At 43.1% G+C, this 101,837-nt stretch overlaps 1 protein-coding gene and 1 long non-coding RNA gene across 13 annotated transcripts; one reads left to right on the plus strand and one right to left on the minus strand.

The window, feature by feature from the left end:
• The first annotated feature begins 62,142 nt into the window (after window positions 1-62,142).
• NDP (norrin cystine knot growth factor NDP) lies at window positions 62,143-81,897 on the plus strand. 11 transcript variants are annotated; one of them, XM_065677099.1, is made up of 8 exons: window positions 62,143-62,186; window positions 62,689-62,799; window positions 63,689-63,818; window positions 65,590-65,701; window positions 66,289-66,349; window positions 68,515-68,644; window positions 74,382-74,736; window positions 80,868-81,897. In XM_065677099.1, exons 7-8 carry the CDS (start codon window positions 74,518-74,520, stop codon window positions 81,093-81,095), a joined length of 447 nt encoding a protein of 148 aa, XP_065533171.1. In that variant the 5' UTR covers window positions 62,143-62,186; window positions 62,689-62,799; window positions 63,689-63,818; window positions 65,590-65,701; window positions 66,289-66,349; window positions 68,515-68,644; window positions 74,382-74,517; the 3' UTR covers window positions 81,096-81,897. The 11 variants fall into 11 exon arrangements, with proteins under 11 accessions (XP_065533171.1, XP_065533174.1, XP_065533173.1 ...); XM_065677102.1 differs by lacking the exon at window positions 62,143-62,186 and adding an exon at window positions 64,939-65,016 and having other exon boundaries at window positions 62,449-62,799; XM_065677101.1 differs by lacking the exon at window positions 62,143-62,186 and adding an exon at window positions 68,892-68,948 and having other exon boundaries at window positions 62,449-62,799.
• A 2,498-nt stretch (window positions 81,898-84,395) lies between these two features.
• LOC136013353 (uncharacterized) lies at window positions 84,396-94,847 on the minus strand. Of its 2 annotated transcripts, none has more exons than XR_010612236.1 (5): window positions 94,666-94,847; window positions 93,131-93,223; window positions 91,919-92,105; window positions 86,797-88,211; window positions 84,396-85,163 (listed from the first exon to the last, which is right to left on the minus strand). It is a non-coding gene; the product is annotated as an uncharacterized LOC136013353 (long non-coding RNA). The 2 variants fall into 2 exon arrangements; XR_010612235.1 differs by having other exon boundaries at window positions 93,057-93,223.
• Window positions 94,848-101,837: the final 6,990 nt, after the last annotated feature.

Here is a 101,837-nt window from a genome sequence, read left to right on the forward strand (position 1 = left end):
ATCAGAGATAATTATAGTCTTCAAATGTAAAAGTCTGCAGGCATGGCACGGAAGCTATCAGTTCTTGCTTTTTGTTTTAAATGTGACTCAGATGAGTAGCCACCAAAGCTTACTTGGTGAGACGTGTATGAAGAGACGGTCCTTCCATACAGTTTTAGAGGGCAGCTTTCTTGCAGTAGCACCGTACTTGCCCTCTGAAAATTAGTTGATGTCTTTCTCTTTGCTGAAAATCGCAGTGACTAAATGGCATCCCTCCTTTGCATTTTTTGTATCTTTTTGAGCTTATGGCAGCTCAAAGCCATGATTAGATCTGTATTTACTGCACGCTTTTGAGAGAGAAGTTTAAAAAATGGAAGGGCTGAGGTGAAGGCAGGTAGCTGACTCATCCATGGCTCTTCCACAGGGGAAGGGGAAGAGGTGTGAGCCAGTGGCTGGGAAATTTACACATCTGTAGACTGAAAATCCTGCAGTTTCTGTAATCTGAAATTACAATTTGGGGAAGAAGTGCTTGCTTTAAAAGGATGAGAATTCAACACATCTAAATCCCCAAACCGAAGGAAAGATAATAATTTGAACCATAACTTTATTCAGTAAATGTTAAAATATCATTTTGGAAACTTGAAGATCCCTTTTAGAATTATGATTCCATTTAGAAAAAACTTGCTGCACTTTTGCATGATAGTGTAAATGAAATTTTTAATAGTATGTCTTCTCTCTAGCCCTCCCAGCTCCTGAGAAGAAATTATTTTTCCTCTATATGGCAAAATATGAAGCTTTTGGCAACTTTTAACCTTTTTTGTTAGCAAAAAAGGGACTTGAGGCAAGACATAGTTGTGTGTTTCTGCTACTTAGGAAGATGTTGGCAAAAAAATAGAAAAGTAATGGTAACCCCTGTGAAAACTTGCTAAGATGCTCAAAGTTGTAGACAAGACCATACACTGCTTTTTTAACCAAAAGAAGAAGCTGCTTTCTTACATGACAGGAAGAATATCTGGCCACAGAGCTAAGTGTCAGGAGTCCAAACAATAGTAATGTGCATTTGAAGACAGTTTAGTGAAAGCTGAAAAACATGCCACCAAGACTGAACTTGACATCTTGAATGCAGTTGCCCTTGTAAATTTTTATTGGACTTCAGAAGGATATGTGTCAGTTGTGGAAATCTTGTAGAGCCGAGGGTTTCCAAAGAAGACTGAGCACTTAGAACTTCCCAAATAGCTTTCAGAGATAGAAAATTCACTTTAGGTGGTTTTCCTTTACGTGTATAGGTCAAAGAGGATCCTCTTTTCAGAAAAACAAGAAAATAGTACAAGAAATATAATTTCATGTGTCATGTGGAACTCTCTGTTTAGGTCTGGTCAGTCATGATCTGGTCTGGTCCGCTCTGGTATGGTTGTGGTCCAGAGAAGCGATTGCAAACTGGAACCAGTGCAGAGAAGAACTAGAAGGTTGACCGAGAGAGTGGAGATAAGAAAGGAGACTAAAGGAGCTTGTATTATTTAGTGAAATAAAATTAAGTCTTAGAGAGAATATGACTATTCTGCATAAATACATTATGGTCAAGTGAGGAAAATAATCTCAGTTGAGAATGTTGGTAGTCTAAGAACAAAGGGGTGTGATTTGCCATGCATAAATTTAAACTGGACAAAAAAAGGTGGTTTTTGACTTCTGAAACAATGAGGGTCCCAAAGAGCTTTCCAAGACTTAAGGTACTCTGTTTTATGGTTGAGATGGGTCATCTGGTGACAGTAATTTATGGATGTTTATTAATACCCTTTTGAAGAATCATTCTCATTTCTCTTTCTCCTCTTTTCCCATGCATCTTGCATAACCCTGACAAGCACAAAAGGATCACCTAGGGGCAGGGCAGGCAGTGCCTGAAAAATATTTTCAGTGCTTGTCTCTGTGCGTACAGTGTGTCATATGCTGTGGTCTGATGTGTTACAAACACTTTTCACCAGGTTTTCGTTTTTACAAGCAGCAGTGCTTCCAGAAGGGAAGCCCTAGCCAATGAGCAGTCCAGCAATATTCTGTATAATGTGATTTACAGCATATGCTGCCCAGAATATTTCAACCTCTCCTCTAATCCTGCCACCAGCTTCTTCTCTCTTTTCACATTGCGGATGAGGGGCCTGAATGAAGACAATACCACAAGATTATGTTTCAAGATGGCAGGAGGCCATAGCTTTAAAGCATGCATGGTATAAAGGGGAAGACAGCCCTCCCAGTTGCCATTAATCTCAGCTCTCGATCTCTGTAGGGAAGCCAAAGATATCTTCTTTCCACAACTATCTGTGCTGTCCATAGGAGGAGTGAAGAGATTCACATTACTGTACTGGCTCTCCTTCTCACTGCTGGGGTCTGCTGCATGTTCAGTGTTAATTTTTATTTCCTCAACTTGGCATTTGAGAATAAGAGGCTTCAAGTTCTCTGGAATAACTGCTGCTGCAAGCAAATGGCTGGTTGCAAACAGCAAAGAGGACCAGTCCTCGGATCCAGGTGACGCACTGGTTAGCTCACAGTCTCGCATCAGCTTCTGCTCCTGTCCGGGTTAGCGTGCCCTCTCTGGCCACCAGCAGCTGGACCCTCTCAGATATGGGAGCCACAAACAGCCGTAGACAATGTGTGGACAAAAATGAAGTTCCTTACCAAGCACTATTTTCCTGTGTTCTGCACATCACGCAGGCATCTACTGTGGTTTTTTTAGACAGAGGCATTTGTACCAATGTCAGACAGATGTTCATATATATAAATGAAAAGATGTTGAAGTCTTCCCTCCGCATTTGTCTTTTGTGCTGATGTGAGTTAATTTTACTTCATGGCAGGAAAGCTCTTCACAGAAAAAGTTTTGGTGCAGTTGACTTTATGTCGGCTCCCTTTGTCTTGTCGTTTTAGCCCTGGAGACATTTCTGCCTCCCAAAAGCAAGCTTTCTGTGGGAAAACTGCAGGGATCCTAATTCCACACTAACCAAAATACTGGATGTTTTCAGTCGCTTGACAGCATTCAGAGAACAGAATCTATATATCACTAATAGTAATTCACTGGTCTCTTGCTTGCTGAACCCTTCTATGTGTTCCCATGGTTTGAGATGTGGAACTAATCATTAGAAGAATTTTCCTGTTTTTAACATCTTGTAGTCATATGTAGGTTATTCGATGACATGGAGGGAACCAGTTCCTTAATATCCTGTGCCCTCTGTAATTTTTCTGTAGTGTATCTACTTGCAGCATTTCTTTCTCTTTGAGGTGGCTTAGCCAACAGGCCCCAGTATAATGAGAAAGACAAATGGCAGCAAGTTTTGAAGAAGTTACAATATCAGGAGGACAAAATACTGCAGTCTGAGGTCAGTTAGATTTTAAAAATTATTTATAGGTTTTAGAGGGAAGAATAGATAAAATTTGAGAGAAAGCTGTCTTGAAAGGCGGCTTCTTAAAATTGCTGTGTGCTCTGAATTAATTTCTTGCTCTTTGTTGAATGCTTTAGGCAATGGTCAAACAAACCGGATAAGGAGGTGGGGGAGAAATCCATGTTCCCTACCAGTTTCTAGTAAAGTTAAAACCACCGAGGGAGCATAACCAAGATAAGAACGGAAATGGATGTAGCATATTAAGGTTATAGATTGATTATATAAACTCTTTCTCTGCACAGCTGGTCATTTCTGAATCATCTGGAAGTTTCTTCTAGTATGTATTACATACAAATAAGCTACCTATCCTCATCTGCCTTTCATGCTAGCCATCTATCCTATTTGGTGTCCTGTTTTGACAGGCTAGTTTCACATTAAGAACTACGAACAAAGAGAAATAAAGGAGCCGATTCACAAACTTCTTCGAAATCTGATGCAGATTCCTGGCAAGCAGCGCTGTGGGATGATCTGTAACAGAAAAAATTCATTGTATCACCTAACAGTACTGGAGAGAGCTCCCACTTTCAAAGGCAAATCTGTCAGAAGAATGGCATTGTCTTGGAAAACAGGAGGAAGATCTTTTGCAGAGCTGCTGTGGTGCAAGTGGGACGAAGCTTCCGCTAAGTTATCATGAGGTTTATGGGTGAGACTTATGTCCATTGCCTTCAAATGTCTACATTGCAGATGTCTGCACCTGCAAGAGCTCTCTGGATCCCTTGCTTGCCGATGGAAGGGCGACGTACTTTATAGCCTACAGGAATATCTACAGGAGGCAGTTATTCCTACACTGCGCCTCCCCCTGCACTGACTGAAGGGATTTGAAGCAACCAGCTAAACATAGATGTTTGTGTTGCTGTCAGGCGAGATGAATCCCACCTTTGGGGTCCATCAGCATTGCCAGAGGAGCCCTGAGATAAAGCATGGTGACTGACTGCTTGGCTGCTCCCCACCCACACTGCAGTATTGTACGTGTAGGAAGGACTGAACTTCAGACAGCTGTGGGTAGTTTGGGTTGAGCTGGGCAGACTGGACAGGGGAGACCATGAGTCCGCACTATGTGCTGAACATGCATGTGGTCCCTTTTCAAGGTATTCTGGAACTTAGGCTGAGCTGAGAGTTGGCACCATGGTTAGCGTAAATGAGATTGACTCAGTCTCTGGATGGTGGGTCTTGGTCAAATTTCATTCCAGCTAGGCAAACAAGAAAACCTGGGTTTATGCAAATGGAACTAAAATTTCTCTTGTTAGAAGTCTGAGAATCTAATTTAGCAAAGCATTTAAATGTATGCATAAGGCTATACCTTTTGCACAAACCCACTTGACTGTGTGCAGGTAGCTTGCTAAAATCTGTCAAATGAAGTGGTGGTGGCACTGACAAATTCCTGACAAAGAGGAATTCCTAATTTGAGGCATTTAGAAATTAAATCATTGTAATAGAAAGCCTCGCTGTAAAAGATGGTGGCAGTGAAAGGAGGCAATATAGAATTGTCTGGACATGTTTATACAGGCTATATATTGTGTTGTTATTGTAGTTCTTCTGCAATATAAGCTAGCAATTAGCAATTAAATTCCCATTATGGGATCACGTTGGTAATTGAGATAAACTGTAAGTGTGTAACTGTTTTAAACCTTTCCTTTAACTAACCCAAATACTGTAGTACTTATATAATTTAAAGATAATATCCCCATTAGTAGACTTTATGACTCAATAAACAGTTCCCACAAGTTCATAAAAGCCCAAACCGTAAACACCAGGACTACTAATGCAATAGAAATTCTGTGCCTCCCTCTTTTCTTGGTGGTCTAGATAGAGCAAAGGGAAATGCTATCTCAGAAAAAAACAAACATTTATTCTGGCTAGATAAATATAAATGAATTGTCTTAAAACCCATTTGGAAATTTCCTCTCCTCCCCATGTCCCAGGTGGTCTGGCAACAATGGTGCATTCTGCTTTTTAATCCAGGGAAGAGCAAGAGCTCCCATTTGAAATCATTTACATGAAGGGATTGCATGTAAAAGTGCTGGTGGTATCCTCACCTTGCCTCTCCCTTCTGGAGAAATGGGAACACACTCTACTGTTGAGTTTCAGTGTACTTTTCTATTTATCATTATTAAGGAAAAGCCTTACTGAAGTGTCTGGACTTCACCATTTTGAACCTCTCTGCTGCTGTCATTTTTTCCCCATTTTGCAGCTAAATGAATTTTAGGGAAGAGCGCTTGTTTGCGTGGAGGTTAATACAAGCAGAGCTTTTGTAGCCTGTCTCTTTCCTTTGGGAGTTGAAGGAAGTGATTCATTAAGCCATTTGCAACTAAAATTGAGCCCTTTCTACCCTTTCCTTTGTCTGCAAGAGTTTTATTTCCCAGTGTGGTAGGGTGTCATTCTGCTCAGCAAATCACTGTGCAATGAACCACCTCTATCTGATCACCCACTTTGCTGCTGAAGGACATTCCTTCCTCTGTTGTTAGAATCATATTGTTTGAGTTAATCAAAATGCGGGAAGTTTCTGTCATCGCTAGTGGGATTGACTTGGGTATGAAAAGCTTGAGGTACCCAACAGAGCCACCGCTCTTGTCCTCCCCCTCCTAGTAGGTAACTCATCCTGGGACAAAACACACAATTTTCATTTGTCTTCTGTTTCTGCCACTTTCGTGTGAGAGTGTTTCCAGAGTAAGCATCTGAAGTGGCTGCTGGGATTCATGTCCATCACCTCCCCGCTGCTGGATTCCTGACCTTTGCACCTAAGAGCACGTTTGGCCTTTAGGAACCCAGGAAAGCTCATATTCACAAAGGCAGAAACTCAGACATTTTGTTCTGCAGAAGCCTGGTAAGTAGTGAGCAAATGCAGTCTCTCTTGGGCTTTGCACCATTTGCATTTCACCAGCCATCCTGAAGTTTTAGGTTTCCATAACAATGGTATCAAACAGAGAGGCATTGCCCACTTTGCTCTTGCCCCACACATAACACTCCATAAAGCTTCACAGCCTCACAGCAGGTTCAGAGATGCCCCTTTTGATTCCCTGTTGGCTACATAATGAAGACAACCCAAGACCCGAAGCAAATCAAATATTCGGATTAGAAAGACTCAGCATCCTAATGAAGCAAAATTCCTTTTAGGAGGCAAACATTCACAAAGGACCTGAACTGTTGCTGCTGAGGTCCTAGCAGTTTCACCATTGATTTCTGTGGGAACAGGGTTTGGCTTTACTTTCCGGGAGAGGCTAATTGCTTTTCTGCTTTCCTACCCTTGCACACAAAGTCCTTAACTCATCACAGGATAGTCCACATGCTTCAGCTGCAGCAGCCAGGTCCTAGGACTGGGTCAGATCATGGCAGATCCCAGCTCAAAATGCGGTATTGCAGATATGCAGCTATGGGGGTCTGTGTTGGATGCAGTCGACACCTTAACCAAACTAACAGTAGTTTGGAACAGTTTCCAAAGGAGGTAAAGACCTAAGCCGTAACAGGGCCGAGAACTTCTCTACTTCCAGTCTGTTCTCTGAAAACCCACAAAGGAGCAGAGTGACACAGTGAGCATTGAGGCATATGAGCTTGAAACACTGGTCATACAATTAATACATAAATACCAGGTGTTTTTTCCAAGACTTATTTATCAAGGAACAATAAAAGTTGCAGGTACAAGGAGTCTCGTGCATACCTTTTTCCAGCACATGTAATTTGGCTGCAGGCCAACTACTTTATGCTCTAAATATGACAGCCTAAATGAGCCTTCTTTGAGCTCTCCCTGCTAAGCAGCCTGGCTGCACGGTGGTGATCTCCTGTTCAGCTGGAATGCCACTCAAAGTTGCTCTTTGAGGCAGAGAGACCTTTTGCCATGGGCAGATCTTTGGTAAGGGACTGGTATCACACACAACCTTGTATTATTGTGACTTTGATTTGTCTTGGTAAGTTTACTTTTGTCTTGGTAACTTTGTATTGGTAGTTTTGAATCATTGTTGAAATGATTGTGCAGTACAGTAATCAAGTGAACTTTGACACTGAACTTAGTTAATGTCATATTCAGTAAAACTACTTTTGCTGATACCTTTGACAGTGGTTCTTTAAGCAATCTAAATTGCCCATTCATGACCGGGTCACACTGCCTCCTCTGTGGGCACAGCATTAGCAGCCCTGGCTCCCAGCACCTGGTGGGACAGGGAGCCAGAAGGACAATACTCTGGCTCCTAGCAAGATGAGAGGCTGGATCAAAGCCTCGTGCAGGCAGGAAAGAAAATGGACTCCAGTGCCAGCTCCAGCCTCAGAGCAGGAAGGTTTTGCAAGTAACACTAGCAAGACCGCACAGGGATGGGGAAAAGAGTAGTTCTTAGGTAATAGATAATGTTCTTGAGGTCATGTAAGTATTTTGCTGAGCAGGACAGGATCTAAGATTGTGCATGAGAGAAAATTGTCTGTAATATTGTCTGCCTGATCTACTACATCTCCATTATCCTGTGTCAAGAGGGGATTGATGGAGTAACCAAGAAATTTTATAAGCTCATGTAAGAGGAGAATTAATGACTTTTCATTATCCTAATGTACAACTTAATCTTATGTGGGTGGACTCTTACTTGAATTACAGAGAAAACTGGACTTCTCAGGCTTTGACTCCATTGTATGCAGTTAAGAAATCCTCCAAAGTCCGCTGAGAGTACCCTGGTCACTTAGGGGGAGCAGAATCAAGCCCTTCTCTCAGGTTAGAAACTCATCATTTGAAGTCTGCAGGTAACTGCAGGCCTCGTGGGTTGCCCAAGTCCCTGTGTGTAGCTCAGGCAACAGGGTCTGTATTCCTAAAGCAGGCCCAGCAACCGCAGGAGTGCCTCCTCACTCAGTCTGAGGTTTCAGCTTTTTGATCATTCTTTTCCCTCCTGGATTGCTCTGCTCAGTTGCACAAATCTACCACTTTCCCTGGGTAAGAAGCAACGCCACCTTTCTCATGGGTCAGGCTGATGGCATAGTCTTCCTCCTGCTTCATCAGCTGAGGCTTTCAGATACTCTGAGGCTGTTTAGCCTTGCCCTGCAAAGCCTCTGTCTGAATTTTTCCTACTAATGGCACATGTAGAGCTATAGAAAGAATGACTGGCATGAGTATTAACACCCAACAAGCAGGAGGAAGAGCTGCACAACTAATGTGTGGATGTTGATGAATGCTCCCCCCACCTCACGTTCTTTTTATAAAAATGTCCTGTTGATGGCATTTGAAACCTCTCTGCCTCAGTGTGCCAAAGACCTCTTGTACCACAGGAGGTACACCGTAAATCACGGTGCAAGATATGATGTTTTTGATTTAACATTGCTAATTTAATCCATGCTAGTGGTGCTGAGCATGCATCAGTTAAGGAAAGCAATCAGTTGATCATCTCTAGGGAGTATTTTCAGAGTGCTTTCAAGTCCAAAAGGCAGGACCCAAGTTTATGGAACAGGATGTTTCCAGCACAGGTGAGTGGAAATTGTTCTCAGGGTGATGTGGTATAATGTTGCATTTTTCTCAGGAGTACAACTAATAGATAATGTACCAGTGTGAATAGATTTTACAGTATTATGTCATAGCAGCCTTTTATCTATGTGCCTGAATATTAAAACCAAGGTAGCATCCTTGAGAGAGATGGTTACTGTCCTTCTGGAAGACAATAAGGTAGGATTCAGCATAAACAGTTGGTCTTGTGCAGTAGACGGGGCTACATCAGTTAAAATAATGTTGGTAATGTAAACAAAAGATAGGTGGCCTTGTTAGGATAGTAATGGGATTGATTGTCACCTCTTCCCTCCCACTGTTTGCATCACTATGGGTAGTACAGTGGGGAGAAAATACAGACCTCTGAGTCTGACAGGAAAGGAAGTGTAGGTTGCACCAGGGCATGTTGTTTCTGAGAATTGGCCTATTCTAGGAAAGATGAGCAAGAAGGACTGGGAAAGACTTGCTGCACAAAAATGATTGCAGTTTGGTGAGTAAGCCTTGCTTTGCCCACTGGGAACTTGTGGCTTTGGTTTCAAGAAAGCCAATGTGTGTCAGATGGCTGATGGTGACTTGTTAAACAGCATATGATAAAATTGCACTAGTGTTAGAGTGAGAAGGGTCAGGAACGGAAGGAGAAAGAGATAATCAGCACTTATTTTCTTGTAACAATACTTAAATTAAGCATTTTTATTTTCAGGGCCAGCTTGTTAGTTGCTGTGCTCCCTGAACTTCTGTTGATGGCCGTTGCTGTTCCTTATCCGGAAAGGTCTTCCCCATAAGGTGGAAGCCGGCATTATGAGTTGGGTACTGGCCGGTGTGACCAAGGAAGGCTGTGCCTCTGCCAGGCTGCACTTGCCATGTAACTAGTAGAGATTTCAATCTCTATTATTTTCAGTTCAAAGTGTAACGCTGTGGTGTTGGACTGGTGGGAACACCGCTGCACGCAGTTGCTAGGGAAACATCTTCAAGTTAATTTCCCTTTGAGTTTTGCCATTCAACTCACAGAATTGCCATAATTGTTCTTTTAAAAGTGAGATGTGTGAGCTATGAAGGGATGCCAGCCACTGATATAAGAGCTGGCAATGACCAGACGCTCTGGCTTGGATCTCGTCGAGGGCCTTAGGATCAGCAGACAGATTTCTGCAGGCGCTGGAGGGGGTTGAGAAGCAAAGCAGCATTAACATGGATTTGATTATTGTGTTGAGAGATCCCTTCAATTATACCTGCAGCAATGATTCAAGTTTAAGTTTCTATGCTTGAGATGTTTTGCTAGACTCTGTATTTGTTTGAATAGCCTTTTCTTCTGGCAGTGATGCCCCTTATTTTGCTAATGAGTCTGCTGGCAGTGTGATGGCAGGCTCTGTAACGACAGAAAATATGAGAGGAGTTACTGACACAATACTCAAAACTGATGAGAAAATTCTCCCCTAAAGATGAAGTGACAAGCCTTTTCCTATTATTCAACCTTATATGCCATTAAAATCATCCCTCATCAGCATGCCACAGACGCAGTGACTGAAGTTGTAAACACCAAAGTTGTAGTCTTCTCTTTGTGGAAGAAGAGGCCTCTCACAATAGGTGTGTGTCCCAGGCATGTGTATCTCCAAACTCGCCCTTGGAAAAGTAATAAGGCACAAAATCACCCACCCCTCTGCAGGGACTGAGCTGGGGACTAAGTTTCTAATGGACAATTCTTGGAACTGCTCTGTGTGAGCGGGGGCAAAGCAGATATTTTGGAAAAACAGTTGCAGTTTTGTCATCATCTCTCTGTAATGCCTGTGTGTCAGCAAAGTTGTGCGTGGAGCCTTGTTGTCTTATTGCACAGACGCAGCAGGAGTCAGCTTGTCATCCAGAAACACCGCCCTTGAAGTAGATCAGACAGAAGTTGGGAAGGGGTCCTGAGAAGTGCGATAAAGTCGCACATCCAAGATTAGACCGAAGGCAAAATCCTGACCCTCTGTACCTCTAGATAGCACCTTCTCCAATGGGCTTAATCTTTCCCTTCGTGTTTTTGGGTCTACAGTTCAGGTAAGAGGATGGCTGCTCTCACCCAAAACTTGGCAGCTGAACCAGGATGGGGGTCTTATGTGGGTTTTGCCTTCCCTGGTGACCCAGTGTCCAGCACTGGGTGACAATTTGTACCTCACAGAGAGTGGGACACATGAGAGGCCCCCACAGCCCCTGGGGCTGTGCAGGAGGGTGACCCCCTTTGGGCTATGAGCCACTCCTGGAAAGTTGACGGCTTCTCCCGCTCCTGTCCTCTGTCTCCTTCACAGCCACAGGCTGCCAACCACAAAGAGTCTTTTTTGAGTGAGATGGGATCCTGAGTGTTGGGAGGGAAGGAGAATGATTCCATACCAACTCTCTTATCCCTGTCTCCCCCTTTGTCAGAAAGTTGGGTCAGTGTTGTTTTTGTTTCTGCTTCTTTCTCCCTTGCCAAAAAAATCACGGTGACTAACTCCTCATCATACATGTCCAACAGTGTTGCTGGGATCAGGTCCTCCTCATGAAAACAAAAATAATCCCTCTTGCCTCCCCTCCCAGCTATCCCTTAACATACGTAAGTGTTCAAGGAAGCCAGGAATGTATTTTAATTCAGATCATTATTAATAAGTTCAGGAGCTATGCGTTTTCCCCTCTTCATTCAATATTAATTACGTTTTGGAGAAAAATATATCCATCTTACAAAGTTTCAATCCGAAGGGACACCTCTTAATTAAATTAACCAGTGAAAAGGAAATACTTGTAATAAGGGTGCAAGATAAATATTTGTACCGTGCACATTCCAATTTATCACAGCTTTAAAAGAGTCCATAAGGTTTGTTTTTCTTCACTGAAATGTGACACATTTGGATATCATTCTCATTTATAAATTAGTGTATGCCACATGGGATACCTCCCTATGGGTTAAGGGTATTGGCCTGTGAGTGATATACTGCAGCTGAGAGAGCTGCGAAGTGAAGATGAGTAGTCCTGGAACACAAGCCCTAAATTTAACATTACCCAGAGGCAAACACAGCCCTGAGCTGACTTGAGGGTGGAGGCAAGGCTGCACAGCCCTGATGTATTACCATGTGGGAATGCACAGTGTGGTATTCCTGCTAATTTTGAGGGAGAGAGGTGAAAGCACCCACACTCCCTCCATTAATCTGCACTTGTTTACCATGATGATACCCACTGAAGCTGTGGGTAGGCAAAATATTTAAGCTGAAGCCTGTTTTTAAAGCTCCTGATAGGCTGAATGAATTTCACAGACAGCGCTTTCATGTTTGTAATCATGATCACAACTAAATAATTGATGCCTTCACTGTTACAGGTAACTTCTGCCTCTTTGGGTTTTATTAAGGTTTTGAAATAAAACACAATTCCTGTACCTTTGTTTATGCATTTACGTTCTCTAATGTTCGTATGAATGCTCACTTTTGCACACACGCACAAATGTACACACTCAGGTGTATAAGACAGATAAGTCAAACATAGATTTGCAATTTTTTACCCTATGTTATGCATTTGACTACATTTTAAAAGTATGTAAATTTTCACTTTGTAAAACTGGGGGATGACCATGCTGAAGGAAAATGTGCTAAACCATCAACAGTTACACACAACTATTCCACAGGGAAAGCTCTGATTTAGAAACAATAGAATAGACTATTTCAGTTGGAAGGAACCTACAACGATCATCTAGTCCAAATGCCTGACAGAGCTAAAGCATTGTCCAAATGCCTCCTAAACACTGACAGGCTTGGAGCATCAACCGCTGTACCAATATAGCTGAAGTTATGTTTAACCCGCAAGAGACTATAGGAGCAAAACTGTGAATACGAAAATGGAGTGTATGGGAGAAGAAATTGTCAGCGAATTTTGTGGCGCAAAACTGAAGCGAACGTTTTATGGACAACTTTCCAAATGTTTTATTTGTGGGTATACATTAGCTCAGGTTGTCAACAAAGTTAGGCTTTTAATAGGGAAGCTAGCATAGACAATGGAACTTGGCTACAGAGAATGTCTGTTGTCCTTCTATTTGACAATAAAACCTCACACTTGAACCTTTCATTCCACATATAGTAACTTATAGTTAATTTAATATATGCGGAATATATGAACCCAAGAGCTTCAAACTAATGTACTGGCCTTCTATACTGGGTATTGAAAATAATAACACAGATTAGAATTGGTAGACAAGTATGGATTTTGTGTGTGAGATAGATGATGAAAGGAAAGAAAGGTTGCTTCTGTAGGGGAGAATCAGGCTTCACAAAGTCTTTCCAGAGGTTTGTCAGTATGTGACTAAGCAAGGCATCACCGATAAAGAGTACCCAGCTTTCCAAAAACGGTACTTTGCTCCAGGCACATTGGAAAGCCAAGGTGCAGAGGGAAAAAAGGCCGAAGTTCTCTTGCAGAGCTGTTGTAGTCTAGAATGTAGGTGGTGTACTCCAACGTATTAATCAAAGATCTGGAAGAGGCGATATCCAGTGAGTTGGCCATATTTGCAGATGATGCAGAACTCTTCAAAAGAGCCAGTAGTAAACAGTTGCAGAAGGATCTCACACTGCTGAGTGACTGGGAGATAAAACATCAGGATAAAGCCAGTGCTGGTAAAAACAAAGTAATGAAACAGAGGGGAATTAACAAAATGATCACTGCTTAGCCAGCAGTTGGTTTTCAGCAAGTTGCTGCCTTTTAGGGAGAAGTTTGGAGTAATAATGGAAAATCCTCTGAAAGCATAGTTCTGATACTCAGCAACTGAGTTAAAAAAAATGCCAAAGTAAGTACCAGCTATAACCAGAAAATGAAGTTGGCATATGAATTGTACGTCCAAGCCATGCCAGGCTTCAACCCCCCCAAAATGCATGCAGGAGAGCCACAGGTACAGCAAGAATTAAAAGAAGAATGAGAAGGGCTATGGCCAAGCTTGCACAAGAGGGGTGATGAAGCAGCTTCTGAAAAAAGACCTATTCAGGAGGAAAAGCCTATTCACTCTTTCTCGTAATGTGAGAACTGCGAGTCTTCCAAGGACATTATCAGGTTTAAAAAGAGGGCAAGGAAGTATTAATTTCACATGCAGCATAGCTGCTTCGTGCATGTATCTTTGCCACAGGACACAGCAAAGGCCAAGAGGGCAGAGGGGCTCAAAATGGGATTAGACATACTTGGAGAGGACTGGGCTGTTGGTGACTGCCAATGCAGCGTTCCAGCTGGAGCTCCAGCTCAGGAAGCCCTGAGTGACCGCTCAGTGCTGGGAGTACAACGGGGACACTGGGAAAGGCCCCTTGGCGCTGGTCATGTTTGCTCCATGCTTTGCTCTGAGCATCTGCTACCGGCCACTGTTGGAGGCAGGATACAGGGTTGGACCAATCCCTGGTCTGACCTCTCAAAGCGGTTCCTGTGTTCCTCTGTCTCACCAAGAAATACAGATGTGCTGTGCTGACAGATAAATAAAATAATCTAACTCTAAATAAACTGAATGTTCTCCTTGAACTTAAAAAAACCCCAAAACAAAACAGCAGCAACAAAAAACCCCAAATAAAACCAAGATAGTGTTTACACTGGGAAGTGTGCATTTTTTTTCTTCCTGGACAATTAAAAAGCAGCTGTAAGGGTTTTTTCAGACTCCCCCCTCCAAAGTTCACTTTTAGGTTGAGACAAATGTTTTCTGTGCCAAATAAGACATTTGAAGAAGGCTTTAAATGAGAGAAAACAGAGTTAAGATGTAAATTGTGTTTTGCTGCAAGTTTAACCAGTTATCTTACATTTTGCTAACATTTTCTTATCTTCAAGGAGAGAATGGCTCTGGTTTAGTGGAAGCTGTGTTTTACCAGGAGAATAAACAATGGCTTTACTGACTAATCAGGATTTCCCAATATTGTCTCATGAAGATCTCAGGAAAAAATCTCCTCACAATAATGCTCCTGATAGTAGGGCCGAGAGATTTGAAAGAGAGCATTAGACCTGATAGTGCTTAGCAGCTGCTGGACAAGCCCTGTGTCTGTCACAGAATCCAAGGAAATCTGGAATTAATCTTGGTGGCAGGCACTGCAGGGGATTTCGCCTTCAGCAGAGACAGGATTGCCCAATACTTCCCAGTATAAGCTCTTGCTTTTAGTTTCTCATAATATCAGCAAACTTCAGCTCTTCAGGCCATAATTATGCACACTGGAGGTCTTTCCCTATCCTACAAGTTTGGGAAAATGTCAATGCAGATGGAAACTTCTGAGAAGGAGAGAATGGAGACAGAAATGGGGGCTTGCAACTCACCTGCCGTCTCGCTCCTGCAAAGGTTGCTAAGTCCCTCTGGAGGTGCAGCAAAGACTTGAAGCCTGGCAGAGGAGCTGCTGTCAAGAAAGTGTGTTTTCTTGCTGTCACCACAAAAACCAGCCATCATTTACTTATGTAACGCCAAGAAGTCCCACTTACATTTACACGTCCAGAGAGGAGCAGAGAGGCTGCTAATGCATCAGCAGTACTGGGAATGCTCCTAGCCCTTATGGATGGCACTGTCCTAGAGAAGAGGAATTACCCTGAACGATGTTTTGGGGGGTTAGGAAGAATCATGCATTCTTGGTTACCCGTGCAGGTAACTAGAAGCTGATATTATAACAGCATCAGACTTCAGACTGCATTAGAGAGTGCTGGAACTGTGTGTGCAACCTTGGCAAGGCTGGACTTCAAGGAGAAGTCCCAGCACCCTCCTGTCTTCCAGGTGGGGTCAGTCTGGTGCTCCAGCAGTAACGTCAGAGGCAAGATTGTGTGTTAGCAGCCGTGGTGTTCCCCCTCTGAAGGGAAGATGAGAAATGACCAGGGGTGATAAATACCCAAAAGCTGTTGATGTTCATTCAGGACTCTGGGAAGGAACATAGGAAATTTGTGTTTCCTGTTCTGCCAGAGGCACATTTGAAGAAACTACCATAATAAATACATGCAGAAGGTTTAAATGAAGGGTAATTATATGTTAAATTAACTGTATTGCAAGAGCATTAAAGAAAACAAGAACAGGAGAAACTCTTCAATCCATGAGAGGATTTGTGTGATGCCTCAGAAAAATAGATCTTCTTGTTAGCAGGAGGCCTATCATTCTTGCGGGGTCATTGGAAGAGACCCAGGGCCTTTTGCACTCTGCATGTGCAGCATTAAATAGCTTTGCATTTGCTTGATCTTTTTCATTATATTATACAACCTTGAGGAAAGAAAAGCAAGCATTGAATTTGTGATTTATAGCTTGATATTTACTTGCCGTATCCGGGTGCGAGACCTAGTCCAAGAAAGAAAAAGAGACTGTGAGCCCAGAACAAAAGCTACACGCTTAAGGACTAAATGTATTTTTCTTGGAGCACTGTCATCATTAGCTCTGCTTGGAAAGCCAACCGCCTGCTCACCCTGTGAGGGTTTCCAAGCTCATGGGCTTCCACGTTGACGTTTCTCTCTCTCAGCACTCTTTGCATTTGGCTCAGTGGACCTTAACCCCCACACTCACCACTCCTTGCAGACTTGATTCCTGCACCCCTTTGCTGGGCTGAGAAAACCCCTCTAAATAAATTAACACAGTATGATGGGATGCAGGAGCATCTGGTGCTCCCAGTTCTGATTTATTTCTGCAGCAACACACAAAACATCAAGTGATAGATTATTGAAAGTCAATGGGCCCTTGGAGAATAAATCCATGATGAATAGTGAGCAGTTGGCATCTCACATAACCGTGGGTCCCAGAGGGCTACCTAGGGAGACGGTAAGGGGAAAGAAAAGGCCGGAGCCTTTGAAGGATACAGCTGTTAGGAATGTCTTCCTTTCAATGAGAGATTATGTTGATTTTTAACGCCTTATTTCAGCAATGGGAAATGGGATTAGTAGTCACCTGGGAATAAATAGTAACCACTAAACTCACTTTCACCTGCAGCTTGGTCTAATTAGGATGACAATGAAGCTGAATTTTGATTTACGCTAAATGAATTTTTCATTGAGGACACCAGGGACTCCCTTGAAAGATGTTGCAGATACCAGAGCTGTCTTTTGCAACTCCCAAGGCAGGGAAATTCTGTGCCCTACCGGTAAAGAGTCCACAGTGTGCTTGTTTGGTATGGAAATCAGAATTATTTTGGAGTCATTGTTGGCAGATATCAGAACAAATGCCAGACAGTGCACACACTTCCCGGTTGCCTTGGTTGTGTAGGACTTTCACAAGGAGCAGTGGAGAAACCACCAAGAAATACCTTCCCTTAATGGTCCCGGAGCTTGTGGTCAAGCGGAAGAAATTTCCAGTTGAGAGGATGTGGTGACTGGGATCTCTGCAGGGGGCTGCTGGGTGGAGCTGCTGGGTGGCACTGGGACATTCAAACACTCCTGTGCCTCCATCCAGTGTCTTGAGAGCTGGGTGCAGAAAACACATCACTGGTCATGAAAGACTGGTTGACATAAGGTTTTGTAGTACTCCAGATTGTTACAGCAGATTGCTACAAGCCTGTAGGTGAGCTTCACTTCATCCTCTGCAGCAAAAGATGCCCATATCTTGCGTACATGAGTCTGAGAGTTAAAATGAGCCCCGGGGGAAAAACTGAGCCAGAATGAGAGTTAGTGCTCTGAGCTCCAACCACCCCTGCCTGACTCCAGATCTTCCCAGTGGATTTCCCTTCAGGAGGGCATTCATGTACCTGTGCATGGACATCTAGCGCATCCTTGTACAAGCACTTTGAAAATCTTGAGCTGGTGCTTCAGCCTGTCGTGTTGTTTGAGTGATGTGACTATTTACCTGTATTACAGCCAGCAGCTAGGGAATATCCCACAGTCTTATTTGGGAACACTCTCATTTGCAAGATTATAACTGGCAGTTAGTGATAACTTCACTTTGGGTCCAAAGTTTTCATTTCAATTGCCACAGAAGACTGCGAATGCTACATTTTCCTGGCTGCTTCTGCTTCAGAGAGCTCAGCTTTCAGACACATGAGTTTGGGGGAGCTGTTCACATGTGTATCTACCTCAGTGAGAAAAAAGTCAGTACAACATTTTCATGTTTGCTTGCTCTTGTTTGCATCTGCCTCCATCTTCTACTAGAGTGGGTATTGGTATTTATTAGTTATTAGTCAGTAACTGGGGAATTCCCTACTGGTAGTGGTTTTTCCTGCTTTGATTTTCTCTGAAGTAACATGTTTTGGAAGTCCCTAAAAACTGCAAGTTAGATGATTCTCATAAACCACTATGGGTTACTCTAAACAGAAAGCCAGAAACACCAAAACACCAGTGTAATTTATAACAGCCCATTAAAAACCTCTGTGTGGGTTTTTGTTGTAACCACAAATTGCTCAATGTGCCGGTTGAGCTTGTTTGTTGTAATATGTCGCGGGCAGTTGCAAAACTGCAGGTGTGGAGCAGGACGGGTGCCTACAGGCTTAGGGATGCGGGAGGAGCCAGTCACGTACACCCTGTGTTCATTCGCGGCAGCTCCAGCTTTCCCAGCTCCAGCTTTCCCTACCCAGCCCGGGCTGCAATTGCATGTCAGTTAGTGAAAGGTAACCTGGACTTGTCTCTTATTCTTCCTAACTCCCTCCATTTCCAGCTTCTCCTTCTTCTGCAGTGACATTGACACAGGTTGACCACACTACCTCACCTCCCTCCCCCTCCATCCTTGCTGCCGGCCTGTGTTTAACCCTCCAGCGAATAAACCAGGGCCTGAAGGGACGTTACAGCCTAAATTACTTCTGACAACCTATTCTCTTTGCAGGCCTCCAAATGTACTCTGCAGCACCGAATCTGCCTCCTGAGCTAGGAGACACCATTGAGGGTGCAGCAGGTACCTACTCTGCTCATAGAGGACTTTGGTTTTTCTATAACTAAATCAGTGACTTTTATTAGTGCACTACATGAAAGAAAAGCACAGCACAGGTATATCATTTAAAGTGCCTTAGTTAGAATAAATTCACCACTGATGATATCAAGCATCCTTCTTATATCATGAAAACAAAACATTTATTCTTTTTAATAGAGATTTTTTCCTCTGCCTCTCACATGAACAGGGGTTTATTACCACCCTTTCCACTGCTATATTCCATATGTGACTCCAAATCAAACCCTGACTTGTTTCATCTCTTACCTGGCAGGGTCAGTTTAACGTATCAGAATCAGCTTGACTTACATCTGCTTTGCAGATCATCACTGGCATACTTTAAAAATTGTTATATGTCTATAATGATGCCTTCCTCCCCTCCCTCAGTACTGCAGTAATGTCAGGATTTATTGAATCTGAAGGTCCAGTTGTGATCCTGGCTCCCACTCGCTAAATCTGAACCTCTGGGGTCTATAAATCTTTGTGCGCAGTTCAATTTATAGAAGTGAACATCTGCTTATCATACAATATTTAAGTTGCAGGTGTATTCTACCAGTAAAATAAACACATGAGTTCACGATTGCCTAGGCTATAGGACGTTAGGCAGATGTTGAAGAGATGGCGATGATTTCTCCTCTTGGGAGAGTCCTCAGCAGAAGCACTCGCCGTTGGCAGAGCTGCTGGATGGCGGGATGGCTCTCAGGGCTCTGTGTCACTAAGTAGTGAAGGCAGCATAGCTTTCACCCCAAAACCTCAGTCTAATTATCTCCCTGTGCAGAGAGCAGCGTCTGGCTGTGATGAACACAAATCATGTAAGGGAAAAATTTCATCTTCCTGCCTCTCCTGTGCCTGGTGGGAAAGGCATCAGCCCACGTAAGGATGGTTAGCATTCTGCACAGCCTGGGGAATGAGAGGCAGAGCACTGACTCTGTTTCTTCACTCACATCATGAAAAATACAATGCACAAGAGAATGCCATCTCAGAGCGTGCATGGAGAGGGAGAGACCTACGAACACCTGAATAGGATGGGAAAGGCTGAAGTGTCCTGTTCCACAGTTTACCGACCACAAATCATTGGAAAGAGAAAACAAAAGGAGAAGAAAGTATCCACTGTGAATGGAAAGGAGGAAAAAGGAGGTGACCAAGGAGGGCCACTGATGGCTGAGCTGGGGAACAGAAGAGCGGCACAAAACCAAGATGACTTCGTATGACGCACAGGAGATGATCAGGACGGAGGATTTTTGACAATAACTGAGGAAGCCAGGGGGGACAGCAGTTTCACTAACGAAAGAAGGAGGAGATGAATTGCTAAAGTGAATGAAAATCTTCCTAGTTTGGAAGGCAGAAGTTGGGCTTTAAATACTGCTTCTTATATTTTAAGGTTATCTCATGTCAAAGCTCCAGACTTCTAGCTAAATCTTAACTCCCTGTTGGAAGGTTACCCTTCTTCCACTCTCATTGCCTATGGGGAAGGAAAGGCGGCTATGGAGGCCAGCTGGGAGTATGGTGTGCCTAGGACCTCCTTGGGTGTGCAGCCTGATGCCCCGCAGAGATGGAGGCAAATATAGCCATTTGGGACAGTGGGATCACTTCACCCAGCTCCTCCCCAGCCTGAGGCTGGTCACACCATACACAGAAGTACCACCTCAAGCAGTGCCTGGAGAGTAACTGAGCTCAGAGCGGTGGTAAGCATGCACAGAGGCCAGGCCAGCGTTTCTGGTTGCCCTCCATCCCCATGGCTGGCAGGGGCAGAGCCTTTCTCCTGGCTTTGTCCAGGAGATTCTTTGAAAAGGGCTTTGGCCCAGCACCTGTTGTAGTGTCAATTGCAAGCGGGCAGCAAAAGTGCCTTAGGGCATGAGGCACTGAGAAAAGCATGTGTGCATTCAAGAAAGTGCTTGTGCTTCCTTTTCAGGATACAGAGCCTTCTGTAAGAAGCCCATCTCCAGCGATGGAGCATGGGCTTTTCTCCTTGCAGCAAGCAGCTGCCTGGAGATGGAACCAACTGCAATGGACTCAGCTGCACAGCATGGCATGGTGCTGGGCTGAGAAACTAGCTGGGCTCTCACACTTCATGTAGCTGTGTCTCATCAACCTGTTGCATGCATTTTGGAGGGTGAACAGCTCAGTTCATGAAGTTGCCCACGGAGGAGGGCAGGAGGGTATCTAGTTAACGTAACAAAGCACCTGAAGAAAAATGATTGTGAAATACTTTAGCTCTACTTAAATCAAAACATCTATTAATATATTTCAAGACCTTCCACAGTTCTCACCTCCCTCCAGGCTAGTCTAACCCCAGACATAATTTAGCATGAGGCATGAATATCTTCACTTATTTTACCCATAAAAGAAGAAAATAGGGAATTTGTTCAGACTGCCAGGAATCTGGAATTTGTTGATGAATGGACATTTGGCTGAACATAGTGAATTCCCAGCTAATTGAAAACAGATAACGAAAGTAATGCATTTACCTTGAAAAACATAATTTTCTTAATAAATAATTGAAATGGCAATCTTCTGACAGATGAAAAAAGAAAGAATACTAGATAAATTCAGGGTTAATTCCTGTCCTATATATTATAGCGTACTTAACAGTCATACCTCATGAGGAGATTAAAAACTATAAATCTTTTTTTCAGCACGGTTCCAGAGAGTACTTTGGTCTAGAAAGTGCAAGGGCCATCCTGTTCAGGGGAGCGTGGTTTTAGTTATCATCAGCCCATGTTTCTGTCTCCAAATATCTTACCTAGGGAGAAGAATGCAGAAGCTGGTGGAAGAAATGAACCTCGGAAAAACATAGGGGATAGCCAGTGGGATCACAAACGATTGAATTAACATCTTTGTAGGTGTTCACCCTTCCTATGTCCTTCCTCTCCATGAGGGTGGGCCAGCAAACCTCTTTCACATTACACTGGTAGGAACAGGGGCTAGGATTACACTTCAGTCAAAGGGCAATGGTTTTGAGTTAAGGGAAGGTTAATGGCTGAAAATCTTAGCTTGAAAGACTTGCAGATGATCTGAGCACACCCTCCATTTTAAGCAAAAATAGTGAAGGATCCAAATGAAGGCACATGGGTCCAAATATCCCTATCTGGGTAGGGCTACAACTTGGAAATCATTCTGGATCTAGAAGCAGGTTCCTCCCATCTTTATGCAACGGGACAAAATTAAACTGCAGATCTGAACCCCACCAAAGTGTAGAGTTTTCAAAATGCAAAGGTGGATTTTATGTAATTTTATTTTCTTCTAGCTTTAGTTTGGCAGTGATTTGCTGTGGGATTGTGGTTTCAGTGGAACAAATTGTTCACAGAGACACGAAACATGACAATTTTTAATCTGCTAAACTGCAAAATTTGGCCATTCGAATTGGAAGCACCATTAATCTGTGTTAAGTTTGGAATTACGTTTCTATCAGTTTGCAGCAGGTTGTGGGTTTGGGCAAAAGCCATGGAAAACTTGGTAGTTTCACAGATTTTCAATAGGAAAAGGGGAAAAACCATGGTGATTATACTTGAGTTGTGATTTAAGACTTCAGACTTCCTCAGACTCGTGGGCTGCAAGGCCATGTGAATTACAAGTCCTGTAAGTGGGAACTTCCTCACCGAATGCAGCAGATCCACTCACAGAGGTGTTTCCTGTCAGATCAGCTCTTTAGCTGATAAGCAGCAAGAGATGCATATAGCTTCTTCATAAAATCAGTGGGCAAGAAGTTCTACGGGGCCACAAGAGGAGCTGAGGAGTATGAAGAAATGGGATAAATGGTTTTGAACTTCTAGCTTCCTTGCTACTAAATGTTCACTGCTGTGCAAGATCTGAAAGTTCTATTAGCATGGGGAAACTGCCATACTCTAAGGATTGAGTTAAAAGAACAACTGTTGAAAAGCTTGACAGTGACTAAATTTGGTGGCTACACTAGCCAATTCATCTTGTTTTGTCTCTCTGTAAGAGCATCTAGCTGGTAAAAGCAAATAGTAACTTGGGGAATGTTTGAGCACTCTATTGTGTAAAGAAAGGTCTTTCTAGTTGTCTCAGTGGTGAGACAGTCTGCTGAATGAAAGACTCACTGAAAGTGTGTGTCATGGAATCATAGAATGGTTTGGGTTGGAAGCAGCCTTAGAGGCCATCTAATTCCAACCCTCCTGCCACAGGCAGGGACACTTTCCATTAGATCAGCTTGCTCAAAGCCTCATCCCACCTGGCCTTGAACACTGCCAGGGATGGGGCAGCCACAACTGTGGGTAATCTGTGCCAGTGACTCACCACCCTCTTAGTGAAGATTTTTCCCCCCCTGACAATCCATTTTCTTAGTTTTTTTAAGGTTAGAATATATTTGAGGGTCTTCTTGGCAGATCTTCATTGTAACAGAACTTATGCACAACCCATTAGAAATGTCCCAGTTTTACAGTATTATTTTCTTTTGGGGGGGGGGGGGGGGGGAGAGAGAGAGGAAGGGAATCCTGCAAGCTTTATTAGAAACTGATCAATAACAAGAATAACAAGGAGCCAATTGGTGACTAATCATGCAGTTAATTACTCTTCCCTCTGAAAAACAGTGTAATTTCAGTCAGAATGAATCTAACTTCAGCGTCAGACCATGATTTTTGTTAAATATTTGTCCAACAAGTGAAGGAACCCACCTTCATGAAAGTTCTGCTATCTGTGCAGCCGCAACTTGTTAGTACCAAGTCATCTTCCAGCCTTCTTTTAGATGTCACATAAACTGAGCTCGAGCCTCTCAGAGTAAGGCATGTTTTCCTATCCATTAATCAAGTTAGTGTGTTTCTTTCTGAATCTTCTCCATTTTTTTCAGGACCCTTTTTCTGAACACCAAAACAATCGTAGGAGCCATCACACCATTGTGAAAAACAAGGGATACCTTGATCCTTAATGGATCTTGTTTTGCATAGACAGAGGCTGTCTCAGCCTCTTTAAACACGGAGCTTGATTTCATAGAATCATAGAATAGTTTGGGTTCGAAGGGACCTTAAAGACCATCTAGTTCCAACACCTGTGCCACGGAAATTCAGCTGGCTTTCTATCAGGATCTGAAAATCTCTTCGGAAACACGGATTTCCTGACTTGGTAAGCCTGGCCTCCTTTGCTGTCCCTTACTTGTGCATTGTCTGTTATGGGGCAAACCAAATTGACCCAGATCAGCTGTTACATCCTTGCCGTTCACCAGTCTCTCACAGTCTTTGTCTTATTTGCCAACTCCATCAGCAGGGAAAGGTTGCTAAAGAGTGAAGGGCCAACAACCCAACTCATGAGATTGCTGATTCCCCAAAGGCAATTTTATTTGAAGACCTATCAGCTGGTAAATAGTCCAACACTATCGTTTACATCAGCAGTATTACCTGTATTGATTAAACTTCTACATGCTCCATCATTATGATATTATTTGGATCGGGTCTGTTTTTAAAAAGTTCCTGATAATTTCAATGTAATTCTACTTTTTCCCCTTTAATTCTAAATAGAGTCCCCAAATAACCGTTCAGTTATTTTTTGCAGATTGATGTCAGGCTGACAGGCCTATATTTATCCATGTCATCCTAGTTACTGTGTTTAAGTGTTGGCACAACATTATCTTTCCTTCACATCTCCAACTTCTCTAGTGTTCCAGGACTTATTCAAAATCAGCAACAGCGGTTCAGCGAACATCTTTGCCTCTTGGATGCAAATTATCCAGGAACTGCCAATTAAGAATCTCCAAGTTTAGAAATTAATGTTATAAAAGAAAGGGTTGTTTTTCTTAAACAAGATGCAATGTGTTTCCTGGCTTTTCTCCAAATACAGGTGGGAAATATTTACTCAGCATTCTCACTTTGGGTTTGTTATTGCCAGTCTTAGCACGTCCATTTAGAAGCAATGTGGTACCTTTCTGAAGACCTTTTTTTAAGCTCCTGCTGACCATAGATGACTATTTGTGTCTTTTTCTTACTATGCTGATATAGTTTATATAATATTCATATTAATCCTTATTCATTGCCACCAATCACTCTTTTTTGACTAGTAACTTCTCTGGATTTAAGCCTTTGGTACAGGTTGTCAACTTACTAGATGTCAGAGAACCCACCTCAGAGACACCTCTGATGAATAGTCAACAATGAGCAAAGCTTGGACCATGCTCAAGCCTTGTCAGAGACCAACAGTCACTTAGTGGTTGAAGACACTCCTCACAAACCGGGATTCGTTCATCTTAGTCATTGCTTATCTGCTGTCACTAGCAGTTGTCAATCAGCCAGATTTCTCTCTTTAAATTCTTCCTTGTGATATTTTCAGTTTTCTGAAGCCAGGCTCTTCAGAATACCCAGTCCTGGCTGGGGCTGTCTGACGATGATGAACCCATCCAACCATGATGGCTTGTATCTCTGCAGCAACTACCTGGCACTGTCTGATTTGCTGGTAACCTATAAAAAAAAATATCTAGTAGATAGCGTGTTGCACACCAGATTCTACACACACCGTGTTACACACTGAATGTATTTATGTTAAGCTATGCCTTCTGTATGTCTGGACATGCCATAAATGTGTTGATAGATGCCATGGGAAGTCTCCCACTTGCACTACACAGGCTGCAGCACTCATGACAATGCACTTTTTTTGTCTCTATGTACCATAATCCTGGGAGATATATTCACTCTGTCTTTGGAGGTGATGCTCGTTGTATACATCTCAGGCACCATTTCTGAAGACACTAATCCATAATAATATGAGAACATTTGCTCCTGAGTTGCTAAAAACTTGGAAACAGATGAAAACCCTTTCCACAAGCTGTGCAAGTCCTCCTTAGCTTTTTCTTAGCTGATTCTCCTGGAATACATGGTAACAATTGATTTAAACATTCCAGCCATGGGAATCTTCCCACCAGATTTCAGTAATACTGACCAGGTCAAGACTGTGTTTCTAAATTAGCAAAAATGGCTCCCAATTTACTATACAAGCAATCACAGAATGTCTTCTATTGGTCTATAAAGATATTTTCCCTGAACATTCTGAGTTGGTGCTAAAGGACCAGTTGAACTTTCTCTTCCTTGTCACCCCTTTGCTCCAGTGTGACAGGAAGGTCAGCTCCTTCCTGAGATGAAGGCTGCCCAGCCCACTGCAGCCCCTGAACTAGAGAACAGAGCAGAACCACAATCTGATGCTAGCTGCTCTTGGCATTCTAAAATGGTCAGTGGTAATTTTGCTTATGAAATGAGTTTCCTAGCTGTTTTTCACATAGCATAGGAGACAGCCTGTCTCAGTGCTGATTGAATTATTATAATGAAGCAATCATCTTTTTACTGCAAATCTACCCATATTCTGACAGAGTTGTGCCAAGTGATAAACAGACATAATAGTGAAGGCAGCTAAGATACTGGCTGGCTCCCTCCAAAATGTCCCCTTAGGTCTTTACAGAGGCATGGAAAGAGCGTCTAGCTTGGGCCAATGTTCTGTGATAATTAGGATGAGGATAAAGAAATGAAACATGAGGTCATTCTCCTTTGAATGCCTAATTCATTTATTTCATTTATTAGGATAGTCTGGCTGCTTTTCATATTGATTTAATGGAAATGTGTCACTTCTTTAAATTTGCTTGTTGATATTCAATTTTGTCTGAAAAGCACAGGAAGAATAAGTTAACTCGAAACAAACTGGTCATCTATTAGCAAAGGCTTATTCTTCCTTTTATATATGTTTGTTGGAGGATAATGGTGAGGCTTAGGCCAGTCATCTTAAAAATAACTCTCAAATATGAAACCGAGGTGTACTTGGGTCTGATGGTTTGCTCTGACCAGAGATGCGGAGTCTACCTGAAGCAAGTAGACACCCAAGGCTTGAATAAACACAGGGCAGGATTCATCTCACCTGGCTTCAGAAAGCTAGAAGGAAGCTTTTGTTATTAGAGGAGAATAGTACATTTGTCCAGGGCCTCACTCTTCCTCTCCTGTAGTATATGTCCATAAAGGTGTCCACAAAGGTGTCCACACAGTCTTCAGTTTTGATTAACCACTATTACTTGTTCTCAGCAGCCCCAAACTCTGTGGGTAGTGCTGGTCTCCTCAACAGGACTGCCCAAGTAGCAGAGTCCTGACCAGCTGGCAGAGTGCAGGTCTAAGTCAGCCCACCATTTTGCACTGGAAGTGCTGTGATTTGATCCATTTCTTTAGATTTCAGAGTTTGGGAGAGAACAATGCAGCTCTTCCCTTCCAGTTGTCCTGCCAGACTTGGAATGTTCTTCAGCCATTTGGGAAGGTATTATACTTGCAAATCCATTTATTACTTTGACTTTGGCATTCTCATAAGAGCCCTGGCTGTACATCTGAACTATTACCCCAGCTCAGTTTACCTTCTTGTAAACTTTGCTGATATGTGAAGTGTTGGATGGGTCCTGTGTAAAGCATATTGTCCTATTAAAACACATTTAAAGAGTCTTGTAAACCCTGGAGATTAACCCTAGTGTTTATGGAGAGTTATAGATGCTAATTCTTGCATACTTGTCATTCCAGGACATGGCCTGGTGGCAAATATTCTTGCTACCCCACAGCATTTACGTCAATGGGATTTGTCCATGCTCTGATTCCTTAGGACAGAGAAAAGAAATGGTGGGAAAGAGAGGAATATGGGCATTTACCATCCTAGACTACATTAGCTGGCCATAAAATCTTACAGCTATCTCATAACAGGAGACCTCAGACTGGGAAATAGAAGAAGGACTTTCCCAAGAGGACAGTTTTGGTTAAGATCATGCTGGTTTTGGATGGGGTGGAGTTAATTTTCTTCACAGTAGATGGTATGGGACTATGTTTTGGATTTGTGCTGGAAACAGTGCTGGTAATATAGGGATGTTTTCATTATTTCTGGGCAGTGCTTACACAGAGCCAAGGCCTTTTCTGATCCCCACACCACTCCACAAGTGAGTAGGTTGGGGTGCACAAAGAGTTGGGAGGGAACGCAGCTGGGACAGCTGACCCCAGCTGACCCATAGGGTATCCCATAACATATGGGGTCACGCTCAGCATATAAAGCTGGGGGAATAAAAAGGAAGGGGGGAACATTCAGAATGATGGCGCTTGTCTTCCCAAGTAACCATTGCGTGTGACGGAGCCCAGGGATAAGAGAGCCCAGCTCTCTCAGAGACGGCTGAATATCTGCCTGCCTATGGGAAGGAGTGATTGAATTCCTTGTTCTGCTTTGCTTGAGTGAAGTTTTAAACTGTCTTTACCTCAGCACATGAGTTTTCTCGCTTTTTCATTTCTCCCCTCGATCCCATCAGGGTGGGAGTGAGCGGGCGGCTGCATGGGGTTTAGTCGCCAGCTGGGGTTATACCATGACAAGAGCAATAATATTCCTGTGATAGGGTACATCTGTGTATGATCTCCTCTCCTACCTGTCCTACGGAACACACTCAGTTGGCAGCAGCAACCCCACAAACCATCAGCTTCCTCACCAGCTGTAGGCATCCTAGTCTGCTCAGCACCCATCAGTTTCTTCTTTTCTGGGTTTAGAAGACTTTTAATGCCTACAACCTCTTGTCTGGTGGTAAAATAGTAGATAAAAATTAATGAACTCAACACTTCGGTGTGTATGGATGTAACTGTAGGAAAGTATATTCTGTGTGCTCCTGCAAATATAAAGATATTGGTTTAGTGCATTTGTGTGTGTGTGCCTGTGTGTATACATGCGTGTACACGTGTGAAGAGTTTGGTGCATATTTATATGGCTAAAATAGATCTGAGCAAATTCAATTTGCCTAGCTGACACCTCACTATACAACTTTGTAGATCTCCATAGAGCTAGTCCTAGCAGCTTTTTAATAGGACAGAAAGCACGTTTTGGGTGATATAATTCCTTACCAACTATCACACTCAGTGGAGCCACAGATAGTTCAAGAATTTGAACTTTATGGATAGATGGGCTTTTGGAGGAGAACTGAGGTTTATGAGAGAGACCACCATGAGACCACCATAGAAAGAGATAATGAGGATGGAAAGGTAGTGAAGTTCTGACCAAGTGCTTTGGGAACAGCGGCCAGCCAGAAAAGTTGTGAAGGATACCTACTTGTAAGGAGCTCCTTTCCTGATGCTGATTATTCCTGCCTTCAGGAGAACAGGTTTTTCTAGTTTGTGGGCTTTTTTGTTTGTTTATTTGGGTTGTGTTTGGTTGGTTGTTTGGTTGTTTTTTCCTAATTTGATAAATAAACAGATGTCATCAATAAATCAACTGGCTTTATTATCTTCTTAATTTGACACAGTCTTCTGGATTCCAAATTTCGGCTGACCACTGTGATTGAGATGGATGAGGAAATCGGTAATCTTCATACTAGCCAACTGAAACCCAATATTTTTGATGGAAAGAACTTTCTGGAGCTTGAATGAAGAGAAGAAAGTGCTCTATATAACTGGGAAACCAAGAGGCAATAATAGGACAACTAAAGGATAGCAGATAATAGTCCTTTGCAGTTAGACTGCTACTTCACAAAGCTGGGCTAATAATTTGTAGCAAAAATCAATCTGATGAATTTAATCTCTTTTTTTTTTTTCTTTTTGTTTCCAAGAGAGTTCATTATTTTAAATGCATTCATTAATCAGGAGTACTTTCTGGATAACTTACAAAACCTATTTCTTACTCTTTTGGGCTAGAGCAGGTCACAGTGAGTGATAGATATTTACAATACTTTGGTTGCGTGCTTCACCATGTAGCATGCTTCTGCTAGCTGCCTAAGGAAGTATAGCTTCAAGCATCAGATTTCTAGCAACTGTATTTATTACCCAGCTATATCTATGATGTAGCACAGAGAAAGGTACACTCACCACTCACCTGTATAAGAAGATTTTATGTGCAACATAGATGGTAAAACGATGTGCTCCCTTCGGCTTTCGGAGCATACTGGGTGTCCTAGTTTCTAGTAGCAATTTTATCTTTAGAAGCTCTTTTCCTTAACCCCTTTATTGTGCCCAGCCTCAAGAAACACATATGACTAAGGGAGGTGTGTGAAATAACTCTTGTCTCCATGATGACCTGTCTGCATATCCCTAACATTTGATTGTGCTCCCAAATGAAAAACCTAAAAGGATGCCCTTGTAAAGAGAGATTGACATCCAGCTCTAGGTGGTGCTCAGTACAACCATTTTACACTAGCATGCTGATAGTGGTTTTTTTCCCCAGTGTTTAGTCCAGTCAGAAATACCCACCAACTACTTTATGATTTACCCACTGCTTCTGAAAGCAAGATGTGCCCTGCCTTGTTAAACAAGAAACAAAACAGAACAAAAAGATAGGAACAAAATGTCACGCAGGGTTCACAGGTGCACACGGATTTTCAGGCCTTGTTTATAGTGCAGCCTCTGAGAAATAAAGCAAAACCTGGTACTGCCTCCTGTCATCTTTCTGGAGTTACACTTTATGATAATTGCATTCTCCTGTGAACAGCTGTGTGGGCACGGCATGGAAATTTTACTGATAATGGTTGAATTTCTGCTCCTGCCCTTCCCAAATATTTCAGTTAGGAAACTTGCCTCATGTAGAAGCAGCTTCTGTGTCTTGCTGACCCAGATGCTTGCAGCCTGAGCACGGTTTATTGCAAAAGTGAAGCCGTAACACCAGCAAGGAGCTAAAGACAGTTTTGCCTTTGGATGACTAAGAAATTTGAGTTTGTTATCTCAAATAGCTAAACTGCAGAGAGCCAAAATTACTATTACTTCATCTTGGAGCGGTGTGGATTTGGATAAGACAGCTCCCTCACAGAGGGAGAAGAGGAAAAGCTCCCCAGTCATTTACTAATTTCATGCTTGACGTGGGATAGCTGAAAGCTTTAAATAACAAATCCATTCATTGCATTTGCTTATGGGAACTGACTGCAGTGGCTGATCTTGCTGGAGGGTGTGAACCCATGCATTTCCTGTGGCTGTGCAGCGTTCTTCCAAGCACCACAGCTTGGACCCTGGAGCTACCAAAACAGCAGGCAAGCATGGGCTAAGTGCACTGCACCGTGCCTAAGTGGAGAGTCTCTCTCCCCCAAAAAGAGGAAAACTGTATAACTGGTAAAGGGCTTGGTGATAGAAGGCTGGCAAGTTTTGCTCATATTCTCAGAGCTGTAGTGGCCCCTTGGGGTTGGTCTCTCCAAACATTTTTCTCTCAGTGAAGTTAATGGAGACCTTTGTTTTGCAAAAAATGGCTTTTTTTTTTTGCAGGCTCTGCTTGAGCGGGAATGGTCACAGCAAGTCTTTGTGGGAGCAAGAGAGTGTCTGCAGTGTGTGCAGACTCCCTCTGCAAAGGTCTCGGGGATGAGGTTAGCAGGCAGAAGAGATCAGGCTTTCGCTGTCACAGGGAAAGCTTGAAACTTCAGGATTTCTTACTCACTAACAGGTTTACCTAACTGGATCTCATTTATTTCTTCTTCAGTGAAGAAAAGACAAGATGATGTTAATTTGGTCTATAAGGAAGACTGATCAAGAAGAAACCAGCAGAGCTGAGTGGCTTACAAGCTAAAGGAACACACAGCCATTGAATCTGGTCTGGGTGAAAGATTGCTTGTTTGTTCAGTTACTAGAAAATGTGGCTTGAGAGGCACTGCAAGCGGTCTGTTGTAAAGCTTTGGGAGACACTGGGTCCCTGCTGAGCAGCCCACATCTGCTGATGAGTGGAGAGCTCTGGGGGTGGAGGAGGATGGGGGAATGCTGGCTGCATGGCAAAGCCTGGCCAACAACATGGACATTGTGGGTGCTGGCCACCCCACTGGCCAACCAGTGGTGGGCAAGCCAGCTGGTGTTTCTGTCAGATGTGCAGGCTCCTTGTGGAAGCCAAGGCTCCGGCATCATCTAGAAGTTGTGACAGCTTCAGCTGAGAACAACTTGGTGGATTGAATGAAATTGGTAAAACATTTCTGTTCCTTAGAAACACGCCACTCTGCCTTTCTGCTTACAACGGTTTTGTGACCACGGAGACAGCAACCGGTATCTTACTTTTTGTGGGGAAGACTCTGTGTTAATTGTTTGTTGTCCTAAGAAGTTGCTTGTGGCAATGAGTCTGTGGCTGCTTGTTAAAAATTTTGCTGCCTCTTTTTAAAATAAACTCTTTCTCCCATACCTAAGCTTGTGGTGTGGGGCTTTAGCTGGCTGAGCAAATGAAGGGGAGGCAGCTAGTAGGTTGACTTGACCTTGACATCCATACCAGCTCCAGCCTGCCTGGGCTTGTGTTAACATTGGGTTAGCCTGGTCCATGGCTTGGCTGGGGCTGCCCACAGCTACTTCCCTGCTTTGGCTCTGCGCGGGGACTCCTTCAGACATGAGTAAGTCGGCTTGTCCAGTCTGACCCCTGAACAGCATTTTCTGGCTTGGATGAGTACAGCAGAAGAAAGAAGGTGCAGATCATGGGAAAGTGGTGAGAACCTCCTTCGATGAGCCAATTACTCAGACTTTCCCCCTCTGATTGTGTCAGGTGCCTCTTTCAAAAACCTTAACTCACACTGTTTAGAGTTTAATTTTAGGCTCATGTCTCCCACATATGGCTTTTATACTGTGGGAAGCCTTCAGACATATCACACTTAATCACTGTTTATCCTTCCTCACTTTCTTGCCATGCTTGATATTTGTTTTTAATCAAGAACAACTTTTCTGTCTCATGCATTCATCCAGCTAAATGATAATGCTCTGCTCCAAGAAGTCACTATGTGTTTGCTGCATCAGTGCAAAGCAGGGCTTGCTGAGTTGGGTGGCACTGTGTTTTTCCTTCTGCTGTCCCTGAGGAGTCAGCACAAAACAAACCATGTTTACTGCATGAAGCAATACAACAAACCATATTTCATTTTGTGCTTCAACAAAAGAAACAGCACACAAATCCCTTATCTGTGGCCAGCTGTGTGACACTTTGAGGATGCTTGTAGGATTTTTCCTAGGAGGAAGGTTAGTAAGGACAGAAATATTCCTATTTGAGTGACATTGTTCATCTGCTCATTAGAAAACACACAGTGAATGAAAGCTTGGCTTATCAGAAGGCAGCAGGGGCTTTGCTACAGATTTTCATAAAACCAGGATTAAACTCCTCTACTCTTAACATAAATAAAGCAAATTTTGCAGCCAATACATCTGTCATATTTCGCACTGAATTTTCTAGTAGCTGAAATGGGATCTTGGGTCTGAAAGATATCAAACTCAGAAATACAACAGTACTTCATTGGGGAGCCTACACTCCCATGTTGCAGCTGATGTTGCCAAGGCAGAAGTACATGGAAGAGAAATGCAGACGTTTCAGTTCTGTATACCATGGAGTCAAACTGGGGGAAGAACTGGATTAAAAGAAAATACGCTATTGCTTCTCTTACAGTCATTGTAGACATGACAGAGAAAAAGAAAAATGCTTATCCACAACATATATCTATACAGACAGGAGTCTGCAGGGTGTTAGAGGAGATAACTTCTATGAAAACAGCTTTGCAAAAACATAGGGACAAAAGGTGTATGTGGGTTTTTTGTTCAGACACCACATTTTAATCTGCTTCTCTAATTCTGTTGGCCATTTAAGGGAATGTGAGCTGTTTGGGAATACCTGACACACACATCAGGTATTTTCCATGTCAGAATCACCATTTAGGAGATAACATGCTGGTTTTTCGCCACTCATTTTTATCTGTTAGTGAAGCAGATGAGTGAATGAATCTATGTTCCCAGCAGAACTGCCCAGGTGGGATAGACATCCTGTACAGATAGCTTCTTCACAGATGCTGCCAGACACCAGTGCCTTAAAACTGCTTATCTTTCACCTTCCATTTTTGTGTACAAAATACCCTGCAAAAAGTACATGGTCTGGAGGGGTCAGGGGCTAGGTGAGACATAACCATACCTAATTTCACTTTTACCCTCTCCCCTTTCAGAAACCGTTCTCCAAGCCTCCTCTTTTAACATCACCTTTGCTTTGTTTTATAAGGGGTGTTCTTCTGCATGTTTTGCTTTCCTGGAAGATGCTACAGTCATGAGAGTGGTGACATTCTAAAAACCAGAGAGTGAACAGGGCGCAGTTGGAAGGGAAGAGGTGCTTAGTCAGATGGTTTGCTTTTCTCTGGGCCAGAATTTCTCCGCTGCTGAAAAGTGTTAATTCAATGTGTCTCCTGTTATGGCAACAGACAGTTTTGGTTTTGGCTTTTATCAGCACCCGTGTTAACTCAGTGACCACTTCTTTATAGAAGGGACCATTAAGGACTCAAACCATCTGACACTCCACAGGCAGGTGTAAAAAAATGACAAATAAAAAATACATAACACCAGTAAAACTTCTAGAACAAGGACAAGAGTTTTGTGTGTGTGTGTGTTTCAGACAGAAACAGAAAACACATCTTTAAACTTCGATGTTCTTATATGTCATTAGCCAAAGTGACTATAATCCTAGATTAAAATAAAACATCCTCTTAAATCCTCCGTAAGTTGGTTTTACCTACATTTCAGGTAGTGAAGAAGCAAAACCAAAGCCAAGCAGCTTTTCAGTCTCATAAATCTGAAAGCTTTTCCCATCATACTAAAGCATTGCGCCAGAATTTGTTTTACAGAGAAAGGTACACATATGCTCTGCCTGAAACACCCACAATTGCTAGAAAACACAGAGAGGCTTTGAAGGATTAAAACAGAGCATAGGACCTGCAAATAGAGTTTGGATCATAAGGGTTTTTTTTCAGTTCACTGGAAGTATTGAAAGAACTAAACCACAGTTTGCTTCAGGTTGCCCCAAAATGGGAATATTCAAAGTGTTTTGGATGAGTGAAAGAAGAGTGAAAAAAGTAATTTGTAGCTGAACATAATGGCTTATTGTGCATGAAATCAAACACTACAAGTATTTAAGTGAAGCTGCAACTCTGTTTTCAGTCACGAAAGTGTAACATTTAATCTTGCAAATGCTAACATTCAATTGTTTTTTCACTTTGTCATGTTTTTTTAAGGTCTTATTTTTCTGACCAGTCCAACTAGGCAAAGTTGGACATAAACTAGAATTTATTTTTCTCAATCTGTGTCAGCAATTCCTAGGAAAAATCTATAGCCATAAATGCTATCCATCTGTCCAGGCAGAAGCCATGGTGTTACCTGTTTCTTATTTGTAGAAGTGTGATTCACTATAACAGGAAACTTAGGAAATTATCATGAGCCCTAGAGGTCTCACAGCAGATCTCTAGTTTTTCATCCTTTTAGGGTGATTTACTGTAGAAAAGAAAGACATTGATCTCTGCTACCTCTCTGGGAGGAGGTTTTTCTCTGAAGTGTCAACTCCATCTCCCATGCAGCTATGTGAACCATGGAATCTGCTAGGGCTACGTGGCATGAACAAGTTTCTAGACCCCAGGCAAACAAGTTCTTGAATGTTGTAATCAACTATCTTTTTAAATGGTGGTTAACCCTCCTTTTACCTAAAATACATTATACACCAGACTTCCCATCCTACCCTAACGTTATGCAGAAAGCTACTGAGAACACATAACACATTTACATAGTAATGTTTTATGTGCTGCACATATTCTAAGTTATTTGCCCTGCAAAGACCTGTGGTAAAGCATATGTTGAATTTAATAACATTTTGGTTTGGGGATGGTTGATTTTTTATTCATATTTTTGTTGGAAAGCCAGCACTTTCCTATCTGCGACAGCCTTGCATCTGAGAGTCAATATGGGAACAGAAGACTCAGATAATGGGGAATGAATATATCTGACAACTTCACATTTCTTTCTGGCGTATTAATGCCCACCATGGGGTGAGATCCTCACTTGCTGCATATTGGGTCCCTGTGTGCTTCCTCTGTGTAGCATACTGTGAAGTCCAATGGTTATACCACAACAACAAAGCAAACCCACTAAGCCTGGAGCAACTGCAGTGTTTCATAAACAAACACAGAGGAGGGCATGGAAAAGCAGCAGACATTAAAAGCACTATCACACACTTCTTTTCCATTCTCAGAAACCCTGGTTGTATAGTCTGCCTGTTCTTTAGGAGGAAGGAGTCATGGGTGTGAGGACAGGGGGAGCATCTTTCAGTTCACTGAGGAGCTGACTTCACTCTGCAAAGAAGGATTCCCATTCCTTCTCCATGTAGAAATGGGAAACCTCCAAGAGACTCCAAAGGCATGCACAATCCCAGAAGGATGTGCTTTCAATAAAATACGACTCTTTGCACTACTTAAGAAATATAGCAGACATGCATTAAATCATGTCCATTGCTGGGAAATACATTTCTACCTTAGGTAAGATCATGTCTTTGGCTCTGCATATTTACTGCTTGGCTGTGGGGGGCTCATGGAAAATCCTGAGTATTCTGGTGTGAACTGTGATGTGGAGGCAGGGAAAGTTTACACCTGCCTTGGGCTGGACCATTGTCAGAGAACAGTGAAACTCTCTGGCATGATCCAGTTCTGGACTATAGAGGACATGTACTTAGAAAATGAGTTGGGAAATGGCAAGTTCACAAAAAACCCAGAACCCAATTAAAATAATAAAAGAAGTCCTTTTCAGTTCCAAAGAAGTCTAGATTCCTGCGGGAGTTTAATTCCTGTCATTTATTTGAATTGTGTTGCTGCCTGCAGGTCCTATTGAAATGTCAGCAGCCTGATGTAGCTGGCAGTAGGAAATTAGATGTAGACGGTACCACTGACAGAAGGGCAGTTACTATTAGGGTAAGCTCTTGCTATTTCTCAGAAACATAAAACAGTATAAAACTGCCCAAGGTACAATTTTGCATGTCATGTTCCAATCTTTACCCTGGCTGAGGAAGACTATGTCTAACAAAGTAACAAAGTGATGTGCAAATATTCCTTCTATGGGTATTGCTGGGCAAAGTGAAGACCTGAGCTTGTCACCAGGACCTTGATGGTCTACATAGCCCCCCTCGTCTTCCTATGCCACTGCAGTGTCTATGCTGGAGATCTCTGGGAGATAGAGCCCCTTACCACTCAGGGTGGCTGGAGTTTCCAATCCTTTATCAAAAACCTTCTTTCACAAGAAGAACGAGGGAAAGAAATGTACCAGTGACGGAAGACTGAAGGACGGTATAAAAGCAGCCAAGGCGCAGTGCGCAAGAAAATCACTGCACATGTCAGTCTGTACAGCACGGCACCCAGCCAAACTGGGATACCCTGTGCTTTTATCACGAGCAATAAAGTAAACAAGCTTTAAGGCTGCTTTCTGATTTTTCACAAAAGGCCGGGGCAGGGGCACATCATGTGAAGCACGGGGAACATGAGTGGGAGTTCGGTTTTCCAAAGACTAATAAGCATGGTTTTGGCAAGTGCCAGAGACACAAACGATCTCCCCCTCCCACCCCAAAACAAGTTGTACTTGGGAAAAACACCCCAGTGATACTAGGGAAAGGTACTCTGTCCTCATCCTCCAGACTGTCATCTGTTCACAGGAAGAGAGTCCTGAACAGCAGCAGCAACCCCGCACTCAACCTTTCTCAGCCGACTGATGCACTCTGTTTGTGGAGCTGACCCATCCATAGATGCCCTTTGCTCCACAGCCAGAAATGATTTCCTCTCTATTTTTTCTTTCTTTTGCAGTAGAGTATGCTTGCTCCACGCCTGCCCAGCCACCCTGGGGTGCCATGTGGCAGACAGACTGACAGCGGAGTCCTTTCCTTCCCAACCGGTGCACCCAAAGCGCATCTCATCACCCTTAGGGGCTCAGCATTGCCTAAGAAAATCCTGTGTTGAAATGTAGGGTATGGGGCTTGGTTCCCTTCATTCCTTTCACCAGTGATGTGAGCTCAGTGCAGACAGCTCACGGAAGATGATAGCTCTGATGGGTTTGGATCTGTCAATAGGAGTACAGGACTGTGAAGCTGTAGACGGGGAAGACAGGTGGGTGGCCCAGAAGGTCAGTGTAACCATTCCTTACTCTGAAGAAAGTCCAAGTGCATTTGCATTGCCCCTGGCAGCCTGCTTGTTCCAAAGCATCTTGGAGCAGCTCCCCAGTTCTGTGCCCAAAGCCTCCCAGAGATCGCCAGCTTAGCCATCCCATGCCAGCAAGTCTGTGAATTTCAGCATTTAATATTGTTCTGAGTATTATTTACAGCGGAGCCTTCTTTCTAGCCTAAACAAATTATTCCTTCATCTTTTTCTCATAAATCATGCATTTCAGCCTCTCATAGCTCCTCTCACTCCTCTTTTCCCTATGTGCTCCCATCTGCCTGCATCCTCTGCATTGCCTGGTGCCAAGGTCTAGGCACAGGGCTGCTCCTCAAGGCTCCCCAGTGTGGAGCAAAGCAGAGTAATTGTTTACAGCACTTGCTGGCATGTCCCAAAATGACATTTGCCATTTTTCCAACAGTATCACATTGTCGATTCATGCTCACTCCCTGCTTTGGTCCTATCCCGACTGGTTTTCACAGCAGCCCAGTCCATCTTTCCAGCTTGTCCTTCTGGGCACCTGACTTTTCCCTCCCGCATGCTGCCCTCCATGTCAGTCCCACTGAGTTTCCCCTGCTGATTTCAGGTCTGTTTTGTTTTGTTTTGTTTTATTTTATTTTATCAGGACTGCTTTGAGTTCCAGTTTTGTCCGTGAAAGTGCTGCTCAGGCCTCTCCAGCCTCAGGCTGTTAGAAATCTACTTGAAGCCACAGCACACTGTTACCTGTTGGCCCCATGACCTTGCCAGAAAAGGAAATTCAGTTGGTTTGACATAATTTGCTCTTCACAAATCCACACTGGCTGTTTCCCTTCCCTTTGTCATGTTCTGAGAGTCACGCACTGATTGCTTAAGAATTTGGCTGAGTATTTTTCAGTCGAACACTGGCAGAACACTGCTCTATCATTACACAGGTGGTCTTTCTTTCTAAAGCTGGGTACCACACTTTACCCTCAGTAAGTGAATCCCACATCTCACAATACATTCACACCTGGCTCACTGAGAGCTCCTTCCCTGCGATTGCTGGGAGCGCCAGCAGTATGCATTGAGTATATGGCTAATCCTGTAGGGTAGATCCACACACACTTGCTGGAGAGGTTTCTATAAGCTCTGTGCTCCCAAAAAACAATTTGCTGTTTTCCAACATGTAGCAAAAATGGTGTCATAGGAACAAGGCTACTGCAAATAAGTCAAGTAAAAATCTGCTGTGTAATTCTGGGAGCCGAATTTGTCCCATGGGAGGTGGGTCTCCATACACGACTCTGGGAGTGATGCCTGAGCTGACCAACAGAACAGCTGTCTTTGGCTGTATTTTTGGAAAGTGTCATAGGGAGTTAGCTCCTCCAAAATACAAAACTATAGTGCAACATCCTCACATTCACCTCTCCTCGAGCCTCTTTTCATGGAGTTCTCCCCCGTTCACTTGGGATTCACCGTGAAGTTCTCTGCATTTGGGAATGACGTAATTTCCTTCATTTTAGCCTGACCCCCAGCCACCTAATCCTGCGCTACTTGCACCTACCCACATGACTTAAATCTCTGTGTTATACCTTTTACAGATTCCTTCTCTAAAGATAAACATATGTTGTAATAATAGTAAAATAGCACATTACTCTTGCAGTCCCTTACACTCGTTAACACTCATCTGGATCTACGCAACCTCATTTTTACGTCCATAATTTTATTTCCATAAATTTTAAATCCATACCTAGGCTGTGGGATTTAATAACAGGTAACTAATGCCTTTCTTTATGAATCTTACTGTTGGTGCACATAACTGTAGTGCAGAGTACAAAGCACAAGGCAAAATTTCTTTGCTCTGGACCATATGTTAAAAGCATAAAGCTCTGACTTAATGCCATATCCTTGCAGAGTAGCACAGTCAACAAACCACTAGATCATGGGATAAAAATCAACAAATTCTAGTGCACTGGTTAAGCTTGTTGCTGTAATAACTTGGAATTTTGTTCTATCATCAACCACTTAAGAAAGGGGATGAAATAATATGTTGGTATTATATTCTTCACAAATTTTCTACATTGGCATCACTTAAACCAGAATCATCTGCTTTTAAAAGAAAAGTGAAGCATAGACATCTCTAGGTGAAGTTCCTCTATATAAGCTTTCACCCTGGAAATGACTTTTTCATATTAATGGAGAAGAAAGCATCTGGAGAAGCTCTCTCAGATGATGCTTTAAGGTTCACCGCTCCAAAGCAGATGACACTGCTTATTTTTTGAGCCACAAAAGTTTATAATGCCATGTGAAGGACAAGTGTTTTAATGGGTAATCGCAGAAGGGCAGGGGGTCATGTAGCAGGCTTTCCTGAGCAGTGAACAATGAGTCTTTTAAGCACAGTGCTGGAAGGCATGTATCATCCATAATGTATGGACTACCCCTGAGAAGACTTTCTGCAGTGTGATAAGATGGTGTGAGTGCATTGGGGAACAGCAGAGATGAAGGTCAGGAATACGGGCAAGCCTGACGGGACTAGAATTATTGTAGGATGCGGCAAGGAATCAAACGTTGACTCCTACCTGAGTTACTTCTTCATAGATACAGAAACTGCGTGAAGCTCACATCTCTAAGCAGGACCCAACAAAGTGACCAGTAATATCTTTCTCTTGTTTTTTATGCATTTCTTTCCATACCCTTAGTAAATCTTAGTGCAATCTTGAGGCTGCATCAGCCCCCTCCTGCATGCACAAGTTGCTGAAAAGTGTGTGTAACTTGAGAAAAGAGTTTCTTTTGCATTTTCTCTGAAGTAGGCAATAGTCTTTTCCCGCTCTGTTTTTTACCGTTTCCTTTATAACCTGTTACAGGTGTTCTGCTAGTTAATTTCTTAGGAGTTTACAGTTACTCTTTCTTAATATAAAGCTGTAGTTTAACTCTTAGTATTTTGTAGCTCTAGAACTCTGGAAGGGAAAGAGAAGTGATTTTCAGTCTCTGGTACACCCATTGTGCTGGTCTGTAAGTCAGCAGAAGGGTGGTCTATGGATGGACAAAAGAAGAAAGAAAATAAAAGCATTCCCATACATATCTGAGAAACAAACAAACTGGGGGGGGGAGAACAACAAACTTTAAAATTAACATCTGAAGTTAAGCACCAAATGCATTTGGCTGCAGAGGAAAAGCAAGTTGGCAGCACTACACAAGCCGGCTCTTGATCTTTTTTTTCAAGATGAATGGAATAAAGAGTGATGAAAAGCACTGCTGGGCAGTATTGCTCACACTGTTGCACAAGAGTTATGGAGACTGCAACACCACCCTGTGAAATCTGGTAAGCGCCTTTGTCTAAGTGCATGGGGATAGTACAATTGCTGATGTGTCTTTGATTTGGTACCATACTGCGTATTGTTAAATATATGGCTATCTATCTCTTCTGAAGCTACTGTGTAAAGGTCTTTGATGGCAAAGATTGATAAAAGTGATCTTCATCAGCTCACACAAGCCGGGATTTGTCATTCCGGTGAGTTTTGGTACCTGCCTGGGCACACTCGCTGTCCCTGCAACTCTCTGCAAGAGCAGCCTTGGAAGTGTTAAAACTTCCCAGTGACCAGTTCACACCCTGGGTCCAGCCTTTCTCTGAGGAGCAGCCTTTTCCCCTTCTCAGTGCTCAGAAACCAGGCTGCTGGCCTCCTGCCCATGGCTTGTTTGTCAGAAACTGGGATCCTTTCTTTTCTGGGTGCATGGCCAAAGAACAGCGAGTGTGGCTGGCCTGGCCTGGCAATGCCCTGCCTGTCTGGGGCTGCAATGTGTTTCTCAAAGCTCTAATGCTGGATGACATTTTCTTTCTTATTATTTTATTTTTCGTTTTTCCTCCTTGCAGTCCCGGCAGGTGCAAATCTTCTTCATGGCTCATTTAGCAAGCTTCTTCACAAGGAAGGGTTTTCTTCCAGATCTTGACATGCATCACCCAGAACGGAAGACATCGTGGTGAAGAGAGTGGAAGGAAAGGCGAGCAAACCTTCTCCTCTCACCCTGAGGACTGCTCACCCTCCGTAACTGCCACAAACACCTGCACGGGCTGTCCCCCTGGCTGAATTTCATGCAAGACAGGTAAAGAGGACTTCAGACGGCGCTCTTTGCACATGTGACTCATGTGGAAGATGCCGCAACTGCAGGAGCAGCGAAGGTCTGGGACCGGTTTTTTCAATAATCTGCCCTGAAGCACCATTGCTTGGGCTCCTGGCAAAGTAAGTAGCTGAGTGATGGGGCCAAAAACTGCTTTGGCACCCTTAGGACTTATCTCTTCAGGGCTCCGCATACTTAGGACTAGTATCTTCAGGGTACTCCATACATAGCTCTCATCTGGATCCTGACACACGGAGTCTGTATATATTCAAAAAGTGACAATCTAGTTATTTTCATGTGACTAAGTTGTCTGGGCAGTCATGAAATGTAGCTGCTACTCCAGCCTGGAAACTGAGATAGTTTGTCTCCTTGCCTCCTTTTCCCACGAGAAACAATGGCAAACAATTTCGTTCAGCCTCACCTACAATGTCCTGCCCCAAGCACTGCCAGGCACCTCCTACAAAAAGCATCTGGAGAGCTCTCTCATAACTGCACGCTGTGATGTACAAGTTTGTCACTTGCCTGCATAATGAAGCCACCCTGCAGCTTCCAACAGCTGCAGAGGAGCTGCCTCTGAAGTCTTCTCAGAAATGCCCAAGGCACACCATGCATCCACAGATGTTTTTAAGAGCTACCCGTGATTCTTACAATAATGTACACTTTCTGGGACAAAGTCTCTGTCAGCGTAAACCAAGAGAGTGTCAAAGACCCGGTTAACCAAAACCAGTGTGTGAATGGAAGGAGTTGCACCACTGAAGGCAGTTATGAGCTTGCTTTCACCCAGCAAAAGTTGGACAAAGCTTAATTCTACTTTGTTCTACTGGATGCTGCTGCCCCTCTCAAGCTTACTGCTTCTCTTCAAGCTCTTGGCTGTAAGGACAAACCTGTTGGCAGCAGCACCACCTGCATGGTATTTTCTGCTGACGAGACTGAAGAGGAAGACCTCTTGTTTTGGAGCTACAAGCCCTGCAGGCTTCCCTTGCAGATGCCAAAATGAGCAGGGAAGAAAGGTGTGTTGCAGTTCCCTATCTCTCCAGAAAAGAGAGCTGGTCTCTTCCCCTTAGGACCAACAGGAGTTTTCTTTGCAGAAGCCCAGGAAATGTCATGGCTGCAGATTTTGGGTGGGGGAAGAGGAAGAATGTGGCCTACTAACAATTAGCACAGTTAGGCTCACTAAAGATCATAGGTTGAACTCTGGGGCCGCAGCTTTCTGCAGATGCCACAGGCAACATCAGTGAGAATTAGTGGAAAATTTGTACCAGTTTGTGAAGCAGTAGCTTGGAAATTAATTGAAAGTTACTTGGAAAAGCAATATTTAATGAAGCTGTGCTATTACGGCTGAGAAGACAATATACTCAAGGAAAATATGAGTGAAACGGATAAGACGACAGCTCACCTATGTGCCACAGAAAAAATATTTGGGCAGCCTTATTTCACTAGCACACCCAAGGTAGTCCTGCAGGAGTTGTTATTCTTCAGATGCAAACTCTCTTTTTAAATCATTATGTCTTTGCAATGCAAGGATGGTCCCCAAAGTGCCTCTCTAGGGAGCTGTAACCCTGTGTACAGTGAGTTTAGGGGGGGAACGCGAGCTGGCAGATGTAGAAATCCACTAAAGAAAAGGCTACTGAAAAGCAAAGTGACGCTGTAAAACTGAGATGCTCTCTAAGAACTAGGTGCAGTTGGCAGGTCTCAGCACTGACACAGTGGTGGGTACGCATATGCAGACATGAAAACAGATATGAAACCAGACAACATTTATTTTACTTAATCCTTGGTAGAGGCACATTCCTGGCACACATGTGACACATTCGTCCCACAGCAACCCTGGATACCCTGTCATGGGGTTAAGGGCTCAAGTGCATGAAAGGTTAGTGCAATAATATGCATTTCACCAGCTGGTAACTAAGTACCACATGGGCGCTTGCTCATTCCTCCCTGTCCCCTGTCACGGTGGGATGGGGAGGAGAGCTGGAAAAAGGTAAAACCCATGGGTTGAGATAAGAACAGTTTAATAATTGAAATAAAGTAAAATACAATACTAACAGAAATAGTAATAATAGGAAAAAAAGAGAAAGATAAATAAAATTCAGGAAATAAAAGTGATGCACAATATAGTTGCTCACCCCCTGATGCCCATCCCATCCTCAAGCAGTAATTGCCAGCTCCTGGCCAACTCCTGCCAGGGAGAACTCCACTGTCGTCCCTGAGGGTCTGGACTAAGGCTCAGCAATGTAATCTGTCTTGGATGGTTCCAAGCTCAGTGGAAATACATGTGTTGACTTGCAGACATGCTAGTGCATGGGAGATTCAATGTGTCACTTGTGTAATGACAGCGCCTACAAAGATGGTAGAGGTGTAAGAATATTTCAGAGACAGCTTGATGGCATTGCTGATTAGTGAATTTGCTATGGGAACAGAAAACAAAGTACAGGCTTCTAATCCAGATGGTGACCATGTGAATTCTGAATGTTGGTTAAAGCATGGGATTGGTGGCGTAGTTATTTAAAATGGAAAACCTTCTGTGAAGTTGGTTATAAAGCAGTTGGTGTACAACTGGGTGCCTACAGCCTGACGCTTATTAACTATAATTATTGGTGGGATCAGGGATGAAGTAGGTGGGTTTGGTCTGGGAACCTGTGACTACATTGTATTTTTTAGGTTCTTAAGAGAGGCTGCAATACTCTCTCTGGGGATGGCGCTGTGTAGGTGGAGCTTGGCTGCGCTAGCGTGAGCGGTGCTAATCTGGGGTGCATTATTTTACCCAGCCCATGGAAAAAATCCTCAGCTTTCTGTGCAAGGAAGGGCTGAGGATCGTTTCTCTGCTTTGTGGTAATTGTTCAAGAAACTTGGAAGCACTTGGGTGCTTTTTGTGCGCTGTTGGCTCAGGGGAGCAAGAGAACTGAATTCAGAATTGTTGTCTCAGTACAACCTTTGTGCGCTGCAGGGCTTCCCAAACGCTGCAGCCAGGCAGCTGACCCGGCTCCGCCAGCCGACAGGCTCCTGGCTGCCAGTGCTACGTGTGTACGCATGCAAAGAGCTGCCTGTTGTGCCTGCTCCCTGACCTCCTGCGCCTGCCCCACTTTTTCACTCAAATCCTGTGAAGGAAGAGGCTGCTGCATGGCTGAGGAGTAGCTCAGGCAGGGAGCTAGGGGGATATCCTGGGATTTTCAGTCACGTTATCCTGACTTGGGAAGTTGGTTGTCCTCCTTTAGTATTCCAGGCAGCCATCCTGAAAAGAAGTCCTTATCCGGTACTACAGGCCAGCCGTGTTCACAAAGGTCTCTTTGTAACACCCGTGTCTGTTGCATTGTTCCTCTCGAACAAAACCCTTCTGCCAAAGTCCCGGCTGCTTGGCTCTGAAAGTGCCAGGCTGGTAGTGAAAGGGGTGAGTTCCTGCTCGTTCCTCCTGTCCTGCCTTCTGCATCCTCTTGCCCCATAGCTTTCATCTCTCTCATGCTATGATGGGTGAGAGAATGAATGCAGGCGAGATGTGGTGGTGCAGCCCCTTCGCAGCCCATGTTTTTCACCAGCTTCACATTACCGGGTGGACAAAAGTCCTGCTTTCCAGACAGGTTTGAATGGGTTTGCCTAGTGTCAGACCTAGCATCCGGTCTCTGAGCAGATGACAGTGACCAGGCTTTCAAAAATGGGGCTGAATGCTCGGCCTGTGGGGAACTAAAGCACTAACCTCTTCATTATACAAGAAAGTTTTTAATGCATGTGTGGAAGGCTGCTTGGTGTATGAACAATCCACACTGCCAGGCACCTGGGAGCATTTGACAGCTTTTTAGTGTAATGCACATATTTGTGGCCCCTGGGGCAGGACACAGAGTGGGAGCAACATGCTCTGCAATCCCAGTACAGCCAAAGGCTGTGCCTGGACTTCCTGTTGCTGGAGGCTTTACCTGAATTGTCATGCAGTATTGTTAATACTGTCTGTTATTTCCAGTCAGCTAGCCCTGTACTCCTGCATCTATTCACCACTGCATTTTTCACTACCTCAGAGGAAAATCAGGAGAGATTTTCAACTAAAATTTCTGTTCAAGTTGACTTGTGTTTCATAATAGGAGGCTTAATAGGGAGGTAAGAGAGGTAGGGAACCCTATCCCTTTCTTCCTCTCTGGCTCTGCTTGTCAGACTTGAAAGGTCCCTCTAAGGCATCGATCAGATCTGGCAAACAGCAGCCAAATACTTGTGAGCCAGATAGAAACAGCTGCATGGTAGGTGTCATTTGTGATCCAGCCTTAATACAAAGCATGCCTAGGAACAGTTACAAATGGCTCCATAAAAAAAAAAAACAAAATACATAGCACAGGTAAGTAGCACCTCTTTTCTTATTTCATCTTTCCTTTTATCTTATTTGCTTTCGTATCTATGGTATGGAGAACACTTTCGTGTTGCAGAATTTTGGCCCCAGCATATTAAATTAAGTAAATGCTTAAGCAGTGTTCTATTTTAACTGTTTGCATACCTGAGTAGGAATACTTTTGTACTGCTACTTACCTTCATTAACCTTAGTGGCTAGTCTGGCAGGCTGGCTAGTTCTCTCTTTGATGTTTAACTTGATGCAAATAAAATTACCCAATCTAAGAGCTGCTGATAGCAAATCCCTTTACATACTGCAACCCCTAGGAAGCACAGACTTTGCAAGGGCATAGCCTTACAGCAGAGTACCTTCTGAAGGTTTCTCTGGGTAAGGGTAATGTGCCTTTTCCCTTGAAGACATCAGTGCTACAGGCTGAGGTTGCCTTTGCTCCCCCCTCCAGGGCTGGCTTTTCACTACTTGCTTACATTTTCCATCTTTGAATATTTTGGATTGGTATCAGAACCCCCTTTCCCAGTTTATTTTTATTTTAAACTTGCAAATTCTTGTCTTGTTCAAAGGCTGCAGTTAGCAACTGTAGAAAATGCACTATTTTCCAATAGCCTGTGTGCCTTTGCTGACAACTTCAATAAATATATTGAATTTCAATCTGGATCATAATATTTTATAATCTCACATTTTATAATCTCACATTCCAGGCAGTTACAGTTTGATTCTTCTGTCATTGTGAACTACTTATATTTTTAGCAGGCTGCTGAATAGCTCCTGCTGTGTCATATCATGCTGGTTTCTCTGTAGTATCTGGATTATAAGCCCCCAAGGAAACATATTCCGTGAAACAGGTTTGGCTCAGACTGGATGTTAAATCAAGGTTATAAAGAAGGCTGCACTTTCTTTTCTTTCTTTCCATTCACCCACTTCCTTCCTTTTCCTTCTTTCCGTCTCTTTCTTCCTGTTTCTTCTTTCCTTTTCCTTCTTCCCTTCCCTTCCTCCCTCCCTCCCTTTCCTTCCTCCCTCCCTCCCTTTCCTTCCTTCCTTCCCTCCCTCCTTCCCTCCCTCCCTCCTTCTTCCTTCCTTCCTTCCTTCCTTCCTTCCTTCCTTCCTTCCTTCCTTCCCTCCTTCCCTCTTTCCCTCCTTCCCTCTTTCCCTCCTTCCCTCCCACCTTGCCTCCCTCCCTCCCTCCTTCCTTCCTTCTTCCCTCCCTCCCTCCCCCCTTTCTCCCTCCCTCCCTCCCTCCCTCTTCCCTCCCTCCTTCTTCCTTCCTTCCTTCCTTCCTTCCTTCCTTCCTTCCTTCCTTCCTTCCTTCCTTCCTTCCTTCCTTCCTTCCTTCCTTCCTTCCTTCCTTCCTTCCTTCCTTCCTTCCTTCCTTCCCCCCCTTCCTTCCTTCCTTCCCTCCTTCCCTCCTTCCTTCCTTTTCTTCCCTCCCTCCCTTCCTTCCTTTTCTTCCCTCCCTCCCTTCCTTCTCTTTCATGTATCTGTTTCCTTTTGCCATATAGGAGGGGGGAATCCTCAGGAAAAAGAAAACCTTGAGGTTGTTCTCACCTACCATCAAGCAAAGTTTGCTGAAATGAACTTGTACATGCAAGTAGCAGGATCAAAAGGTTAATGACAAATAAAAGCCATGTCAATATACTGCTTTTGCAAGGAAATCTCAGATACATTTCAGAACCTTTAGAAAGTGGAGTACCTTTAAGTAGACTTTCAGTGCTCCATAAGCACTATGGACTTGATACTTGCAGTCGATTGCTTCATGTTTACTTTATAAAACAAACAGCAGCCATTAACTGCTATCCTTAATTTTATCCTTACTAAAATTTTAAGAGGCAAATAAAATACAAATCTAGAGATAACAAGCACATGTCTAACAGGTAGGTTTGCACATTCATGCAGACCTATAGCAGCCACTCCATGTGGTAGGGCTGGATATTATGTCAGTGCTCCCTTAAATCAGGAGATGAGTTAATAGTGGTGGTCTCCTGCAAAGATGAGTATTCCCTGCCATCTCTGTGATGCTGTTCCCATGGTATCATTTTGGCGACAAGTCCTGAAGAGGCGGGGAGGGATCGGAGCCGAGTGTCTGCTGGTACTATCGCACATAAACATGATCTACTTAATCTTCAAATGTCAAAAGAAAATGTAGCAAAGTCGGGCTCAGCTGGCAATACCAGTAGTAGGTTGGACACTTGAAAGTTAGAGATTCAGTAAATACAAGCTTTTTTCGCCTTGTTTGCTCTTACTTACTATCTCTATACCCTTTTCCCACCCAACACTTTGCTTCCTGACCCAGCAATAAATCGACTGATTTTTGTTCCTATTCCAAGAAGTTCAAACAAGAAATTTCAAACTCTAATAGAAAGCAAGAAATGGGACAAAGGAAATATACCAGATGGATTGTTTTCTATTTTTTTCTTGAGAGGAAATGTACAGAATGGTATTTGGATAACTTAATTTGTAAGGGCATAACAGAAAATGGAAGAAGGCGTTTAAGCATGTTTAGTGTCGAGGCAAACTTTTAACATGAAAAGATCACTTTGGCTTTCTTTTACATCCTTGCATTGAGGCTGGGGTTTACTATTGAGGGGGCAAAAAAAACAACCAAAAAGAGAAAAGAGCAATAGATGGGTTGCTTTTCCTCATGAAAAAAGGGACTCAAACATAGTCTTCATTTGGAAAGCAAATAAGAAAAAATAGACTTTGCAGGATTGAGTAACCCTTGCTAGCAGCTACTGGCACTGTGCTTGAATCTAAATGAGAACTGTACACTGCATTCAACTGCGTGTACAGCCTCTGCAGTTAAGCTGCAAAGGAGGAAGTAAAAAGTTATGCCATCTCCATATTTCATTGAAAGGCTATAGGTTGTTCGAGAAAAGGAGTGGTACAGATAGACACAGTTAAGAAAGTCACACAATGATTCCTGAAAGCTTGCAACCTTGCACCCACCCCTTCAGGCCTATACATTGATGACCTGATGTTTCAAAACAGCAAGGCCCAATAACCACCAAAGACAATAACTTTTTGGTCCCTGCCATTTTGGTGCCCAGCAAGTGGCTGGACAATGCAGGCATCCCATGGGCATGATGGGAGGTGGCACAAGCCCTTTTCTCACCTCCCTTGTAGGGCTGTGGGGCAGCTGCCCTCCTGAGAAAGCCCATTGCTGCCTAGCACAAGTAAGAGATGCTTTAACCATCTCCTTCTGTTCTGCTTTCCCACATGGGGTTTCAGTTCCCAGATGCCAAAATTGCTACATCGCTTTGTGGGTGGCAATGCCCACTTCATGTCCCTAAGGAGGGCACTGCACACAAAGGCTGAAGCTGGGAGGTAAATTATGGTGAAGCAATGCTCCTAACTGACTCTGTCACGCCCCACTTCTTCATATGGGTGAAGCATGATGCCAGACTATGCTTCAGCCAGACTTCCCCTCATGAAGGCTGAAGTGGTTGTTCATCCTCCCACCTTTGCATGAGTTAAAGACAAGAATAAAAACTTTCAAATGAGGTTCACAAGCCCATGCAGTGTCTCAGCTTTGAGTACTGCAGCGTGCATGATGGCGGGTAGGGATTTGCTATTTATCACAGACCTTCACCCCTAATTCCAGGTACAAAGCCAAACAATTTGAGGTGTGCAGCACCCCCAAGTCATTGCAATTAATGCCTTTTGTCTGCATCTGATAAACACTGCCCTACAGGGGTACCGTGTTTGTAAAGGAATGGAAGTGCAGGATCCTGATGCTCTGGGTCCTATGAGGAATTGCACCAACATAGTGAAGTGGCTGTGAAGCAGTGCTGGGACTGCTCCATCGCTGCCACTACAGCCCCAAACCCCAAGCCTCTTCCACCAGCTTGCTACAGTACCAACCACTTTTCTTATGATGTCCCCTGCCCGTCTAGAAACTGCTAATGAACATCAGAATTTCAGTTTGCCTTTGGAACCCACCACCAGTTGGATGGCAACTCTGGAGCATCAGGTAGACTTGGACATGGTCATGTGTATTAGTGAGCACTAGAGCTTGTCTCTCCAAATGATGCTCCTGCCAGTTTCTGTGAGTCTGCGAGGGTGGTGGGGTATTGCTGCTGATGGAGTTCTACCAGCTGGAGACCTGCAAACGAATTAACAGTTGACTGGTGGCCTTAGTTCTTATTTTTAGACTTCTGGTCCTTTGGACACATCTGAATTACCAGACAGGTTTATCAGATCTTCTTTGTATTTTTGATCTGGTAGCATTAAGTTGACTTGTTGGCTACAGACAATCTTTTCATTCAAGACCATATAAACGAAGTCACTGCACAGCTTCTGGGGTGGAGTTGTTTATTTGGAAGAATAAATATCTTATTAGTTCACTGCCATAAATTAGAGATATTTGTGTCTGGCACAAAAAATACGATTTTTTTAAAAAATTATTATTCTTATTCTCTTCCTTGATGCTCCTTTGTCAGATAAGATGGTAATGTACATGAATTAAACTTTTTATAGTCTTCCAAGCTTTGTAGCTTTGCCTTACTATACCAGAGCTGGAATACTTTGGGATCAAAGCATGCTTCACTGCACTGGAGGATACCAGCAAACTCTCTCCTTTACGATAGGTGATAAATGATTTCACCATTTTAGCAAGGAGGCTGCCTTCACCTGCAAAATCAGAACTCGCAGTGGTAATTAAAGGAACTGCTTGTACAGAGACATCAATGCTTGAGCAATCTGAGACTGCTGTGCTGAAAAAAGATGCTCCTTAGTTGCAGACTGTATAGATACAGCTGGCCTCTGGAGCTCTGTAGACTAGGCTATTTAAATAAATGGATTTGATTTACAACAACAGAGAATCTCAATTGTAATTTTAGTATTATAGACCTCCAGAAGACATAATTTCTGTTTTCTAACAGCATCATTTTCTCCAGGAATGTACAACATAAATGCAAATGAAATGTTCTGTGAAAACTTTAACAATCTCAGAAAAATCTCAGACAAACAAAACCAAGAAATCATGATATATTGCTTTTTTTGTCAGAAGGTTTCATTGTAATAATTTAGAGATGTTCTGTTCTGAAGAAGCAAAACCATTTCATTTGGATTTCATTATTTGCTTCACTTTATCCAGCAAACTACTGTGCCATGTTGTGTCAAGCTATAACATATCTTCTTATATCATCCATAGAACCCTAAGCATGGCTGCACTGCACCAGGCAGACGTCCACCCAACCAGCACCCTGTCTCCAGCAGTAATTAACTATCACTATGACTTCACTCCTGTGGAAGATCTGGAAGCTGCAATTCACCCCCTTTCTCAAAGGGGAGAGATCTAGATAAAGAAAGGAGGATAGGTATTTCTCCTGCCAGGTTATTTAACTGTGCTGTAAGCAGCTTTAGAAAACAGTACCACAAATGCTGGTGTCTTGTCTATGCTACAGCTTCTAGTCTTCCAGCTAGTTGAATTGGCTTGCCCTACTTTCAGTGTGGCTCTACAGCATTAACTTATATCTCAGATACAACAGAAGGGTGGTTTTGCATGACTATTTGCAGATGACAAATGCAGGCATGGGCAGCTCAGGCATGCACAGGGAGTGAAGCTGTGACAGCAGAGACTGAGGTGCACCTATGGCATGCACAGCTCAGAGTGCTTTCATCGCACTAACAGCCTGCTCTGCTAGCTGCTGCAGCTCTATCATAGTGTTGTACACAGTTCAGTGTCACTGAAACGATTGGTCTTGCTGGTTGTGAGTGTATTCCTCTTTTGATACCTAATTTTGAAGGCTGCCTGTTTTAAGCCAGAAGAACCACTAAAGAACAAAATGGCAACAATTATAATAGACTGAGCAACCCTTTTCTGTGTTGAACTGTAGTAGAATAAACTGCAAGAACCATGTTCCCAAACTCCAGAGCTTTTTTAGAAAGCTTAGAGCGCAGTCATGATTCCTTCCCAAACTTACATTGAAAAATCAACATTCTACAGCACTACATTTTAAACACTGAAAAAATACAACTGCATTATCCCATTAGTTTGATTTATTAGATAGATCAAAGTATTGAAACCACCAAATTAAATATTAACACTGCGTGACTGGAAGGGTAAGTTTAATGCTGGTGTAAATTTAGGAGTCTCCATGATAGGATTAATTCAAGCTTTCAGATTTTGCAAACCAGGGCTGTGGCCTTGCCACTTTAATTGCCAGAGTGGCCTTTTGAAATGGAAAAGGTGAACTTAGCAGGATGAGGCACTCAAATTCCAGAGCATTTCTTATAGTGATTTTGATCAGATCTTATAGGCTGGTAGAAGATTACAACCTCAACCTAATCTTACAGAGGGTGTAGCTACCCTCGGTCTCAGTGCAGACATGGGAACTGTGAAGGGATGGTTGAGGAGGGGATGAATAACAGGAGCTTTTATGAGCTTTGGACCAGTTATGACTAAGCCAGTCCACAGTCAGAGCTGTTGGCAGCCACAGCCATGTCTGTGAAGCTCAGAAACCAGGGAATCTGACAAAGACCTGTGTAATTAACTTGTCCATTCATTCATTTATTCGTTCATGCAGTGGCTGAGTTGCCAAGCGATTGGCCTAGTCCAGGAAGGAAGTATGCAACTCACAACCATAATTCCAACCAGCTTTTAGAAAAGCATCCCAAACAAGTTTCCTGTTTCTTTCCTACCAGGTTAAACAATAAAAATAACAAGGAGGAATCAACAACACAGAAATTACTGCCACTTAGGCAATGTACTAGTTAGTGGTGCTTGCTTGCTGAGCCTCTGAAAAAGCCTCTGGCTGTTGAGTGAATCTGCTGAGTTCACCTGAGTTATCTGCACCAGTGATATTAGGAAGCAGCAAACCCACTGGCTGTCCTGACCTCTGGAGCCCTGGAGCTCACCCCCAGCCTGCTGCAATGCGACAGACTGGGTAAGAGCTTACAAGGATGGACAGTTGCATTTCCAAACACATACCTCAGGGTCTGGCTTGTCACCATGAGGCTGTGCCCTTGTCAGATATTCTTAGATGAGGTATGATGCCTGCGGGAAATCTCAAATCTTTCCACCTATTTTCCAAGGCTTTTCAATTAATGTTGCTCACAGCAACACTGGTAAGTCCTTTTTCCTTCTCTGTGAGGTTTGTCTTGGAGACAGCCAGCTAGGGTGGCCAAGGAGTGTAGCATGGACCAGCAGGAAACCACACCTAAGCTTGCTGCATCAGCCTCTTCTAGTTAGCAGCATGCCCAGACACTTAACACCCTTCCTGTGTCCTTCAACCTTCAAAGATTTCTTTTAGGACTGAAAATTTTCCCTTTAATGCTTCATAGGTAATGGGAAAACTCGGTCCCCTCATCCTGGCCAACATCTTGAACTGTAGGGTGAGAGCCTGGACAGGCTTTGGCAATCACAGTGCATGGTCTATAAAATGTCATTCAGGCATCTTTTCCTTTGCTCTCGGTGCTATGGACAGGCACATTTAGCGCACAATGCACAAAATGCTGATCTCCAGGCAGGAGACTCACTCATCTCCTTGGGGGTGTCTGGGAAATTTAGTTTTCAGCTTATTCTCACAGTGGTGCAGGGTCAAGGATTTTTTAAAGCTTTCTTTTTCTTTCACAAAGTCTTTACCAGAATATACACACTGTGAGCACTGCGCTGCCCTTGAGCTGCCCTTGTCAGCTTGCTGGTCCTGCAGGTAGGCTCCCCACACAGGTCACCATTCAAAAGATACTTTGCATCCTGTCCTTGTCTGCTGGGATGTATTATGATTTCAGCTCTAACAGGATCTGCCTGCACCCTCACTGTGCTATTCCCTCTGCCAAGGATGTGATTTCTGTTGCATGGAGTTGGCAGTTGGCAGCCCTGGGAGGCTGAGCCATTTCCCAAGCTCAGATTTCTAGACTTTCTTCCTTTCAGACAATATGGACTGTGTATAGAGACCAGGAAGCTTTATATAGTCAAAAGGCGGCTTTTCTTGAGAGGTTTCTTTTCCTGAGAAACACCTCTAGTTTACCTCACCAGGCAGTGAAATGAGGATGCTGAATGCATTCTTTGGTGTGTCAGGTGTAGTGTGTGGTATCAACTATCTTCTAAAGCCCATTCCCCTCTGGGAGGAGAGAAAAATGTGCTCCGTTCACATACTGACTTCATTTACCTTATTTGTTAAGGAAGTGACGTGTCCTCTTGTGCATGGATGTGGAGTGCCTTCAGGACTGAGTTTCTCCCTGGGCCACTGATTCCCAGACCCATCTTTGCAGGGCTGGTGATGAAAGGCTCCATTCACACACACACACACACACACACACTCCCGGTGCGGAGATGAGAAGGGTGAGGTGGTTTTGTGCTCTGTTCTGCTGTTTGCAGAGAGCATCTCTAGCCTCTGAAGTCCCTCAGACTTTCCTGCTGCCGTTTTGACTCCAGTACATTCACCTGGAGGATGAGATCAAGGGATGTGACATTTTAAAAATCCCTGACACCATTATGAACTCCTCTTCCATTTGCATGTGCCTTTATCTCCTTCAGTGGGGAATAGCCCTTCTGAGCCCTTTCTTTCCTTACCTTATGTTGCCTGTAGCTTTTCTTTCAGTGCTCATAACCCCATCACACACCTAATTGGCTTGTGCAGCTCTGTCCAGCTGAAAATTGGTTATTGCCATTTGCCTATGGGCTGGTTGTCCTTTTATGTTGTGCACAGCATCTTTCATGGCTCCTGTGAGTAAGCCCCTTCCCTTTAATGGTGCTGTCACCAACCTCTCTACCCATGCTGTGTACCATAGGTTAATGCTGCTTCTTTCTCAGGCAATGTAATCTGTTGCTATTCTTGCATCTTTTCCCAAATGGTAGGCATAGCTGTGTCTTGTCAAGGCATGTGCATCATACGTGGTCTTTCAGTGTCTCCCAGCTCAGTAGATATTTCGTTTAAGGGCTCTTTTCAGAGTCTCTGACATCCTTACACCAGCCTCATTCTGTTACGGTTGACTTCCTTTGCTTGGCAAATCACAATTCCTTTCTCCAGAGTTAATTCTGCTGCCTGCAGTAGCCTGCAGTCTCTGCCCCAGACAGCATTTGCAAGGGAGGTACTTGCTAGGGTCTGCTTCTGAAGCTGTAGCTTTGGCTCTGCCATATGAGGGCAAACTTTCCTTTTTGTACCCTCTCTCTGAAAACCTCAAATTTATTTTTTTAGCTTTTAGATTATAGGACTCACATTTCTACTTTTCTTTTATTCTTTGCCCAGCAGATTTGAGGATTATTTGGGAACACCAAGGAATGGCTTTGTCTCCTGCCTCTCCTGTCTTTTGCTGGCAACCTCTGTTACCCTTACTGTTCTCACTCTCAATTCACCACAGTTTATAACCTCTTTCGTTGTCCTATTCAGCTCCAGTGTGTTTCAGCTCTGCCAGGTCTTTTGCCACCTCTGGTCTTACAGAAAGAATGTTTTTTTTTTTTCATTTATTTAGCTTCTGAGGCTGTGTATTGATGTCCTTGTGACACCAAAAGTCCCTCTTGGCTTTCTCATCACAGCCCAAGCTAGGGCCAAGAAGACAGTGAGCCCCATGGTTTCCTGCGACCTCTCACCCCTTTGTGCCCTGAGCATCCCCCTACAATCAGCAGGCCTCCAGGAACTTGACCAGCTGTAGAGAGTGACTGGATTTCCTTTGGGGTCCTTGGTCATGCACAGCACTGGACCTGCAGAGTGTCTCTGTAGAGAGGAATCCAAATCAGTCTTTTGTAAAGGTAGCAACAAGTAACAAGTAGCTGTGGTTTAAAGTGTTTTTTCTCAAGTTCAAAGGTGCTTATATTTGTAACTGTATGAGTCTTTACTGTTTCTATACCTGAAGTCTGCCTATGATTTACATTTGTAGTTCGAGGCATATTCTATACAAGAAAAATGTTCTTGCATTTTTTTTTGGGGGGGGGGGGGGAATCATAAAAATTTGCATGAGATGCCAAAACTTCACTCACATCAAAATCCATAATAAGATCTATTTAAATTCCTATTCTAGGCTTATGGTATTGTGGAATAATTAAGTTCATATGTTCATTTGGACTGAATAAACTGCAGTACTCTAAGGAAATTCAGTGAGCTTCCCTTCTGCTGTGGAGAACTGAAGGCAAAGCCCCGAGCTGTCAAGGACCAGGCAGTGATGGCACCAATTCTGCACTTGGTGCAAGGTCACAGGTTGCACCAAAAGCCACAGAGCGTTGCTGTCTCTCATTAGGTGAGGATCCTGCCTTGGGGCTCTCTTGCTATAGTCTGAATTATTGCAATCTCCCTTCTGCAATTTTGGCATCTGCCAGTATAGGCATAGATTGCATAGAAGCTGGGGTCGGCAGGCAGCTGTGTACAGATGTGTCCTTGTGGCTCTGCTCCCACCAACTGCTGTGGCTCCAGGAGTTCATCTGAGTTCAAAGGGACTTATGTGTGTATAAAACTAGAGACCGGCATGGATTTCGGGGCAATTAGAAAGCTGCCCACAAGGAGAGCCGAAAAAAGTACTTGTTTCTGGCCTGGTTTGGTAGGTGGGAGTTTCGACTTGGGACATTTATGAAGCTGGGATTTTGGTGAATTGGCCAAAATGACTGTATGTATGAAGAGGTACCTGCAAAAAGGTATTAAAATGCATAGTTTTTGTAGCTGATGGTGCAGTCTGAGCATCTGACCATTCCACTGTAATGACTTTTGTCCTAATAACTTAAATGGTTCCCTAAACATTAACTTGAACTTGCTCAAGGGAATGGCCTTTCTTTGCTTATAATAATTTCACATGAAGTACAGCATGCACATTGGAGGGTAACTGGAGTTAATGTCAATTATGAATCACCAATTTCCTGCTCTAAATAGCATATCTTTTCAGCAACTTTGCATACAGCAAACTCCCCTGCAGTTTTAACCCGAATTATTTAGCTGAGACTGACTTTCATTTAGTGTTTCCTTTTTAAACATCAGATTTTGCACAGGGAGTGGCCTCACAAACCTGAGTGGTAGACACATAAATTGGCTTTAATTTTTCATGGCAAACAGCGGAGAAAAACATCTTCTCCACTTTGTTTTCTTGCATTTTTACTGCCAGAAATTCACATTGTGTGGGTGTTGGTAGGAGAATGCAATAAAATAAGGTTGCCATTATTAGTATCTGGTTGTACCTTGCCTTGTCATTTTGGCAGCTCTAAGTGAATTTATGGAAAGGTTTTTGTCATTATGAAAATTTTATTCAAATCACAGTCCTAACCCGATATTATACTGAAGAAAGCAATGATGCCTTTTCCAAGGAAGTGGAGATACTCCTGCCAACTTAGTGTTTTCTCTTTCTCATGCAAACCATCCTAGAAATGAAGCTACATTTGACCCTCAGAGATATGCAAGCTACAAGGAAGCCCTCAGGATCTGACCCATGCTCAGGGAAGCTACTTTACATCACATTTAGAAACATTAACCTCAGTTTGTACTCAGAAAAAACTGAGTGGCACTGAGTCCAGTTGCGGCACTGGATGCTGTCTAGGGCTTTCTGAAGAACTCTGACCTCTTCAGGAATATGGTGGACAGGAAACAGCAGAAATGTTATTTGTCGTTTAGCACGGCAGGGCAGAGACCAACATTGGTACCCAAGGTGTGCAGTGTGTCACCCACATGAGGAGGTGGAGATGCTAATGCTGGAGAAGCATGGGAGAAATTGCCAGAGACACTACATGTAACCTATATCCCAAGGTCACAAACTCCTTGTTGGAAACCTGGAGGGCATGATCGGAAGTCATTCATACAAGACACTGGAGTTAATACAGACTGCTTCTAGATGTGGTTTAGGGATCCTGTAGAACACATCATAACTGTTCTTTGATATGCAGATAAACATTTGACAGATTACAAATGTTCATAGAGAGACTTTTTCAACCTCTATCAGGTGGAAGAAATACACTGCAAATTGCATACTGCACATAAGTGTCATTATCCCACAGCTTGACACAAAACTGTCCCTGCAGCCTTGGCAAAAAAGCAAGATCTGTAGTATTGACCTACTTACAACTATAGGTAGCTGGTATGTTACGTATCTACCACATATGCTTGTAAAATAATTTGAAACAACCATAAAGGTGGAATTCATCTGCCGTAATCAAGTCATTCAACATCTGGATGACTATGAACTACTCACTCTTGGCTCCCTTTGTTATTAATAGAGATAAATAGATACTGTCAAAAGGCAATTCCACCTCATCCCTTCAGGCAGTACCTATTTGTGGTTTTTACTGACAATAAAAGGATCCTAGCTGGGACTGAGATATCCAGCTTCAGGAAGGGCAGATAAATCCCACAAATGTCTGCAGAACTGCTGATATAGATTGGTGAGATTCAGAGAAACAGTAGTTTTCCTCGTTCTCCATTGGGTATAAAGTAATGGCAAAGGACACCAGACAAGTGCAGCCGGTCACTCCAAGGGTGATGAGGACAGGGATCATGGTGGCCACAGTCTCCTCTATGAGAAAGAGACTCTACCTACCAGCAGTCTGAAGGCAGAAAAAAGGACATCTTTACTCTTTTATTTATGATTTTCTCATAGGATTGAGTTGCCTTTTTGTCTGTCTGCCCTGATGTCAGTGCTAACCTTCCCCTGCCTGACTGCCACCTCTCTCTCTCCCACAGACATGTTCAAGCCACTGTTTGTCCAAGATATCACCTTGGTATATTTGTTTTCCTTTCCAAGCTCTTCAGCTTGTCTTTTTTAAGCATCGATACTCCAATGTCATTTATTCCTTGTAAGCAGCACACCTCAGGGGAGCCCGACCTGATTGACTACTCCTCCTTGCAGAAGGAGACAGGGGGACACCACCTTCTGGTCCTCCGGCATCCACATTTTCAAGTCAATCTGAAGTCTAGAGTGTAGTCCACAGGCAAGATGTCTTTTTGACTTTTGTCGTAAAATGAATAAGTAAATAGTTTAGACCAAATTTTCACTGCCTTCTCCATCTTATTCCCAAGATGGAATCTTGCGTAATAAAGGTGCATGTGTAAAGCACTGAATAAACATTTCCAGATACTGTGTCTTAATAACACACATTCATGGATACATATAAACATTGAAAGAAGAGGCCCATCTAAGTTACAGAAGAATATATGTGTTTAAGCATAAAATAGCCTTGCAAAATGAATCTGAGAGATCACACAATGGGGAGAAAGAAGAAATGAAAAGCACTGAGTGTTGAAACAGACTTTTGTGGTAGAAAATAATTCCCCTAAGATTTATGGGTACCTCTTGTCTGCACAAAGTATGTATTCATTATACAAGTATTATGATGCTCGTTACTGTAGACCACCATTGCACTTTCAGTTCCTTCTATGTTCCCAACTACAGAAAGAACACCAATAACCAAGCCTCAAATATAAACCACCGTTTAACAATTCAGTAATGGCACAAAGGATCATCCTTCCCTGAACTGCATTCTTATACATCCTACTCCCTCTAACTGCTGGCAACAATAGCGTGCATGTTATTTTCTGTGTGTGAGTATATATCTACACTTAAAAATTATCACTGCGTGCATGCTCCATTTGTGATCTTCGTAGACACAACCAGCACAGATACCAGGTAATGCCTCTTCTGACAGTACATTTGATGGCATGGAGGTCTGTTACCCACTGTCTCAGAATGTAAAAATTGCCTGGGGAAAACTAAAAAATGGCAGCACTGGAAAATCCTGCAGAGGAAAACAGAAGATTGATTTTGCATTTCTGAATACATTTTACAACATGCACATGATGGAGAGGTGAAATCCTGCTCCTTTGAGGAAGCAACAGGGTTTATGATGATGACAATGGGGCAAACAATTTGGTCCCACTGAATTGCAGGTGATGGTAGTACAATGCTTTTCAGAGGACAAACATGAGTTTTGTAGGTCATTCAGTGGTGGAATAAGGAAACCAGGAAATTAGGGTTTCATGTCTGCAACGCATTTCATGAGGATGGAACTAGGCAGGTTGGTAGAACTCCATGAAGAGGTGGATGCATGGAGTTCTTCACCTCTTAAAAAACAGCCTGAGTCTTTGAGGGATGGATTTGTCTCACCTAATTTTACCTCTTTAAAAATATAGGTATTTTGTCCAGCTGAGTCAGCAGATTTTCTGGTTGTTCACAGAGAGAAAAACTATTATTGATGCTGACCTGAAACTTGTCTGAACTCAAGATAATTTGGGATGGAAACTTCAATTTGCTGCTGGGAAATCCTAAACTTTATTTTCAGGCAACTACTGTTAAGTGAGATAAACTCCTTTTGAAGGGAACTCAGATAAGAACTGATGGGAGTAGGATACCTTAGGTCTTCTGGAAACCTTATCTAATGTCTGGGGTCATCTCAGATGTCTAATTGTCTTTGAAAATTGAGCTCTGAGCTCCTGTGCTTTCCACTTTTATTTGTTTCTTTAAAATGACTGGTTTTATGGGTGGGATTAAGTTATAGTGGTTGAGAGAGCCTAAAGATTTATGAACAGCTATGAAAAAGTTATGGGCCACAGTGTTCTTGAGGTGGCGGCAGGCTAATTTTGATGCTTCTACTCTTGTGCTTGTGATAATGTGTAAGTTCATTCAGAAGACCACAAAGAACAGTGTCACTTTATAACTCACCAGCCTATGAGGTCAATTAACTTCCAACTAAGTTCCACTTTCTGCTAAACACGGCTTTGAAGCTGAAGATAAAAAATTGAAAGCCAATTTTTTTTTTATATTTTTAGTCTAATATCTGCGGATTTTCCTGTATTTGGAATTTGTAGCTGTGGTAGCAAACTGCTGAGCATTACTTCTCAAAAATACCACTGTTTGAAGTACTATTGATCGGTGTTATTTAAAGTATGCTTAGCACCCAGCAAACAATTAGTACAGATATTGCCACCTGTAGATGACACAACGGTAAGAAACCTAAGCTACATCAATAAAAAACTTAAGCATCATTTTCAGTAAGGACCAGGAGTAGGATATCTACTGTTTCCTGGATAATATAATCCAGGAGCTACTTAGGCAGGCCTTTGTCTCTTGCCCATGGCAGGCCTTTAGTGAAAGCAACTAGAATATGTGAGCCACTCTCTTGCCCATGGAAAAAGAGAGAGAACCTAGCAGTATAATCAGCAAAGGGCCGATAGCTTCAATTTTAAAGGACGGTGTTGCCTAAATTAAAAAAGATTGCTATGTGTAGTCTGTCTGTTTAAGGTAAGTGTAGTGCCAGGCATTTCAGCTTGCAGTTACAGCAAGGCAAAGATGCTGGTGAGCTCTGCCATAATTCACCCTGGGTAGCTGCAGTAGCATCTGCAAGGGAAGCAGAGAGCGGGTACACATATGGTTGGTGAGAGAAACCCATGATTGACTTAAGAGGCAAAACAATATAAACACTGAATATAAGGGGAAAATGTTCGTCAAAACTCACATCCTGAGAATCTGGGTCCTAAGTGGATCATTTGTTTATCCCACCACCAAACCTGCCTCTGCAGCAAAGCAAGCCAAAGAACATCTCCTTTATTGTTTCCATGATGCTTAATCATCTACTAGCCATTCCCCTTTTAGATTATTCTATTTTTAAGGCATAATTTCCATCTGTTCTTTGATCTTATACCACATAAGACATTTAGCTAATAACATCATCCATCAAATACCAACTTTCCTTTAGAGTTCAAATGAATTGACACAGGACCCTGTCCATCTGCTGGACAGTGCCTCTGAACAGATCCAGCTTGTGAATGACCAGCTATGTTGCCTATTTTTTAATTAAGCAGATAAGGTCTGTGTTTCCCATGATGCCGCAGGACAACTAGGGGGCACTCCAAAGGGAAATGTGGAGATGAGAAGAGCATTCGGTGCATCCAGAGCTGTAATGTGATTGTTATAAGTGGGATTTTCCAGCGGATGGAGTCTGCTTTCAGCCCCTTGGGGTTTTTTTGTTTGGTTTTTGTTTTTATTTGTGTAAACCCACAGTATTTATATAAAAGGTTTGAATAATAATTTTCAAACTTGGCATTCTTCAGAGGAAGGTGGGTAAAGCAGAAAGGTGGTGTTTGCTTCTGTGAGCAAACTTTTGACTTTATTTGAGAGAAACTTTAGCATTTCAGGGCAGGTTATCTCAAGCATCAGAATTGCAGATTTGCAGACAAGTATTTACACAGAAAATGCTTGTCTGCCTACCCAACTGGAGAGCCAGGGAATGTCAGATGATTTAGGTGACCAATTGTAGTGAAGCAGCACTGCTTGAGTTAAGGGTATCTGAGATCAATTGCAGTCACAAAAATGTTAAGAAAAACCTGCCAGGAAAAAAGGAGATTAGTGAGCAAACCAAGGAAAAGGTAGTTTCTCAATGGATATTTTCCAAGTGCAGTGGATATAAATTTTTTTAAATTGTTACTTTCAGATTCTTCACTTAGCTCTGTTACCTTGCTTCTCAGTCATTTGCTTTATCTTGCATTTGTTTAAGAAGGAATTTGATTCAGGATTTATATTCGACTGGCTTACACATGCTGCAGCATATGTATCTCCATATCCAAAACAATAACAACAACAGCAAAAAAAGCGCCTACATTTCCTTCTATTTCCTGGCTTGCCAATAATAAGAAGTCCCTGCAGAGAGGAGCTTGGCTGGTGGTGTTTTGTGATTTCTCAGATAACAAGAGCTTCACATTTCTGTGGAATTCCCATTTGCCAGTGAGCTGCTGCTGCTGCTGCCCTGATTGATATATGACTGCAATGGCACTTTTCCATTTGACATTCCCCCCCGCTCCCCCCCCCCCCCCCGCCTCTCTCTCTCTCTTAAACAACAGCCCTAACTTTTGTGTGTTGCAAATATAAAAGGCAAGCCATGTGACAGAGGGACAGAAGAACAAAAGCATTTGGAAGTAACAGGACGTCTTTTTAGCTCTCCGAAGATTTTGAGGGGAAGAAGGAGCAGTGCATTTTCCAAAGGTAAGCACACAAATATATTCCTCCAGGTTTTGAGTACTACAGGGACTTAAAATGAGCTCTTAATCTCCTTATCTGACAAATGCATGCACTCCTTGTACCATTTTTAAAACTAAAATGTGTTGATATGGAATTGTATCTTTATCTCTCCTGACTGAAGAATGACTGTACGTGGTCAAATAGGTAGTCTGGTGTGCTTCTAAGTAACTTGGTTAAACGTCTATTGTCATGAGCATGCTGCGATCATGTCTGCAGGTCTGAGCTGGTCCTAGCTGTATGGCTTTGGAGTGAATGGACATGCTGGACTCTGCTCTGAATTCGAGAGAGCGGCGATATTGCCAGCACTGTCTTTGTCCCATTACAATAGGGCTCTGTGACCACAGTCAAGCCTCCTAGTTTAAAGCTGGACTGTTTACTTTTATCACTATTTATGCATGCTGTTCTCTTGCCAGTCATCTGCCAGAGTGCTTAGAATAATTTGAAACAACAGGCAATATTTATTTCTAGCTTTGTGTGTCATGCTTTGCAGGAGCACTCTTAATTTGCACATTATTATTTATCCAAACTTCTGGAAACCTTTCCTATGAACTGAACAGCACTGGTTACGGATCAGGACAGATTTAACATACACTGTTGGTTGACTGAAAAATAAGGAAAGCCACAGTGTTTGCCTTTGCTGTAATGCCGAGGGGTATATTTAGTAGGAAGCCGACTCTTGTCAGTGCAACTTGTAATGCAATGTGGCTGTGCAGTTGGTAGCTGACACAGGAGGATGCTGCAGGAACCCAGACTGCCTGCTGAAGGAGAGAGAGAGACTCTCCTCATTTGCTGGCAGATATTTCACTGTGTATCAGCATCAGAGGCACGAGCATAACTGTTCTCTCTGTCTTAGGGACAACAGAAGAGTTTACCTGGTTTGAGCCCAGTGATAAAGTGTAGTGTAACTGCAAGGCACAGGAACGGACACTACCCTGAGAAAGCCTGACTGAAGACAAAAGCCCTGTCTCCCTCCTAGGATTCAGGTAAGTGAATTCGTCCTATAAGAGTTCAAATGAATAGGTCCAGCAGCAAAAGAAAAGAGTAACAAAGATGAACCATGTGAAGACTAATCTCAGTTTGATGTTAACTAACTTTTAGCATCAGTAAGGCAGGCTCACACCGCGTATGGGGGGGGGGGGGGGGTGGGGGAGTGGAGCAGTAATTTTCTTGTGGCTAATCTGCATTTGCAAGACTGTGTGTTTGTGTTCTGACTCTTGTGGGACTGTCAGGCAGATTTCTTATCCTACCCCTCAAGTTCATTAACATTTCTCCCATAGCCTCCCCATGACACGTCTTATTTATTCTGCCTGGGACAGATGGCATGACAAATAACTTCTTAGGGTTTCTGCAGCTCTTTAAAGATAAAAAAAACAAAACAACCCTCCTATATGCTAAATGTTACTAACAGTTCCTAAAGCTTTGTAAATGCCCCAGTGGCTGATAGAGTTGCTCACCCAGGGGTGAGAACTTTGCATATTAGAAAAGCGCAGGCAAATGATTATTTAAAACTGACAGTGATTTGCTTCAAATCAGCTCCCTACTGCAAACCTATTTTCTGATAGAAGCAACTCAGCTGCCTGGTGGAGTCAATAAATGTGCATGTAATAAGCACAGTCCTGTTATTTGTCCCTCCTCAAAAGAACAGTTACATTTTGGAACTGTATTTCCTTCCTTCCTTCCTTCCCTCCCTCCCTCCCTCCCTCCCTCCTTCCTTCCTTCCCTCCCTCCTTCCTTCCTTCCTTCCTTCCTTCCTTCCTTCCTTCCTTCCTTCCTTCCCTCCCTCCCTCCCTCCCTCCCTCCCTCCTTCCTTCCTTCCTTCCTTTTTTCTTCTTTCGTTCTTACGTTTTCTTTCTTTCTCTTTCTTTCTTTCTCTTTCTTTCTCTTCTTTCTTTCTTTCTCTTTCTTTTTCTTTCTCTTTCTTTCTCTTTCTGTTTTTCTTTCTTTTTCTTTTTCTCCTTCCTTCCTTCCTTCTCTCCTTCCTTCTCCCATTCCTCCCTTCCTTCCTCCCTTCCTTTCTCCCTTCTTTCCTCCCTCCCTCCCTCCTTCCCTCCCTTCCTCCCTTCCTTCTCCTTTGAATTACTAATGATGTTCACTTTTGCTCAGGCTGTAGGACCTTACTCATATCTGTGAGCAGTTATGCACATGAATAATTCCCTCAGCCTAAATAGAACTATTTATTTGGTGAGTCATTACCAGCTTGAATCAGGGGTTCCTAATGTGACTTATATAGACATGCTCTTGATGGATTAATTAAATCTTATTTGCAATACTAGTACTGTAAGAAGATGCTTTAAGATTTTCCATTTAAGAGCAAATATGGAAGCAATAGGTATTTCAAGCTTATAAAATGGAATTTGATTTAGTGAAGTGGTATAATTAGGGACTGCTGCAGATTACTTAAAAGCTCAGATCTTTACCTGAATGTATCCCATGTAGGTTTCCTGGGTCTGCACAGCACCTGGTTTTGATCAGATGCATGTACATTGATGATTCTCACTTGCAGAGCGGGATACTTGTTACATGTAGAATGGGTACGGTTTACAGTAGCAATACCCCAGGTAGCTTCCTATGCATGGCTGATCTCCACAAAAGCCATCTGCCCCAACAGAATAATCTCTCACATGCCATTGAGGCTTGTGACAGCGTTTTGCTTGCTTGAGTTGCCAGGATAGCAGTCTTTTGTGCCCTGGTGGGAGGAAAGAGAGCTAGCTCCTTAGGGGCTTGTATTGATGCCTTTGTTGACTCATTTGGCAGGGACTCTTCCTGGAATCAGCTTCATTTCCCCTAGGACCAACTGTGTCCCCTTCCTGGCCTGGCTGCTCTCAGATGCACTAGGAAGCACTCAAGGTTGTTCTTGGACCTCGAAGTGAGTTGACTATCCGTGGTGCAAAACTTGCATGAAGCCGCTGAGACTTTTGTTTTTGCAACAAGCCTGGTGGGTTGTTTGTTTAACTGAAAAAAAAAAAGAGAAAAAAAAAATTATTTTTTTTTCCCAAACACTACTCTTGTCATTACAATTACAAATATTAGGTAGTTGTATTACAAATACTAGAAATTCCTCTGCCTCAGATGAGTGTGAGGAAAGACTTGTCTCTATGAGTTTTAGAGAAGTTTTGCTACATGAGACTGTGCACAGTCCCATGTTATTTGAACAATCCACCTCTTGAGTGTGGCTGGAAGTGGCCACATCAAAGAAAGACCTAGAGACCCTGTGGCAGGCAGCTACAGGGTAACTTGCTGTGGTGAAGGATTTTCCCTTAACCCTATCAATTGAACTCTGAGTCCTAAGAGTTTATATCCCTTCCAGAAACTTTAAAAATAAAACCCTTGCAACTGTAACCCTCCCATACATAACAGGTCCTTTTGCTGAGCCCAGCTAAACTTTTGCCCTCTGTGATATCTTGTTCCACCGGATCATTGTCAGTTGTGTAAACATGTGTTTCTTTTCATCAGTGTTAAATGTGCAGCCTCTCAGCTCCCCTGCCCTTCTCCACGTCCTGTATCTCGGGATGGGGTGAGTAGCCATGCCCAGATTGCTTTTTTTTCTGCTGTCTTGCTTCCTGCTCGACAGCCCTTTCATTGAAACTCAGTTCAATGGCAGAAGAAAGGTTTAGTTGGGTCAGGTTAGCTTGGGTGCCTGAGTCTCCCTGGTCAGGAGTCCTCCACTTTGCTCACACTTCTGCCCATGCATATGAAGAGATGTTTCAGTGTCTGCTGACTGTGATCAGCTGTTATTTCCTTTTTATATGTGTCAGAGGGGAACATATTAAAATTTCTCAGTAGTGGTATGTTAGGAATCCCTCTGATGCCCCACCTCTAACTTAGCAGAACAATAAAAGCAAGGTTGTAGTAAGCCTTTGAGCAGCTGGCTGTCTATATATTCCTCCTTTTTTCACATAATCTAATTCAGACTATTATCTGGGTAGCTGTGGCACTACCACTTCCAGACACCATTAGGCTTTGTCCTGTTTGCCGGAATTTCATTGCGTGGCATGGAGTTCCTTTCTAGCATAGAGAAGTGTAGCCTTTCTTCTGGTGTCCCGGGTAGCAAGCTGCTGGTGCCATGGAGACACTGGTCCTAGGAATTCCATTGCATCACCAATTTTCAGCTTCTCTTTGTTATTTTTCTACTTGCATCAATCATTGTTACAGCTTACACTTGTCACATTTATGTGCTTATTATTACTGAGCTGCAAACTGTGTCGGTCTGGCAGTGTGGAGGCAGCACAGGTTATGTTGCCCTTTAAGACATGTGAATTGAGGATCTGAGTTAATGCCTCAGCTCTGGTTTGGCAAAGGTTAAGCATACCATGGCAGTGACAATCGCATTACTGTCATAGCAGCACGCTCAAAGAGAGTGGGACCTAGGAGAACGCTGTTTCCCTTGTTAGAAGACATTAAATTGTTACCATGAGCCAAATATTTAGGTTCCCTAATTATCAGAGGCTGAGGTATATGGACGGCGGTCTGAATTTTGAATGTGTATAAAAGAAGAAAGGATTTTGCCCTTCGGGTCAGGGAAGAGGCAACATGCCCTTCAATGATGTGCTATCTCCAGCATGCATAGCACTGTCTGCTGGTGCCAGTGGCAGGGATGTCTTTGCTTAGTTTTAAAGAATAAGAAACCCATTGCTATTGCTGCATCTACTGACCACTACAGTCCCTTGTGTTCTCTAGAAAATATGCAAAAGACAGAATAAAAACTGCCCACCTGCTTGTAACACACTCCAACAGGTAGAGGACATGCCTGAATGCCCTAGGCCTCTCAGCAACTTGTAATTTGGCCAAGAGTCATTTTGCCTCATGTTGGGTCATAAGACTAAAGCAGAGGTAATACTGGAGCAAATGCTATAGCTAATGCTTTGCTGTGAATATCTGCACTTTACCCAGTGGCCACCTTTGCTGGTTTGCCTGTTGAGAGGGATGGGCAACCCTACTTAGCTCAGCTCTGCACCTGGTGTTTCAGTGAGGAGTGATCCCATCCGGCACTCTCTGGATGAGCAAGTGGAAAACTGTATTCCTCTTAATTCCTGTCTCAGACTCAAGACCATGACTATTCTGATATTCGGCGAGACACAAGAATAAAGAAAGAACCTAAGGCTGGCATCACCTCACCATTAAATGTCTCTACTAGCTCATTAGAGAGAGATCCCATGCATGCCCTTAATCAATCTATTTAAAGTTTCCTGGAAGCAGGAAAAGGAAAGAACAAAAATACAAGCGCTCTTTTGTCCGCCAGTAGTTATTCTTTGCAAGTATATTAAAAACCTTTTCTCCATGTTGCCCTGTCTGCTGGCAGGGTGCCAGCTTGCAGTACCCACTAGAGTTTGTTATTTCAACCACCGAGCAGGAAGGTGCTGTTAGCTCCCCCTCTCCTAGCTACCTGAAGGACTGGAAATGTTCTTGGAAACTTCAAAAGGAGAGGGAAACTCAGCCAGCTCAAGTGCTGTTCAGCTTAATTTGTTCCACCTCATGCATCGGGTCCCTGCTGAGTGAACACTTATGGGAGCCTTGCACAAGTTGCCCCATCAAAGCCTGGGGAACCAGTCCCATGCATGCTCATCCCATGCCTACTCATGCTCCAAGGGTGCTTGCAGCAATGTGTTTTTCCATTACATTTGCTGCAATTACTATGTTATTTTTTATGCTTCAAATATGATGGTCTTTCTATTTTTTCAGTCTGCTTACAGTCACAGATATTCATCTCCTGAAACACTAAGAGACTTAGCGAAGCCTCACAGCAAGAAATGATGTGCAGGAGTTTCTCTCAAATACCATCAGCGTGTTTGACATTTCTGACTGCTCAGAGGTAGTGTCTATTTTATCTACTTGTTTTTTATGGGACAATAGTCCACAGCTGCTGGCTGGCAGGCAGTAGGACAGCACAGCTTCAGCAGGACCAGAAGATGTGCTCCTCTCCTATGAACACAAGGTGAAGAGGCTTGAGGCCCTTCTTTTGAGCCTGTTTCCTACTGTTTTTTTCCTTTCCCTCTCCTCTTGCCCACCTGCTGTTGCCAGCTTGTGCCAAGACTGTGTGTTGTGTACCTTCCATGCAGGTGAACACTACCCTGCAACCTACCGTGCAACAGGGGGATGAAGTACCTGTACAATGGGTGAGAACATTTCCCTGTGTGTCAGAGGGGACAAGCTTCCACACAGCTGGGTGTCAGCAGGGCAAACGCTCATTTGGCACAATGAGGCCTTGGGCAGGCTTTTCAGTTACTTACACCTGTAAGGATCTCACTCAAAGTGTTTAGTTTGGTATTTGCCCTGTCTCGGGAGGTGAAGGAACCTGTTCATGTGCTGCATGGAGACATTTCACAAACAACTGGAGTTCCCTGTGTTCACCTGCTACTTCACAGTTGCCACGTGGCTGCTCGGTGACTTTGTCAGGTGTTTTGAAAGGCAGCTGCAGAGCACAGAGAGGATTTTGATAGCATGTATAGGACGCCAGCCACTTCACTGCTGGAACAGAGAAGACCACAGTAAAATAACTAGATGAGAAGACAGCTACATTTATTTACAGAGCTAAAACACACACTGGAGCTGATAAAGCCTCTAAGTTTTCAACAGAAAGCAGGATCAGGCATAGCATCTTAGGTGGTCTCTCCTACTAGATAAACTGTTCTCTTAAATTGCTAAGTCACTTGTACAATTTTGTCCCATAGCACACAGTGCTTCCCAAGAGGTTTCCAGGCATGGTGCCGGTGGCTGTGGGAACTGAAAGACTTCTGAGTACTGTGGAGGCTGGAGGAGGTCTGAGAATAGATCTCTCCATGCGATGTGGCTGCAGGGCTGAAGAGCCACTACAATGGGGTTTAATGTGCCAGCACAGATGTGTCCTTAGAGCAAGACTTGAGCTCCAGATACAAAGAACAAAGCATGGCTTTGGGACACAGGTACCCCTTCACAAGGGTAGCCCAGGCAACAGTGCAGTCCAGCTGCTGCTGTCATCTGGTAGCTCTGGTGGAGCATGGAATAGCTCTAGGGGCCCCTCAACTGACAGGCCAGCTGAGGTCCTGGCAACTTATTGCAGGAGCAGAAACAATGGTTCCTCAAGTACCCTGAAAGCACAGATCCATCATTCAGAAATCCCCAGCAGTGGGGACATGACAGCACTACCCCATGCCCAGAGGATGATTGTTCCTCCTTGCCTTCCCATCCCCATCCCTTTCATAGCCCTCCTCATAGAGAGTTTAATCCTGCAGAACAAATCCTGGTATAACCTGACAGTGTAGTTTGCCCAACAGCCATTTCCACTTCAGTCTAGATCTTGGAGCACAAAACCCCCACATCCTCATCTTTCTGGCCTAAACTTTTCCAGGCTGGGTAAAGTTCTTCAGAAATTTGGTTTGGTCTCATGAAGATCTTTGTGGCTTTTTTCTCCAAACAGCAGCTCCAAACTACACACACATACACATATGTATACACATACATGGTTAGCAACACTCTTTTAGGACTGGAGTTTGGAGAAACTGAGTAGTCTTGTAACTCTTCTGTTTACATAAAAAATACAGAATGGGGGAACCACATGGTAGGATCCAAGTAATTGTGTTTACTAAATATGCACAGCGTGCAAGGCCAGGCTTAGTTATATATACACACTGCTGCTCTAACGGCATTTTGGCAGCCTCCAAAACATAAAAGGCAGTGAATGACTTGAATTGTACCCTCATTGTCAAGCAGGAGTCTCAAACAGACAAAATGCACATCAAATGGAGGCCAGGCTGAACATACGTGCATGCCTAATTCAGGGGGCTCGGGAGCAGGGAACAGCTAAGTAGAAATACACTATAAATGAGCTTTTCCATTGCTCCCTTCCTACCTTCCAGGGTAAAAGCGGTACAGATCCAATAGACCTTTGGAGAATTGCTCAGCTCTTTATTTTTTCCAAGATACATAGCAAAAAGGGAATTTCTGTTTATGTTCTCACAAAGTGACTGGCTAAATAATTCCAGATGATGGAATTTTCTTCTGTCCTTAAAGCAAAACAAAATCTTAACCTTCACCACTCTCTAAATGATATTAAGACTATTAAAAAAAATCTTTATTTCAACATTCAAAAGCAGTTAATAATAACGTGAAGTTGGAAAAATAACCCTAATTCTACCCCTATGTCCATGTGCAATACAGTCTGGGATTGTATGTTCATACGGTCTTTCTTTGAGATATCTTCCATATTTTACTGAAGTTTTTAGGGAACAGCTGTAGCAGTTTTAGGTAACAGATGTAACAGCTTTTAGCATGTTATGTCTTTATGAATTCCTGAAAATTAGTTATATGGAAAAGATACTATAAGCCTATTACTGACAACATGTAATGTCCGTATCAGTGAATTGTGAAAAAACAGGAAGTAGTGGCTTTCATCCACTGTTAGACCAAATATTTCTGTAGCCAGTTTTCAGCCTGAGTACATGAAGTCACCTTTGCATCTTTTTCTTTAATGAATGTTGTAAAGAGAAGCATTTTAGCTTCCTTTTTGTTAGCCTGGGAAATGAGCTGTTTACTACAGTTTTTCACATGAAAACAAATGAAGGGAAAACCAGCTTAAATAAAAGAAAAAAGTTCTATGTGAAATTGTTGATTTTTATTTTAAAAATGTATTTTTCAAATGAAACAAAATGTTATCGTAAGTGTAGCTATAGTGATTAATGATTATAGGTGCTCTTGTTTCTGGTTTTAGACAGAAGGATAAACTGGAAGCTACATATATGACTCGATACCGTAGAATTTTATAATTTCAGACAGCATTTCAAAGAGAATACAACCTTGTTTAGAACAAACAACAACAACGAAAAATAAACCAAACCAAAACCCAAGCCCAAATAACAGAGTGTTAATTTGGAGGGAAATATCACTGTACAATAGCAGCTGGAAAGGGAAGATGTCATAAATGTCATGTCAACATACAGTGATGTACCTGAGTGAAGATAGACTTTTTTGCACAATCAAAAATATGCACACTAACTTCTATATGTTTAAATGTACCTGTGAGACTTTTTTTCCCATGTATCTCAGTTACATATGGCTTATGTATTTGAAAAATGTATTTGTATACTTCACATATGTATGTTAAGAGATACTGGCATGTGCAAACAGCCCAGTGTTGTCTGCAGTCCTGCTTCCAATACCTACACATGCACTTTGGCAGTATGTCTGTCAACAACTGTACATAGATTCTTTACAAAATATGGATCCGATTTACATCTGTAGTCTCTCTTTTTACTAACAAATATGTGATAATAGTACTTTTTTGTTCTTTCAAAGTTCTGTTGATAAACCCTGCTGCATTTCTTTGTCAGGGAGGTACTGGGGAAATTTTAAAAGATTGTGAAAGTGTTGGTACTTTTTGTATTGTGCTGTGCTTACCCTGAAGAAGGTACAGATGTCTTCCTTTTCTCACATTTTTCCCCACTTCTTTCCAGCTTTTTCAAAGTGTTTTCATGAGGCAGACTCTATGTCATTCAATTATTTCCTGAAGAAAACTAGAGAGATAAGCTTTTGAAAACTGAGCCACGACTCCGGATTTCTCTCACTGTATTAAATCATACTGATCAAAACCATAGAAAGATATAGAAGCACAAAATTAACAGTGGGACGGAGAGAGTGGGAAATGGGGATCCCTGGACATAATATTACAAGAGCTGAGACTGTCCAATATCAAGCAAATTTATTTGGACAGAGAAAGAATTACTGGGTGTGTAATACTGATTAACTATGCTGGAGAGAGACCTTGCCAAGCAGCATGTTTTGGTCAGCCTCTTTCTAAAGAAGAATAGGAATGTAGGTAAAAGGTTAAATATAAAAAAAAAAAATAAAAGTGCATCACTCCTCCTGTTAGCTAATGCTCGGGCATCATCTGCATGAACCAGAGTAGTACAGTTCCGTTCTGGGAAGAAGTCCCGGTTCCCATGACCAAGAGATTTTTCTTACCCTCCTAAAATGTTTGGAGAGATATTTATTGACGTGCACGAGACTGTGCATAAATGTATCCAAGATCCTCAGTGTTAGTGTTTTTTAAGCTCCTTATACTGCAAAGACATAGCATTTGTTTAATGCCATATACATCGAAAAACATTTGCTTGAGGAAAATATACCAGGCTCTGTCACTTCAGCCCGGCTTGGATGAACTCTTGAAGTGTTTCTCACTGCTATGCACTCCTCTCACAACAGTGTTTGAGCAAGCTATAAAGCAGTACACAAATCATCAAGCACTCTGGTGGGGAGGCCTTGTAATTTCAGGCTGTTTGGGAGATGAGTATCGGTTTAGAGTATTGCCAGCAAACCAGAAAACAGTTTGGAAAGAGGCTTGTATAAGGCAATAAAGGCACACATCAGCTCTTTAAATAGGCAAGAGGCTCTGGGGAAGCAATTCTCTGTGATTAGGGAACTGTTCTATCATAAGTTTCTTCAGAAAGTTCTCATGCTTTTAAGTTTACTTATGACTATCCTTTGCTTCATCAGGTTGTATTTAGGTGAATAATTTATAGCTTTTTCAAGCTACAGCTGTTTCTAGAAAAAGAGAAATTAAATCACTCATTTGAGATTACAGGCTTTGTGAGAAGGATCAAGGGGCTGTGATGAAGCAGATGCAGGAGATACCCCCATTTCCCTGCTGGCACAGAGCTCCAGGCAGCAATTTCAGGGGCTGTCCTGAACGTGTTTTCTGGGGGATCTCCTGGTCTCCAACATGCACTAGAAATCCGGATGTCTGGGTGGATATACACGTGACTCCACCTGCATACGTTGCTTTTTTTTTTTTCCCAACTGGCAGCTGGATATTATGGAATCCATAATATTTGGATGTTATGGAATATAGTGTATTTTTCAGATGCTGCTTTTTAATTAATGGGGAAAAGACTGACAGTGAGCGAGTGCAGCCTGATGAGAAACCAAGTAAGGCATGCTCACCTGCCTGTGTCTGAGTTTGGAAGTCAGGAGGGCAGGGCCGCCAGAAACATAAGTAGTGCTCCGTGCAGTGCAGGTCAGAGCTCAGCAAGATTCCTGGGGACCACTTTGCTCATGCCTGGACTCAGACCCTCAGCATCCCTCCATCCTGGGGTTTCCTTTGTCCTTGCAGGAGGCCTACATACAGGCTCTAAGGCCAGAGGTCAATCTGCCTTCATCCTTCCCATGCGCTACCTAGGAAAGAAATTTCCATCTGTAATGCAGGAGGCAGCCTAGCTTTGCCCCCTTGGATGCTTTGAGTGGATACATAGTTCTTTCAATTTGCAGAAATCTCAGATGTCGATCCAAATCACCAGTTTTGAGGGTCATCAGATTAGGTGAAAAAGATTAGCATTACACCACTTGTACTGTTAAAAGTCAAAAGGTTCTCCCTGGTGAAATGATAGAGCAATGCTTAAAGTAACAGGCCCTTAACATGCTCTCCCTAATGCCATATACTTGCTTACTGTGGGAGTGATGCTCACTTAGAGCATGTATTTTGGCTAGCAAAAATCCTGCGTACTTTAGTATTATTTATGTCTGTTTTAATTCAGAGGTCTTTTTGATCAGGATTGTGATTGATGTTGTTTTTACTCCAGCTATGCAGGAGATTCTTTGACGGATTACAATTTCAGCAAACTACAAGCTGAGAAGAAGAATGACAGCTAAGACACTTAAACCAGACTTTTCACCATCCTGGAAAGGAACTGGCCTCCAGTATTTGGAGTTTTTTTAATGCTCTGCCTCCCTCTGCTGTTATCAGCGAGAAGTTCCTCGACAATGGGAAATCATGTACTTGCGGCTTCGATTTCCATGCTTTCACTCCTGGCGATGATGGGAGATGCAGACAGTAAAACAGACAGCTCCTTCATGATCGACCCCGATCCCAGCCGGTGTATGAGGCATCACTATGTTGACTCCATCAGCCACCCGCTCTACAAGTGTAGCTCGAAGGTAAGGATTTCCCTTACCCCCTCACAGCTGGGTGCTGCATTGACATTGTTAAAATGAGCCATTTGGGATGATTTTCTCTGCACAAATTCCTTACTACCAAAATCTAGTTGCAAAGACATGTAGATGTTGAGACATGTGTGTGTACATTAGAACTGGCACTGAAGAGAAAGGCTCTTGACTCTCTTTTAACCTTTTCAAAAGGAGATACACGCCATGATGGTAAAGCTAATGTGCTAAATAATAATATTCAAAGGAGCACGCTGGGGACCCAGCCACTGGTGCCAAGGAGATGGGCTAGTTTGGAAGTTTAGATCATCCCAGTCACCCTGTCCTTCAACTGAGTCTTTAATCTAGAATATGTAAATTTACAAATTTTGAGGTGAAATACAGAGATAAAGAATCAAGCTGTAAAATAGTAGTGAAAATAAAATGCAAAAAAACAGTGCTACTTTTTTCCCCTATTTAGTTTCAAGGCCTTTGTTTTCACACAAAATGACAATCAGATGTTTACTGTCAGGGTTAGAAACAGAATGAAATAAAAGATTGCCTTTCATTTGAGATTTTAAGCCTGAATATTTTTCTGTCAAAATGGTTTAGCAGCCTGCACATGTACCCTACTGTCATCTATTTCATTGTGTGGAGGAAAAGAATGGAGAAAAACAATGAAAAAGTCCTTACTGGTACTTTTTTTTTTTTGTCCTAATTTGTTCTGGCTGAGGTAACACATACTGTACATTCAGATGTACAGCCTCCAACTGGCCCATTTCTCTGTCCTGCAGAAAGTAGCTTGCCTTATGCACCCACATCCCTGGATTAATGAAAGAGACCAACTGCCAGCACCAATGTTTTTGCCAGCCCTGTGCTGGGTAAGAGAGCAATGGGAGACAGGTATGTGATGGGTTTCAGGACAAAAGGGCTACTTAATAGCAGACCCCAGGAGTGGTGATCCTGAGAGGATTTCCAAGGGGGGAGGATCCATGCAGTTCAGATGGGTGCAGCACCAGCTGAGAAGACCAACAGATGCCTTTGTGTGCAGAGTTACTTGCTTCCCGTGATCAGCACAGGGGTGAGGTAATACCAGAGGTAGTCGCAGGCCATAAGAATTAAAATAAAGCACAGAGAGAAGCATCAACAGAAAATAAGACCTGTTCAGTGCAATGTGAATCTTCAGTGGGGCTTGCCCTGTGCCTGCTCTGGAGAGGGGCTGACAGCCACAAAATGGGGCACTGGGGAAAGCCCCTCTCTGCTTACACTGGTCTCACAGCAGTTCTGCCTGACCAGTTTGGCATAACCATGGCTAATCCACACTGTTGGGAAATCAGACGTTTGCCCTACTGCTTCTGAGTTCGAACAGTAACCTCATGTACTACTTGATCCCCCTCTGCCCTCTACACTCTGGGCTGCCACAGACATCAGATAGAGGGTTATTTTTCTGAGGAAAAGAGGAAGGGAGGGATGCAAGGAGAGAAAGAGAAAAAGAGAGAGAGAAAGAAAGAAAGAGAGAGAGAAAGAGAGAGAAAGAAAGAGAGAAAGAGAGAGAAAAAGAGAGAGAAAGAGAGAGAGAGAAAAAAAGAGAAAGAAAGAGAAACGGACAGAAAAATTTCTTACTATCCATAGTGACACTGAAAAGCAATCAGGCCTTTAGGATTGGGACTGATAGATATGAGAACACAGAATGCATTGTAATGAAAACCACATTATTTCAAAACTGAGCTTTAAGAAAAAAGCTGTTGACATAAACATTTGTAACGGACTGCAAAAATGTCAGTGATTTTTTTTTAAATTCAAGCCTTCAATGGAAATCATGTTTAAAAATATTATCACATCTCTTGGCTTGCCAAATTCTACAACGGTTTCAGGAACAGTTTTTTAACAACACTGTAAGTTGTATGGACTTTCTTATGAAGTGGAAAATGAAAACAGTTTCCATACAAAGCAAAATAGTTTTGACATATCCTAGAAAACTTCTGTTTGTTAAATCAAGCTCCTTTTTTTTTTTTGAGGTCTCAGGGATCTGAATCACCCTGGTAGACATATGGCTTCTGTTCTGGATCTAGCATATAAACACAGACCAATATTGGACTTGCTAATGAAAATTAGATGCAATGTCTGTCCCTATATATATTGTGATAAAATATAAACAAGTTAAATAAAGGAACGTTCTGTGGGAGTAGCTGTGGGTATTGTGGTACCTCTTGTTTTCACTGAGTTTCCGTTGTGAAGCTTGGACTGCCAACTGATGTCAGAGACTTTGCCCTTTTTTGGCACTATACATTGGTTCCACCAAGCCATTCTTTTTCACTCCATATGTTTTCTCTTTTAGTGCAGCATAGAATTACAAAAGTTAAAAATGGCTTCAGAAATTGCAAGACATAGTATGTTTGCTGTCTGTCTTGGTTAAAAAAGGATTATGTCCACTGTGCTTCTATGTGGAGGCTGCCAATTGTACCCACATGGGAAGTAGTTTTGTTACGTTTGGAAACATCCATCCAATTTAATTTAATCATTAAAATCCCTCTTGCTTGTGACCTCAGGCAGATGTTGAAAACAGCTTTCCAAAGCCTTCAGAAATGTAGTCCATTACAGTAACAGAATGTATAAAAAAAGAAGGGTGGAAGAAGGTTATTTGTTCCTGAAAAACAGTGTTTTCCTTTGACTTCAAGGAAATGTTTGTATCAGCTGATGAGGTATTGCCTTTCCTGACTATACTGGATTCTGCTTGACCTCTGTCACAGTGACCTACTGGTCTTCATAGATGTGCTGGATTGCCTTGCCACGGCAACCAGACACTGCTAAATTACAGTATTGGCTGTCATAAGTGCTTCCTTCAGATGTGCCAGAAGTGTGTTACCGCTGACAGCCTTGCACTAAAGAGTCCATCCCAGACAGACACAGAGCAGATGAAGAAAGATTTAGCAAATATTTGATGATATACTCATGAGATAGCTCAGGAAATTTTCAGTAATGCTTGCTTGCATCCAGGCCACAGATAATGTGTAAAAGTCTGTTCTCAAACATCTCAGCCCATCTGCTTTCAGCCCTCAACTTGCTGCTGAAAAGTGTGGAAAAGAATCTATAAACACCATTAATAACAAACCACTTCACAGCTTCTGAATTTCCAGAATAGAGCTTGAGTGATCAGTCTAATATTGCCTCAGATTCAAGCTGCTGCTTTTTGTGACCTTCCAGATACCAACCTAGACTGATGACTTTAAGTAAGAAAACCTGTTCTTCCCTAGCTGCTCACAAACTAGACCCCCATGACTCTCATGCTGTAGCATGCTGTGCTTCTGGATCCAGCATCACAAGGTGACACACACAAGCTCACATGTGCAGAGGATCAGGGGAGCCAAGAGGCATGCATATCAGGTTATAAAATTCCCTCAGGTTTTTACTATATATATACCCACTGTATTATTGTGCTATGCCATCATAGCATTACTAATTATTTAGGCGATAATCTCTATTGTGCTATAGTATACGATGTAATCAGCAGCTGGTGCAATTGATTAAATGGCAAAGCAGAGCTTTTAAAGTACATGCTATTTCCAGCTCATTTGCACACTTGCCAAAATCTACTGGTGCTGTTCTGGTTTTATGAGGACGAGGAGGTTATATTTTGCTGAGAACTTCAGGTTAGCCCGGAAGTTTAGAAGCTATCAAAATGGGAAATCTGATTTTTTTTTATCCTTGAAAATTGAATTAATACCTATGGTACTGTGCCATTTGTCATCCAAACACGGGGCATAAACCCCACACTGTGTAATTTTACATGACATGAATACTGACCATACTCTTATGAAAACAAAATAAAACTTGAGTTTAATAAGCCTGAGTTTAAAATTAGTCTTCAAAGACTAATATATGTTTTTAAAGACAAGGCTTGCTAAGAAATTATAAATGTAGTTTCACATTGCAGAAATATTGATTGGGTTTACATTAGAAAGTTTTTATAGAAAGCTTTTATTAGAAAGCATTATAAGAAATGTATTGAGATACAGTTATTGTCATGTCAGATAATTCTACCTTATAATTACACTGCTGTAACTCTTCCATAGTCCTTAATCCTGCCCTTGGCTGTTTGTGGTTTTTTGGGTTCTTTTTATGTCTGGTTCCCCCCCTTCCCTGGCATTTCTGAAAGTACCTGAAGGTTCAGGAGCTGATGTGTGGCATAAAAAGTCCTTAGAATAACAGTACCAGAAATAACTAACTGTTCCAGCTTCAGAAGCATCAACCATTAGAAATCACCACCATATAGCAATGCATGCTGGCTTATTTGGGTTGAAATCATAGAATCATAGAAGTGTTGTTTTGGAAAGGACTCTGAACACCCCCAAAAGCAGTATGTGGCTTTTGCATTTCCCCTTTTGCCATCTCTGAGGAGTGTCTGGCTCTGTTGTCTTTGCAATCTTCAAGCAGTTGCCAGCTGCCATTGTAGTGCTTTTTAACCTCCTCTTCAGCCAAATGCTTGCGAATGGCCTGTGACAGATAGTGCTGGTGAACTGGTCAAAATGGGGGACCTAGCAAGAGCTGTCAAGATGATGGGAAGCAAACTAACTGTTTTGAATGTCCCAATCTGCTGTCTTCCCTTTGCAACACAGGCGGGATTAGATACCTGTGTAGGTCTTTACCAGCTGCCTGCATGTCACTATATGAAGTGAGTTTTGTTTACTAAGTGAAAAAAAGTGGATCTTTATCTATCAGTAACGCGGTGCTAGCACTGTAAAGATTGTCCGTTTCCCTGTTCTCATGTACATTAGATGCTGGTATTAAGGGGCTAGACATAGTTGATGATACATACAAAGCTGGGTTGTGGCTAAACAGTTGACATACGTGCTTGCAAGACCTGGAGGCTGGAAGTCAATTCAGCATGTGTAATGAAAGAAGCTCAAAGAGGTTTGACATCGTAAAATATTTGCTGTCACATCTGTAGTTATCCATTCAGCTTGTCTGGAAAAAACATGAGATGTGTAGCATGGTTAAAATACAATTTTCTTCCTTGGTTACAGGATGAAGTTATGACTACTTTCCTACCTCTGTCAAATTTTGACCTTGTTTGGATGATATAATAAGTTCATTTTGAAGTTTCTGTTGGTTAAGCAGAATTAGCTAATGTAGACTGAATATTTAATTACTCATGAAGGTATAAGAGTTTGTTCAAACTCTGTAACAGCTGTTACTACCTTGATAATTCCCACATTATTTTCAGAGTTTCAGAAGATACTTTCCATGTTTTCTATAGGGCTTAGAGGACTATCTATCTCCTTTGCTCAACAAGGTGTTGGGAAGGGGAGCAGGTGACTCCCTATGAGGTTTCCTTTCTTGGTGCCTCCTGTTGTGCAAGTTACCTTGTTCTGGTCATGGATTACTTAACTCAGAACCATGCAGCCTGTACTGCTTTTGGAAAATCTTACTTGTGAACCCCCATGTCTGGCAATGAGTTCATCTTGTTTACATTTTCACTCCCTTACACTATGCAGGGCATTTTATACACATACAACTGATGCAATTATATATATATATATATACACACACACACACATAATTTCAAATATATATTCAAGGTGATCTTTGTAAAAGGAAGGAGCTAGAAACTCACTCCTTTAGAAGCAATAAACAGTATCATATTTGTATTTGTACTGTACATGTTTATATATCTAAACATTTGAGACGCTTACTAGCCCTGAGGACCAGTCCTGCTGATCACCAATAAACAGACCCAAAACACTGGAAAACAATCCAACTGAAGTAACAATATGGTTGATGACTTAAGGGCTTGGCTGCCACAGATCTGGAGTCAGCAAGTCACAGTTGCAGTCACTATGCCTGGAAAGTCATGGAGTCCCAACGCCAGCTTTCAGAAAACCAACCCATTCTGGTCCTTATTTGTGTTGGTGCAGGGGATTTCAGGAGCGTTGTTTTTCCTCCTGCCCATGTTACCTCCTCTGCTCTCTCAGACACAGCTCAGGAGCAATGCACTATGTGGTGCTGGCTGCCCTAGCCAAGGTGTGGAGGGTGCAGCAAGCAGAGAAAGACCAGCCAGACTGGAAGGAGGTACCCATCTGCTGGTGTTAGCTATGTGCTGGCAGCCATGGGGGCATATTTCCTAACCTGTCTCTTTTCCTTTGCAGATGGTTCTGCTGGCTCGCTGTGAAGGCCGCTGCAGCCAGATGTCGCGCTCAGAACCGATGGTTTCTTTCAGCACTGTTCTGAAGCAGCCTTTCCGCTCCACCTGCCACTGCTGCCGGCCCCAGACCTCCAAGCTGAAGGCCATGCGGTTGCGATGTTCAGGGGGCATGCGGCTTACTGCCACCTACCGCTACATCCTCTCCTGCCACTGTGAGGAGTGCAATTCTTAGGGATGTACCTACCACAGCAGAGAGGGGACTGGGATGCTGCTGGTGGGGAAGGCTCCCAAGAAGTAATTCAATGTGAGGCCGATGTTCCCAGCGTACAATTGCAGCAAGGACAGCACTAACCAGGCTGGATTGGATCAGAGAGCTAAAAATGTCATGGGGCCCTGGATGGTACCACTACTGAAGTGTAGGTTGTGACAAAGGTGAAAGCACGAGGTCTTGTTTTTAAGAAGCCTTTTTTTCTGAAAGGATTTTTTTTGTGAGTTTCTTCTTTTTCAGGCTCAGCTCTGACTACAGAGAGGTGCTCTTACTTTAGGCCATGGGCAGCAGAAGAGAAAGAGAGGGAGGTCAGCCGGATGACAGCACAATGCTCTGAAAGTTGGCATTCAGACAGAGGATGAGCATCAGTTCCCACCCACAATCTCTTAACATATCAATTTATTCTCAGTCTCCTAGTTATATTTGCCTTCAAAACAAACTGTGTTGTTGGCGAGGGTTACCTGTTGCTGATCTAGCAGTCAAGCGCTGGATAACTTTAAGTGCAGTTTAGCAGAAATTACAAATAAATAATTGAAAAGTGAACTGAATATGCAATGTCATGCTGGGATTACCCAGCCCTAACCATCTGAAATTATTTGTAGTGTGCAGCATCAGAGTTCAGTGGCTGAGGGACCCTTGAGAAGTGAAAAATCATGAGACTCATTATGCCCCACTAAAAGCCTGAAATGTGACATGTCACATCTGTCACAAAAGCTATTATTCAAATGCTAAAAACTAATCAAAGATTAAAATAACATGTACTAAACGGAGTCTTTTCTTACCTTGGGTAGACCTGTTGATGTACAGAGACAGAGCCACCAAAATAATGACCAAACCTAGGACTTATTTTCATCTATACTCTATGCTATTCACATAATCATAGAATGGTTAAGGTTGGAAAAGCCCTTAAGATCATCTAGTTCCAACGCCCGTGCCATGGGCAGGGATACCACACACTAAACCATGTCACCGAAGACTCCATCCTACCTGGCCTTGAACATTCAAAACTTCCTTAGACAACCTGTTCCAGTGCCTCACCACCCTCACAGTAAAGAACTTCTTCCTTATATCTAAGCTCCTGATCAGGTGGTCTGGAACAGATCCCCACAGTAATACCCCCCAGCACTGTTCCCCCTTTGACCCTGACCCACAAACTCTCTGTTGATTGATCACCTGTCCCCAGAAAGAGTTCCATACTCTCCAGGCTATCCCTAACATAAATAGTTACTCCCCCTTCCCGTCTGCCTGGCCTGTCTTTCCTAAAGAGCCTATAACCTTCCATTCCAACACTCCAGTCATAGGAGCCATCCCACCATGTTTCTGCGATGCCAATGACATCATACCCCTGCAACCGTGTACATATCTCTATTTCCTCTTGTTTGTTGCCCATACTGCAGGCATTTGTATAGAGGCAACTGAGCCGAGCTCCAAATGAAGCCAACTCATTGGCTGGAACAGCTGAAATAGCTCTGCATCACTCAAAACATTCATGCAGGTGCTGGCAACTGACTGGGAGTGTTGGGATGGAGCTATGTCCCCTCCCCCAACACATCTAGTTTAAAGCTGCCTTGACCAGCCTGGCAAGTCTCCTACCAAAGCAGCTCTCCCCCTTAGACCAGCTTCATCAGCCTCCAGTAGACCTGACCTCCCAAATCAAGTCCCATGTTCTAAATAACCTTACTATGGCACCACTGTTCTAACCATTTATTAACCTGCCAAATCTGCCTGTCCTTTTCAAAGTCCTCCCCTTTGACCTGGAGGATCAATGGAAAAACTGAGCCCCAGAGCCCCTAACCACCTCTCCCAGGGCTCTATCGTCCTTCTTACTGATTCCCAGACTACTGCTGTCAGTATCGCTGGCACCCACATGGACCACAAGAAGTGGGTAATAGTCAGCAGGACTTAGAGCAGGCAGCCTCTCCGCAACATCCCTAATGTGAACCCCTGGTAGGCAACACACCTCCCTTGAGACTGGGTCAGGCTGACAGATGGGTGCCTCTGTGCCCTTCAGAGTAGAGCTATCTATTGCTATGACCCGCCACTTTTTCCTGGAGGCACCAGTAGCGATCCTCCTTACTGGTACATCAGCCGATTGTTAATTTGATGCTGTGTGGTTTTCCTCACTAGCTTCCTTCAGAACTGCAAAGTGGTTCTGGGTAGGGGTGTCAGATTTTGGAGGAAGCCCCTTGCTTTTAATTGTCCTCTTCCTCTTTTTTTTTTTTTTTTTTTTGTTATTGTCGTCATTGTTGTTGTTGTTGCTTTTTGTTACTAGCTCCCTGGGTTGCTGCCCTCCTCCTTTCCTGTATGCGCTATGGTGGACGCCTGTGGCCCCTGCACAGCTCGGGCCCGGAGCAAGCAGCCCAGCTCCCTCCCAGCTTCCCCGACACCTTCCAGCCACTGACAGCGCCCCGCGGCTCAGCCCCTGCTGCAGGAGGGCCTCCCCCAGGGCACCGAGCGCAGCCCTGCCCGTGGCGCGCCCTCCCCTCACGACCCCGGTGCAGGCGCTCTCTGCCCCCGAGCTCCGCGCTGCAGCCTCCCCTCCCATCGGCTCTGCCTGGGGCCGACGCTGCCGCAGCCGGGGCAGCCGGGGCAGAGCTCCCGGAGCGGGCCCAGGCCCTGAGCTGCGGCTCCTGGGCAGGGCTCGGGGCTCCCTCGGGGGCTCTCGGCTCCGAGCGGGGCTGCGGGGCGGGGGTTTCTCCCTCGCTCCGGGGTTGAGGGCTCCTCTCTGGAGCCGCTCACCTCCGCCAATGACCTCTTAGGCCACTGAGGAAGTACCATTTTGCCTTGTAAAGACAGGCAATCCCCAGCACAGGGTAGTCACAGTGACATGTCCGTACAAAGTTTAAGGCAGATTCTGAGTTATCCACTTGACAACTAAGGCTGTGTCTTGACTTGCCTAATGATCTGCTACCTGTGGTCCTGGTTGACTGACCATTCAGCTTGGCAGATGCTTGGGGCATTCCGAACAAGGACATAGGAGGCTGTGGTGGTGCTAGCGCAAGCCCAGACCTCACCTGTAGGTGAAGCTAGTCCACAGCCAGGGCACCAGAGCTGCAGGGTCCCATAGCCAGGGCATTAGAGCTGCAGGGTCCTGCAGAGCAGGGGTAGCCAGTGCTTCTCTGCAAGAAGCAAGTGAGGCCATGAGCTGCTTTTCCCTGCAGCACCATTGCAGAAAGAAATGCCTCGAGGAGCTAAATGAATTGCAGTGACTGATAGGGTGAAAGGATCTCAAAATCACACGGGATTTCAAGTTTCGGAATCGTATTTGTTATCTGTGAGAAACTCTGTCCTTCCTCCGTTAACAAGAGGTTTTAGGGAGGTTCAGTCATAGTCTTTAGTAATTGCAAGGAAACTTAACAGTTCTTATTTCATATTATCGTTCTTATCTCCTTAAATGGCAGTCAATGGCAGTAAGCAATATGGCTGTAATGTTCACATAAAATTGGCTGAGCCGTTTATTTTATAGACATCCTAAAGTCATTGAGAGCATCTTTGCTGTGCAAGGATTCGGAGTCAGTGTACAGACTGTACAGAGTACTTTCTGCTCTTTAGTAGCACACACATGTAGTCCCACATTTATTCTCTGGGACGGGCTGCAGCATTTTTCCTGCACAGCAATGCCTGGCAGTGCCCATGGTACAGAGGAGAAGCGCTATCCAAGCCCAGTGTTTGGATCATCTGTTCGCTGTTATCCAGACTGTTTGCCTTCAGCAAATGCTATATGCAGCAGCTTGAGGATGCGCACTGACACTGCAGGGGATCCCCAAGGTCTGCCAGGGAGGGCAGTCATCCTGTGGTCTATACAGGGTTTACTGTGACTTTTCAGGCAAAGCCAAATTGCATTACACTGACTCCTCATGGTGAATATGTATGGATGTGAAGGCAGGTCGGTGACAGACACTGGCCTTGCAAGCCAAATCCTGCAGCAGGTTGGCAGTCAGTAGTGGAAAGAGATGGGAGACAGGTACACCTGCAGATGCCAGACTGTCTCTGTCTTCTGGGGATGACCTGAAGATGGCCAGTTTGCAACAGCTGTGGGCAAACAAAAGGGAGAATCAAGCTGTTAGAAGCTGAGGGGCTCAGATTAAAATATCAAAACTGGGAGTGATGAGCCCCAGTGAGCTCATTAGACACCATGTGTTGTTTCGGCACTGTCAATCATTCCTTTCACATCTGTTGCACGGTCTGAACATCAAAGGGTGAGTGAAGGGAGTGTGAGCCAGGCATTGTCACCAGACTACTTTATATGAAATAACATATGTGCATCCCTTTTCCACTCTCTTCAACCTCCAGCATCTAAAAAACCCACTATCCAGAAAAGCACCACCCCCTACTGTTAACTATACATAGAAAATTCCAGTCCTTATCTGAAACATCTACCATACCTTTGATAACCAAATAACTATACTACAAAATATGCATGACCTCTAAGCTTGGGTATAAAGACTGCTGCACACAAGCAATGCTATGGAGTTATCTAAGGAACCGGGAATGTTTGAAGGGTAACTGCTATATCCAGCATCACCTCCCCAGGGTCATGCTACTGCTGGCCTCCTTTGCCAGTGCAAAATGGGATGCTGGGGCTGTAACATGAAATCCGAGTCATGACTGCATCACTCCTTTGTGGCTGCAAGTGGCTTTGCTGGCTGGACAGGACGTGGCAAAGCAGTATGGCCCCAGTCATGGTCCTCTGGTAAGGACAGAGGAGGGGTTTAAGCAGAGACATGCCAGAGCTGATTAGCAGAAAAGAGTATTTATAACGAGGGAAGAACTTGGCTGTTATTTATTCTCACATCCCCTCACTAGCACAGTGCCAGAGCTAGAATTGCTCAAATTAGTCTCACAGAAAAAATATGTGTTTCAACAAAAGGGGTTTTTTCCTCTCTCACACAGAATCAGAATCACAGAATCACAGAATCCCAAGGGCTGGAAGGGACCTCAAAGGATCATCTAGTCCAACCCCCCCACAAGAGCAGGGTAACCTACAGTACATCACACAGGAACTTGTCCAGGCGGGCCTTGAATATCTCCAGTGTAGGAGACTCCGCAACCCCCCTGGGCAACCTGTTCCAGTGCTCTGTCACTCTTACAGTAAAGAAGTTCTTCCTGATGTTAACGTGGAACTTCCTATGCTCCAGTTTACACCCATTGCCCCTTGTCCTATCACTGGATATCACTGAAAAAAGCCTAGCTCCATCATCCTGACACCTACCCTTTACATATTTGTAAACATTGATGAGGTCACCCCTCAGTCTCCTCTTCTCCAAGCTAAAGAGACCCAGCTCCCTCAGCCTCTCCTCATAAGGGAGATGTTCCACTCCCTTAATCATCTTTGTGGCTCTGCGCTGGACTCCTTCAAGCAATTCCCTGTCCTTCTTGAACAGAGGGGCCCAGAACTGGACGCAATATTCCAGATGCGGCCTCACCAAGGCTGAGTAGAGGGGGAGGAGAACCTCTCTTGACCTACTAACCACTCCCTTTCTAATGCACCCTAAGATGCCATTTGCCTTCTTGGCCACAAGAGCACATTGCTGGCTCATGGTCATCCTCCTATCCACCAGGACCCCCAGGTCCCTTTCCCCTTCGCTACTTTCCAGCAGGTCAACCCCCAACCTGTACTGGTACATGGGGTTGTTCTTCCCCAGATGCAAGACTCTACACTTACCCTTGTTGAATTTCATCAAGTTTCTCCCCGCCCAACTCTCCAGCCTGTCCAGGTCTCGCTGAATGGCAGCACAGTCCTCTGGTGTGTCAGCCACTCCTCCCAGTTTTGTGTCATCAGCAAACTTGCTGAGGGTGCACTCAGTTCCCTCATCCAGGTCATTGATGAAAATAGTAAACAGCACCGGTCCCAGCACCGACCCCTGAGGGACTCCACTAGTCACAGACCTCCAGCTAGATTCTGCGCCATTGACCACAACTCTCTGCCTTCTTCCTTTCAACCAGTTCTCGATCCACCTCACTACTTGATCGTCAAGCCCACACTTCTTTAGCTTATCTATGAGGATGCTGTGGGAGACAGTATCAAATGCCTTACTGAAATCAAGAAAAACTACATCCACCTTCTACTTTTGCTTGGTTCCTCTAATTAAATCATCACCTCGTGACCACAGAGGCTGTTGTTGGGCATAAATGTTGAAGTAAATTGAACATTATCTAATTTAACTGTTGACTCAAATAAATGCATGGAAGGAATATAACAGAAATTATGAGAGACAAGACAAAACATACTTGTAAATAGCTAGAACTGGATATTAAATGATGAATCAAACCTTCAAATTCTCCTTTTTGGCTTTGTCAGGCAATCTTTATATTAACATTTAAGAAAAGAGGAGCTGTTCTTCAAACCCAAATGCCCTGGAGTCAGTTATATTTTGGTACCTTTTTATCAGTATTTTAGGCAACTAAGTGCTGAAACCCATTCTGTGGTTTGCTCAAGGTGAGATGTGATACAGACTTTTAACTGTCACCACCCTATGCCCTATTTTCTCTTGATTAAGTTTCTGAGTCCAGCTTGGTTTACTTTCTGAAGCCATCCATCCCAGCAGTGGTGTTGTTATGTTTCAGCTGATTGGTACTCCTGGAAACCAGAGGAAAACACTAGACCTTTGCTGGTACTTTTTGCTTGTAAGAAAAGCCTTATAATGGCCAGAATAAAAGAGCCCATGACTTTGCAAACTTTTTCTGCTCCCAGATTCAGTGGGTCTGTTAAGCACTTTAAGCAGTTAGCTGATTCAAGCTTTATATGAATCATCAAACTGAAGAACTCTCTGCTTTCTCGGAGATGTCCACGTTGACTTTCTTTACACCTCACTTTGCCCTCTGAGGTTGGAGAACTCTTACCAGACGTGAGATCCTAACCCTGGCTGTCTCCTGGTGGCCTTTATTGGAGGTTTTGAAAGTGACTGTCACAGTGCTCATGGCAATAATGGGAAGTTGAAGTTTGCTGATATCCATGGCACACCACAGTCTGTGCTGAGCTTTCAGCTGAGCCTCAGTTGAGACCTCTATACCAAGTCCTTGCAGATCTACCATAAAGCCCTGAAATTCAGGCAGACTGCGTAGCTTTCAGCCATATTTCTGTGAAAGAGACAAGGAATAAAAAGGGAGAGGTTACTGTCTCATAGGAACAGTGCAATGCTCTGCTGCTCTGTGTATCTAACCTCAGTTCTTAGGACCTGATGTGAGAAAAGAGATGCCCCTGAACTCCCTTCTGTGGGTGAGTGGTTTTTCGTGCCTGGTCCTTAATGTTTAAAGGCAGGATTTCTTACTCAATTTGTCTGAAACAGGATTAAACTCTCTAGGAAACACAGTTCCACTTAGAAAGGAATTTTTTCTCTGACTTGGACTATAAATATTTTTGAGAAATCCAAGTGCCATTAATGGTGTGCCTTACTTTATTGGACTCTTCAGTTATTAAAATACCAGGACTTTGGAAAAAGAAAAAAACATATATATCCAGGGTAAAAGCAACTGACAGGTTTCTAAGGTCCTGTTATAGCTAACAGGTATTGAGACAGATACACTTACAAAAGTGCAGCAGGCTGTATTGGAATGTAGCAGCTCTGTTAAGTTTGCTGTTTTACACATATACAAATAAGATAGTTGGAAATCCAAATAGTAAGTTTATTCCTTTTATTTTACAAGCAAGGGGTCACAATCTTTACTTATGGTTCAAAAGAGAGAGGACAGGTAATGACTAGTATGCAAACTACGTGAGTAAGCGGGCTAATGCACTGAAAATGGTTCTTGGTGTTTCTATGGTATCAAGGAGCTGCTTTATGTACATCAGGGTACGAAAGATCGGCGTTCACTAATGAGAACAAGTAATCTCGTTTGGCCTGCATCAAGAATGCATATTTCAAAATGCTTTGGTTTGTCTTTTTTTTTTCTGTTGTTTTTTTTTTTTGTTTGTTTGTTTTGTTTTTTTTTTTTTTAATAGACCTTTTGGGAGCCCTCTAGGAATCAAAAACATGTATGAAAACACAAAGGCTATATATTATTTGTCTGAGTCAGAGTTAATACTTCCTTTAGATGCTAAGTTACAGTATATTCCACGAAAATGAAATATTAAAACCAGTTAATCACATTGCCAAGAAATTCATATACATTAAACTGATCTTTTTTGTAGGAAGAGTTAAAGAGCAAGTGCTGAGTTGAGTTGCTTTCATTTGGAGGCACAATTGCTATTCCAAGCTCTACATGGATCTGAAGACTTCATAATTTTCCATTCTTTTGAGGCTTTCCAAACACAAAATCTAACAGAGGTTAGTACTGATGTTGTGTAGTGCTGACAATCACTGTATAAAAAAGAGGATTGATCTTGGAACCAGCAGTAAGTGGTGTGCCAGGATTAGTCTCCTCTAGTTCTCTACCTTAAGCACTAGACTTTGTCTTGTTGGGTCTCCAAAATGAGGGATACTCAGAGGAGAGGTAGAAGGTACTCTCACCTTAAAGCATCAATCCCCAGCTGTATAACAGATGGGGATCAAACCCCCTGTTTGAGTGGAGGAAGGTCTGGAATCTGCTATCTTGGGTAAGCATGTATTCTTGCTGCAGCTGTGAAAAGTGAGGTGGTAAAATCACCAAAGCAGTTGACAGTAAATGCAGTGCAGTCTGAGTGCAGTCTGAATGAGCTAAGCATGCTCTCAGCATTGGCAGGAAAATTAACATCCTCCTTGTACTTGAGTTTTCTGTATGCCAAATGATTTTACACAAATGCAAATTCCCAGGTAGTTCCTGTAGGAGCTCTATTCCGCAAACATCTCTTTTCAGCATTGCAGCCTTCCACCATTCCCTGAGAGCCTGGTAGCTGGAGAGGAGCAAAGACCTCTCCTAGACCCTTTACAGGGCTTGGAGAGCAACTGTGTTTCACCACTGCCTGCAAAATGGTAAAAATTTAGTAATCAGGCAACCTGGATCACTCTGAAGTCAGACATCACGGTAGGCGCCCAAAGGCACCTAAGTCCCTCAGCTGACTGCTCAAATACAGCTCTCAGCTCTCACGTCAAGGGTAACTTGCTGGAGCCAAATAAGTATTCCGAACACAGAGTTCTGATGCTCCTTGTAGAAAAGGGATCAGAGTGATCTCATGTGAAGCTGCACATGGGTCTCTTAATTATTAAATTGAAGATCTTCCTAACTCTTGTTTTGATCCCTTTAGAGTATTGGCAAATACATTATTGACACTTTAGCAAGGTTGTTGCATGGTGTTTAGAAATTGTACCATTCCTCATCCTTGGAATAATATTTTAAAATGTAGTTCTTTTCTACAGACTGTAACTCTAGGGAAAACACATCAGAAGATGAAATGCAGCAGAAGATGCTCAGGGGAATTAAGACATCATACTGTACACTTTGCTGAAATGACAGTAAAGAATTCTCTCTATTTAAAGAGATCTCATAATTAATACTTAATTGAATAATTGAATAAACACTAAATTAATTCTTAGTGGGATTTTTCAGAGGTGCTGGATATTGACTTAACTCCACTTTCATTTATACAGACGGAGAACAATCAGTAACTTCAGTGAGAACAGCCCTGGCCAGCACTGCAAAGGTTCCTGCCTGAGGGTGATGGAGGAGGCAAGGAGGGAAAAGAGGGGAAAGCACTCAGTTCTGCAAGGCACCTGCTCAGAACAGTGGCAGTCTTCAGCATCAGATGTTCACAAGTCAGCTGCCCTTAACTGAGGAAAATTCAGTCATGCTCATTTAAGTTTTCTTCATCCCTCCTGCCTGTCCTGCTCCTCTTCACTCACCCTGCACCTCTAACATGTGGAATCAATTGTGCTGCTGGGATCCCACTGCTAATGTCAGACACATCTTCACTTTGTCACATACAGGGCTTGTCCAAACATTCCCAGTAGCTGGGAATGGGATGATGGAATGAGAAACCTGTGACTTGCTGCAGCAAGACTGTGCAGACTTAAAACCAATTCTAATTTTGTATGAGCTAGATATGTTCAAATATTACCACTCCAGGGACTACAGTTACTACTGCCTCACATATTTCAGTCCCTTTGAAGTGCAAGAGAGTCGCTATACTGGGAGAACCCACTCCTGTGCTTCCTAATTTCTCCCATGTTGTTTCTTTGTTTGTATTTGCTGTTGCCTTTAAGGCCTTGGGCAATGAGGATCCAGTTCCACATCTCTTCCTTTGTACTCTCAAATTTTGAAACAACCTCATGGGGGAAATTTATGCATCAGCATCCTCTATAACTGAAGACTTCTTTCCTCTCTTGCATCTAGTTTCAAAGTTTGAATAATGTACTAATTCTGACTTTTCTTCTGCAAGCACTATAAACTCCAGAAATTCAGGCTATTCTGTGACCTGGTGTTGGAAACCCACTATTGATTACTTTGTGGTTTTTTTTCCTTTAAACTGTAACAATAGATACAGGTACAAGCGTATGTGTATGTGCACACATACACACACACCCTCAGAGACAGAAAGACGCGGAAGGTAAGACTGTGTTTACTTAGGGGTGGAAAAGGCTATCGTTTCTAGCTTTGACTTGGATGATTGATTTTCCCACAGCTTTGTGAGAAATGATTTGTATTACAGTCTTTCAATGATTTATAAAAGAGAAGCATGCAAATATGCACACAAATCTACTCTTATATATTCCTAAATATATTTTTATACATTTAAACCCCAATAATGCCATTTCTGCAAAATAACTGGATGAATGACACAGTAAAATAAAAGGTAATAAATAAAAAATTATGCTAAGTCAGCAGCACACCTGGCTGCAGGGGAAACAAAGGGCATTACTGACTGCTCCTACATTTTGCTCAGTAAGCTACGGCTTTTCCTGGAGGTGGAGCTCAGCATAAGCCTCAGTCATGATTAAATCCCTGTGGATCCCTTCTTCCTTCCTGGAAGAGAGCTGGAGCTGAGCGTTTAGGTGGAGCTCACTTCCCACTGTTCCTGGATCAGCAGCTCCTTTTGCATACAGCTGACCTGGCCCAGCCCTGCAAGAGAGAGCCAGGAAAGCAGTTAGTCTCCTGATTTTCACAGCTCCTGTTAATAACCAAATTTCTTTCAAAAGCTATTTGAATATTACTTTTGTCCTGCATGCAGTGTCGATTAGTGCATATAAGGGACATAAGGCTGCTAGTGGATCCACCTTGGTTAGACTACATTGTCAGGGCTGGCGGTTTTGTGGGCACCTGGCTACCACTGCAGGATGAGTATTGTACAAGAGACTCTTTATATAGGTCCACGCAGTCAGGGAAGCTCCCTTCATATCTACATCATGTCCCAGTCTAAATGGTCCCATGGACCTTCAGCTCCAGAATGAGACATAGTGTGGCCCAGAAGCACAGGACAGTGGAAGCATCGGGCACGTTTTGCTGCACGGCTGCAAAAGGCTGTGCTGAGCTGTGGGATGGGGAGGGCAGTGTGGAGGCTGTATGACTGGGAGGAGGGCCATTGCACAAGCAGCATGAAGAAGCAGGCTTCTGTGCAAGTTTAGTGCTCAGCAAGGGAAATTTGGCAGGCTTGCATCAACTGTGAAGTGAGTGGTTCCCAGTTCTTCCCATCCCTTCTGTGAGATCTGGCAAGCTGGAGAGTAGGCAGAAATAAGTGGAAGAAAGCTTCATGCTAGTAGCAAATCCTAAATCAGTGGACTGCAATTAAGTCACATGTGAGGACTTGCAATTTTGTTTAACAAAGCCAGGCTTGTAAAAACTGTTTATATCACACTGTAAAAGTCATACCAGGCATCACAAGCAGGTCATGTCTTAGCCCAGGAGGATGAAGAAAGTGAGCGGGTAGCTCTAGACAGCAGAAGAATGTTCCTTACTTGTGAAACATGAAAAAGCAGAATCAATGTATTCCACTTTTCTTATTATGCATGAAGCTGCCAGCAATATCACACCACATTCACAGAAGAGTCTGACATCATCCTAAATCTTACCCACCATATTTTTACACTATCAAGCCTCCTGGAATGAACAGGTATTTAGATGATAAACTTTTACAAAAGCAGCTTTACACTGAGGCTGTCCTGTTGCCAGCTGTGGGATGGTGAGGATCTTGCCTGGATACCAAAGAGGGATCAGGAGATGCCAAATACCCTGTTGAAACCCTGGAAGTGAATGGAAAGGTTAGAATTATAACAACTGCCCAGGCTTGCTGCCCCAGGGCTGAACTAAAAAATTGAGTGATTAGAACACACCTAGGCTGTGGGCTCAGTGTGCAGACAGCTTCTCCTGACTCTGCTACCAGAGTGGTGATGTGCGTTAATAACAGGGTTGCTCTGATTCTTTTGTCATTTCATGACATTTTGTGAAATACCATGACTATGAGCTCTTGCTCCTTCTTGTACTTAACGTAAGTTGACATGAAGTTTGGTCAGGGATGAACAAGGCTGATATTGCCAGTCTACAGCTTCGGACAGCAGAATCTGTCTTACAGCATCTGAGTTTATGAAGCTGGGGCAACTAAAAGGGAGGCAAAGTTCAGATATTCATTTAGCAGCCAAAGCCTTTGAAGAGCAGATTTTGTGATACAGCTTGAGCTTTGTGCCTTAATGATATTTAAGTCTTTACAGCTGAGAATCAGTAACAGGTAGAAGAGGAGATGTATACCGATGCCTCTAAGGAAGAACTGTCAGCAGCTATGCTATAGACAATGAAAAGTCCAGAAGTTTTGAGAAGAGGCATTTTGAAAGAAAAGAAAAGAAAAACCAAATCTAAGCCTAAATCCAAACCAGACAAGCTTTGTAATTCTGCAGCAGGCAGAGCTACCCTTCTTTCTTACTTTAGTGCCTGCTTATTTTTATTGGATTCTCAGAAATTCCTGGTCTTCTTCTCTACTTGTAAAAGAAAAGAACAAAAATTCTGAAGATTGTGAATATCTGTAAAATATCTAATGGTTCAGTGAGCTGTTTTCCAGACAAAACTTCAACAGCTGAAACTACATCTGTACTAAAAATCCTTCCCCATTTTGTGATCTGTCACACCAGTATCCAAACCTCCCTCTCATGCATTTGATAAGAAGTTTTGATAGGAAATCGAGTTATAAGGGAAACCAAATTTTAAGTGCTGCTGGTTCGTGCTTTTCATTCTGTTATTACTTCATTTTCCTTCCTAGTCCCCTGTTTTTTTTCACATGATAAAGCCCAACTACTAGAAATGCAAGCAATATGAGCAATTGAAGATGATCTCATAGGTCAGGGTTAGGAAGACGCACCATCTCTTCACACAACAGACCACTACCCATTACAGTAAGTAGTTCTGAGATCAGCAATAACAAATTCCAGTGCTGTAGCATTACTCCTATTTGTAGGGTAAATACCCTTCTCACTGGTTTTCTTCCACACTCTAAAAATGCGTACCAAACATGACTGAATATAGTGAATACAACGTATCATCCTGTGTGTTATACAGAACTTAGCAGGCGGGGTTTGGCTCACAGATCAAGGCATGCAGAACAAGCCTATGTTTAACTTCCTGATGCAGTCAGTGGAGATCCAGTCAAGACGACTGGGTCTAGAATCAACTCACCTGACTCAATATTAATACATACCTCTGGGTGAAGCTGAGTAGCCATCTAGAGTGAACTGTCTGTCCTGACTAGATACCTGTGGAATATAACAGCAGGTTAGACACCTATTGCATAGGTAGACATATCCTCTCTGGTGTTGATCTGCAAGCTGAATCAACCTGCTATTTCTTTCCTCAAAAAAAGAGAGCAAGTCCATTACTATAATTTATTACTTTTACTATCATTCTTACCACAGAACATCACACTTACATATAAATACACTGTACACACACAAAAAAAAGGACAGTTTTAATTCAGAGAACCCAGATCAAGGTACAGCAGCTGTAGAGTTTAATAGGAGTCACAGGGATGCTCACTCTTACCATAGTCTCTCTAGTGATATCCTCACAAATAAAGTGAGAAAGCACGGTCTCTTCTGAGAGGTGAGCGAGCGACTACTCTCAGAGAGTAGCTACTAGTGAATACTGTCAAAATGGAAGATTACATCAGTTGGGACCCTTTATATTTTCACTGATTAATGAGATGATGGAATAGACAGAATTTTACTGTATTTTCACGTGGCATTAAGTAGGAGGGACTGCAAATACAAATTAGTATTCAAAGCAATCCTGACAAAGTGAAGGTACTGCCCCAAGTAAACAGAAGACAGATCTGAAAGATGCAGCAGACAGGAAAGAATAATCAGCTGTGCAAATACAAACCCTCACCAGGAGAAGATACAGGGGTTATGGTGGGTCACAGCAGAGCATAAGTCAATAACAGCATGTTGTTATAAGAAAGCTAAACACAATAACTGGTGGCATCATGAGGTACCCAAAGCAATCCTTCCACTTTATTCAGTGTTAGTGAAGCTTCAACTGCAATAGTGTCATCAGGTTTGAGCTCAAGAAAGAAGTTCCTTAACTAGAGAAAGTATAGAGGTGACAAATTTTGATAAATCAGAGGGCATGAAATCACAGCCTTTAAGAAAGAATTGAAGGAGTGGGTTGTATAACCTGAAGAAGGCTGAGAAAAAATTGGCTGCAAATATTAAAACATGCACAAAGCAGCTGCAGGGATTAAATTCATTGTATCCATAATGAAAAAAACATTCTTACATAAAAGACAATGAATGACTGGATATAATTCCAGTAGGTGGCTGTTAAGACATATCTTTAGGTGCCTTTAAGAACAGTTTAGAGAAATGTTTAGGTTTAGGTATAGTCAATCCTACCTCAGATGGTGCAGTGAATTAGATTATCTCTTCAGGTCTCTTTCTGTGCCCCTGTGTGTAACAATGCATCATGACCATTTTGTGAGAATATCTTTATCCTGGATAAGTTCATGATGCATGACCCCTAAGGAGAAGGTTAAAAAAATGTGCCACTAAGCTAAGCAGAGGAGGTCAAGGCATGTGTCCTCATTGCAGCGGCTGCCACAGAAAAATTACTTCAAAGTAATTCTCTGATTGGGAAGCAGAAAAGGAGAGTCACTTGCAAGCTGCTGTTGAAACTGAGCTAAAAAGACAGCAGAGCTGCAACGTTTAGAAAAAGTAAATATACCATGAATTTGTTTCACATAACGGGGCAGCCTGCACAGGCCTGGCAGCACATGGCTTGTTAAAGTGTAGGCTAAGGTAACCTATTTGGCCTGAGTTTTCTTTGGCAAGAGGAAATCTCGCTTTAGCGTGCAGCTGTGAGCTTGAGCTCCCGGCACCCACTGCAAATGCCTGTAGATCTGGGGTAGATTTAACATCGACAAGTCTTGAACATACCTCTGTGCATCTGTTTTTACCCCTTTTCCACCAACTTTTTCTCTCTGTGAGTGACCTGATTCTTTTCGTCCTGGTTTTCATTTTCTACTACTGTTCTTGCTTATACTCTGCACTTTCCAAAGACCTTAAAACTCTTATCATGTAGCCAGGAGGCTTAGAAATCTCTTGAGGCTTGAAGTCAGGTCCTTGACACAGCCAGTATCAACATTAATCCTTCCTTACTATAATGCTTCAGCAATAAACAGATATGCCAGTGGTCTAAATTACAGTATCAAGCCCGTAAGAAATAAGATATGTTGGTTTTGAACAAAGGAATGGAAGGGTTTAAGCTTTATAGTTGTGAAAGTCTATTGGAAAGGGGATGGGCAAAAGGTGGGGAAAAAAGTGTTTTGGAATCTCAGAAAACAGCCCAGGAGAAAGTATTTGAGGGTAGAAGGTAGTGGTAAGGCTTAGGAATATGAGTTCTAACTGCAATTCAAAAAAAAAGATGCAAGTGCTGGTTCCACAGAGCTACACTGTCTGTAAGAGCAGCCATCTCCTGGAGCCTCTGCTAAAGGCAAAGAGCAAAGGTGAAGTTGTGTGAGGAACCTCGGTCTTTCTCTGAGTGAGCTTTGCCATGTGTGCGCTTCTGCTAAAGCACTACAGCTCTGAGATACCAAGTCAGGAGGCTCCTAGGCAGGTTCGCAGACTGTTTGTAACACAGTATCGCCTTTTACTAAACCCAGTTTTCCACTAGAACTGATCAAAGCAAGTACTTTCACTTTTAAAAAGACCAGATTATGCTTTTCTCCTGTTTTCCACCTCCCCACCATACAACCCTAGCTAAAGAGGGAGTTATGTGTGTACCCCCTGCTTTTCTACCTACTTATGGGTACTCTGGAAACAGCTGACTTTCAACTGAAGCAACATTAAAATGCCTTCTCCTGTATTCACAGACAAGCTAGTGGGGAAAAAAGAAAGACCACAGAAACCACCAGGAAGGAGCAAGGCCCAATTCCTCATCCTTTGGATTCAGCAGAGCACCTCATCATACAACATAAAGATGTGTCACACCATACTTTTTCTGGTTTTAAGGTTTGTGACGTTTCTTTTCTCTGTCTGCATGGACAGATAGCAGCAAGAGCCTGCTGGACATTGGCTCCTCTGCTACCTTCCAACATGTGAGGCAAGGAGCAGATCCATGTTGCATGAGGCTTGTGATACAAATTGTTCATCTTATGATATTCCTCTTGAGTACTTATTTGTTACAGATATTTACAATAATTCCTCTTGTAGAGCACTAATAATGTTGAAACACAACAAAAATTCTTACCGTCTACTATTAATATTACTGCAGGATAAGATGGGACTAATACTAACTGCAGAATATATGCAGTGATGGCTTGCCTTTGAAATGAACTATATGATGCTGCATGTGGAATATATGACTTTTAAGCTATAGCTTATATCTAGAAGTGCTATAAGTATTTCTTCACAGCAAGATATTCAAGACCTATACTATTTCTAGTTGATAGAACTGAGATATGTATTTCATATCAGCCAAAGGCAGACTTACAGTTATGAAGAGAAAGGCTTTTTTTTTTTTTTTTTTTAAGCATCTTTAATAATTATCATGGAATGGTAGAATCACAGAATGGTTTGGGTTGGAAAGGACCTCAAGATCATCTAGTTCCAACCCCCCTGCCATGGGCAGGGACACCTCACACTAAACCATATTGCCCAAAACTCCATTCAGCCTGACTTTGAACATTGCCAAGAATGGAGCATTCACAACTTCTCCAGGCAACCTGTTCAGTGCTTCACCACCCTCACAGTAAGGAACTTCTTCCTTATATCTAACCTGATCTTCGCCTGTTTAAGTTTGAACCCATAACCCCTTGTCGTATCAGTACAGTCCCTGATGAAAAGTCCCTCTCCAGTATCCTTGTAGGTCCCCTTCAGAAACTGGAAGGCTGCTATGAGGTCTCCACGCAGCCTTCTCTTCTCCAGGCTGAACAGCCCCAGCTTTCTCAACCTATCTTCATACGGGAGGTGCTCCAGTCCCCTGATCATCCTCATGGCCCTCCTCTGGACTTGTTCCATCAGCTCCATATCCTTCTTACGCTGAAGGCACCAGAACTGCACACAATACTCCAAGTAGGGTCTCAGGAGAGCAGTGTAGAGGGTCAGGATCACCTCCTTCGACCTGCTGGTCACGCTCCTTTTGATGCAGCCCAGGGTATGGTTGGCTTTCTGGGCTGCAAGTGCACACTGAAGCTGGCTCATGCTCAGTTTCTCTTCAACCAACACCCCCAAGTCCTTCTCTGCAGGGTCGCTCTGAATCTCTTCTTTGCCCAACCTGTAGCTGTTCCCTGACCCAGGTGTAGGACCTTGCCCTTGTCTTGGTTGAACTTTATAAGGTTGGCATCAGGCCGCCTCACAGGTGTGTCAAGGTCCCTCTGGATGCCTCCAGCGTATCAACCAAACCACACAGCTTGGTGACATTGGCAAACTTGCTGAGGGCTCACTCAATCTCACTGTCCATGTCACCAACAAAGATCTTGAACAAGACCGGTCCCAACACCAATCCCTGAGGGACACCACTCATTACTGGTCTCCAGTTGGACATTGAGTTGTTAATCACAACTCTCTGCATGTGGCCATCCAGCCAGTTCATTATCCATCGAGTGGTTGATCCATCAAATTTATGTCTTTGCAATTTAGAGACAAGGATGTGTGGGACAGTGTTGAACGCTGTGCACAAGTCCAGGTAGACTATGTCAACTGCTTTGCCTCTATGAATCAGTTCTGTAGCTCCACCATAGAAGGCCACCAAATTGGTCAGGCATGATTTGCCCTTTGGGAAGCCATGCTGGCAGTCACCAACCACCTTGTTGTTTTTCATATGCCTTAGTATGGTTTCCAGGAGAACCTGCTCTGTGATCCTGCTAGGCACAGAAATGAAACTGACTGGTCTGTACTTCCCTTGGTCTATAAAGAATGGGTTGCCCAGGGAGGTTGTGAGTGCTCCATCCATGTCAGTGTTCAAGGCCAGGTTGGATGAAGCCTTGGGTGGGATGGTTTAGTGTGAGGTGTCCCTGCCTATGGCAGGGGGGTTGGAACTGGATGATCTTGAGGTCCTTTCCAACCCTAACTATTCTATGATTCTATGATTCTATAAAACAATTCCTCTCAGAAAAAATATTATTTCATACTTGGGAATTAAAGACATCATTTAAATTTGATATTGTATCATTAAGCTGTCCCCAAACATTAATATTCATTTATATTTATCTTCACTCCTCCATGGTACCCAGAAGTTACGGAGTCTGGCATTCTTTGCTTAGTGAATTCCAGATTTTCATCCTTCAGATCCATGTCACTTCTCAGAATTTCTGTAGGAAACCATGCACCTTCAGCACAGTTTTAACTTGGAATACTATGAAGGTGATGATAGCTGCATGATCATCTGCAGATCACTTGCCACAGTCTTACAGAACACTATGATTTCAAGACAAACAGTTCCTCAGGACTCATTTACAGGGTACAAAGAATAATTTCCTTTAAAATTTGGAATAATATTATTTGGTGGCTAATAAGTAACACCATTGTCTCTGTAACAGGCCCTTGTTCAGGATGCATTTTACAGGCAGTCAATGATGAAGACCAGCAGGCTATGAAGGTTGGAAACTGAAAGAAATTACACAGTTACTGCCCGTGACATCATATTATCTAACCTCAGTCATCTGGGGAACGATGAATGCACAGTATCATCTAAATATACAAATCTCAGAGCCAGGTTACTATGTTCCCAAGTTTAAAAAAGTCCTCAAATCTAACAGTGAGTGCCCTAGCCACATAAGACTTACTGTATATCTGCAAAATTATGCACAGAGGAACTGTGCGTGAGTCTGCAGAATCCTTGTGCTTACCTTTATTAGAGTGTGTCCTATTCACAGATGCCATACCTGTTTCAGTGGTCGGTTACTGGTCAACACTCATCTGGAGCTCAGGACATGTAGCATAGGCTGTTTTCATGAATATTTTTCAGAGGGGAGTGAAAACAAATTACTGCTATTCCTAATGAAGACATGAGTTGACATCAAACAGCTGTCACAACATTACTACATGTCTGGATCAATTAAATGTCAGTGCATGCACTTTTCTACAGTACCTGTGCATATACTTGTGCTACCTTAAACTCCTGTCATCATAAAGTCCTTCATCTAAGCTTTATTTGCACTTCCTCGTGTACAGTTTATTGCCAAAATCTTGTACATCTGCAGCTTCTTTTTCAAGCATCGCAAACCGCTGTGAAAGTAGGTTCAGCAACACTGCCATGTCACAAGATGAGAAGGAGATATGAAATTTCACAATACAGTTTAGAAGGCATGAACACTGTTTACTTTAAAAGGCTTATGCAAAGGAAAACATGACATGAAAAATTGCAAGAATGATATTGGGAAAGATAAATCAAACTTTTCGACAAAGCAAAATTCCCTGGAAAGAGTCCATGACTCATATCCTTTCATATTCAGAGAAGCTAGAGAGACTGTTCAAGTGAACACCACCACTGCTTATTTTTCTGGGTTCCTCTACATCTTCTTAGGCCAAAGTCTCATTATTTCCTCACACGGATTGGCAATGTGTTCAGTATCAGCACTGCCTGAAATAGTGTGAATGCAGCCTCTGTCCTGGCTTCAGAGGGTCTCTCTGGCCCTCCATCAACATTGAGCTCATGTGTAACCTGCAAGTTTATCTCTGACCTTTTGAACAACCTGAGTAAACACAGACACTACTGGCCAGCCCAGCTCTGCAACACAGTTTTGCGGTAGCACTGAACCTAGAAGACAGTTTTATGCATAGTGATCTCCTAGGGGTGGAAAATGCTGCTGGCTTTCTCTGGGAGACAGCTCAAGAGCAGAACAGAGGGGTCTGAGAGTTTGACTCTCAGGTATATAATTTAGTGGCTACTGGCCAGCTTTTGCAAGATCTCCCACCCCTCACCATGGGACCAAGTCTATGGAGCCCAGACCCCAGCAGTTGTGCAATGAAGTGCTAATCCATGCTGTGCAACACGTTCTTCAGAGTAAAACCTATTCCTGTTTCTCAAGAGAGTGAGATTTTAACACAGTAAAAGCCAGTATTCATGGGGATATGGCTACTAAGTGCTGGTTTAAAAGAAACAGATACGTCAGAGAATCTCACTTCAGAATACATTCCCTCATTAAGCAAGCCACAGGGTTATATGATGTTTACAATCCTATCATCTCCCATGAAAATGTCAGGATTTTTTTTCAGGAATACCACATATATTTGCTAATTAATCATAGTATGTTTACTTTGCTTATCTCTACTGTTTCTATTGGTCAGTTAATCCCAAACAAAATACCTAATGAACTCAGGGTATTTCAAATCACTAGCCAATATTCAAAAGGCCATTTCTTTCTGGTATCATCTA

The sequence above is a fragment of the Lathamus discolor genome, chromosome 4 (assembly GCF_037157495.1).
Source record: "Lathamus discolor isolate bLatDis1 chromosome 4, bLatDis1.hap1, whole genome shotgun sequence".
Taxonomy (NCBI): domain Eukaryota; kingdom Metazoa; phylum Chordata; class Aves; order Psittaciformes; family Psittacidae; genus Lathamus; species Lathamus discolor.

Coding starts and splice junctions, on each gene's coding strand:
- NDP (XM_065677099.1), top strand. CDS start 74,518: ATGCTCTGCCTCCCTCTGCTGTTATCAGCGAGAAGTTCCTCGACAATG. Junction 74,737..80,867: donor TCTACAAGTGTAGCTCGAAG/GTAAGGATTTCC, acceptor TTTCCTTTGCAG/ATGGTTCTGCTGGCTCGCTG.